The 144,179-nt window shown below is 48.4% G+C and overlaps 2 protein-coding genes and 1 long non-coding RNA gene across 4 annotated transcripts; 2 read left to right on the top strand and 1 right to left on the bottom strand.

Moving 5' to 3' along the window:
- Nucleotides 1–63,454: 63,454 nt before the first annotated feature.
- On the top strand, nucleotides 63,455–71,653 carry LOC147083621 (uncharacterized). The gene is made up of 2 exons (XR_015075969.1): nucleotides 63,455–63,551; nucleotides 71,334–71,653. It is a non-coding gene; the product is annotated as an uncharacterized LOC147083621 (long non-coding RNA).
- A 22,321-nt stretch (nucleotides 71,654–93,974) lies between these two features.
- Nucleotides 93,975–132,359, top strand: LOC147083619 (uncharacterized). Its single transcript, XM_085980158.1, has 4 exons — nucleotides 93,975–94,055; nucleotides 95,003–95,157; nucleotides 119,873–120,081; nucleotides 129,023–132,359. The coding sequence occupies exon 4, from the start codon at nucleotides 129,310–129,312 to the stop codon at nucleotides 130,117–130,119; it is 810 nt and encodes a 269-aa protein (XP_085836284.1). The 5' UTR covers nucleotides 93,975–94,055; nucleotides 95,003–95,157; nucleotides 119,873–120,081; nucleotides 129,023–129,309; the 3' UTR covers nucleotides 130,120–132,359.
- LOC147083620 (uncharacterized) lies at nucleotides 112,195–120,599 on the bottom strand. 2 transcript variants are annotated; one of them, XM_085980156.1, is made up of 3 exons: nucleotides 120,542–120,599; nucleotides 119,627–119,722; nucleotides 112,195–117,166 (listed from the first exon to the last, which is right to left on the bottom strand). In XM_085980156.1, the coding sequence occupies exon 3, from the start codon at nucleotides 117,154–117,156 to the stop codon at nucleotides 115,846–115,848; it is 1,311 nt and encodes a 436-aa protein (XP_085836282.1). In that variant the 5' UTR covers nucleotides 117,157–117,166; nucleotides 119,627–119,722; nucleotides 120,542–120,599; the 3' UTR covers nucleotides 112,195–115,845. The 2 variants fall into 2 exon arrangements, with proteins under 2 accessions (XP_085836282.1, XP_085836281.1); XM_085980155.1 differs by lacking the exon at nucleotides 120,542–120,599 and adding an exon at nucleotides 119,824–119,911.
- Nucleotides 132,360–144,179: the final 11,820 nt, after the last annotated feature.

Genomic DNA, 144,179 nt, shown 5'->3' with positions numbered 1-144,179 from the left:
TCAGATCCCCAGAGGTTTTAAAGCTCTTCCCACAGTCAGAACATTTAAATGGTCGCTCATCAGTGTGATATTGCTGGTGTCTCAACAGGTGGAATGAGCGAGTGAATCCCTTCCCACACACGGAGCAGGTGAATGGCCTCTTTCCTGCTCTCTCCAGCTGGTGTCCCTTCAGCTCCTGGGACATTTGAAAGCTTTTCCCACAGTCGGAATGTTTCACCGGCCTCTCCCCAGTGTGAACCCGCTGGTGTGCCAGCAGATTTGAGGACCGAGTGAATCTCTTCCCACACATGGAGCAGGTGAACAGAATCTCTCCTGCTCTCTCCAGCTGGTGTCTCTTCAGATCCTGGGACCTTTTAAATCTCTTCCCACAGTCAGAACATTTAATGTGAACAAGCTGGTGTCTCAGGAGGGTGGCAGAATGAGAGAATCGCTTCAAAAACACAGAGCAGGTCAACGGTCTCTCATTGGTGTGGACAAGCTGGTGTCTCAGCAGCACGGAGGGTGCAATTAATCCCGTCCCACACACGGAGCGGGTTAAAGGTCTCTCCCTAGTGTGATCTTGCTGGTGTATCATCGGAGTGGATAACTGAGTTAATCACTTCTGGAACACGGGGCCGGTGAACGGGCTCTCCCCAGTGTGTAGCCACTGCTGTTGCTTCAGGTACTTGTAGATTATGAAGCTCTTCCCACACTCAGAACATTTAAAAGGTCTCTCATTAGTGTGAACTCGCTGGTGTGCCAGCAGATTGGAGGAGCGACTGAATCAGGTCCTGATGAATCGAGCGACTCTGTCTGTTCTTGACGTGATGTTCGGTCTGAGCTTCCTGTCTGTAAATGCTCCACTTCTAAAACCCTGTAAAAGGAGTGTAGAAAGGGGTAAGAGGGAGAATGTTGCCTCATGTCCCCCTTTCCCAGCCCAGGGGCAGTGAAGCTGATTTTCAGGCCCCAGCTGCTGCACAGGTTACATATGAACATACGAATTAGGAGCAGGAGTCGGCCACTCGGCCCCTCGAGCCTGCTCCACCATTCAATAAGATCATGGCTGATCTGATTACTCCACATTCCCACCTACCCCCGATAACCTTTCACCCCCTTGCTTATCAAGAATCTATCTACCTCTGCCTTAAAAATATTCAAAGACTCTGCTTCCACCGGCCTCTGAGGCAGAGAGTTCCAAAGACTCGCGACCCTCTGTAAGAAAAAATTTCTCCTCATCTCTGTCTTAAATGGGCGACCTCTTATTTTTAAACAGTGACCCCTAGTTCTAGATTCTCCCACAAGAGGAAACATCCTCTCCACATCCACCCTGTCCAGACCCCGCAGGATCTTATATGTTTCAATCAAGTCACCTCTTACTCTTCTAAACTCCAGCGGATACAAGCCTAGCCTGTCCAACCTTTCCTCATAAGACAACCCACCCATTCCAGGTATTAGTCTAGTAAACCTTCTCTGAACTGCTTCCAATGCATTTACATCCTTCCTTAAATAAGGAGACCAATACTGTACACAGTGCTCCAGATGTGGTCTCCCCAATGCCCTGTATAACTGAAGCATAACCTCCCTACTTTTGTATTCAGTTTCCCTCGCAATAAACAATAACATTCTATTAGCTTTCCTGATTACTTCTTGTACCTGAATACTAACCTTTTGCGATTCACGCATTAGGACACCCAGATCCCTCTGCATCTCAGAGCTCTGCAATCTCTCACCATTTAGATAATATGCTTCTTTTTTATTCTTCCTGCCAAAATGGACAACTTCACATTTTCCCACATTATACTCCATTTGCCAGATCTTTGCCCACTCACTTAACTGATCTATATCCCTTTGTAGCCTCCTTATGTCCTCTTCACAATTTACTTTCCTACCTATCTTTGTGTCATCAGCAAATTTAGCAACCATGCCTTCGGTCCCTTCATCCAAGTCATTTATATAAATTGTAAAAAGTTGAGGCCCCAGCACTGATCCCTGTGGCACACCACTCGTTACATCTTGTCAACCAGAAAATGACCCATTTATGCCTACTCTCTGTTTCCTATTAGCTAGCCAATCTTCTAGCCATGCCAATATGTAACTCCCTAAACCATGAGCTTTTATTTTCCGCAATAACCTTTGATGTGGCACCTTATCAAATGCCTTCTGGAAATCTAAGTACAGTACATCCACCAGTTCCCCTTTATCCACAGCACATGTTACTTCCTCAAAGAACTCCAATAAATTGGTTAAACATGATTTCCCTTTCACAAAACCATGTTGACTCTGCCTGATTACCTTGAACTTTTCCAAGTGCCCTGCTATAACGTCTTTAATAATAGCTTCTAACATCTTCCCTGTGACAGATGTTAAGCTAACTGGCCTGTAGTTTCCTGCTTTCTGTCTCCCTCCCTTTTTGAATAAAAGGAGTTACATTCACTATTTTCCAATCTAATGGAACCTTCCCCGAATCTAGGGAATTTTGGAAAATTAAAACCAACGCATCAACTATCTCACTAGCCACTTCTTTTAAGACCCTAGAATGAAGTCCATCAGGACCTGGGGACTTGTCAGCCCACAGCTCCAACAATTTGCTCAGCACCACTTCCCTGGTGATTGTAATTTTCTTGAGTTCCTCCCTCTCTTCCATTTCCTGATTTACAGCTATTTCTGAGATGTTACTTGAATCCGCTATAGTGAAGACCGATGCAAAATACCTGTTCAATTCAACTGCCATCTCCTGATTTTCCATTATTAATTCCCCAGTCTCACTTTCTATCGGACCAACGCTCACTTTGTTAACTCTTTTCTTTTTTAAATATCTATAGAAACTCTTACTATCAGTTTTTATATTTCTAGCTAGCTTTCTCTGGTACTCTCATTTTTTTCTCCTTATTAATCTTTTAGTCATTCTTTGCTGTTTTTTATATTCTGTCCAATCTTCTGACCTGCCAGCCATCTTTGCACAATTATATGCTTTTTCTTTAAGTTTGATGCTATCTTTATCTTTTTTAGTTAACGATGGATGGTGGATCCTCCCCTTGGAATTTTTCTTTCTCGTTGGAATGTATCTATTCTGTGTATTCTGAAATATCCCCTTAAATGTCTGCCACTGCAACTCTATTGACCTCTCCCTTAACCTAATTTGCCTGTTCACTTTAGCTAGCTCTGCTTTCATGCCCTCATAATTGCCCTTATTTAAGTTTAAAATACTGGTCTTGGACCCACTCGTCTCTCCCTCAAACTGAATGTAAAATTCAATCATATTATGATCGCTGCTACCTAGGGGCGCCTTCACAATGAAGTCATTAATTAATCCTATCTCATTGCACAATACCAGGTCTAGTATAGCCTGCTCTCTGGTTGGCTCCAGAACGTGCTGTTCTAAGAAACTATCCAGAAAACATTCTATGAACTCCTCATCCAGGCCCCCTTTGCCCATCTGATTTTTCCAGTCTATATGTAGATTAAAATCCCCCACGATTATTGCCATACCTTTCTGACAAGCTTCCATTATTTCTTCCTTTACACTCCATCCTACCGTGTGGTTACTGTCAGGGGGCCTGTACACCACTCCCACAAGTGACTTCTTGCCTTTATCATTTCTCATCTTAACACGTTGGTGCAGCAAGCAATTAGGAAAGCAAATGGTATGTTAGTCTTTATTACAAGAGGATTGGAGTATAAGAGTAAAGAAGTCTTACCGCAATTATATAGGGCCTTGGTGAGACCACACCTGGAGTATTGTGTACAGTTTTGGTCTCCTTACCTAAGGAAGGATATACTTGCCTCAGAGGGAGTGCAACAAAGATTCACCAGACTGATTCCTGGGATGGGGGGTTTGTCCTATGAGGGGAGATTGAGGAGACTAGGCCTATATTCCCAGGAATTTTCAAGAATGAGAGGTGACTCAACCATGGCTAACAAGGGAAATAAGGGATAGCATAAGATCCAAGGAGAGGACATATAAATTGGCCAGAAAAAGCAGCAAACCTGAGGATTGGGAGCAGTTTAGGATTCAGCAAAGGACAAAGGGATTAATTAAGAAGGGGAAAATAGAGTACGAGAGTAAGCTTGCAGGGAACATAAAGACTGACTGTAAAAGCTTTTATAGATATGTGAAGAGAAAAAGATTGGTGAAATCAAGCGTAGGTCCCTTGCAGTCAGAATCAGGGGAATTTATAATGGGGAACAAAGAAATGGCAGACCAATTAAATACATACTTTGGTTCAGTCTTCACAAAGGAAGACACAAATAACCTCCCAGAGATCTCGGGGATCATAGGGTCTAATGAGAGGGAGGAACTGAAAGAAATCAGTATTTGTAGGGAAATGGTGTTAGGGAAATTGACAGGATTGAAGGCCGATGAATCCCCAGGGCCTGATAATCTACATCCTAGGGTACTTAAGGAAGTGGCCCTCGAAATAGTAGATGCATTGCTGGTCATCCTCCAAAATTCGATAGACTCTGGTACTGTACCCATGGATTGGAGGGTAGCTAATGTTACCCCACTATTCAAAAAAGGTGGCAGAGAGAAAACGGGGAATTATAGACCAGGAAGCCTGACATCGGTAGTGGGGGAAAATGCTAGAATCCAGTATAAAAGATGTAATAGCAGAGCACTTGGAAAAGTGTGACAGGATCGGACAAAGTCAACATGGATTTACAAAAGGTAAATCGTGCTTGACTAATCTACTGGAATTTTTTGAGGATGTACCTGGTAGAATAGATAAGGGAGAACCAGTGGATGTGGTGTATTTGGACTTTCAGAAGGCTTTCGATAAGGTCCCGCATAAGAGATTAGCATGTAAAGTTAAGGCACATGGGATTGGGGGCAAGGTATTGACTGGGATAGAGAACTGGTTGGCAGACAGAAAGCAAGGAGTTGGAATAGACGGGTCTTTTTCTGAGTGGCAGGCAGTGACTAGTGGGGTACCGCAGGGATCAGTCCTGGGACCCCAGTTATTCACAATATATATTAATGATCTAGACGAGGGAATTGGATGTAATATCTCCAAGTTTGCAGATGACACAAAGCTGGGTGGGCGTGTGTGCTGTGAGGAGGATGCCGAGAAACTCCAGTATGATTTGGACAGGTTGGGTGATTGGGCAGAGGCATGGCAGATGCAATATAATGTGGATAAATGCGAGGTTATCCACTTTGGTGTCAAAAACAGGAATGCAGATTATTTTCTGAATGGCAATAGATTGGGAGAAGGGGAAGTGCAACGAGACCTGGGTGTCCTTGTGCACCAGTCGCTGAAGGTAAGCATGCAGGTGCAGCAGGCGGTTAAGAAGGCAAATGGTATGTTGGCCTTCGTAGCGAGAGGGTTCGGGTACAGGAACAAGGATGTCTTGATGCAGCTGTACAGGGCCTTGGTGCGACCACACCTGGAGTATTGTGTGCCATTTTGGTCGCCTTATCTGAGGAAGGATGTTCTTGCCATGGAGGGAGTTCAGCGAAGATTCTCCAGGCTGATACCTGGGATGGCAGGAATGACGTATGAGGCGAGATTGGGTCGATTGGGCTTATACTCGCTGGAGTTTAGAAGAATGAGAGGGGATCTCATTGAAACTTATAAAATACTAACAGAACTAGATAGACTGGATGCAGGAAGGATGTTCCCGATGGCCGGGGAGTCCAGAGCCAGGGGTCACAGTCTAAGGATAAGGGGTAAGCCATTTAGGACTGAGATGAGGAGGAATTTCTTCACCCAGAGAGTGGTGAACCTGTGGAATTATCTATCACAGAAGGCAGTTGAGGCCAATTCATTAAAAATACACAGTGCTCCTGGGAGTTAATGTGCGTAGGTCCCTGAAGGTGGCAGGACATATTGAGAGAGTGGTTAGCAATGCATATGGAATCTTGGGCTTCATAAATAGAGGTATTGAGTACAAAAGTAGAGAAGTTATGCTGAACCTTTATAAAGCGCTGGTTAGGCCACAACTGGAGTATTGCGTCCAGTTCTGGTCACCACACTTTAGGAAGGATGTGAAGGCCCTTGAGAGGGTGCAGAGGAGATTTACCAGAATGGTTCTGGGGATGGGGGATCTTAGCTACAAGGACAGGTTGGAGAAGCTGGATTTGTTTTCATTAGAGCAAAGGAGGTTGAGGGGTGATTTGATAGAGGTGTACAAGATTATGGCGGGTTTGGATAGGCTAGACGGGGAAAGGCTGTGCCCACTAGTTGATGGTACAAGGACTAGGGGACACAGATTTAATGTTTTGGGCAAGAGATACAGGGGGGATGTGAGGAAAAACTTTTTTATGCAGCGAATGGTGAGGACCTGGAACTCGCTGCAGACGGAAGTGGTGGAAGCGGAGACACTCAATGTTTTCAAGGGGAGACTGGATAGGCAGCTGAGGGAAATAAACTTGCAGGGCTACGGGGATAGAGCGGGGGAGTGGGACTGACTGGATTGTATACAGAGAGCCGGCACGGACTCGATGGGCCGAATGGCCTCCTTCTGTGCCGTCATGACTCTCTGGGGTCTAACCATGGCTTTGTATAGCTGTAGCTTATAAGGAGAAACTGTTTCCAGTGGCAGGAGGGTCGGTAACCAGAGGACACAGATACAAGGTCATTGACAAAAGAACCAGAGGCGAGGTGAGGAGAATTTTATTGACGCAGCGAGTTGTTGTGATCTGGAATGCGCTGCCTGAAAGGGCGGTGGAAGCAGAGTCAATAATAACGTTCACTGGGGAATTGGATAAATACTTGAAGGGGAAAAATTTTCAGGGCTATGGGGAAAGAGCAGGGGAGTGGGACTAAATGGAGAGCTCTTTCAAAGAGCCGGCACAGGCACAATGGGCTGAATGGCCTCCTTCTGTGCTGTATGATTCTCGGAGCCACTCCTAGAGTGGAGTGGTGCCCGCAGGGATCGCTTGGCAGGAAATTGGGAGGAGGTGGTTCATAGAAACATAGAAGATAGGAGTAGGAGTAGGCCATTCGGCCCTTCGAACCTGCTCTGCCATTCAATGAGATCATGGCTGATCATCCAAACCCTAGCACCCGATCCGTACACCGACAGCCATCCCACCCAAGCCCTATCCCCGTAACCCCGTGTATTTAATCCCCCCTAACACTGAGGGCCAATTTTTATCATGGCCAATCAACCTAACCCGCACATCTTTGGACTGTGGGAGGAAACCGGAGCACCCGGAGGAAACCCACCCAAACACGGGGAGAATGTGCAAACTCCACACAGACAGTCGCCCGAGGCCGGATTCGAACCCGGGTCCCTGGCGCTGTGAGGCAACAGTACTAATAGAATGATACAGCACAGAAGGAGGCCATTCGGCCCATTGTGCCTGTGCCGGCTCTTTGAAAGAGCGATCCAATTAATCCCACTCCCCCTGCTCTTTCCCTATAGCCTGTAAATGTTTTCCCTTCAAGTATTTACCTCAATCTCTTTTGAATTATAATATCGAATCTGCTTCCACCGCCCTTTCAGGCAGCGCATTCCAGATCACAACAACTTGGTGTAAAAATCTGTTTCCTCGTGTCACCTCTGGTTCTTTTGCCGATCGCCTTAAATCTGGTTTCTGTCCCTTCAGCCATTGGAAACGGTTTCTCCTTATAAGCTACAGCTATACAAAGCCCTGGTTAGACCCCATCTGGAGCACTGTGTACAGTTCTGGGCACCGCACCTCAGAAAGGATATACTGACCTTGGAAGGAGTGCAGCACAGATTCACCAGAATGTTACCCGGGCTCCAAGGGTTAGATTATGAGGAGAGATTACATAAACTAGGCTTGTGTTCCCTGGAATCTAGAAGGTTAAGGAGTGATTGAGGATTTTAGGATTTTGAAAGGAATTGGTAGAGTAGATAGAGAGAAACTTTTTCCGCCGGTGGGGCAGTCGAGGACAAGGGGACATCACCTTAAAATCAGAGCCAGGCCATTCAGGAGAGAAGTTGGGAAACACTTCTTCACACAAAGGGTGGTAGAAGTGTGGAACCCTCTCCCACAGAAAGCAGTCGATGCCAGCTCAATTAATCATTTTAAATCCCAGAGCGATAGATTTTTGCTAGACAAGGGAGCAAAGGGATATGGAGCCAAGGCAGGTGGGTGGAGTTAAGACACAGATCGGCCATGATCTCACTGAATGGCGGAACAGGCCGGAGGGGCTGAATGGCCTCCTCCTGTTCCCATGCTCCTATTTACTCTATCAAAACCCTTCCCGTTTTGAACACCTCTATTAAATCTCCGCTGCACCTTCTCTGCTCCAAGGAGAACAATCCCAGCTTCTCCAGTCTCTCCACGTAACTGAAATCATCTGTGTATTTGTCGTGGGGCAGCAGGCTATAGCAAACAGCTTTCTTAAGAACATAAGAAATAGGAGCAGGAGCAGGCCATTCGGCCCTTCGAGCCTTCTCCGCCATTCAATAAGATCATGGCTGATCTTCGACATCATCTCCACCTTCCCGCCCGATCCGCATATCCCTCGATTCCCCATGAGTCCAAAAATCTATCGATCTCAGCCTTGATTATACTCAATGACTGAGCCTCCACAGCCCTCTGGGGCAGAGAATACCAAAGATTCACCACCCTCTGAGTGAAGAAATTTCTCCTCATCTCAGTCCTAAATGGCCGACCCCTTATTCTGAGACTGTGACCCCTGGTTCTAGACTCCCCAGCCAGGGGAAACAGTCTCCCAGCATCTACCCTGTCAAGCCCTGTAAGAATTGTAGATGTTTCAATGAGATCACCTCTCATTCTTCAAAATTCATGGGAATATAGGCCTAGTCTCCTCAACCTCCCCTCATAGGACAATCCCCCCATCCCAGGAATCAGTCTGGTGAACCTTCGTTGCACTCCCTCTAAGGCAAGTATATCCGTCCTTAGGTAAGGAGACCAAAACTATACACAATACTCCAGGTGTGGTCTCACCAAGGCCCTATATAATTGCAGTATCAAGAAAACCAAGGAAATCATTGTGGACTTCAGGAAGTCTAAAGGCGGAAGTCACACCCCCATCCACATCCATGGGGCTGTGGTGGAAAGGGTGGACAGCTTTAAGTTCCTCGGAGTCCACATCACGGAAGACCTCTCCTGGTCCCTCAATACCTCCTCTCCGGTGAAGAAGGCCCAGCAGCGCCTATATTTCCTAAGGAGGCTGAAGGGATGTAACCTGTCGCCCCTGATCCTCTCTAACTTTTACCGCTGCACAATAGAGAGCATCCTGACGAACTGTATCACAGTATGGTATGGCAGCTGTAGCTCCTATGACCGGAAAGCCCTGCAGCGGGTAGTCAAAACTGCCCAACGCATAACCGGCACCCGGCTACCGACCATAGAGCACATATATCAGAAACGCTGTTTACGGAGGTCACTGACCATCATCAAAGACCCTACCCACCCCAGCCACAGTCTGTTCGCCCCCCTGCCATCTGGGAGATGCTACAGATGCATTCGCACCCGAACGACCAGATTTAGGAATAGCTTCTTTCCCAGGGCTGTCATCCTACTGAACTCCACAAATAAACTCTAAAGTCTGCACATCTGACAATGCACTTTATTATGTTTATGTTAATGTATTATAAGCCAAATGAATGTTGAATGTTTAAATGTCTTAATCTAAATGTACACTCTCGGGAGCCGCAAGCCTACATTTCGTTGTACTGCACTTGTGCATTAACAATGACAATAAAGGTGATTATTATTATTATTATTAAAGACTAACATACCATTTGCTTTCCTAATTGCTTGCTGCACCTGCATGTTAAGATGAGAAATGATAAAGGCAAGAAGTCACTTGTGGGAGTGGTGTACAGGCCCCCTGACAGTAACCACATGGTAGGATGGAGTATAAAGGAAGAAATAATGGGTGCTGTCAGAAAGGTATGGCAATAATCATGGGGGATTTTAATCTACATATAGACTGGAAAAATCAGACGGGCAAAGGAGGTCATAGAATGTTTTTGGCATAGTTTCTTAGAACGGCATGTTCTGGAACCAACCAGAGAGCAGGCTATACTAGACCTGGTATTGTGCAACGAGATAGGATTAATTAATGACCTCATAGTGAAGGCGCCCCTAGGTAGCAGCGATCATAATATGATTGAATTTTACATTCAGTTTGAGGGAGTGAAGAGTGGGTCCAAAACTAGTATTTTAAACTTAAATAAGGGCAATTATGAGGGCATGAAAGCAGAGCTAGCTAAAGTGAACTGGCAAATTAGGTTAAGGGATAGGTCAATAGAGTTGCAGTGGCAGACATTTAAGGGGATATTTCAGAATACACAGAATAGATACATTCCAACAAGAAAGAAAAACTCCAAGGAGAGAAAGCTAGCTTGAAATATAAAAACAGATAGTAAGAGTCTCTATAGATATTTTAAAAAGAAAAGAGTTAACAAAGTGAGCGTTGGTCCTACAGAAAGTGAGTCTGGGGAATTAATAATGGAAAATAAGGAGATGGCAGTTGAATTGAACAGGTATTTTGCATCAGTCTTCACTATAGAGGATTCAAATAACATCCCAGAAATAACTGTAAATCAGGAAATGGGAGGGAGGGAGGAACTCAAGAAAATTACAATCACCAGGGAAGTGGTACTGAGCAAATTGTTGGAGCTGTGGGCTGACAAGTCCCCGGGTCCTGATGGACTTCAACCTAGGGTTTTAAAAGAAGTGGCTAGTGAGATAGTTGATGCGTTGGTTTAAATTTTCCAAAATTCCCGAGCTTCAGGGAAGGTTCCATTAGATTGGAAAATAGCAAATGTAACTCCTTTATTCAAAAAGGGAGGGAGACAGAAAGCAGGAAACTACAGGCCAGTTAGCTTAACATCTGTCATCGGGAAGATGTTAGAAGCTATTATTGAAGACGTTATAGCAGGGCACTTGGAAAAGTTCAAGGTAATCAGGCAGAGTCAACATGGTTTTGTGAAAGGGAAATCATGTTTAACCAATTTATGGGGAATTGGATAAATACTTGAAGGGGAAACATTTTCAGGGCTATGGGGACAGAGCAGGGGAGTGGGACTAAATGGAGAGCTCTTTCAAAGAGCCGGCACAGGCACGATGGGCTGAATGGCCTCCTTCTGTGCTGTATGATTCTAGGAGCCACTCCGAGAGTGGAGTGGTGCCCGCAGGGATCGCTTGGCAGGAAATTGGGAGGAGGTGGTTCACACGCAGACAGCACCTGATTTCGAGACGCCGTCCTTTTAAAATTGGTCCTCCACAGGCAAGGAGGGACTCGGTCCCTTTAATGAAAATCACATTGAAAAGGAGAGTCCCTGTCCCTTTAAGAGCCCTCTGCCCACCACTCCCACCATTTTAGTAAAGTCTTTGAAATTAATAATAAAAGTTCATGCAGAAAAAATGTGTCTGTCTGACTGTATTTTTGTAAGTATCTGTGTCTGTCTGACTGTATGTGTGTGTGTCTGTGTAGAATAGCATCATAGAATGATACAGCATAGGAGGAGGCCATTCGGCCCATCGTGCCTGTGCCGGCTCTTTGAAAGAGCGATCCAATTAATCCCACTCCCCCTGCTCTTTCCCCATAGCCCTGTAAATGTTTTCCCTTCAAGTATTTACCTCAATCTCTTTTGAATTATAATGTGGCGGTACCACTGAGTTAGTCTAGGTAACTTTATATAATTCTCTTTAACGATGTTCTAACACCAGCCTAAACCTGTACTGTTGTGTTGGGCATTATTGGGTTTTGTATATAGACTTTGCATGTACGGGGCGTGGCTCCTTTAAGAGCGCGGGAAAACGCGGGCAAACGCGATGACGTCACGTCGCAAATCACGTCACTACCCAAATGCAGGAAAAACGCGATGACGTCACGGCGCAAATCACGTGACTACCCAAACGAGGGAAAAACATGATGACGTCACGACGCAAACAATGGGACTGCCCAGGCAGTCCTCGTGGCATCTCCGTTGAGAAAAGACCTGTTTCATGGCTCTCCTGTGTCGATCTCAGCAAGTTGTTTGAATTTGTTAATTCCTACATTAAAGACCTGTTTACTTGTTCTCCTGAGGCAATCTCCGTTATTTGTCGATCTCAGTTTTTCGTAGGAACACGTCAATACCTACATCTCAGTTATTTGTTTGGAATTCATCAATTCCTACAATAATATTGAATCTGCTTCCACCGCCCTTTCAGGCAGCGCATTCCAGATCACAACAACTTGGTGTAAAAATCTGTTTCCTCATGTCACCTCTGGTTCTTTTGCCAATCACCTTAAATCTGGTTTCTGTCCCTTCAGCCATTGGAAACGGTTTCTCCTTATTTACTCTCTCAAAATCCATCCTGATTTTGAACAACTTTATCAAATCTCCTCTTAATCTTCTTTGCTTAAGGAGAACAACCCCAGCTTCTCCTGTCTCTCCACGTAACTCAAGTCCCTCATCCCTGGTCCCATTCTCGTAAATTTCTTCTGCACCCTCTCTAAGGCCTTGACATCCTTCCTAAAGTGTGGTGCCCAGCGGAAGCCTAGCCAGTGTTTTATAAAGGCTTAGGATAACCTGCTTGCTTTTGTACTCTATTCCTCTATTAATAAAGTCAAGGATCCTGTATGCTTTATTAACAGCCTTCTCAACTTGTCCTGCCACCTTCTAAGATTTGTGTACATACACCCCGAGGCCTCTCTGTTCCTGCACCCTCTTTAAAACTGGACCATTTAGTTTGTATTGCCTCTCCTCATTCTTCCTACCAAAATGAATCACTTCACACTTCTCTACATTAAATTTAATCTGCCACGTTTCTGCCCATTTCACCAGTCTGGCTACATCCCCCTGAAGTCTGTTACTATCCTCATTGTTTGCTACATTTCCGAGTTTCGTGTCATCTGTAAATTTTGAAATTTTGCCCTGGATCCCCAAGTCCAGGTCATTGATATATATCAAAAAAAGCAGTGGTCCGAATCAATGTTCACGTTAAGTTGCACGGCCACGCAGCGGTCTGGAGTTTCCACGCAGCCGGCTCACCGTCCTATAAATGGAATAAACGTGCATGTGTGGAAATTTGAATGGGCTGTGCAGCCCGTTAAAGGGGCCACGCACCTCAAAAAATTAGAGGGAACATTGGTCCTAATACCGACCCCTGGGTAACATCACTGTTTACCTCCCTCCAGTCTGAAAAGCAACCGTTCACCACTACTCTCTGCTTTCCGTCCGTTGGCAGAAAATTGGGAGGAGGCGAGAGCAAACAGCACCTGATTTCTCGCCAAGCACTCACTGGAGCAGGGGATTAGCCCTACTTTAAATGTCAGTCTCTTATAAATATACATTAATAAAAAGGGAGACGCTGTCCCTTTAAAATCGGTCATCCACGGGGACGCAGTCCCTTTAATGAAAATCTCATAGAAAAAGAGAGTGCCTGTCCCTTTAAGAGAACCCCCACCACTCCCATATTTCTCTTAAAGTGCTTGAAATTAATAATTAAAAACGCAGAAAATTAATATTTAAAAAATTAATTCAGGAAGAATATTTTTACTCACATTTGCTCCACAGGGTTTCTTGTTTCTGTTTCATCAATTTAAAAACAAACTGCTTTTTTTACCATCAGCCATGATCGCATTGAATGGCGGAGCAGGCTCGAGGGGCCGAATGGCCTACTCCTGCTCCTATCTTCAATGTTTCTTTGCTTTAAAACAAGTATCTTCTGTAAAATAAAATTAGTTTGAGCTGTAAAATCGGAAAGGAACATTAAAAATAAACTTTCCCAGGATCACAGATTCTGACCAGGCCGCTTTACAAAATGGCGGCGGGCCGACCCCAGGTCCCGCCTCCTCCTTCGCCGCGATTGGTTGGAGGACCAAAGCACCTCAGTCGGTCCTCCAGGCTCCGCCTCCCCTCGCTCATTGGTGGAGAGCTCAGTGTCAGTCAGTGCACGCCGGCGACGTCGTGACGTTGCAGGGTGGGCGGTTGGAGCAGGCGGGAAATTAAATTCATTTAAATTAAATCTCCCGTCAGCCTCCTCTGTCCCAATCAGCCGGCGCAAGTCCCGCCCCTCGGCTCCCCGATTGGTTGGAGGACCCGCCGCCGGCTCGCTCCTCCAGCCCCGCCCCGCTCGCTCCCTATTGGTCGGAAGCTCCCGTCAATCAGGCCCTGGGCCCGGGTCCTATCTTCTATGTACTTTCAGTGATGACTTTTATAAACTGGTTTTACAGGAAATTAGAAGAGGAGGGGAGAGATTTGAAGACACTCGGTCCCTTTGTGACTCTGAAGCTGCTGCTGCCCCCGCGCATGCGCCCCATGGCCCCGCCCTCTCCTGCTCCACAGGCGCCCGGCCCGCACCGCGCATGCTCAGCACACACCCTGGACCCTTGTCAATCATCCTCCCCCTCTGAACAGGCCCCGCCCCTCCCCCTACTGCGCATGCGCCGCCGGGCCCCGCTCCCGAAGCTGAGCCGCTACCGCGCCTGCGCAGGGCCTCGCATTCTGGGGAAGGCCCGGGCAACCGCGAGAGTCCGGATCACCGGCGGAAAGTGAGTTTTATCAGGGGTTTTTTTAATAGCGGAGAGAAGCGCGGGCGGGGAGATAAATAAAAAAAATATACAAACCGCACCGTCCCAGCGCCCTCCCGGCACCGAGCGGAGCAGATTCAGCGGCCGCAGCTCCTTGTTTTCTGCAGGGAGCCGGACTGGTGCACGTCATCAACTCCACGGGGGTGACTGACGGGAGCTCTGACCAATAGGGAGAGAGCGGGCGGAGCTCGGAGGACTGAGGTGGCGGCGGGTCCTCCAACCAATCGGGGTGTCCGAGGGGCGGGACTTCCGCCGCCCGCTTCTCCCGCTGCTGAGACAAGTGGAATGCAGCAGAGGGCGCTCTTCTGAGTTTGGGGCTCAGGCCTGTTAGTGGAGCAGTGCAGAGGGAACTTTACTCTGCACTGGGCTTTACTCCCGCAGCACTGCACTGGAGGGGCAGCACAGAGTTTTAGACTCGAGTCTCTGGAGTGGGACTTCAACCCACAACCTTCTGACTCAGAGGAGAGAGTGCTGCCGCCTGAGCCACGGCTGACACTCTGTATCTAACCCGTGCTGTACCTGCCCTGGGAGTGTTTGATGGGACAGTGTAGAGGGAGCTTTACTCTGTATCTAACCCGTGCTGTACCTGCCCTGGGAGTGTTTGATGGGACAGTGTAGAGGGAGCTTTACTCTGTATCTAACCTGTGCTGTCCCTGCCCTGGGAGTGTTTGACGGGACAGTTTAGAGGGAGCTTTACTCTGTATCTAACACGTGCTGTACCTGCCCTGGGAGTGTTTGATGGGACATTGTAGAGGGAGCTTTACTCTGTATCTAACTCATGCTGTACCTGCCCTGGGAGTGTTTGATGGGACAGTGTAGAGGGAGCTTTACTCTGTATCTAACCCGTGCTGTACCTGCCCTGGGAGTGTTTGATGGGACAGTGTAGAGGGACCTTTACTCTGTATCTAACCCGTGCTGTACAGGGGGCAATGGGGGGGGAGGAGTTAAAGACGATTAAAATCACTAAGGAGATGGTACTCAGTAAAATAATGGGAGTTAAGGCAGATAAATCCCCCGGACCTGATGGCCTATATCCTAGGGTCTTGAGAGAAGTGGCGGTAGGGATTGTGGATGCATTGGTGATTATTTTCCAGAACTCCCTGGACTCAGGAAAGGTCCCGGCAGATTGGAAAACTGCTTATGTAGCACCCTTATTTAAGAAGGGAAGTAGACAAAAGATGGAAACTATAGACCGGTTAGCCTAACATCTGTGGTTGGCAAAATGTTGGAGTCCATTATTAAGCAAACAGTAACAGAGCATTTGGATAAACATAATTTAATCGGACAGAGTCAGCATGGTTTTATGAAGGGGAAGTCATGTTTGACAAATTTGCTCAAATTCTTTGAGGATGTAACATACAGGGTGGATAAAGGGGAACCAGTGGATGTAGTGTATTTGGACTTCCAAAAGGCATTTGACAAGGTTCTGCACAAAAGATTACTGATCAAGATAAGAAATCACGGGATTGGGGGTAATACACTGGCATGGGTGGAAGATTGGCTATCTAACAGAAAACAGAGAGTTGGGATAAATGGTTCATTCTCGGGCTGGCAATCAGTAACTAGTGGTGTTCTGCAGGGGTCAGTGCTGGGACCCTAACTCTTTACAATCTATATTAACGATTTGGAGGAAGGGACCGAGTGCAACATATCCAAGTTTGCCGACGATACAAAGATGGGAGGGAAAGCAGTGAGTGAGGAGGACATAAAAAACCTGCAAAAGGACATAGACAGGCTAAGTGAGTGGGCAGAGATTTGGCAGATGCAATATAATGTTGGAAAGTGTGAGGTTATGCACTTTGGCAGAAAAAATCAAAGAGCAAGTTATTATCCAAATGGAGAGAAACTGCAAAGTGCTACAGTACAAAGGGATCTGGGGGTCCTGGTGCATGAAACACAGAAGGTTAGTATGCAGGTACAACAGGTGATCAGGAAGGCCAATGGAATCTTGGCTTTTATTTCGAGGGGGATGGAGTATAAAATCAGGGAAGTCTTGCTGCAGTTTTTGGTTTCCATATTTAAGAAAAGATATACTTGCTCTCGAGGCGGTTCAGAGAAGGTTCACTCGGTTGATTCCGGAGATGAGGGGGTTGACGTATGAGGAAAGGTTGAGAAGGTTGGGAATCTACTCATTGGAGTTCAGAAGAATGAGAGGCGATCTTATCGAAACATATAAGATTGTGAGGGGTCTTGATCGGGTGGATGCGGTGAGGATGTTTCCACTGATGGGTGAGACTAGAACTAGGGGGCATAATCTTAGAATAAGGGGCTGCCCTTTCCAAACTGAGATGAGGAGAAACTTCTTCACTCAGAGGGTAGTAAATCTATGGAATTTGCTACCCCAGAGAGCTGCGGAAGCTGCAACATTAAATAAATTTAAAATGGAGATAGACAGTTTCCTAGCAGATAAGGGAATTCGGTGTTACGGGGAGCGGGTAGGGAAGTGGACGTGAGTCTAGATTCGGATCAGCCATGATCCTATTGAATGGCGGAGCAGGCCCGAGGGGCCGTATGGCCTACTCCTGCTCCTACTTCTTATGTTCTTATGTACCTGCCCTCAGGAGCAAATTTGGCTAGGGTAAATAAAATCAGAGAGTTAAATGCGTGGCTCAAAGACTGGTGTGTGAGAAATGGGTTTTGCTTCTTGGGACACTGGCACCAGTACTGGGACAGGAGAGAGCTGTTCCATTGGGACGGACTTCACTTGGCCAGTGCTGGGACTAGAATCTTGGTGAATCGAATAACTAGGGCTGTAGAGAGGGCTTTAAACTAATTAGTGGGGGGGAGGTTTCAAGAGAGCGAAAAATAAAAATGTCAGCGGAGAAGGCAATAGAGCAAGGTAGCAGTGGGGGAATTAAAAACCAGGGCGTATCAGGAAGGGACAATATATAAAGATAAAGGTAAAGTAGTAAAGAGGGTAAAAGCAGGAATAAATTGTCACAAAACATATTTAAAAGTTCTTTATCTGAATGCACGCAGCATTCGTAACAAAATAGACGAGTTGACGGTACAAATAACTACGCATGGGTATGATCTGGTGGCCATTGCGGACACATGGCTGAAGGGTGACATGACTGGGAACTAAACATACAAGGGTATTTGACTATTAGGAAGGACAGACAGGAAGGAAAAGGAGGTGGGGTGGCTGTGTTAATAAAGGATGGAATCACTGCAATAGTGAGAAATGATATTGGGTCAAAGGATCAGGATAGTGAAACGGTTTGGGTGGAAATAAGGAATAATAAGGGGAAAAAGTCACCAGTGGGCGTAGTCTATCGGCCTCCTGACAGTTGCAACTCTATTGGTCGGAGTATAAATCAGGAAATATTTGGGGCTTGTAATAAGGGAACAGCTATAATCATGGGAGATTTTAACTTTCATATTGACTGGACAAATCAAATTGAGCAGGGCAGCCTTGAGGAAGAGTTCATAGAGTGCATTAGGGATGGGTTCCTTGAGCAGTATGTTACTGAACCAACCAGGGGGCAGGCAATCTTAGATCTGGTCCTGTGTACTGAGACAGGATTAATAAAAAATGTCCGAGTAAAGGATTGTAAGAAGTCACACAACACCAGGTTATAGTCCAACAGTTTTATTTGAAATCACAAGCTTTCGGAGCGCTGCTCCTTCGTCAGGTGAAGTGGAGAGATGCATAAAGACACAGCTTATATAGTCAGAGAATAATGCCAGATGATTACAGGTAATCTTTCTAACTGCCAGTTATTTCTGGTGGGCTGGGGCCCAATTGTGACGTCATCAGAGGAAGAGGCCCAATCAGGTGGATGGAGGCCGGCCCGGCCTGTGACTGACGGGAGCTCTGACCAATAGGACGAGGGCTGAGGTGGGAGGACTGAACTGGGAGGCCTGGTCCTCCAACCAATGGCGGCGAGGGGCGGGGCCTCCTCTCCAGCTCAGGTGCGCTGGGGCCGATTGTGACGCGCTGTCCCCAGATGAGAGCAGCTCAGTCAGCACAGAGCTGGGGCTGGAATCTGGGAGAGGGGCCGCAGGCAGCGGGCCTGGCAAAGGGCCACAAGCTTTACAATACAAGCTTCTTTCAAATGCAAAATTGTTTCCTACACACAGCCTTGGTCACTCTGCAAAAAAAAACTGTTTAACAATTCATCATAACTCCCCTGCTTTAGGAGAGGCGTAGAGTGCAAAAGCAAGAAAGTTATGATGAAACTGTGTAAAAGACTGAAGTCGGCTGTGGCTCAGTGGATAGCAGAGTCAGAAGGTTGTGGGTTCAAATCCCGCTCCAGGGACTTGAGCTTATAAAGCGAGGCTGACACTCCAGTGCGGTGCTGAGGGAGCGCCGCACTGTCAGAGGGGCGGTGCTGAGGGAGCGCCGCACTGTTGGAGGGGCAGTACTGAGGGAGCGCCGCACTGTCGGGGGGGCGGTGCTGAGGGAGCGCCGCACTGTTGGAGGGGCAGTGCTGAGGGAGCTCCGCACTGTCGGAGGCGGAATACTTAGCGAGCACCGCACTGTCGGAGGGGCAGTGCTGAGGGAGCGCCGCACTGTCGGAGGGGCAGTACTGATGGAGCGCCGCACTGTCGGGGGGGCGGTGCTGAGGGAGCGCCGCACTGTCAGAGGGGCAGTGCTGAGGGAGCGCCACACTGTTGGAGGGGCAGTACTGAGGGAGCGCCGCACTGTCGGAGGGGCAGTACTGAGGGAGCACCGCACTGTCAGAGGGGCAGTACTGAGGGAGTGCCGCACTGTCGGAGAGGGAATACTGAGGGAGCGCCGCACTGTCGGAAGGGCAGTACTGTGGAAGAGCCGCACTGTCGGAAGGGCAGTACTGTGGGAGCGCCGCACTGTCGGAGGGGCAGTAATGAAGAAGCGCTGCAGTGTCGAAGGTGCCGTCCTACGGATGAGACGTTAAACCGAGGCCCCCGTCTGCCCCCTCAGGTGGATGTAAAAGATCCCGTGGTGCTATTTCGAAGAAGTTATCCTCGGTGTTTTGAGCCCCATATTTATCCCTCAATCAACATGATGAAAAAACAGATTATCTGGTCATTATCACATTGCTGTTTGTGGGAGCTTGCTGTGCGCAGATTGGCTGCTGCGTTTCCCACATTACAACAGTGACTACACTTCAAAAGTACTTCATTGGCTGTAAAGCGCTTTGGGACGTCCGGTGGTCGTGAAAGGCAGTTAAGGCGGCAAATGGTATGCTGGCCTTCATTACAAGGGGATTTGAGTACAGGAGTAAAGAAGTCTTACTCCAATTATATCTTCTTCTTTCTTCTTAGGCAGTCCCTCAGAACCGAGAATGACTTGCTTCCACATTTAAAATGAGTTCTAAGGTGTAAGGGTAAACCGGGAGAGCTTCTTCTCCCCGAGACGGACCCTCTGATATAAAGGGTCGACTGGATCCATGTTTATCTGTAATTTAAACAGATGTCTGGTTGTGTTCCGAGCTCTTTCCCCTAGAGGAGAGGGTAGAATGGGGGTCTTTAGTGTTAAATGGTTTCACCTGGGTCCATTGCTTCCATCGCATACCCATCGGTTCCTGTAGACAATCACACGTATCACTTGTCATTAATACAGTACATGGCCCCATTCAACGGGCCCCATTCCCTTTCTTCCGATAACTTGCGTCATTACTTGTTGACCTTTTCTGGGCAACTCGTCTGGTTTAAGTCCAGCATTCTGCCTTTCTAGATCTTTAATCTGTTGTTGGTTCCTTACTTTTTTATTTAGTGCTTGTACCTCCTGATTTTGTTGTACTAAGTATCGCCTTAATCTATCTTGTACTGGTCCTGGTTCTCCCACCCCTCCAGCCAAATCCTCTGGTAGTCTCATAGCTCGTCCTGTAATTAATTCATAGGGGGTCAGTCCGGTCGTTCGTCCTGGGGTGGCTCGCAGCCTCATTAGTATGCTGGGTAATAATTCCAACCAGACCTTCCCTGTTTCTTGGGTGGCTTTTGTCAGCGCGTTTTTCAGTGTCCTATTCATTCTTTCTACCATCCCCGAGCTCTGGGGGTGATATGGTATGTGATATTTTTGTGTCACATGTAGCAGCTTACAGATTTCTTTCATTATTTTGCTGGCGAAATGAGTGCCGTTGTCTGAGTCAATTTGCAGAGGCACTCCCCAACGGGGTATAACCTCGGTAGCCAATATTAGTGCAGCTGTTTTTGCAGAGCAGTCTCGGGTTGCAAAGGCTTCCACCCACCTGGTAAATTGGTCAATTATTACCAGGCAATATTTCTTCCCCCGGTCCTGCGCTAAGGGGCCGGTAAAGTCAATTTGTAAGTTTTCCCAGGGTCCTTGGGGCCTGGGTTGGTTTGCTACTCTAACTCGACATCTCTGTCCTACATTATTCTTGCACATATTATACAGCGGTGGCAATATTTCGCTACTTCCCGACCTATCTTTGGCCACCACCAGTGCTGTGTCAGTAGGTGCAACATGTTACTTCTGCCAGTATGTGTTACACCATGGTATAGCGCCATCAGTTGTTGTCTACAACATTCCGGTGCCACCACCTGGTTACGTGGGCCCCATTTCCAAATTCCATCTTGTAATTGCGCGCCAGCTTGTCTCCATTTCTCCTTTTGCTCTTTACTAGTATTTTCCTGTAGCTCCGTTATATTCACTTCCTGTACCCCACTGACTATCATGACCATATTTATTTCGTTTTTGAACGCGTCCTCTGGTTGCATTTCTTCCGCAGCTAGTTTAGCGCCTAGATCTGCATACCTACTCCCCATAGGGGCCTGGTCCTGGGATTCATAGAAACATAGAAGATAGGAGCAGGAGTAGGGCATTTCTTGGGTCTCTGTGGTGTAGTTGTGACAGTTGGTAAATAAGCGCCCTAGAGTATATCTTTAACTGGTGGTATTGAATTAATTTAAATTAATTAAAGGGGTAAGTCATGCCAGGAGAGCCTAGCCCCGTGTTATGCTCCTCTTGCTCTATGTGGGAATTCAGGGATGCTGCCAGTGTCCCTGACGACCACGTGTGCCAGAAATGCATCCAGCTGCAGCTACTAACGGGCCATATTGAGGCACTGGAGCTGCAGATGGATGGGTTGTGGAGCATTCACGATGCTGAGAGGGTCGTGGATTACACATTTGATGAGTTGGTCACGCCGCAGGGTAGGGCTGCACAGGCAGAAGGGAAATGGGTGACCACCAGGCAGAGCAATAGAAGCAGGCAGGTAGTGCAGGGGACCCCTGTGGCCATCCCCCTTTCAAACAGGTATACCAATTTGGATACTGTTGAGGGGGATGACTCACCAGGGGAAGGCAGCAGCAGCCAACTTCCTGGCACCAGGGGTGCTTCTGCTGCTCAGGAAGAGAGGAAAAAGAGTGGGAGAGCAATAGTGGTAGGGGATTCTATCATAAGGGGAACAGATAGGTGTTTCTGTGGCCGTAGACGTGACTCCAGGATGGTTTGTTGCCTCCCTGGTGCCAGGGTCAAGGATGTCACTGAACGGCTGCAGGGCATTCTGAAGGGGGAGGGTGAACAGGCAGAGGTCGTGGTTCACATTGGGACCAACGACATGGGTAGGAAGAGGGATGAGGTCCTGCAACAAGAATTTAGGGAGCTAGGTAGCAGATTAAAGAGTAGGACCTCAAAGGTTGTAATCTCTGGATTACTCCCAGTGCCACGTGCTAGTGAGTATAGGAATAGGAGGATAGAGCAGATGAATGCATGGCTAAAGAGTTGGTGCAGGAGGGAGGGCTTTAGTTTCCTGGATCACTGGGCCTGCTTCTGGGGAAGGTGGGACTTGTACAAGTCGGAGGGGTTGCACCTGAACCAGAGCGGGACAAATATCCTTGCGGGGAGGTTTGCTAGCACTGTTGGGGGGTGGGGTTTAAACTAAAATGGCAGGGGTTGGGAACCTGAGCAGGGAGACAGAGGAAAGGAAAACAGGGATAAAAGCAAAAGATAGGAAGGAGAAAAACAAAAGTGGCAGTCAGGGAAATCAACGCTTTAAATCAAACGTGGCCACAGTAAATAATAATTCTAATAGGTCTAAGAGCATTAAAAAAACAAGCCTGAAGGCTTTGTGTCTTAATGCGAGGAGCATTTGTAATAAGGTGGATGAATTGGCTGCGCAAATAGAGGTAAACGAATATGATTTGGTTGCGATTACGGAAACGTGGCTCAAGGATGGCCAAGACTGGGAACTCAACATCCAGGGGTATTCGATATTCAGGAAAGATAGGCAAAAAGGAAAGGGAGGTGGGGTAGCATTACTGGTTAATGAAGGGATTAATACAATTGTAATGAAGGATATTAGCTCTGATGATGTGGAATCTGTATGGGTAGAATTGAGAAATACTAAGGGGAAAAAAGCATTAGTGGGAGTGGTTTATAGACCTCCCAACAGTAAGGCGGAGGTTGGGGATGGCATTAAAAGGGAAATTAAAGAAGCGTGCAATAAGGGCACAGCAGTCATCATGGGTGACTTTAATCTACATATAGATTGAGCTAACCAAATTAGTAACAATACTGTGGAGGAGGAATTCCTGGAGTGTTTACGGGATGGTTTCCTGGACCAATATGTCGAGGAACCAACCAGAGATCAGGTCATCTTAGACTGGGTATTATGTAACGAGAAAGGATTAATTAGCAATTTTGTTGTACGAGGCCCCTTGGGTTGGAGCGATCATAATATGATCAAATTCTTCATTAAGATGGAGAATGAAGCAGTTGACTCAGAGACATGGGTCCTTAATTTAAATAAAGGAAACTACGATGGTCTGAGGAGCGAGTTGGGTACGATTGATTGGGGAATGGCACTCAAAGGGTTGACGGTAGATAGGCAATGGCAAACATTCAAAGACCGAATGGATGAGCTACAGAATTTGTTCATCCCAGTTTGGCTTAAAAATAAAACAATAAAGGTGACTCAACCGTGGCTAACAAGGGAAATTAGGGATAGCATAAGATCCAAGGAGAGGACATATAAATTGGCTAGAAAAAGCAATAATCCTGAGGATTGGGAGCAGTTTAGGAGTCAACAAAGAAGGACAAAGGGATTAATTAAGAAAGGGAAAATAGAATGAGAGTAAGCTTTCAGGGAACATAAAAATTGACTGTAAAAGCTTTTATAGATATGTGAAGAGAAAAAGATCGGTGAAGTCAAGCGTAGGTCCCTTACAGTCAGAATCAGGGGAATTTATAATGGGAAACAAGGAAATGGCCTACTCCTGCTCCTATCTTCTATGTTTCTATGAACCTGCTCCGCCATTCAATGAGATCATGGCTGATCATTCAAATTCAGTACCCTGTCCCTGCCTTCTCCCCATATCCCTTGATCCCTTTAGCCTTAAGAAATGCATCCAACTCCTTCTTGAATATATTTAATGAATTGGCCGCCACTGCCCTATGTGGCAGAGAATTCCACAGGTTCACCACTCTCTGGGTGAACATACCATTTGCCTTCTTAACCGCCTGCTGCACCTGCCTGCTTACCTTCAGCGACTGGTCCACAAGTACACCCAGGTCTCGTTGCACTTCCCCTTCTCCCAATCTATTGCCATTCAGATAATAATCTGCCTTCCTGTTTTTGACACCAAAGTGGATAACCTCGCATTTATCCACATTATACTGCATCTGCCATGCATCTGCACAATCACCCAACCTGTCCAAATCATACTGGAGTTTCTCGGCATCCTCCTCACAGCACACATGCCCACCCAGCTTTGTGTCATCTGCAAACTTGGAGATATTACATCTAGTTCCCTCGTCTAGATCATTAATATTTATTGTGAATAGCTGGGGTCCTAGGACCGATCCCTGCAGTACCCCACTAGTCACTGCCTGCCACTCGAAAAAAGAGCCATTTATTCCAACTCTGTTTTCTATCTGCCAAGCAGTTCTCTATCCAAGTCAATACCTTGCCCCCAATCCCATGTGCCTTAACTTTATGCGCTAATCTCTTATGTGGGACCTTATCGAAAGCCTTTTGAAAGTCCAGATACACCACATCCACTGGTTCTCCCTTATCTATTTTACCAGTTACATCCTCAAAAAATTCCAGTAGCTTAGTCAAGCACGATTTACCTTTTGTAAATCCATGTTGACCCTATGCCAAATTGCTCGTGGCTCACGTAGTAATCCAGAGATTACTTTGTGGTTCTGCTTTTTAATTTAGCCCCTAGCTGCTCATACTCCCTCAGTAGAACCTCTTTCTTAGTCCTACCTATGTCCTTGGTACCTGTGTGGACCACGACAACTGGATCCTTCCCCTCCCACTCCAAGTTCCTCTCCAGCCCAGGGGAGATGTCCTTAACCCGGGCACCGGGCAGGCAACACAGACTTCGGGACTCACGCTCTCGGCTACAGAGAACAGTATCTATCCCCCTAACTATACTGTCCCCTACCACTACTACATTCCTTTTTACTCCCCCAACTTGAATGGCCCCCTGTACCATGGTGCCGTGGTCAGTTTGCTCCTCCTCCCTGCAGTCCCTGCTCTCGTCCACACAGGCTGCAAGAACCTCGTACCAGTTAGACAAGTGCAAGGGCTGAGGCTCCTCCAATGTTAACTTCTGGATCCCCATTCCTGCCTCACTCGTAGTCACAGCCTCCTGTCCCTGACCACGGACCAAATCTGAAGGATTTAACCTAAGGGGTGTGACTGCCTCCTGGAACAAAGAGTCCAGGAAACTTTCTCCCTCCCTGATGTATCGCAGTGTCCGAAGCTCGGACTCCAGCTCATCAACTCTGAGCCGAAGTTCCTCGAGTTGCAGACACTTCTGGTCACCACACTTTAGGAAGGATGTGAAGGCCCTTGAGAGGGTGCAGAGGAGATTTACCAGAATGGTTCCGGGAATGGGGGATCTTAGCTCCAAGGACAGGTTGGAGAAGCTGGATTTGTTTTCATTAGAGCAAAGGAGGTTAAGGGGTGATTTGACAGAGGTGTACAAGATTATGACCAATTTGGATAGGCTAGACGGGGAAAGGCTGTTCCCACTAGTTGACGCTACAAGGACTAGGGGACACAGATTTAAGGTTTTGGGCAAGAGATACAGGGGGGATGTGAGGAAAAACTTTTTTACGCAGCGAGTGGTGATGACCTGGAACTCGCTGCCGACGGAAGTGGTGGAAGCGGAGACACTCAATGTTTTCAAGGGGAGACTGGATAGGCACTTGAGGGAAATAAACTTGCAGGGCTACGGGGATAGAGCGGGGGAATGGGACTGACTGGATTGCTCTACAGAGAGCCGGCACGGACTCGATGGGCCGAATGGCCTCCTTCTGTGCCTCTATGACTCTCTGCGGTTGCTGTGGATCACACTGGGGTCCACCAGCTCCCACATGCTACAGCTGCAACACATCACCTGCCCGGCCATCTCTATTGTATTTTATTTAACTTATTAGCTTTCCAAGTTTTGAAATACCCAATTGTCTATCAATAGTTTTTAATCTAGTTAATAACCTTGTTTAATTTAGTTATATGCTTTAAGTCTTTACTGTAACTTAGCCCACAGTCCTAATTAAACCCTTGTTGTTTATTTTTTTTACGTATCAAGCAGCAACTCTTACCCCCACCTCATCGAATTCACTCACTCACCCAATTCCCGAGTTAAGTACTCTGTAGAAGCAGTACTCCGTAGAACTGGACTCCGTGCTACTTACCTCCCAAACATTTCTCCTTCCACACTCAAAAGGCCGATGAATTTCAGGTCCTGATGAGTGGAGTGACTCTCTGAGCTCTTGAGGTGAAGTTTGGTTTGAGTTTCCCCGTCTGTCAATCCTGCCCTTCTCACAGCCTGTGAAAGGAGTTTCCAAAAGCCATCACTGAGAGTCCAGGACAGAAATTGACAACATTATCTCCTCCTGCACCCTGGCCCAAGGGGGCCGCGCATGCGCCCCGCTGCACACTCGGCCTCTCAAGATGGCGGCCGTTGAGCCGGGCCTGTCACGGGGAGAAAGCCCCGCAGCCGCCGTCCCGCTCGGGGCAAACGCGGGACCCGTAGGTTCTTATTCGGGGGCTTGAGGCCTACACCGGGTGTTTATAAAGCCTCCCCGCCGGTTATTGCTCCCCTGCGCCCCTCCACCTCCCCGCTCCGGAATCTTCTCTCCGCCTTCCGCCGCCATCACCCGACTGGCGGCACTGACTGCGCACGTGCGGGACCCGCCCTGCCCCCACGCCGCGCCTGCGCACCAGGCCCCTGCAGCATTGATAGGGCCTATTCTACCTCGCGGTGCGTTCTGGGTAACAACCATCACCATTGTCTCTGCTGCCTGAGGTGTGCAGAGATACATTTAGAACAAGCAATAGGAGGAGGAGAAAATCAATGAAAGTTGATTCTTGTGATTTCAGATACCAGGATGAGCCGTGCGGCGTCCATTGGTGCAATGCTCGGATACACTCAGCGCATTGGCAACTAGCACAATTTTAGAAAGGGTTAGAAGATGAGATTAAGTTGTTATTGTTTATTATTCTATTTAGAAAATTAAGTGGATGATTAGCATGGGTTAGATACAGATTAAGACTCCCTCCGCACTGTCCCATTAAACACTCCCAGGACAGGTACAGCAGGGATGAGATACAGAATACAGATACAGAATACAGCTCCCTCTACATTCATGGGATGTGGGCGTCACTGGCAAGACCAGCATTTATTGCCCATCCCTAATTGCCTTTGAGCAGGTGGTGGTGAGCCGCCTTCTTGAGCCGCTGCAGTCCTTGTGGTGAAGGTCTCCCACAGTGCTGTTAGGCAGCAAGTTCCAGGATTTTGACCCAGTGACGATGAAGGATCGGCGATATATTTCCAAGTCAGGATGGTGTGTGACTTGGAGGGGAAGTTACAGGTGGTGATGTTCCCATGCACCTGCTGCCCTTGTCCTTCTAAGTGGTAGAGGTCGCGGGTTTGGGAGGTGCTGCCAAAGAAGTATTGGCGAGTTGCTGCAGTGCATCTTGTAGATGGAACACACTGCAGCCACAGTGCGCCGGTGGTGCAGCGAGTGAATATTTAAGGTGGTGGCTGGGGCCTCGCCCTCTCCTGCTCCACAGGCGCCCGGCCCACACCGCGCATGCTCAGCACACACCCTGGACCCGTCAATCATCCTCCCCCGCGCCGGCGCGCTGGGCCCCTGAGCTCCAGGCTGCCGCGCGGGGCTTTCTATGTAAAGTCGGTGTTGGTGAAGAGCCACAATCGGTGAGGGAAAGTGAGTTTTCCCCCAAATCCAATTGAGATCAGAGCAGGGGGGAGAATAAAGGGGAATCCAAACCTGAGAGTCCGCAGATCCGCGCCCCGAGCAGAGCTTCTTCAGTTTGGCGGAGCGCGCTCCAGTGACACGTGGCCCAGGGCCTGATTGATGGGAGCTTCTGACCAATAGGGAGCGAGTGGGGCGGGGCTGGAGGAGCGAGCCGGCGGCAGGTCCTCCAACCAATCGGGGAGCCTGAGGGGCGGGACTTGTGCCGGCTGATTGTCGGATCCGCAGGGCAGCGAGTTTCTCCAGTCCCTTGTTCAGGGCCCGGGGCCAGGGGAGGCTGTGGGCCTTTATTCCCCTCATTGGACACAAGGCTCTTTGGCTCACAACACACTGGCTCAGATTGCAATACAGACTTTTTAAATTCATGAATCAAAGGGACAGGGTCTCTCATTCTGTTGTGGGACAGTTCCTGGGACAGACTGTGTCTCCCCCTCTCCTCCACACAGGGATTTGTGCTGGTTAAAGGGACAGCGATTCTCCTTGTTCTGCCAGTTTGTAATTAACTTTATCCCATATTACAGACCCTAGGAGTTTACAAATAACTCCTCGAGTCTTGGTTATGATCTTCCAGAATTCCTTAGATTCTAGAACGTTCCCCGGGGATCAGAAGGTGGCAAATGGAACCCCGCCGTTCAAGAAAGGAGGGCGAGAGAAAACAAGGACCCCTGGGCCAGTTAGCCTGACATCAGTAGTACGTGCAAAAAAGATTCACAAGGATGACACCAGAACTGAGAGGATATACCGATCAGGAAAGGCTGAACAGGCTGGGGACTCATTTCTCTGGAAAAGAGAAGGCTGAGGGGTGACCAGATAGAGGTCATCAAGATTATGAAAGGGTTTGATAGGGTAGATGTGCAGAAAATGTTTCTACTTGTCGGGGGGACCAGAACTCGCTGTCATAGATATAATAATGTATAAGAGAGAGAAATAGCACCAGAGTAAAGAAAAGTTCAGAAATAGGAGGAATCAGACGGGGCAATAGCAAGGCAGACTAAGATGGGTTTGGAGTGCATGTGTGTAAATGCACATAGCCTGGTAAATAAGGTTGGTGAGCTGCAGGCACAAGGTGCCACAGGGGACTCTGATATAGGGGCAATAACAGAGACCAGACTCAAAGAAGGGGAGGATTGGGATCTTAATATTCCTCGCTACTAGGTATTCAGGAAAGATAGGGAAGGAAAAAGAGAAGGGGTGGCAGTATTGATCAAATAAATTATTACAGCATTGGAGAGGGCTGATGTAGTCGAGGGAGCAAAGATTGGTTTGAATTCAGGAACAATAGAGGAGCGATTACACTGCTGGGTGTTTACTACAGGCCACCAAATAGTGGGAAGGAGATAGAGGAGCAGATTTGCAGGCAAATTACAGAAAGATGCAAGAACATAGAAACATAGAAGATAGGAGCAGGAGTAGGCCATTCGGCCCCTTGAGCCTGCTCCGCCATTCAATGCGATCATGGCTGATCATCCAATTTCAGTACCCGGTCCCTGCCTTCTCCCCATATCCCTTGATCCCTTTAGCCTTAAGAAATATATCCAACTCCTTCTTGAATATATTTAATGAATTGGCCTCTACTGCCTTCTGTGGTAGAGAATTCCACAGGTTCACCACTCTCTGGGTGAAGAAATTCCTCCTCATTTCAGTCCTAAATGGCCTACCCCTTATTCTTAGACTGTGACCCCTGTTTCTGGACTCCCCGACCATCGGGAACATCCTTCCTGCATCTTGTCTGTCCAGTCCTGTCAGAATTTTATAAGTTTCAATAAGATCCCCTCTCATTCTTCCAAACTCCAGTGAGTACAAGCCCAATCGTCCCAATCTCTCCACATACGTCATTCCTGCCATCCCAAGTATCAGCCTGGTGAATCTTTGCTGAATTCATTCCATGGCTTGACTAATCTACTGGAATTTTTTGAGGATGTAACTGGTAAAATAGATAAGGGAGAACCAGTAGATGTGGTGTATTTGGACTTTCAGAAGGCTTTTGATAAGGTCCCACATAAGAGATTAGCGTGTAAAGTTAAGGCACGTGGGATTGGGGGCAAGGTATTGACTTGGATAGAGAACTGGTTGGCAGACAGAAAGCAAAGAGTTCGAATAAACGGGTCTTTTTCCGAGTGGCAGGCAGTGACTAGTGGGGTACCGCAGGGATCGGTCCTTGGACCCCAGCTATTCACAATATATATTAATGATCCAGACAAGGGAACTAGATGTAATATCTCCAAATTTGCAGACGACACAAAGCTGGGTGGGTGTGTGTGCTGTGAGGAGGATGCCAAGAAACTCCAGTATGATTTGGATAGGTTAGGTCATTGGGCAAAAGCACGGCAGATGCAATATAACGTGGATAACTGCGAGGTTATCCACTTTGGTGGCAAAAACAGGAAGACAGATTATTATCTGAATGGCAATAGATTGGGAGAAGGGGAAGTGCAACGAGACCTGGGCGTCCATGTGCACCAGTCGCTGAAAGTAAGCATGCAGGTGCAGCAGGCGATTTTAAGGAGGCAAATGGTATGTTGGCCTTCGTAGCGAGAGGGTTCGAGTACAGGAACAAGGATGTCTTGCTGCAGTTGTACAGGGCCTTGGTGAGACCACACCTTGAGTATTGTGTGCAGTTTTGATCACCTTATCTAAGGAAGGATGTTCTTGCCATGGAGGGAGTGCAGCGAAGATTCACCAGACTGATACCTGGGATGGCAGGAATGACGTATGGGGAGAGATTGGGTCGATTGGACTTGTACTCGCTGGAGTTTAGAAGAATGAGAGGGGATCTCATTGAAACTTATAAAATTCTAACAGGACTAGACAGACTCGATGCAGGAAGGATGTTCCCGATGGCCGGGGAGTCCAGAACCAGGGGTCACAGTCTAAGGATAAGGGGTAAGCCATTTAGGACGGAGATGAGGAGGAATTTCTTCACCCAGAGAGTGGTGAACCTGTGGAATTCTCTACCACAGAAGGCAGTGGAGGCCAATTCATTAAATATATTAAAGAAGGAGTTAGATATATTTTTTAAGGCTAAAGTGATCAAGGGATATGGGGGAAAGGCAGGGACGGGATTCTGAATTTGGATGATCAGCCATGATCTCATTAAATGGCAGAGCAGGCTCGAGGGGCCGAATGACCTACTCCTGCTCCTATTTTCTATATTTCTATTACTCTATTACCTCAATGCTAATGAATCGGGGGGAAACTCTCCACTGGCTGGAGTCAGACCGAGCACAAAGGAAGATGCTCTTGGTGGTTGGAGGTCAATCATCATAGCCCGAGGACATCGCTGCAGGAGTTCCTCAGGGCAGTGTCCTCGGCCCAACCCTCTTCAACTGCTTCATCAATGACCTTCCCTCCAACATAAGGTCAGAAGTAGGAATGTTCGCTGGTGACTGCACAGTATTCAGTTCCATTTGCAACTCCTCAGATAATGAAACCGTCCATGCCCGCATGCAACAAGACCTGGACAACATTCAGGCTTGGGCTGATAAGTGGCAGGTAACATTTGCACCACACAAGTGCCAGGCAATGACTATCTCCGACAACCGAGCATCTAATCACCGCCCCTTGACATTCAACGGCATTCCCATCACCGAATCCCCCACCATCAACATCCTGGGGGTCACCATTGACCAGAAACTTAACTGGACCAGCCACATAAATACTGTGGTTACAAGAGCAGGTCAGAGGCTGGGTATTCTGCGGCGAGTGTCTCACCTCCTGACTCCCCAAAGCCTTTCCACCATCTACAAGGCACAAGTCAGGAGTGTGATGGAATACTCTCCACTTGTCTGGATGAGTGCAGCTCCAGCAACACTCAAGAAGCTCAACACCACCCAAGACAAAGCAGCCCGCTTGATTGGCACCCCATCCACCACCTTAAACATTCACTCCCTCCACCACTGGCGTACCGTGGCTGCAGTGTGTACCATCTACAAGATGTACAGCAGCAACTCGCCAAGGCTTCTTCGGCAGCGCCTCCCAAACCGACAACCTCTTCTACCTGGAAGGACAAGGACAGCAGGCGCATGGGAACACCCGATAGAATACATATATCCCTGAAGGCAGCAGGACAGGTAGATAAGGTGGTTAAAAAGGCTTATGGGATACTTGCCTTCATTAGCCGAGGCATAGAATATAAGAGCAGGGAGGTTATGATGGAGGTGTACAAAATGCTAGTTAGGCCACAGCTGGAGTACTGTGTGCAGTTCTGGTCGCCACACCATAGGAAGGATGTGATTGCATTGGAGAGGGTGCAGAGGAGATTCACCAGGATGTTACCTGGGCTGGAGCGCTTCAGCTATGAAGAGAGACTGGACAGGCTGGGGTTGTTTTCCTTAGAGCAGAGAAGGCTGAGAGGGAACCTGATTGAGGTGTACAAAATTTTGAGGGGCATAGATAGGGTAGATAGAAAGGAACTTTTCCCCTTAGTAGAGGGGTGAATAACCAGGGGACATCGTTTCAAGGTAAGGGGCAGGAGGTTTAGAGGGGATTTGAGGAAAAACTTTTTCACCCAGAGGGTGGTTGGAATCTGGAACTCACTGCCTGAAAGGGTGGTAGAGGCAGGAACCCTCACAACATTCAAGAAGCATTTAGATGAGCACTTGAAACACCATAGCATACAAGGCTACGGACCCAGTGCTAGAAAATGGGATTAGAATAGACAGGGCTTGATGGCCGCGCAGACACGATGGGCCGAAGGGCCTCTTTCTGTGCTGTATAACTCTATGACCACCACCTCCATGTCAAACACCATCCTGACTTGAAAGTATATCGGCCATTCATTCATCGTCGCTGGGTCAAAATCCTGGAACTCCCTAAAAGCACTGTGGGAGTACCTTCACCACACAGACTGCAGCGGTTCAAGAAGGCAGCACACCACCACCTTCTCAAGGGCAGTTAGGGATGGGCAATAAATGCTGGCCTTGCCAGCGACGCCCACATCCCATGAACGAATAAAAAAAACTTCATCCCATAACACGCGTACAAGGGCTCAGTAATGTTTAATTCATCAGAAAAAGACAAAGTACAACAACATACTGGTCAGCTTAACAGAATCTCATCATATTTATGAGGCCACAAACTTAAAATAGTCACTAATAAATCCAGTAATGAATTCAGGAGAAATGTCTTTACCCAGAGAATGGTGAGAATGGGGAACTCGCTACCACAGGGAGTAGTTGAGGTGAACAGCACAGATGGATTTATGGGGAAGCCACATGAGGGAGAAAGGAATGGGAGGAGATGTTGATCGGGTTAATTGAAGTAGGGTGGGTGTGGGACATAAACACTGGCATGGACCAGTTGGGCCGAATGGCCTGTTTCTGTGCTGTACATTCTATGGAACACCATGAACAGTCAATCGAAGGGAATCATCAGCACAACAGTCTTAAAGATTAAACAGCAGTACAAGAATTTATAAAACATTCATCCATTCCACGTTCATGTCACCCCAGCTGTCTGCAGGGCCCTGTGCTACAGAACAGTGTGAACTCGCTGGTGTGCCAGCAGGTTGGATGACTGAGTGAATCCCTTCCCACACACGGAGCAGGTAAATGGCCTCTCCCCGGTGTGAACTCGCTGGTGTCTCTTCAGCTCCCCGGAGCTTTTAAAGCTCTTACCACAGTCAGAACATTTAAATAGTCTCTCATCAGTGTGAACTCGCTGATGTGTCAGCAGGTTGGATGACTGAGTGAATCCCTTCCCACACACGGAGCAGGTGAATGGTCTCTCCCCAGTGTGAACTCGCTGGTGTTCGTTAAGATTCCTGGAGCTTTTAAAGCTCTTCCCACAGACAGAACATTTAAATGGTCTCTCATCGGTGTGAACTTGCTGGTGTCCCTTCAGATCCCTAGAGGTTTTAAAGCCTTCCCCACAGTCAGAACATTTAAATGGTCTCTCATCAGTGTGATATCGCTGGTGTGTCCGTAGGTGGGATGACTGAGTGAATCCCTTCCCACACACAGAGCAGGTGAACGCCCTCTCCCCAGTGTGAACTCGCTGGTGTCCCTTCAGATCCCCAGAGGTTTTAAAGCTCTTCCCACAGTCAGAACATTTAAATGGTCTCTCATCGGAGTGAACTCGCTGGTGTCTCACCAGGCTTGATGGCTGAGTGAATCCCTTCCCACACACAGAGCAGGTGAACGGTCTCTTTCCTGCTGCCTCCAGCTGGTGTCCCTTCAGCTCCTGGGACCTTTGAAAGCTTTTCCCACAGTTAGAATGTTTTACCGGTCTCTCCTCAGTGTGAACGCGCTGGTGTGCCAGCAGGTTAGAGGACCGAGTGAATCCCTTCCCACACACGGAGCAGGTGAACACCCTCTCCCCAGTGTGAACTTGCTGGTGTCTCTCATCGGTGTGGACAAGCTGGTGTCTCAGCAGCATGGACGGTGCAATTAATCCCTTACCACACACGGAGCGGGTTAAAGGTCTCTCCCTAGTGTGATCTTGCTGGTGTGCCATCGGAGCGGACGACTGACTGAATCCCTTCCCACACACGGGGCCGGTGAACGGGCTCTCCTCAGTATCGCTTCAGGTACTTGTAGATTTTGAAGCTCTTCCCACACTCAGAACATTTAAAAGGTCTCTCATTAGTGTGAACTCTCTGGCATGTCAGCAGATTGGAGGAGCGATTGATTCAGGTCCTGATGAATCGAGCGACTCTGTCTGTTCTTGACGTGATGTTTGGTCTGAACTTCCTGTCTGTAAATGCTCCACTTCTAAAACCCTGTAAAAGGAGTGTAGAAAGGGGTAAGAGGGAGAATGTTGCCTCATGTCCCCCTTTCCCAGCCCAGGGGCAGTGAAGCTGATTTTCAGGCCCCAGCTGCTGCACAGGTTACATACGAACATACAAATTAGGAGCAGGAGTCGGCCACTCGGCCCCTCGAGCCTGCTCCGCCATTCAATAAGATCATGGCTGATCTGATTACTCCACATTCCCACCTACCCCCGATAACCTTTCACCCCTTTGCTTATCAAGAATCTATCTACCTCTGCCTTAAAAATATTCAAAGACTCTGCTTCCACCGCCCTCTGAGGAAGAGAGTTCCAAAGAAGTCCATCAGGACCCGGGGACTTGTCAGCTCGCAGGTCCAACAATTTGCTCAGTACCACTTCCCTGGTGATTGTAATTTTCTGGAGTTCCTCCCTCCCTTCCATTTCCTGATTTACAGTTATTTCTGGGATGTTACTTGAATCCTCTATAGTGAAGACCGATGGAAAATACCTGTTTAATTCAACTGCCATCTCCTTATTTTCCATTATTAATTCCCCAGACTCACTTTCTATAGGACCAACGCTCACTTTGTTAACTCTTTTCTTTTTTAAGTATCTATAGAAACTCTTACTATCAGTGTTTATATTTCTAGCTAGCTTTCTCTGGTACTCTCATTTTTCTCTCCTTATTAATCTTTTAGTCATTCTTTGCTGTTTTTTATATTCTGTCCAATCTTCTGACCTGCCAGCCATCTTTGCACAATTATATGCTTTTTCTTTAAGTTTGACACTATCTTTAACTTTTTCAGTTAACCACGGATGGTGGGTCCTCCCCTTGGAATTTTTCTTTCTCATTGGAATGTATCTATTCTGTGTATTCTGAAATATCCCCTTAAATGTCTGCCACTGCAACTCTATTGACCTATCCCTTAACCTAATTTGCCTGTTCACTTTAGCTCGCTCTGCTTTCATGCCCTCATAATTGCCCTTATTTAAGTTTAAAATACTCGTCTTGGACCCACTCATCTCTCCCTCAAACTGAATGTAAAATTCAATCATATTATGATCGCTGCTACCTAGGGGCGCCTTCACTATGAGGTCATTAATTAATCCTATCTCATTGCACAACACCAGGTCTAGTATAGCCTGCTCTCTGGTTGGCTCCAGAACGTGCTGTTCTAAGAAACTATCCCGAAAACATTCTATGAACTCCTCATCTAGGTTACCTTTGCCCATCTGATTTTTCCAGTCTATATGTAGATTAAAACCCCCCATGATTATAGCCATACCTTTCTGACAAGCTCTCATTATTTCTTCCTTTACACTCCATCCTACCGTGTGGTTACTGTCAGGGGGCCTGTACACCACTCCCACAAGTGACTTCTTGCCTTTATCATTTCTCATCTCTACCCAAACCGCTTTGACATCCTGGTTTCCTGAACTTGGGTCATCCCTCTCTATTGTGCTAATACCATCATTAATTATCAGAGCCACCCCTCCACCTTTTCCTAGCTTCCTGTCCTTCCTAAATGTCATGTACCCTTCAATATTCAGGTCCCAATCTATGTCATCCTGCAGCCATGTTTCTGTAATGACTATCAGGTCCTACTTATTTATTTCTATTTGCGCTATCAGTTCATCTGTTTTGTTTCGAATGCTACGTGTATTCAGATGCAGAGCCTTTAGTTTTGTCCTTTTATTATTTTTGTAACCTTGAGCCTTATCTGTTGATTTACTCTTAGATTTGTACTCTCTATCCCTTCCTGTCACGGTCTGTTTATCATTTCCCATATTAATACCTTTCTCTATTGCTTTGTCTCCACTCTTTGATTTACCACATCTCAACAAATTTGATCCCTTGCCCCCACTATTTAGTTCAAAGCCCTCTTTACCGCCCCAGTTATACGACTCGCCAGAACACTGGTCCCAGCACGGTTCAGGCGAAGACCGTCCCAATGATACAGATCCCATTTTCCCCAGTACTGGTGCCAGTGCCCAGGAATCGAAACCCATTTCTCCCACACCAGTCTTTGAGCCACGCATTCATCTCTCTAATTTTATTTACCCCATGCCAATTTGCTCGTGGTTCAGGTAAGAATGCAGACATTATTATCCTTGAGGTTGTACTTTTTAATTTAGCCCCTAGCTGCTCACACTCTCCCAGCAGAACCTCTTTCCTAGTTCTACCTATGTCATTGGACCGTGGTGACTGGCTCCTCCCCCTCTCACTGCAAGTTCCTCTCCAGCCCAGAAGAGATGTCTCGGACCCTGGCACCGGGCAGGCAACACAGCAGTCTGGACTCTAACTGGTTGAAAGGATCAACAGTAATGGCGGCTGCAATCCCCACAAGCCACCGCGCTCCAGAAAGCGCGCTGGCCGCCGCGCTGAGTTGTGACTGACCCCGCGCATGCGCCCCATGGCCCCGCCCTCTCCTGCTCCACAGGCGCCCGGCCCGCACCGCGCATGCTCAGCACACACCCTGGGCCCCTGTCAATCATCCTCCCCCGCGCCTGTGCGCTGGGCCCGAGCTCCAGGCTGCCGCGCGGGGCTTTCTTTGTAAAGTCGGCGTTGGTGAAGAGCCGCAATCAGTGAGGGAAAGTGAGTTTTCCCCCAGATCTGATTGAGATCAGAGGAGGGGAGAGAATAAAGGGGAATCCAAACCTGAGAGTCCGAGGGCTCCGCAGGCACCGAATGGAGCGAATTCACTTGGGCAGAGCCGGAGAGCACCTCAGGGGCACGTGACCACGGGCAGCATTGATGTGTCCGCCGACCAATAGGGAGAGAGATCACTGGAGCAGTGGGCGGGTGGCTGGTGAGGCGCACTTGGATGTCTTGCTGTCATAAAAGGTGCAGGCGTCATGACATCATGCACAACTTGGTTTTCTGTGTGGTCGAGATCAATGATTTGGGCTTGAATGTACAGGGTATGATTAAGAAGTTTGCAGATGATGCAAAAGTTGGCTGTGTGGTTGATAATGAAGAAGAAAGCTGCAGACTGCAGGAAGATATCAATGGACTGGTCAGGTGGGCAGAACAGTGGCAAATGGAATTCAATCTGGAGAAGTGCGAGGTAATGCATTTGGGGAGGGCTAACAAGGCAAGGAAATACACTATAAATGGTAGGACACTGAGAAGTGCAGAGGATCAGAGGGACCTTGGAGTGCATGTCCACAGATCCCTGAAGGTAGCAGGACAGGTAGATAAGGAGATTAAGACAGCACACGGGATACTTACCTTTATTAGCCGAGGCATAGAATATAAGAGCAGGGAGGTTATGCTTGAACTGTATAAAACACTAGTTAGGCCACAGCTAGAACACTGCGTGCAGTTCTGGTCACCACATTACAGGAAGGATGTGATTGCACTAGAGGGGGTGCAGAGGAGATTTACGAGGATGTTGCCTGGGCTGGGGAATTTTAGCTATGAGGAAAGATTGGATAGGCTGGGGTTGTTTTCTTTGGAACAGAGGAGGCTGAGGGGAGACTTAATTGAGGTGTATAAAATTATGTGGGGCCTAGATAGAGTGGATAGGAAGGACCTATTTCCCTTAGCAGAAGGGTCAATAACCAGAGGGCACAGATTTAAAGTAATTGGTCTGAAGTTTAGAGGGGATTTGAGGAGAATGTTTTCACCCAGAGGGTGGTGGGGGTCTGGAACTCTCTGCCTGAAAGGGTGGTAGAGGCAGAAACTCTCATCACATTTAAAAAGTACTTGGATATGCACTTGAAGTGCCGTAACCTACAAGGCTACGGACCAAGTGCTGGAAAGTGGGATTAGGGTGGATAGCTCTTTGTCGGCCGGCACGGACAAGATGGGCCGAATGGCCTCCTTCAGTGCTGTAAATGTCTATGATTCTATCAGTGAGGGAGTCTGGGGGTTAAGGTTGACTGACATTCGGTGCTGACCCTTGACCTCCCTTTCCCCCACTCCCCAGGATAGGTTGCACATTCCAGCTGCACACTGTGTGGGTGCTCAGCTGATTCTGGCCTGGGATGCAGTTGGGGAGACTGCAGTTAGCCTCAGTGCCCTGGGCTCCTGCTACTGATCACTGTCCAGTCACCCCGGCAGCAAAGGCCGAGTCTGCAAAGGGGGCTTGATTTTGTCTGTGATGCCCCCAAGGTTGAATAGGCTGCCAACAATCCCTGCACACACTCACACATTGGTCACTCGGAGGGGCACTGGAAGGCAACCAGTGACTGTGGGACTGTATCCCAGCGGATACCCACCCTTCACAATAGAGCGAGGGAAACTTGAATGACAGTTTAAAAACCTAAAAAGGGCCAGGGGAGTTCACCCTATGTCCTGGGACCAATATTTATCGCTCACCCAACATCACCAATACAGATTATCTGGTTATTATTGTTAAGTCTGTGTGTTATAGTGAGAATTACTACACAGACCACAAGAGTAAATTTTAACAGGTCTTTACTAGTCGAAGGTCAGGGCGGAACTGCCCAATAAATCATTACACAGCACTTATATACCGGTGTGGTCACCACCGGTATTACAGTATACAGCAGCCAAGATAAAGTAGTGCAACTCTTAAAGTAGTTCTCTTAAAGGTGGAACGGTTACATACACCACAATCCTCCCTTTTTAGCTTAACAGTATATATTCCCCATTAACATAACATAACATATGTACACAACTTCATGTAAAAACAGTTCACAGATTCAGTCTCTCTGGAGGCTTCCTGACTCGGTCCGGATAATGCCTCGGTGGTGTAGTAGTTTTCGGTGGTGTAGTAGGTTCTTTTGGCAAGGTCGATTCGGCTTGAATGCCAGTGTCGGGTTCATCTGATTCCAGTATCACCGGATCGGAGGTAGATACTATGGGTATCTCTGCTTCATCATTAGGCGTATAGAGTTGTGGAGTAGGTTGTCCCTTTTCGGATGACTCTATGATCTGGTCAACATGGCGCCTTATTATGCTTTCACCAATGTCCACGGTATACATCAGCGGTCCTAGTCGTGTGCAAATAGTTCCAGGCTGCCATTTCTCGGTACGGTAGTCCCGGGCCAAAACTTGTTGACCTATCTGGAAGGTTCTAGTTGGCCTTTCATTCATGCCTTGAAATTGCCGGTTCTCTACGTCCCTTCTGATGTTTGGCTTGATCAAATCCAGCCGGCATCTTAGTCTTCTATTGAAAAACATCATGGCGGGAGTTTGGTTTGCAACCATATGTGTTGCATTCCTGTACGCCAACAAGAAGTTATCTACCTTATGTTGTAGATTTATGTCTTCATTACCCATGGCCTTTATGGCCTTCTTGAAGGTCTGGACAAACCTTTCAGCTAATCCATTGGTGGCGGGATGGTATGGGGCGGACGTGTAGTGCTTAACCCCATTGTTTTTTAAGAACTTCCTGAATTCTTCGGACACAAATTGCGGTCCATTATCAGAACAGATCTGTTCCGGCAGCCCATTCCTGGCAAATATGGTCCTTAATACTGTGATGGTTTTTTCCGTGGTGGTGGAGGACATCTTTATTACCTCCGGCCACTTGGAGTGTGCATCCACCGCGATTAAGAACATTGAGTCCATAAATGGACCAGCAAAGTCGATATGTACCCTTTGCCATGGAGATGAGGGCCACTCCCATGGATGTAGAGGGGCTTGTGGTGGGGCGTTTTGGACCTTCTGACATCCTAGACAGCGCTTGGTCATTTCTTCGATGTCTCCATCGATACCTGGCCACCACACAAACGCTCTGGCTAAGTTCTTCATTTTCACTCCACCCAGATGCCCCTCGTGAAGCTCCTTTAGCACTTTATGCTGGAGTTTGGGTGGAATCACCACTCTGGATCCACACATCAAAGTTCCTCGGCACACTGACAGCTGTTCTCTTCTTTGCGAGAATGCTGGCAACAGTGGTTCGCCATGTGCTGGCCATCCCTTCACCGTTAAATCGTAGACTTGTGAGAGAGTCGGGTCATTTCTCGTTTCCTTTTCGATGGTAGAATTTGTTACTGGTAGACATTCCACTATGGTTGAGTGGAACATCTCCACTGGGTCCACTGTAGGCGCCTCTTCTACCGTTGGCAACGGTAGGCGCGATAAACCGTCAGCATTCCCATGCTGTTTTGATCCTTTGTATTCTATGTCATATTGGTGTGCCCCGAGGAAAAGGGACCACCTCTGTAGCCTTTGCGCTGTCATAATGGAAACGCCCTTTTTAGGGTTGAATATGGATACCAACGGCTGGTGGTCTGTCAGCAGTGTAAACTTCTTGCCCTGCAGGTAATGATTAAACTTCTTTACTCCCCACACAAGGTTGAGAGCCCCCCTATCAATCTGAGCATAGTTGCGCTCAGCGGAGGTCAATGATCTGGATGCAAATGCGACTGGCCTTTCCGAGCCATTTGGCAACTTGTGTGAGAGTACTGCTCCAATACCATAAGGAGAAGCATCACAAGCTAAACGAATAGGTAGCGTTGGGTTGAAGTGAGCCAACACTTCCGGAGGTGATCAATGCCTTGCTTTTGCGAAAGGCCTTCTTACAGTCCTCGCTCCACTTCCATGGTACTTCTTTCTGCAAAAGAGCATTCAGCGGGTGCAGCACCGTGGATAGATTTGGCAGAAACTTATGGTAATAGTTAATCAACCCTAGGAACGACCTCAACTGGGATACATTTTCCGGAGCGGGAGCCTTCACAACAGCTTCGATCTTGTCAGGTGACTTGTGCAGCCCCTCCTGGTCAATGACATGACCACAGTACGAGATCCGTTTCTGAAAGAACTCACATTTCTGGCGATTAACTCGAAGGCCATATTCCTTCAACCTGGTGAGCACCAGTTTCAAATTTGCAAGGTGTTCCTCATCGTCATCTCCTGTAATCAGGATATCGTCCAAGTAACATTGAGTGCTTGGAATTCCCTGTAATACCTGCTCCATGGCCCTCTGCCAAATTGCCGGAGCCGAAGCCACTCCAAAGACCAGTCTATTATATCGATACAAGCCTCTGTGCGTGTTGATTGTGAGATACTGGCGCGACTCTTCCTCAACTTCCATCTGTAAGTACGCTTGCGCCAGGTCTATCTTGGTGAAGTGTTTCCCGCCAGACAATGAAGCAAAGATATCCTCAATCCGCGGAAGCGGATATTGCACCGTGTGAAGCACCGGATTAACTGTGATCTTGAAGTCTCCACAGATGCGGACCTTCCCCGGTTCCCCTGGCTTGTTACTCGATGAACGCTTCATGACGGGAACAATGGGCGTGGCCCACTCACTCCAGTCCACCTTAGACAGTACTCCTGAACGTTCAAGCCCTTCCAGCTCAGCTTCCACAGCAGGTCGTATCGCATAAGGTACCGGTCTGGCTTTGAAAAATTTTGGGTTTGCATGTTCTGCAATCTTGATTTTTGCCTTAATTCCTCTCAGTGTTCCCAGTCCCTGTTGGAACACCTCTTTAGCCTCATCCAATATTCTGGACAATCGTTCAGGTTTGACATCTTTTTTTCCGGAATCTACCGTTATTGCTTTTAGGGAGTGCCAGTCCATATTTATTTTCCTGATCCACTCCCGTCCCAGAAGTGGTGGACCTCCCTCAGGTAGTACATATAAGTCCATTCCTTGGTGTTCTTTGCCCTTGTGTATCACCTTGACTTTTATCTTTCCGATGGGGTATACTTTTTGCCCCGTGTATGTCTGCAATACTATCTCCGTATCCCGTAGGGGAATATGTGTGAATAACCTTTTGTAATCTTGCTTATTCATGACCGTCAACGCCGATCCGGTGTCCAATTCCATCTTCACTTGGACTCCTGCTATCTGCAGTGTGACCCAGATAGTTTGTCAGTCAGCTTCCTTACTCACATTGTGAATTCTCAGACTACCCAGTTCCTTGCTGTTGGAGTCTGAATCCGGATTCTGTTCATCCGAACTCTTCTCAGCCACCTTATGTACCTTTCTGCACTTTTCCTGCGGTGACTTTTTGTTGCTGGTCTTCTTTCCTGACCGGCATACTTTAGCTATGTGACCAAGCTTGCCACATTTTCTACATTCCTGGTTTTTAAACCAGCATTGGTTCTGATCGTGTGTTGTCTTTCCACAACGATAACATTTCGTTGTACCCAAAGCCATTTGATCTACGCTGAGTACCGCTGCCTTCAGCTGCATTTCCGCAGTGCCTCTCGCTGCGGCTTCGTGCGATGCTGCAATAGTGACAGCCTTATCAAGTGTAAGATCATTCTCTTCAAGCAGCCGCTTTTGTGTTCCTTCTTTCGACAATCCACACACGAATTTGTCTCTCAGTGCCTCTGTCAGACTTTCCCCAAACTGACAGTATTTCGCTAGCTTACGCAGTTCAATTAAATACTCTGCATTGCTTTCCTCTTTCAGTTGCGTTCTCGCATAAAATTTAAATCGTTCCGCTAACATCAGCGGTGTGGGGTTCAAATGATTTTTCAGGACAGCAACAATATTAGCGAAAGTCTGATCCGCCGGTTTAGCTGGTGATAGAAGATGCTTCAATAGCCCGTATGTCTTCGCACCCATTGAGTTTAGTAAGGTTAGTGCTTTATCTTCATCTGATATTTTATTTGCCTTACAATATATCTCTATGCGTTCTACATACGTGGCCCAATCTTCAACATCGGGATCGAAATCGTTGATGTTACCACGCTTAGGCATCCTACGAAAATGGCGGCTTCCCGCGTTTGCCTTTCTCCCCCGCTGGCTGTAATGGCGATTGCCGTATTGCTGCGTTCGCCCTCCCCAGCGGTTTTCAAATCGTGCCTCCCAGCCCCTCTTGCAGTCCGGTCCTTTCCCCCGGCTGCGGCTGAGTTCTCCGCGGTTTTTAAAAAAAATTCTCCCGCGCCTTACGCTAACCCGGTCGCTGCGCCTCGCGGCCTCGGTAGCTGCCCGGCCTTTTTCACCGGTCGCGGCCGAGCTCTCTCTCGACGCTGTTGCGTCTCCCAGCCCGCTTGCAGCCCGGTCTTTCACACCGGCTGCGTTTGCATTCACCGCGGCTCCCGTGCCTTACGCTGCCCCAGTCTCAGCGCCTCTGGCCCCGACTTCTGTCCGGCTCTTTTCCCCGGCCGTGGTCGAGTTCTCCGCCCTTATATCCTCCGTTTTTCCCTCCCCTACTTCACAGCCAACAAGACTTGCTGCTCGTCGCTGATCGGCTTACCCACCACCGTGATAGAAGGGATGATCACTGCCTGTTGCTGATGGAAGGCTTCGTGTCAGGATTCTTCCTTTGCTCTTCAGACCTGCGTCTTTTCTCAGCAGGATGATGAGGGCGGATGCCTCCTCTCAACGCCTGTCAACTGCCTTGGATGTATCTCTGCCGCAGGGTAAGATCGTACTCGTCGCCACTGTTAAGTCTGTGTGTTATATTGAGAATTACTACACAGACCACAAGAGTAAACTTTAACAGGTCTTTACTAGTCGAAGGTCAGGGCGGAACTGCCCAACAGATCATTACACAGCACTTATATACCGGTGTGGTCACCACCGGTATTACAGTATACAGCAGCCAAGATAAAGTAGTGCAACTCTTAAAATAGTTCTCTTAAAGGTGGAACGGTTACATACATCACAATTATCACATTGCTATCTGTGCGAGCTTGGTGTGAGTGAATTCCACAGGTTCACCACTCTCTGGGTGAAGAAATTCCTCCTCATCTCTGTCCTAAATGGCTTACCCCTTATCTTTAGACTGTGACCCCTGGTTCTGGACTCCCCCATCATCGGGAACATCCTTCCTGCATCTAGTCTGTCTAGTCCTGTTAGAATTTTATAAGTTTCAATGAGATCCCCTCTCATTCTTCTAAACTCCAGCGAGTATAAGCCCAATCGACCCAATCTCTCCTCATACCTCATTCCTGCCATCCCAGGTATCAGTCTGGTGAATCTTCGCTGCACTCCCTCCATGGCAAAACATCCTTCCTCAGAAAAGGTGACCAAAACTGCACACAATACTCAAGATGTGGTCTCCAAGGCCCTGTACAACTGCAGCAAGACATCCTTGTTCTTGTACTCGAACCCTCTCGCTACGAAGGCCAACATACCATTTGCCTTCTTCACCGCCTGCTGCACCTGCATGCTTACCTTCAGCGACTGGTGCACAAGGATGCCCAGGTCTCGTTGCAATTCCCCTTCTCCCAATCTATTGCCATTCAGATAATAATCTGCCTTCCTGTTTTTGACACCAAAGTTGATAACCTCGCATTTATCCACGTTATATTGCATCTGCCAGGTTTCTGCCCAATAACCCAACCTGTCCAAATCATACTGGAGTTTCTCGTAATCCTCCTCACAGCACACATGCCCACCCATCTTTGTGTCGTCTGCAAACTTGGAGATATTACATCTAGTTCCCTCGTCCAGATCATTAAAATATATTGTGATAGCTGGGGTCCAAGGACCGATCCCTGCGGTACCCCACTAGTCACTGCCTGCCACTCGGAAAAAGAGCCATTTATTCCAACTCTTCGCTTCCTGTCTGCCAACCAGTTCTCTATCCAAGTCAATACCTTGCTCCCAATCCCATTTGCCTTAACTTTACACGCTAATCTCTTATGCGGGACCTTATCGAAAGCCTTTTGAAAATCCAAATACACCACATCCACTGCCCCTCCGACAGTGCGGCACTCCCTCAGTACTGCCCCTCCGACAGTGCATCGCTCCCTCAGTACTGCCCCTCCGACAGTGCGGCACTCCCTCAGTACTGCCCCTCCGACAGTGCGGTGCTCCCTCAGTACTGCCCCTCCGACAGTGCGGAGCTCCCTCAGTACTGACCCTCCGACAGTGCAGCGCTCCCTCAGTACTGCCCCTCCGACAGTGCGGCGCTCCCTCAGTACGGCGCTCCCTCAGTACTGCCCCTCCAACAGTGCGGCGCTCCCTCAGCACCGCACTGGAGTGTCAGCCTCGCTTTATATGCTCAAGTCCCTGGAGCGGGATTTGAACCCACAACCTTCTGACTCTGCTATCCACTGAGCCACAGCTGACTCCAGTCTTTTACACAGTTTCATCATAACTTCCTTGCTTTTTGCACTCTACGCCTCTTCTAAAGCAGGGGAGTTATGATGAATTGTTAAACAGTTTTTTGCAGAGTGACCAAGGCTGTGTGTAGGAAACAACTGTGCATTTGAAAGAATCACAGAATCTACAGTGCAGATAGAGGCCATTTCGGCCCATCGAGCCTGCACTGACACATATCCCACCCTATCCCCGTAACCCCACGTATTTAATCCCCTAACACTAAGGTTCAATTTATCATAGCCAAATCAACCTAACCTGCACATCTTTGGACTGTGGGAGGAAACCGGAGCACCCGGAGGAAACCCACGCAGGCACAGGGAGAATGTGCAAACTCCACACAGGCAGTCGCCCGAGGCCAGATTTGAACCCGGGTCCCTGGCGCTGTGAGGCAACAGTGCTAACCACTATGCCACCGTGCCCCCCTTGTATTGTGAAGCTTGTGCCCCTTTGCCAGGCCCGCTGCCCCTCTCCCAGATTCCAGCCCCAGCTCTGTGCTGACTGAACTGCTCTCACCTGGGGCCAGCGCATCACAATCGGCCCCAGCGCACCGGAACTGGAGGAGGCCCCGCCCCCTAGCCGCGCCGCCATTGGTTGGAGGACCAGGCCCGCCCTCGTCCTATTGGTCAGAGCTCCCGTCAGTCACAGGCCGGTGCCGGGCTTCCATCCACCTGAATGGGCCTCTTCCTCTGATGACATCACAATCGGGCTCCAGCCTACCAGCGCCGGGGAGGGAAGGTCCCGCCCCCTAGCCGCGCCGCCATTGGTTGGAGGACCAGGCCGCCCAGTTCAGTCCTCCCAGCTCAGCCCTCTTCCTATTGGTCAGAGCTCCCGTCAATCAGAATAACATTGCTCCGGCTCACTCCACCACCCCGCGCGGTTCAATCCGCTCCGTTCGGCGTCCGCGGAGGTGCCGCCCGCCCGACTCTCAGGTTTGGTTTTTCTCGTATTTTACTTTATAATCTCGCTCTCCGCTCCCCCTCCCTCACCTCACCTCGATTTAAATCGATCCCCCAACACTTGACTTTACCCCTGCCGCTGATTCCGCCTCTTCCCCGGGCCCAGCCTTCAGTCTGTTACCCGGAGGCCCCGCGCAGGCGCACTGGCAGCCTCGTGTTGCGCCTGCCCGCGCTGTGATTGGTGCAGGGGAAGGCAAGTGGGCGTGTCCGGCCCCCGTGCCCACGTGGGGGAGACAAAGGCTGGCTGGAGCGCATGCGCAGCCCGCCTCGCACCGTTGGGAAGCTTTTGAAATATTTTTTATTTCCGAAACAAATTGAAAACACTCATTAATTCCCCCAACCTCCTCCCCTCTAAAGTGCGATTATTATTATTTTTGTTTTTCCTCATTTGTGTGGGGTGTCTTTTTTTTACCTTGCGGTTGCGTGCGCCGATCCAACCGACCCATGGGCGTTGCGTGCTGGCGTCAGCGCGTAATCGGTGGGGGGTGTGATTGACGCGAGGCGCCCGCCAATCAGGAGCGCGGAAAACGCTGGGAGGACCGGGCGGGCTGACGGTCCTCCAACCAATGGCGGCGCGGGAGGGAGGGGGGCGGGACCTCGGTGGGCTGCTGGCCGCTTTCCTGCTTTCATTGTCTGCAGGAGCTGTTAAAGGGAAGGGGAGGAGGGGGTGGAAAAAACCCAGCTTGTGAGTGTTTATTCCTTTGCATTACCTTTATTGCAAGGCTATTCATCAACTGCATTCATTTAAAAATAAGTGAACCTTTTCTCTTTTTGACTTTTATCCAGAACAAAGAGCCCTGGTGCTGTGAACATTTTGGTGGGCAGCCACTTTTAAAGGGACAAAGACCAGCATTCTTCCTCCTCTCTCTCTCTTGTGAGTATTTGTGGTGGGTGAGGGGGTGGGGTGAGTCAAAGGGGACTGCGGCCCCTTTTCAACAAAAACAATTTCTTGGCCATTTAAAGGGGAATGGGTGCCCCCCCAGGTATTTAAAGGGGCAGTGCCTCTCTCTGTGTCATGTACGAGCAGGGAGGTTCTGCTTGAACTGTACAAAACAACAGTTACGCCACCGGCTAGAGTGCTGCGTGCAGTTCTGGTCGCCCCATATTGCAGGAAAGATGTGACTGCTCGACACAGGAGATTTACGAGGATGTTGCCAGGACTAGAGAATTTCAGCTACAAGGAAAGATTGAATACATAGAAACATAGAAGATAATCTACATCCTAGGGTACTTAAGGAAGTGGCCCTAGAAATAGTAGATGCATTGCTGGTCATCTTCCAAAATTCGATAGACTCTGGAACAGTACCCATGGATTGGCGGGTAGCTAATGTTACCCCACTGTTCAAAAAAGGTGGTACAGAGAAAACGGGGAATTACAGACCGGTAAGCCTGACATCGGTAGTGGGGAAAATGCTAGAGTCCATTATAAAAGATGTAATAGCAGAGCACTTGGAAAACAGTGACAGGATCGGACAAAGTCAACATGGATTTACAAAAGGTAAATCGTACTTGACTAATCCACTGGAATGTTTTGAGGATGTAACTAGTAAAATAGATAAGGGAGAACCAGTGGATGTGGTGTATTTGGACTTTCAGAAGGCTTTCGATAAGGTCCCGCATAAGAGATTAGCGTGTAAAGTTAAGGCACATGGGATTGGTGGCAAGGTACTGACTTGGATAGAGAACTGGTTGGCAGACAGAAAGCAAAGAGTTGGACTAAACGGCTCTTTTTCCGAGTGGCAGGCAGTGACTAGTGGGGTACCGCAGGGATCAGTCCTTGGACCCCAGCTATTCACAATATATATTAATGATCTGGACGAGGGAACTAGATGTAATATCTCCAAATTTGCAGACGACACAAAGCTGGGTGGGCGTGTGTGCAGTGAGGAGGATGCTGAGAAACTCCAGTATGATTTGGACAGGTTGGGTGATTGGGCAGAAGCATGGCAGATGCAATATAACGTGGATAAATGCGAGGTTATCCACTTTGGTGCCAAACAGGAAGGCAGATTATTATCTGAACGTAGGAAAACGTCCCAAGGCGCTGCACAGGAGTATTGTCAGACGTTGAAAAATGTGACCCCGAGCCACAGAAGGAGAAATTAGGGCAGATGGCCAAAAGCTGGGTCACAGAGGTGGGTTTTGATCAGCCATGATCTCATTGAATGGCGGAGCAGGCTCGAGGGGCCGAATGGCCGACTCCTGCTTCTATTTTCTGTGCAAGAGAGGCGGAGAGGTTCAGGGAGGGAATTCCAGAGCTTAGGGCCGAGGCAACAGAAGACACGGCCACTGATGGTGCAGCGATTATAATCAGGGATGCTCAAGAGGGCAGAATTGGAGGAACGCAGGTGTCTCGGGGGGGGCGGGGGGAGGAGGTTGTTTTCTTTGGAACCGAGGAGGCTGAGGGGAGACTTGATTGAGGTGTATAAAATTCTGAGGGGCCGAGATAGGAAGGACCTATTTCCCTTGGCAGAGTGGTCCACAGCCAGGGGGCGTAGATTTAAAGTAATTGGTCAGAAGTTTAGAGGGGAGTTGAGGAGAAGTGTTTTCACCCAGAGGGTGGTGGGGGTCTGGAACTCACTGCCTGACAGGGTGGTAGAGGCAGAAACTCTCATCACATTTTAAAAGTACTTGGATGTGCACTTGAAGTGCCGTAACCTACAAGGCCACAGACCAAGTGCTGGAAAGTGGGATTAGTATGGATAGCTTAATCGGCCGGCACGGACAAGATGGGCTGAATGGCCTCCTTCTGTGCCATAATTTTTCTGTGATTCTATCGCAGGGGGCGGGTGGTTGTGAGGCTGAAGGGAATAACTAAGATAGGGAGGGGCGAGGCCATGGAGGGATTTGAAAACAAGGATGAGAATTTTGAAATTGAAACATTGCTTAACCAGGAGCCAATGTGGGTCAGCCAGCACAGGGGAGATGGGTGAATGGGACTTGGCGTTGAGTTACGACACGGGTAGTTTTGGATCACCTCAAGTTTACATAGGGTAGAATGTGGGAGGCCAGCCAGGAGTGTGTTGGAATAGTCGAGTCTCGAGGTAACAAAGGGCTGGGGGAGGGTTTCAGCAGCGGATGAGCTGAGGCAAGGGCGGAGACGGGCGATGTTACGGAGGTGGAAGTAGGCGGTCTTCGTTATGCTGCGGATATGTGTTCGGAAGCTCATTTCAGGGTCAAATGTGACAGCAAGGTTGCAAATAGTCTGGTTCAGCCTCAGAGAGATGTTAGGGAGAGGGATGGAGTCAGTGGCTAGGGAACGGAGTTTGTGGCAGGGACCAAAAACAATTGCTTCAGTCTTCCCAATATTTAATTGGAGCAAATTTCTGCTCACCCAGAACTGGATTAGAGATCGTGGAGGGGTCGAGAGAAGTGATGGTGAGGTCGACCTTTGTGTCGTCAGCGTACATGTGGAAACTGATGCTGTGTTTTCAGAAGTCGCCAAGGGGCAGCATTTAGATGAGAAATAGGAGGGGCCCAAGGATAGATCCTTGGGGGACACCAGAGGTAACGATGCGGGAGTGGGAAGAGAAGCCATTGCAGGTGATTCTGTGGCTACGATTAGATAGATAAGAATGGAACCAGGCGAGTGCAGTCCCACCCAGCTGGACGACGGTGGAGAGACATTGGAGAAGGATGGAGTGGTCAACCGTGTCAAAGACTGCAGACAAGTCATGAAGGACGAGGAGGGATAGTTTACCTTAGTCACAGTCACAAAGGATGTCATTTGATGAGACTTTGATGAGACTTGATTTGACTTCAGGGCCAAGTCAGTGAGATTGGGCTGTTTCTGGCCCGCTGGTTATTGTGGGCATGGCTGGACACCAGTGGGACCGGCTCTGCCCTGTTTGTTCTTTGAGGCAAAATTAGCCAAAAGAAATTCCTGCTTCGCCCCTTACCCTTTCTACACTCCTTTTACAGGGTTTTAGAAGTGGAGCATTTACAGACAGAAAGCTCAAACCAAACATCACCTCAAATTCTGACAGAGTTACGTGATTCATCAGGACCTGATTCAGTCGCTCCTTGAATCTGCTGGCACCCCCGTGAGTTCACACTGATGAGAGACCTTTTAAATGTTCTGAAAGAGCTTCAAAATCTACAAATACCTGAAGCGACACCAGTGGCTACACACTGGGGGAAACCCAGGCCCCGTGTGTGGGAAGGGATTCACTCAGTCATCCGCTCCGATGATACAACAGCAAGTTCACACTAGGGAGAGACCTTTAACCTGCTCCGTGTGTGGCAGGGATTAATTGCACCCTCCGTGCTGCTGAGACACCAGCTTGTCCACACCGATGAGACCGTTGACCTGCTCCGTGTTTTTGAAGCGATTCTCTCATTCTGCCACCCTCCTGAGACACCAGCTTGTTCATATTAAATGTTCTGACTGTGGGAAGAGATTTAAAAGGTCCCAGGAGCTGAAGAGACACCAGCTGGAGAGAGCAGGAGAGATTCTGTTCACCTGCTCCGTGTGTGGGAAGAGATTCACTCGGTCCTCGAATCTGCTGGCACACCAGCGAGTTCACACTGGGGAGAGGTCGGTGAAACATTCCAACTGTGGGACAAGCTTTCAAATGTCCCAGGAGCTGAAGGAACACCAGCTGGAGAGAGCAGGAAAGAGACCGTTCACCTGCTCCGTGTGTGGGAAGGGATTCATTCAGTCAGTCCACCTGCTGACACACCAGCAAGTTCACACTGATGAGAGACCATTTAAATGTTCTGACTGTGGGAAGAGCTTTAAAAGCTCCAGGGAGCTGAAGCAACACCAGCGAGTTCACACTGATGAGAGACCATTTACATGTTCTGTTTGTGGGAAGAGCTTTAAAACCTTTGGGGAGCTGAAGAGACACCAGCGAGTTCACTCCGATCAGAGACCATTTACATGTTCTGTTTGTGGGAAGAGCTTTAAAACCTCTTGGGGGCTGACGGAACACCAGCGAGTTCACACTGATGAGAGACCATTTACATGTTCTGTCTGTGGGATGAACTTTAAAAGCGCTGGGGATCTGAGCGGACACCAGCGAGTTCACACTGGGGAGAGACCGTTCACCTGCTCCGTGTGTGGGAAGGGGTTCATTCGGTCAGCCCACCTGCTGACACACCAGAAAGTTCACACTGATGAGAGACCATTTAAATGTTCTGACTGTGGGAAGAGCTTTAAAAGCTCCAGGGAGCTGAAGAGACACCAGCTGGAGAGAGAAGGAAAGAGGCCGTTTACCTGCTCTGTGTGTGGCAAAGGATTCACGCGGTCATCCCACCTACTGACACACCAGCGAGTTCACATTGATGAGAGACCATTTAAATGTTCTGACTGTGGGAAGAGCTTTAAAACCTCTGGGGAGCTGAAGCAACACCAGCGAGTTCACACTGATGAGAGACCATTTACATGTTCTGTTTGTGGGACGAGCTTTAAAACCTTTGGGGATCTGAAGAGACACCAGCGAGTTCACTCCGATCAGAGACCATTTACATGTTCTGTCTGTGGGATGAGCTTTACAAGCTCCAGGAATCTGAACGGACACCAGCGAGTTCACACTGGGGAGAGACCGTTCACCTGCTCCTTCTGTGGGAAGGGATTCACTCGGTCATCCCACCTACTGAGACACCAGCGAGTTCACACTGTTCTGCAGCCGCAGGGCCCTGTAGACAGCTGGGGTTACATGAACATGGAACGGATGAATGTTTTATAAATTCTTGTACTATTGTTTAATCTTTAAGACTGTTGTGCTGATGATTCCCTTCGATTCACTGTTCATGGTGTTACATAGAATGTACAGCACAGAAACAGGCCATTCGGCCCAACTGGTCCATGCCAGTGTTTATGCCCCACACCCACCCTACTTCAATTAACCCGATCAACACCTCCTCCCATTCCTTTCTCCCTCATGTGGTTTCCTGATAAATCCATCTGTGCTGTTCACCTCAACTACTCCTTGTAGCGAGTTCCCCATTCTCACCATTCTCTGGGTAAAGAAGTTTCTCCTGAATTCCCTCCTGGATTTGTTAGTGACTTTTATATTTATAGCCCCATAAATATGATGAGATTCTGTTAAGCTGACCAGTATGTTGTTGTACTTTGTCTTTTTCTGATGAATGAAACATTACTGAGCCCCTGTACCCGTGTTACGGGATGAAGTGCCAGACAAGTGAAGGCACAACATCTGGGTATGAATCTGATAATAACCTCACGGACCGTGTAGGTGTGATAACCAGACAGGCTTGTGGTTATAGTCTGGTCACAGATGGACTAAATTCCCTGAATTAGCAGGAGTTCAGGAGGTGGTCAACAGACGGGTCCAAACAATCCCATTTCCTGAGCGGTAACCAAGCTTGTGTATAAGAACAGGCCACTTAAGCCATTGTCAGTTGGAACAGACTCGAGAAGATCGCGCGTGAATCCACTGTACTTCTATTCTCCAGATTGAGGGAATTATCACCCGATCTGTGTTATGCAGCGCTCTTAATAAAGTCTGGAGAGACGGTTTGTGTTCTTGTGAGCTTGATTATCTGGTATCCGAAACCCTGGGACTCCCAATCATTGGAGTCAACCTCAGTGTGTGGAAAGGGATTCCCTGGTGTATCCCACCCACTGACACACCAGAGTGTCCACAGTGTGACTGCGGTGGGTCGATTCCACTGTTTCCGATGCCTTTAATCACATCCAGGACTGAACCGTGTTAATTCAGGCAACTGGGGCTTGTTAATGTTAAGAGCTCCCAATAACTGGGCTGGATTTAAAGATTATTCCCTGTTCTCTCAGTACTAGTGAGCAGAGAGAAGCTGATGTTATAGAATCATAGAGCACAGTAGGATGCCTTTCGGCCCATGGTGCTGGCTCTCTGAAAGAGCGATGCAATTAGTCCCACTGCCCTGCTCTTTCCCCACAGCCCTGCAAACCTCTGCTTTTAGTATATATCCAATTCCCTTTTGACAGTTACTATTGAATCTGCTTCCACCTCCCATTCAGGCAGTGCATTCCAGATCATCACAATTCGCTGTGTAAAAAAAGTCTCCTCATTTCCTCTCTAGATTCTTTTGCCAATGATCTGAAATCTGTGTCCTCTCGTTACCGACCCTCCTGCCAGTGACAACAGCTTCTCCTTGTTTGCTCGATCAAAGCCCCTCCTAAATTTGAGTACCTCGATCACAGCTCCACTTAACTGTCTCTGCTCCAAGTTATATTGCCAGTGTTTTGTGAATTTTTGCTGTGATCGAGGTGCTGGATGTCCGTGCCTGGGGAATGGGACATTCTATCCTCATGAGCACCGAGTGTCAGCATCCAGCAATCTCTGGTCAGGGACTGTCTTTTTAAACTGCCTCACCTCAGCTTTTTGACTCCCTGATTTCATTATTAAACATTCCAGAGTTTTTGCAGACTGCCCAAGGCTGAACAGATAAATGTGAGGTATTACATTTTGGTAGGAAGAATGGGGAGGTCACTTATCACTGGGAGGGTGCGAGTCTAGGTGGGGTAGAGGAGCAAAGGGATCTCGGAGTACAAATACACAAATTACTAAAAGTTGCGACACAGGTTAGCAAGGCCATAAAAAAAGCAAATCAAGCTCTAGGGTCTATTTCTAGAAGTATAGAATTGAAAAGTAGTGAAGTTATGCTAAACCTGTATCGAACCTTGGTTAGACCACACTTAGAGTACTGCGTACAGTTCTGGTTGCCATATTATAAAAAGGATATAGAGGCACTGGAGAGGGTGCAGAGAAGATTTACAAGGATGATACCAGAAATGCGAGGGTATACATATCAGGAAAGGATCAACAGGCTGGGTCTCTTTTCTCTTGAAAAAAGAAGGCTGAGGGGTGACCTAATCTGTACATGTAAGGGAACATGTAGGTGAGGTTTTAAATGAATATTTTGCAATTGTATTCACTATGGAGAAGGACGATGTAGGCATAGAAATCAGGCAGGGGGATTGTGTATATGCTTGAACAAATTAGTATTGAGAGGGAGGAGGTACGAGTGGTTTTAGTGGGCTTAAAAGTGGATAAATCCCCAGGCCCAGACAATACGCATCCCAGGCTGCTGTGTGAGGCAAGGGAGGAGATTGCAGGGGCTCTGACACAAATTTTCAGAACCTCTCTGGCCACAGGGGAGGTGCCAGAGGACTGGAGGACAGTTAACGTAATACCATTATTCAAGAAGAGCAGTAGGGATAAACCAGGGAATTACAGGCCAGAGAGCTTAACATCAGTGGTAGGGAAATTATTGGAAAAGATTCTGAGGGACAGAATTAGTCTCCACTTGGAGAGGCAAGGATTAATCAAGGATAGTCAGCGAGGCTTTGTCAGGGGGAGATCATGTCTAACCAATTTGATTGAATTTTTCGAGGGTGTGACTAGGTGTGTGGATGAGGGTAGTGCAGTTGATGTGGTCTACATGGACTTCAGTAAAGCTTTTGACAAAGTCCCGCATGGGAGACTGTTCAAGAAGGTAAGAGCCTATGGGTGTAGTGTCCGTGTGTAGATAAAGACACTGAAGACAGGAGTTGGTTCATAGGTATTTACTAAGCAAGTCTGGGGGGGGGTTCTAAAGGATATACACAATACACAGGCTTATATAGCCCAAGTGGCAATTACCGGCATTACGCACACCTGGGGCTCTTAAAGGCACATACACCACAATTGCTCTTAAAGGCACATACACCACAATTCCTCCCCTTCTAGCTAACTAGTACATCATATTTTAAGTAATTATTAATTACATGTTATATGCAAAATAATATACATTGCTGTATTAATTAATTATAAGTTAGTCTCTCAGGAGGCTTCCTGACTCGGTCCGGATAACGCCTCGGGGGTGTAGTAGTTTCTGGTGGTGTAGTAGGTTCTTCTGGCAAGGCTGATTCGGCTTGAAGGCCAGTGTCGGGTTCATCGGGTTCCAGTATCACCGGATCGGAGGTAGATATGGGTATCTCTACTTCATCGGGTGGGATATGTGTAGGTGTAGGGGTTACGGGGATCGGGTGGGATATGTGTCGGTGCAGGCTTGATGGGCCGAAATGGCCTCTATCTGCACTGTGGGGTTTCTGTGATTCTGTGATCGTTAGATGTATAGCGTGGTGGTGTAGGTTGTCCCTTTTCGGATGACTTGATGATTTGGTCAGCATGGCGCCTTATTATGCTTTCTCCGATGTCCACAGTATACATCAGTGGTCCTAGTCGTGTGCAGATAGTTCCAGGCTGCCATTTCTCGGTACGGTAGTCCCGGGCCAAAACCGGTTGGCCTATCTGGAAGGCCCTAGTTGGCCTTTCATTCATGCCCTGAAACTGCCGGTTCTCCACGTCCCTTCGGATGTTGGGCTTGACCAAATCTAGCCGGCATCTTAGGTTTCTATTGTAGAACATCATGGCGGGAGTTTGGTTTGTAACCATATGTGTTGCATTCCTATATGCAAATAAGAAGTTATCCACCTTGTGCTGAAGTTTTATGTCTTCATTACCCATGGCCTTTATGGCCTTCTTAAAGGTCTGGACAAACCTTTCAGCCAATCCATTGGTGGCGGGATGGTATGGGGCGGACGTGTAGTGCTTTACCCCATTGTTCTTTAAGAACTTTCTGAATTCTTCGGACACAAATTGCGGTCCATTATCAGAACATATCTGTTCCGGCAGCCCATTCCTGGCAAATATGGTCCTTAATACTGTGATGGTTTTTTCCGTGGTGGTGGAGGACATCTTTATTACCTCCGGCCACTTGGAGTGTGCATCAACTGCGATTAAGAACATTGAGTCCATAAATGGACCAGCAAAGTCGATGTGCACCCTTTGCCAGGGAGATGAGGGCCACTCCCATGGATGTAGAGGGGCCTGTGGTGGAGCATTTTGGACCTTCTGGCATCCTAGGCAGCTCTTGGTCATATCTTCGATGTCTCCATCGATACCTGGCCACCATACAAACGCCCTAGCTAGGTTCTTCATTTTCACTCCACCCAGATGCCCCTCATGAAGCTCCTTTAGCACTTTATCCTGGAGTTTGGGTGGAATCACCACTCTGGATCCACACATCAAGGTTCCTCGGCACACTGACAGCTGTTCTCTTCTTTGCGAGAATGCTGGCAACAGTGGTTCGCCATGTGCTGGCCATCCCTTCATTGTTAAATCGTAGACCCGTGAGAGAGTAGGGTCATTTCTTGTCTCCCTTTCAATGGCAGAATTTGTCACCGGTAGACATTCCACTATGGTAGAGTGGAATATCTCTACTGGGTCTACTGTTGGTGCCTCTTCTATCGTTGGCAACGGTAGGCGCGATAAACCATCAGCATTCCCATGCTGTTTTGACCCTTTGTATTCAATGTTGTATTGGTGTGCCCCTAGAAAAAGGGACCACCTCTGTAGTCTTTGTGCCGTCATAATGGGGACACCTTTCTTAGGGTTGAATATGGAGATGAGGGGTTGATGGTCAGTCAGTAAGGTAAATTTTTGTCCGTGTAGGTAATGGTTGAATTTCTTCACTCCCCATACCAGGCTGAGTGCTTCCCTGTCTATCTGGGAATAGTTACGCTCAGCTGAGTTCAATGAGCGTGACGCAAAAGCTATCGGCCGTTCCGAGCCATCAGGGAATCTATGGGACAATACCGCTCCTATGCCGTAAGGGGATGCATCGCACGCCAGTCTGATTGGTAGTGATGGGTTGTAATGAGCCAAAACTTTCTCGGATGTGATTAAGTCTTTACATTTATGGAAGGCACGTTTACAGTCTTCGTTCCATTTCCAAATCACTCCTGTGTGTAGAAGATCATTAAGAGGGTGTAGAATAGTTGATAAGTTCGGTAAAAATTTATGATAGTAATTTATTAATCCCAGGAATGACCTCAATTGTGAAACATTTTCAGGTGCTGGGGCTTTTATAACTGCTTCAATTTTTTCAGGTGACTTATGCAACCCTTCCTTATTAATTATGTGGCCACAATATGATATCTGATTTTGGAAAAATTCGCACTTGGGGCGATTTGCTCGTAGGCCCCGTTCTTTCAGCCTAGTGAGCACCTGCTCCAAATTGGCAAGGTGCTCGTTGTCGTTTTCTCCTGTTATAAGGATGTCGTCTAGGTAACACTGAGTCCCCGGAATCCCTTGCAGGACTTGCTCCATAGCTCTTTGCCAGATAGCTGGAGCTGATGCTACTCCAAAAACCAGTCGATTGTACTGGTACAGGCCTTTGTGTGTGTTTATTGTGAGATACTTTTTAGAAGTCTCCTCAACCTCCATCTGTAGATATGCCTGTGCCAAGTCAATTTTTGTGAAACGTTTTCCTCTGGATAGTGAGGCGAAAATATCTTCTATCCTCGGAAGAGGATACTGTACCGTGTGAAGGACCGGGTTTACAGTCACCTTAAAGTCCCCACAGATGCGAATTTTTCTCTGTTCCTCAGAGTTATTTTTCAATGCTTTTTTCATGACTGGAACGATGGGTGTTGCCCATTCGCTCCAATCTATTTTGGATAATACACCTGCCTTTTCCAAATTCTCCAGCTCTGCCTCGACTGCCGGACGTATTGCGTATGGCACCGGTCTTGCCTTAAAAAATTTTGGAATTGCTGCATCTTCCACTTTTATTGAGGCAGTGATGCCTTTCAAGGTTCCAAGTTTCTCTTGAAACACTTCTTTGGCATTGGCCAAGATGTCTTTTAATCGTTCAGGTATGATGTCATCATTGTTTTTTTCCTTACTGGTCACCGTCAGTGCCTGAATGGAGTGCCAGTCTAAACGTATCTTCCTTATCCATTCACGTCCCAACAACGGTGGACCACCATCTTGTAGAATGTATAAATACAACTTTTGTATTTCTTTGCCGTTGTATACCACAGGCACCTTTATTTTTCCTTTGGGGTATACTTTCTGCCCCGTATATGTTTTTAAGATAATGGATGTGTCTTTTAGAGGTATATGCGAAAATAGCCTCTCGTAATCTCGTCGATTTATTACGGTTAGAGCTGATCCTGTATCTAGCTCCATTTTAACTGGGGACCCTGCTATTATGAGGGTAACCCAAATGGTCTGGTAATCTTCATTGGCCATTACATTATGTAATTTGAGAGAGCTTAGGCTCTTGTTCCCGGAGTCGCTATCGCTCTTCTGGTCTTTGGAGCTACTGTCCGTCATCATTTGTACCTTTCTGTGCTTTTCCTTATTGATTCTTTTCCTGTTAGTGGATTTTTTATTTTCAGATCGGCATACACGTGGAATGTGTCCCACCTTTCCGCATCGCCTGCATGCTTTTTCTTTGAACCAGCAATCCCTCTGGTCATGGTTGGATCTGCCGCAGCGATAACATCTCTTGAAACCCCGTGTCATTTCATGGGTGCCGAAGTCTTGTGGCCTTTGCTGTATCTTTGCCGCTCCTATTGCACTGAAAGCCTTGTCCAGTGTTAAATCTTTTCCAGAAGATACCTTTTTTTGTGTTTCTACACTTAGGGGATCGCAGATGAATTTGTCTTGCAGAGAATCTGCCAGTCCTGCCTCGAATTGGCAGTGTAGGGTATCAACAATCTCCTCAAAATTCTTGTCCATCGGTTCGGCTGGAGTGATTAAGTTGCGTAACAGCTTGTATGTTTCTGCGCCCATTAGATCCAGAAGCACTGAAGCTTTTTTTTCATCTTCAATGCCATTTGCGGTGCAAAACACCTCCACTCTTTCTACATATGTGGTCCAATCCTCTATCTTGTTATCAAAAACATCAATATTGCCAAAGTTAGGCTCTGTTTCGTTACCAAAAGCATCAATATTGCCAGACTTAGGCATTTCGATATGGCGCTTCCTGCGCTTTCCCGCCGCTGCTACCGATAACAACGCTGTTTTACTGTGGTTTCCGTTTATTCACTGTTGGAGATTCGTTCCCGACGGAGGTCTAAACGCTGACCTGCTTGCCGCGCCGGCCGTCTCTCGAGTGCACCCTCCCAGTCCGTTATTGCTTGCCTCCGATTTCGCTGCCTGTCTCAGCTGTAGAGCCTGCCGCTGGAGCCCCAGCCTGACGCCCAGGAAGGATTAGCGCAGTACCTGCCACCAGCTTGGCCAGCTGGTGAAACCACAGTTTCTATTACTTCCTGGAGTCTTCTGGACGCTGGAGGAATCGATGTCCTTGAGGTGCTGCCGAATTGCAGGTATGTCCGTTTCCACTTCGTCGCCACTGTAGTGTCCGTGTGCAGATAAAGACACTGAAGACAGGAGTTGGTTCATAGGTATTTACTAAGCAAGTCTGGGGGGGGTTCTAAAGGATATACACAATACACAGGCTTATATAGCCCAAGTGGCAATTACCGGCATTACGCACACCTGGGGCTCTTAAAGGCACATACACCACAATTGCTCTTAAAGGCACATACACCACAATGGGATCCAGGGCAATTTGGCACATTGGATCCAAAATTGGCTTAGCGGCAGGAGGCAGAGGGTGATGGGAGGCAGAGAGACAGAGAAAAGGGAAACAAGGATAGAAGCAAAACACAGGAAGGAGAAAAGCAAAAGTGGCAGTCAGAGTAATCAAGGGTTTAAATCAAACACGGCCACAGTACCAATAATTCTAAAAGGTCTAAGAGTGTTAAAAAAACAAGCCTGAAGGCTTTGGGTCTTAATGTGAGGAGCATTCGTAATAAGGTGGATGAATTACCTGTGCAAATAGATGTAAACAGATATGATATGATTGGAATTACGGAAACATGGCTCCAGGGTGACCAGGGCTGGGAACTCAACATCCAGGGGTATTCAATATTCAGGAAAGACAGGCAAAAAGGAAAAGTAGGTGGGGTAGTGTTGCTGGTTAAAGAGGAGATTAACACAATTGTAAGGAAGGATATTAGCTCTGATGATGTAGAATCTGTATGGGTAGAGCTGAGAAATACCAAGAGACAGAAAATGTTAGTGGGAGTTGTATACAGACCCCCAAACAGTAATGTGGAGGATGGGGATGGCATTAAACGGGAAATTAGAGATGCGTGCAATAAGGGCACAGCAGTTATCATGGGTGACTTTAATCTACATATAGATTGGGCGAACCAAATTAGTAACAATACTGTGGAGGAGGAATTCCTGGAGTGTATACGGGATGGTTTCCTGGACCAATATGTCGAGGAACCAACTAGAGATCAGGCCATTTAGACTGGGTATTATGTAATGAGAAAGGATTAATTAGCAATCTTGTTGTGCGAGGCCCCTTGGGGCAGAGCGATCATAATATGATAGAATTCTTCATTAAAATGGAGGGTGAAGTATTTGACTCAGAGACTAGGGTCCTGAATTTAAATAAAGGAAACTATGATGGTATGAGGCGCGAGTTGGGTAGGATTGATTGGGGAATGTTACTCAAAGGGTTGACGGTGGATAGGCAATGGCAAACATTTAAAGATCGCATGGATGAACTACAGAATTTGTTCATTCCTGTTTGGCATGAAAATAAAACAAATAAGGTGAATCAACCGTGGCTAACAAGGGAAATTAGGGATAGCATAAGATCCAAGGAGAGGACATATAAATGGGCCAGAAAAAGCAGTAAACCTGAGGATTGGGAGCAGTTTGGGATTCAACAAAGGAGGACAAAGGGATTAATTAAGAAAGGGAAAATAGAGTATGACAGTAAACTTGCAGGGAACATAAAAACTGACTGTAAAAGCTTCTATAGATATGTGAAGAGAAAAAGATTGGTGAAGTCAAGTGTAGGTCCCTTGCAGTCAGAATCAGGAGAATTTATAATGGGGAACAATGAAATGGTGGACCAATTAAATACATACTTTGGTTCTGTCTTCACAAAGGAGGACACAAATAACCTCCCAGAGGTGTCGGGGAACATAGGGTCTAATGAGAGGGAGGAACTGAAAGAAACCAGTATTTGTAGGGAAATGGTGATCGGGATATTGACAGGATTGAAGGCCGATAAATCCCCAGGCCCTGATAATCTACATACTAGGGTACTTAAGGAATTGGCCCCAGAAATAGTAGATGCACTGCTGGTCATCTTCCAAAATTCGATAGACTCTGGAACAGTACCCATGGATTCGAGGGTAGCTAATGTTACCCCACTATTCAAAAAAGGTGGGAGAGATAAAATGGGGAATTACAGACCGGTAAGCCTGACATCGATAGTGGGGAAAATGCTAGTGTCCATTATAAAAGATGTAATAGCAGAGCACTTGGAAAACAGTGACAGGATCAGACAAAGTCAACATGGATTTACAAAAGGTAAATCGTGCTTGACTAATCTACTGGAATTTTTTGAGGAGGTAACTGGTAAAATAAATAAGGGAGAACCAGTGGATGTGGTGTATTTGGACTTTCAGAAGGCTTTCGATAAAGTCCCGCATAAGAGATTAGCGCATGGGATTGGGGGCAAGGTACTGACTTGGATAGAGAACTGGTTGGCAGACAGGAAGCAAAGAGTTGGAATAAACGGGTCTTTTTCCAAGTGGCAGGCGGTGACTAGTGGGGTAATGCAAGGATCGGTCCTAGGACCCCAGCTATTCACAATATATATTAATGATCCAGACAAGGGAACTAGATATAATATCTCCAAGTTTGCAGACGACACAAAGCTGGGTGGGCGTGTGTGCTCTGAGGAGGATGCTGAGAAACTCCAGTATGATTTGGACATGGGTGATTGGGCAGATGCATGTCAGATGCAGTATAATGTGGATAAATGCGAGGTTATCCACTTTGGTGGCAAAAACAGGAAGGCAGATTATTATCTGAACGGCAATAGATTGGGAGAAGGGGAAGTGCAATGAGACCTGGGTGTCCTTGTGCACCAGTCGCTGAAGGTAAGCATGCAGGTGCAGCAGGTGGTTAAGAAGGCAAATGGTATGTTGGCCTTCGTAGCAAGAGGGTTCGAGTACAGGAACAAGGATGTCTTGCTGCAGTTGTACAGGGCATTGGTGAGACCACATCTTGAGTATTGTGTGCAGTTTTGGTCGCCTTATCTGAGGAAGGATTTTCTTGCCATGGAGCGAGTGCAGCGAAGATTCACCAGGCTGACACCTGGGATGGCATGAATGATATATGAGGAGAGATTGGGTTGATTGGGCTTATACTTGCTGGAGTTTAGAAGAATGAGAGGGGATCTCATTGAAACTTATGAAATTCTAACAGGACTAGACAGACTAGATGCAGGAAGGATGTTTCCGATGGCAGGGGAGTCCAGAACCAGGGATCACAGTCTAAGGATAAGGGGTAAGCCATTTAGGACTGGGATGAGGAGCAATTTCTTCACCCAGAGAGTGGTGAACCTGTGGAATTCTCTACCACAGAAGGCAGTAGAGGCCAATTCATTAAATATATTCAAGAAGGAGTTGGATAGAGCCTTGTGTCCAATGAGGGGAATAAAGGCCCACAGCCTCCCCTGGCCCCGGGCCCTGAACAAGGGACTGGAGAAACTCGCTGCCCTGCGGATCAGACAATCAGCCGGCGCAAGTCCCGCCCCTCAGGCTCCCTGATTGGTTGGAGCACCTGCCGCCGACTCGCTCCTCCAGCCCCACCCTGCTCGCTCCCTATTGGTCGGAAGCTCCCGTCAATCAGGCCCTGGGCCCGGATCACGTGTCCCTCACCGACTTTACCAAGAAAACCCCAGGCGGTCACCGGGCAGAGCTGCTGGTCTGCGAGAGCGGGGTCAGGAGATTAATAAACTGCGGGTAGGCCACGCCGCAGTTTTATAAAGTTGGAGAACGGCCTCAGGCCCGAATGAGATCCCGCGGCCCGGTCTATTTTCCTCCGGACGGCAGCTGTGAGGCTTTTTATCAGTGACAGGCCCGGGTTACGCGTGGCCATCTTGGTGGAGGAAAGAAGACCGGTTCCACCTGCAGCACGGCACATGCACGGCCATCTTGGTACAGGAACAAAGGGTGGGCGGGGTTTCAGGGTCCCAGTGACCAGGAGAGACAATCATTGACTCATTGATTTTATTCTCACTCTGCACACAGCGGGTGTAGAACTGAACCCAACCAGAGTAAAGGGAGGGGGGAAAACTGGGAGTGGAGGAAAGAAATGTTGGAGATGGTGCGATGGGTTTGGATTTCAGCACAGGGAGGAGGGAGAGTGTGTGGGATGGGGATTTACAGCTTTGGGGGAACAAGAGAGGAAAGAATGTTCCACAGAAACTAGAATTGTCTGTTCTGAATTTCTATCCTGTATTTATAGTGATGACTTTTGTAAAGTTGTTTTACAGGGTGTGAGAAGGGTAGGATTTACAGACGGGAAACTCAAACCAAACATCACATCAAGATCTGACAGAGTCACTCCATTCATCAGGACCTGAATATCATTGACCTTTTGTGGTAAACCACTTTTATCGTTCACTATCGTTACACTATGGTTATCACTGTTTATATCGTTACACTATGGTTATCACTGTTTACACTGTTGTACCACTACACAAGGTCACCTCTTGCCACGCTGTTATACCTGGGCTGACCACAGCTGACTCCGCCCATGGCTCCGCCTGCTTGCCCAGGTATAAAGGTGGTCGACTGGCTGGTATTCCTCCTTGTTGGATCCGATCACCCACGAGGGTGGGCTCTGTTATTTAGCCAATAAAAACCTATAGTTACTAACTTAACTCGTCGCTTTTCATGAACTGAATTGATAGGTATATCACCTTTGAATATGGAAGGACAAATGTTTGTCTCTTCTGTCTGTGGGAAAAGATTTCAAACATCAGTGTGACTGGAAAACACACACCCGAGTGAGAGTGTTCCAGTGCACTGACTGTGGAAAGAGGTTTAACCAGTTACACAGCCTGAAAAATCATCGCACCATTCACAGCGGGGAGAAACCGTACACGTGTTCTGTGTGTGGACGAGGCTTCAACTGATCGTCCAACCTGGAGAAACGCAAGGACACCCGCACCACGGAGAAATGGTGGAAATGTGGGGACTGTGGGAAGAGATTCAATTATCCATCCAAGCTGGAAACTCATCAGCGCACTCACACCAGGGAGAGGCCGTTCACCTGGTCCGTGTGTGGGAAGGGATTCGCAGAGTTATCCAAGCTCCAGATACACCAACGAGTTCACACTGGGGAGAGCCGTTCACGTGTATTGAATGTGGGAAGGGATTCACTCAGTTATCCAGCCTCCATAGACACCAGCGAGTTCACACTGGGGAGAAACCGTTCTCCTGCTCCGTGTGTGGGAAGGGATTCGCAGAGTTATCCAAGCTCCAGATACACCAGCGAGTTCACACTGGGGAGAGCCGTTCACGTGTATTGAATGTGGGAAGGGATTCACTCAGTTATCCAGCCTCCATAGACACCAGCGAGTTCACACTGGGGAGAAACCGTTCTCCTGCTCCGTGTGTGGGAAGGGATTTGCAGAGTCATCCAAGCTCCAGATACACCAGTGAGTTCACACTGGGGAGAGGCCACTCACCTGCTCCGTGTGTGGGATGGGATTCACTCATTCCTCAACTCTGCTCGAACACCAGTGAGTTCACACTGGAGAGAGGCCGTTTAAATGTTCTGACTGTGGGAAGAGGTTTAAAAGCACTGGAAATTTGACGACACACCAGTGTACACACACTGGGGAGAAGCTGTTCACCTGCTCCGTGTGTGGGAAGGGAGTCACTCTGTCATCCCACCTGGTGAGACACCAGCGAGTTCACACTGATGAGAAACCATGTAAGTGTTCTGACTGTGGTAAGAGCTTTAAATCGCTGAAGGACCTGAAGAGACACCAGCGAGTTCACACTGTTCTGTAGCTGGGGCAACATGAACGTGGAATGGATGAATGTTTTATAAATTCTTGGACTGCTGTTTAATCTTTAAGACTGTTGTGCTGATGATTCCCTTCGATTGACTGTTCATGGTGTTACATAGAATGTACAGCACAGAAACAGGCCATTCGGCCCAACTGGTCCATGCCGGTGTTTATGCCCCACACCCACCCTACTTCAATTAACCTGATCAACATCTCCTCCCATTCCTTTCTCCCTCATGTGGCTTCCCCATAAATGCATCTGTGCTGTTCACCTCAACTACTCCCTGTGGTAGCGAGTTCCCCATTCTTACCATTCTCTGGGTAAAGACATTTCTCCTGAATTCCCTACGTAATCTATCAGAGACTATTTTATATTGATGGCCCCATAAATATGATGAGATTCTGTTAAGCTGACGTGTATGATGTTGTACTTTGTCTTTGACCCCTAAGTAAACCTGAGGTCATCCAAAACTCGGCTGCCCGTGTCCTACCTCGCACCAAGTCCCGTTCACCCATCACCCCTGTGCTCGCTGACCTACATTGGCTCCCTGTTAAGCAGCACCTTGATTTCAAAATTCTCATCCTTGTTTTCAAATCCCTCCATGGCCTCGCCCCTCCCTTTCTCTGTAATCTCCTCCAGCCCCACAACCCCCCGAGATATCTGTGCTCTTCCAATTCTGGCCTGTTGTGCATCCCTGATTTTAATCGCTCCACCACTGGTGGCCGTGCCTTCTGTTGCCTCGACCCTAAGCTCTGGAATTCCCTGCCTAAACCTGCCCAGCTCGCTACCTCTCTTTCATAAGAACATAAGAAATAGGAGCAGGAGTGGGCCATACGGCCCCTCGAGCCTGCTCCGCCATTCAATAAGATCATGGCTGATCATCGACCTCAACTCCACTTTCCCGCCCGATCTCCATATCCCTTGATTCCCCTAGAGTCCAAGGATCTATCGATCTCAGCCTTGAATATACTCAACGACTCAACTTTCCTCCTTTAAGACGCTCCTTAAAACCTACCTCTTTGACCAAGCTTTTGGTCACCTGCCCTAATTTATCCTTATGTGGATCGGTGTCAAATTTTGTCTTAAAATACTCCTGTGCAGCGCTTTGGGATGTTTTACTTAATTAAAGGCGCTATATAAATACAAGTTGTTGTTGTTTTGATGAATGAAACATTACTGAGCCCCTGTACCCGTGTTATGGGATGAAGTGCCAGACAAGTGAAGGCACAACATCTGGGTGTGAATCTAATAATAACTTCACGGACCGTATAGGTGTGATAACCAGACGGGCTTATGGTTATAGTCTGGTCACAGATGGACTAAATTCCCTGAATTAGCAGGGGTTCAGGAGGCGGTCAACAGACGGGTCCAAACAATCCCATTTCCTGAGCGGTAACCAAGCTTGTGTATAAGAACAGGCCACTTAAGCCGTTGTCAGTTGGAACAGACTCGAGAAGATCGCGCGTGAATCCACTGTACTTCTATTCTCCAGATTGAGGGAATTATCACCCGATCTGTGTTATGCAGCGCTCTTAATAAAGTCTGGAGAGACAATTTGTGTTCTTGTGAGCTTGGTTATCTGGTATCCGAAACCCTGGGACTCCCGATCATTAGAGTCAACCTCAGTGTGTGGAAAGGGATTCCCTGGTGTATCCCACCCGCTGACACACCAGAGTGTCCACAGTGTGACTGCGGTGGGTCGATTCCACTGTTTCCGATGCCTTTAATCACATCCAGGACTGAACCATGTTAATTCAGGCAACTGGGGCTTGTTAATGTTAAAACCCCAATAACTGGGCTGGATTTAAAGATTATTCCCTGTTCTCTCAGTACTAGTGAGCAGAGAGAAGCTGATGTTATAGAATCATAGAGCACAGTGGGATGCCTTTCGGCCCATCGTGCTGGTGCCGGCTCTCTGAAAGAGCGATGCAATTAGTCCCACTGCCCTGCTGTTTCCCCACAGCCCTGCAAATTTCTGCCTTTAGTATATATCCAATTCCCTTTTGAAAGTTACTATTGAATCTGCTTCCACCTCCCATTCAGGCAGCACATTCCAGATCATCACAATTCGCTGTGTAAAAAAAGTCTCCTCATTTCCTCTCTAGATTCTTTTGCCAATGATCTGAAATCTGTGTCCTCTCGTTACCGACCCTCCTGCCAGTGACAACAGCTTCTCCTTGTTTGCTCGATCAAAACCCCTCATAATTTTGAGCACCTCGATCACAGCTGCACTTAAACGTCTCTGCTCCAAGTTATATTGCCATTGTTTTGTGAATTGTTGCTGTGATCGAGGTGCTGGATGTCCATGCCTGGGGAATGGGACATTCTATCCTCCGTAGCCCTGTAGGTTACGGCACTTCAAGTGCATATCCAAGTACTTTTTAAATGTGATGAGGGTCTCTGCCTCGACCACCCTTTCATGCACTGAGTTCCAGACCCCCACCACCCACTGGGTGAAAAAAAAATCTCCTCAAACCACCTCTAAACTTCTGACCAATTAATTTATATCTGTGCCCCTGGTTATTGACCTCCCTGCTAAGGGAAATAGATCCTTCCTATCCACTCGATCTAGGCCCCTCATAATTTTATACACCTCAATTAAGTCTCCCCTCAGCCTCCTCTGTAACAAAGAAAACAACCCCAGCCTATCCAATCTTTCCTCATAGCTAAAATTCCCCAGCCCAGGCCACATCCTCATAAATCTCCTCTGCACCCCCTCTCGTGCAATCACATCCTTCCTGTAATGTGGTGACCAGAACTGCACGCAGTGTTCTAGCTGCGGCCTAACTAGTGTTTTATACAGTTCGAGCATAACCTCCCTGCTCTTATATTCTATGCCTCGGCTAATAAAGGCAAGTATCCCGTGTGCCGTCTTAACCACCTTATCTACCTGTCCTGCTACCTTCAGGGATCTGTGGACATGCACTCCAAGGTCCCTCTGATCTTCTCAGTGTCCTACCATTTATAGTGTATTCCCTTGCCTTGTTAGCCCTCCCCAAATGCATTACCTCGCACTTCTCCAGATTGAATTCCATTTGCCACTGTTCTGCCCACCTGACCAGTCCATTGATATCTTCCTGCAGTCTGCAGCTTTCTTCTTCATTATCAACCACACGGCCAACTTTTGCATCATCTGCAAACTTCTTAATCATACTTCCTACATTCAAGCCCAAATCATTGATTTATACCACAAAAAGCAAAGGACCCAGTACTGAGCCCTGCGGAACCCCACTGGAAACAGCCTTCCAGTCACACAAACACCCTTCGACCTTTACCCTTTGTCTCCTGCCTCTGAGCCAATTTTGGATCCAACTTGTCACTTTGCCTTGGATCCCATGGGCTTTTACTTTCATGACCAGTCTGCCATGTGGGACCTTATCAAAAGCCTTGCTAAAATCCATATAGACTACATCAAACACACTACCCTCATCGATCCTCCTCCTTACCTCCTCAAAAAATGCAATCAGGTTAGTCAGACACGACCTTCCCTTAACAAATCTATGCTGACTGTCCCTGATTAATCCGTGTCTTTCTAAATGAAGATTTATCCTGGCCCTCAGAATTTTTCCCAATAATTTTCCCACCACCAAGGTTAGGCTGACTGGCCTGTAATTACTCAGTCTATCCCTTTCTCCCTTTTTAAACAACGGTACCACGTTAGCAGTCCTCCAGTCCTCCGGCACCACCCCTGTAGCCAGAGAGGATTGGAAAATGATGGTCAGAGCCTCTGCTATTTCCTCTCTTGCTTCTCTTAACAGTCTGGGATACATTTCATCCGGGCCTGGGGATTTATCCACTTTCAAAGATGCTAAACCCCTTAATACTTCCTCTTTCACTATGTTTATTTCATCTAATATTTCACAGTCCTCCCTGATTGCGATGTCTACATCGTCCCTCTCTTTTGTGAAAACAGATGTAAAATATTCATTAATATATATATGATGTTAGGTTAGTGTGCCCTTACCCCTGTTTATTATTCAATCAGTGACTGCCCCTTTGCCAGGCCCGCTGCCTGCGGCCCCTCTCCCAGATTCCAGCCCCAGCTCTGTGCTGACTGAGCTGCTCTCACCTGGGGACAGCGCGTCACAATCGGCCCCAGTGCACCTGAGCTGGAGAGGAGGCCCCGCCCCCTTGCCACGCCGCCATTGGTTGGAGGACCCGCCGCTAGTCAGCTCCGCCCGCGCTCTTCCTTTTGGTCAGAGCTCCCGTCAGTCACAGGCCCTGCGATCACGTGCTGCGGTTCACTCCGCCCCCTCGCAAAACTCACTTTCCCTCACTGATTGCGGCTCTTCACCAACACCATCTTTACAAAGAAAGCCCCGTGCGGCAGCCTGGAGCTCGGGCCCAGCGTGCAGGCGCGGGGGAGGATGATTGACAGGGGCCCAGGGTGTGTGCTGAGCATGCGCGGTGCGGGCCGGGCGCCTGTGGAGCAGGAGAGGGCGAGGCCATGGGACGCATGCGCGGGGTCAGACACAACTCAGTGGCCGGAGCTGATGAGAGACACAAGAACAGAAGATGTAGGAGCAGGAGTAGGTCATTTGGCCCCTCGATCCTGCTCCGCCATTCAATAAAATCATGGCTGATCTGATCTTGGCCTCAACTCCACTTCCCTGCCCACTCCCCATAACCCTTGACTCCCTTATCGTTCAAAAATCTGTCTATCTCCACCTTAAACACACTCAATGACCCAGCCTCCACAGCTCTCTGGGGAAGAGAATTCCAAAGGTCAGAGGCTGGGTATCCTGTGGCAAGTGTCTCACCTCCTGACTCCCCAAAGCCTTTCCACCATTTACAAGGCACAAGTCAGGAGTGTGATAGAATACTCTCCACTTGCCTGGATGAGTGCAGCTCCAACAACACTCAAGAAGCTCGACACCATCCAGGACAAAGCAGCCCGCTTGATTGGCACCCCATCCACCACCTTAAATAGTGACTCGCTGCACCACCAGTGCACTGTGGCTGTAGTGTGTTCCATCTACAAGATGCACTGCAGCAACTCGCCAATACTTCTTCAGCAGCACCTCCCAAACCCACTCGGATCCTGCAGAGATACCTGTACATCGAGAATCCTCCTCGATGGTGTGCGCTGGCGACATATTTCTTCTGTCAGCTGCATGGCCTCAATTACGACACACAGCTCCTGTTTGTGGAATTGGGTGGTACACATGCCTACCTGCGGGAGCTGCCTGTCTTCTACCAGGAACTGCTATGGGTCTGGAACAGCGTCGCCTCCAGGCGGAGTTCTCCCCCATCAGGAGTGGCGGTTCTCCTTCGGGAGCCGCTGCTCAGGAATCCGCACCTCCGTGACTGCTGGATCGGGTGGCTGGCGGAGAGCAGGGCTGTGCCTGGCAAGGTGACTAGAATCAGGGACCTGCTCGATGGTGGAGGAGTGGGCTGGATGGCGCCAGAAGAGCTGGCACAGCGCCTGTCCTTGGCCAACGTCTGGCGCACGGCCAAAGCCATCGAGTTGCTGAAAGCGGCAGTGGGCCCTGACTCCACTAGGTGTATCAAGGAGGCTCAAGCACATGGGGTGATCCCGTCCGAACTGACCCCCGTTCGGACAGAATTCCTCATCGGCACACGACCCTGAAACCCCTCTCAGGAAATGGCGCCTCACAACTTGAGCCGCCTCGGGGAAATGTCCTCCGTGCCCTTGAGCTCTGCATGGAGGGGTTTCCTGTACGGGCTGCTGCTGCACACTCTCCACTTTGCCATCATCGTCTGCCGTCCGTACACGCCTTGGTGTGCCATCTTGCCATCTGGTTGGGGCGGAGGTCCCCAATGGAGGGCTCTCTATGCAGGAGTCCTCCCTTGTTCTATTGGGGACTTGGCCTGGAGGGTGTTGCACGGAGCCGTCCCTTGCAATAAAATGTTAAGTAGGTTCACAGACTCCCAGGCCGCCTGCCTTTTCTGCAGCCTGGAGGAGTCCGTGTTCCATGTTTATGTGGAATGTGAGAGGTTGCAGCCCCTGTTCCATTTTTTGAAGGGGCTGCTCCTCGATTTTTGGTTGCAATTCAGTCCCACGCTCCTGATCTACGGCCACCCGGTGTGAAGGGGAGCAGGCAGATCGGAGGACCTCCTTGTAGGACTGCTCCTGAGCCTGGCCAAAATGGCAATAAACAGGTCCAGGCAGCGGGCAGTCGAGGGGGTCGTTCGGCCCGATTGCCTGCCTCTCTTCCGCGGCCATGTTCATGCCCGGGTGGCCCTGGAGATGGAGCACGCGGTGTCTGCTGGCACACTTGAGACCTTCCGAGACTGGTGGGTGCCGCGAGGACTGGAGTGCATTGTCACCCCGGCTGGGGTGAATTTAATTTAATTTGATAAGTTTCAAAAATGAATTTAAGTTTTTAAGTTTCGTTACAGTCCACTTGTTCGGCCGGGAGAGCGAGAGGCTCCGCTCGGCGATGCAGAGAGCCCTGCAGATGGAGAAGAATGTCAACCAGAGTCTGCTGGATCTGCACAAACTCTCCACTGGGAGCGCCGACCCTCAACTGTGTGAATTCCTGGAGACCCATTATCCAGATGAACAAGTGAAGATGACCAAGAAGCTTGTAGAGACTGGGACCCCTGCCTTGTAGGCATGAGGGCTTGTGACTTTGTACAAAGAGCTGAGACCTGAGCTCTGTAAATGTCATTTACTGTAAATAAAATGTTCAATCTTACATTAAAATTTTTTTTTTAAATAACATTATTTAAAGACAAATTTCCTCCAGTTTCACAGACAGCCTTTGTCACTGCAATAATTTCTTAAATGTTTAATCATTAAATCAAAAGCATCAAAAAGGAAGAGAGAGTAGCAAAAGTAAAGAAAGACTTGCATTTCTATAGCGCCATTCATGACCACTGGACGTCTCAAAGCACTTTACTTTTTGAAGTGTAGTCACTGTTGTAATGTGGGAAGTGCAGCAGCCAATTTTCACTCAGCAAGCTCCCACAAACAGCAATGTGATAATGACCAGATAATCGGTTTTGTTATGTTGGTTGAGGGATAAATATTGGCCAGGACACCGGGGATAACGCCCCTGCTCTTCTTCAAAATACTGCCATGGGATCTTTTACATCCACCCGAGAGAGCAGACGGGGCCTCGGTTTAACGTCTCATCTGAAAGACGGCCCCTCCGACAGTGCAGCACTCCCTCAGCACTGCACTGGAGGGTCAGCCTAGCTTTATGTGCTCGAGTCTCTGGAGTGGGACTTGAACCCACCACCCTTTGACCCAGAGGCGAGTGAGCTGCCCACTGAGCCACAGCTGACAACGTTGGTCCCTTAGAGGTAGAGACAGGAGAAATTATTATGGGGAATAAGGAAATGGCAGAAACGTTAAAACAAATATTTTGTATCTCTTCACAGTAGAAGACACAAAAGCAAACCAAAGATGGGGAACCGAGGGTCTATTGAGGGTGAGGAACTTAATGTAAAGTACTAGAGAAACTAATGGGACTAAAAGCCGACAAATCCCCTGGACCTGACGGCCTACATCCTAGGGTTCTAAAAGAGGTGGCTGAAGAGACAGTGGATGCATTGGTTTTGATCTTCCAAAATTCCCGAGGTTCTAGAACGGTCCCAGCGGATTGGAAGGTCGCAAATGTAACACCGCTATTCAAGAAAGGAGGGAGAGAAAAAACAGGGAACGACAGGCCAGTTAGCCTGACATCAGTCATTGGGAAAATGCTGGAATCCATTGTTACGGAAGTTGTATCAGGGCACTTAGAAAATCATAACATGGGTAGGCTGAGTAAACATGGTTTTATGAAAGGGAAATCGTGTTTGACAAATTTATTAGAGTTATCTGAGGATGTAACTAGCAGGGTAGATAAAGGGGAACCAGTGGATGTAGTATATTTGGATTTCCAAAAGGCATTCAACAAGGTGCCACATAAAATATTATTACACAAGGTTAGGGCTCACGGTGTTGGAGGTAATATAGTAACATGGATAGAGGATTGGTTAACAGACAGAAAACAGAGAGTAGGGATAAACAGACCTTTTTCAGGTTGGCAGGCTGTAACTAGTGGGGTGCCACAAGGATCAGTGTTGGGGCCTCAGCTATTTACAATCTATATTAATGACTTAGATGAAGGGACCGAGTGTCATGTATCCAAGTTTGCTGATGATACAAAGCTAGGTGTGACAGTAAGCTGTGAGGAGAACACAAAGAGTCTGCAAAGGGATATAGATAGACTGAGTGAGTGGGTAGTAAGGTGGCAGATGGAGTATAATGTAGGGAAATGTGAGGTTATTCCCTTTGGTAGGAAGAATAGAAAAACAGAATCTTTTTAAAATGGTGAGAAACTTTCAAATGTTGTTCAGAGAGATTTGGGTGTCCTCGTGCAAGAAACACAGAAAGCTAGCCTGCAGGTACAGCAAGCAATAAGGAAGGCAAATGGCATGTTGGCCTTTATTGCAAGGGGGTTGGAGTATAAGAGTAAGGAAGTCTTGCTCCAATTGTACAGGGCCTTGGTGAGACCACCTGGAGCACTGGGCACAGTTTTGGTCTCCTTATCTAAGGAAGGATATACTTGCCTTGGAGGTGATGCAACGAAGGTTCACTAGATTGATTCCTGGGATGAGAGGGCTGTCCTATAGAAACATAGAAGATAGGAGCAGGAGTAGGCCATTCGGCCCTTCGAGCCTACTCCGCCATTTGAGATCATGGCTGATCATCCAAATTAAGTACCCTGTCCCTGCCTTCTCCCCATATCCCTTGATCCCTTTAGCCTTAAGAAATATATCTAACTCCTTCTTGAATATATTTAATGAACTGGCCTCCACCGCCCTCTGTGGCAGAGAATTCCACAGGTTCACCACTCTCTGGGTGAAGAAATTCCTCCTCATCTCTGTCCTAAATGGCTTACCCCTTATCCTTAGACTGTGACCCCTGGTTCTGGACTCCTCAGCCATCAGAAACATCCTTCCTGCATCTAGTCTGTCCAGGCCTGACAGAATTTTATAGGTTGCGATGAGATCCCCTCTCAATCTTCTAAACTCCAGTGAGTATAAGCCCAATCGACACAATCTCTCCTCATACGTCATTCTTGCCATCCCAGGTATCAGCCTGGTGAATCTTTGCTGCACTCCTTCCATGGCAAGAATGTCCTTCCTCAGATAAGGCGACCAAAAGTGCACACAATACTCAAGGTGCGGTCTCACTAAGGCCCTGTACAACTGTAGCAAGACATCCTTGTTCCTGTATTCGAACCCTCTTGCTACGAAGGCCAACATACCATTTGCCTTCTTAACTGCCTGCTGCACCTGCATGCTTACCTTCAGCGACTGGTGCACAAGAACACCCAGGTCTCTTTGCACTTCCCCTTCTCCCAATCTATTGCCATTCAGATAATAATCTGCCTTCCTGTTTTTGCCACCAAAGTGCATAACCTCACATTTATCCACATTACACTGCATTTGCCATATTTCTGCCCAATCACCCAACCTGTCCAAATCGTACTGAAGTTTCTCGACATCCTCCTCACAGCATACCCACCCAGCTTTGTGTCGTCTGCAAATTTGGAGATATCACATCCAATTCCCTCGTCCAGATCATTAATATATATTGTGAACAGCTGGGGTCCTAGGACCGGTCCTTGCGGTACCCCACTAGTCACTGCCTGCCACTCGGAAAATGACCCGTTTATTCCAACTATGATGAGAGATTGTGTAGAATGGGCCTATACTCTCTGGAGTTTAGAAGAATGGGAGGTGATCTCATTGAAACATACAAGATTCTGAAGGGGATTGACAGGGTAGATGCTGAGAGGTTGTTTCCCCTGGCTGGAGTGTCTAGAACTAGGGGCCATAGTCTCAGGATAAGGGGTCGGCCATTTAAGACCGAGATGAGGAAGAATTTCTTCACTGAGAGGGTTGTGAATCTTTGGAATTCTCTGCCCCAGAGGGCTGTGAATGCTGAGTCTTTGAGTATATTCAAGGCTGAGATCGATAGATTGTTGGACTCTAGGGGAATCAAGGGATATGGAGATCGGGCGGGAAAGTGGAGTTGAGGTCGATGATCAGCCCTGATCTTATTGAATGGTGGAGCAGGCTCGAGGGGCCGTATGGCCGACTCCTGCTCTTATTTCTTATGGACTTTCAAAAGCCATTTGATAAAGTACCACACAAGAGGCCTACTCGGAAAAGAGAAGCACATGGTATTAAAGGGCTGATGGTAATTTGGGTATATAATTGGCTGAGGGATAGGAGACAGTGAGCAGTGCTGAGGGATGTTTTTCTGACTGGAGGGAAGTATGCAGTGAGTCCCCCAGGGGTCGGGATTAGGACCATTGCTTTTCTTGTTATATATAACTTACCTGGACTTGGGTATAGGTGTACAAGTTTGAAGTTTACAGATGATACAAAACTTGGCAACGTAGTAAATAGTGTGTTCTGGACCGATGGACTATTTTATGTGTGCAGATAGCACCCTCTGGTGGTGGTTATTGTGTTAGCAGTGTGTTTGTATGAAGCAGAGGTCATTTGACCTTTGTTCCTTTCTTCCTGTGTAAGGTCATTTGACCTTTGCTCCTTTCTTCCTGTGTGAGGTCATTTGACCTTTGTTCCTTTCTTCCTGTGAGAAGTCATTTGACCTTCATACCTTTCTTCCTGTGTAACACAGGAAGTAGAATTCCAGGAAGAACCTGGCAGTAATGGAGGATTCCATAAGGGTTTCACAATCCAATGTAATCTGATTTCATATGTTAGGCCAAGCGCAATATCTGTGAGTATCTTTGTTTCTTAGCATAATAGCAACGTTGTCAGAGTAGTATTTTGATAACACTTTGTTTATAAAAGGTTAATATTTGATAGTTACAGAAGTGAGTCCAAATGTTAGTTAGTTATACAATTAGTCTATTCTACTGTTGTAAATATGTTTATATCTTATGTAATATCGAATGTATAGTACTCAGTTTATGTCCAAAACATACTTTAACTTTGTTTACAGTTTCACAAAATTGTTCAAGTAAAGGCTTCAAACAGCAAACGGCTTCACGAAGAATTATTTTGAATAAGTGTTTAACTTGCTGGACAACTAGATAGGAGCATGTCTAGTGCGGCCAGTACAGTGAAAAGATATCAGTGAAAAGATAGCAATACAGCTAGCTGTGAAGAGCAGAGCAGGAGGAACCCAATGTAAGCCTTAACCTCGTAGAGCACATCTACCTCACATCAACATGTCAGAAGATAATAACGAAAATGCTTTGCAGCGAGGAGAAGACCTTAAACAGGCAGACGAAACTGTAGAAGGTGACAATCGGTCTATAAGCTCCGGTTACGTCAGATCGCAAGCTGGTTCACGGTCATCAGGTGGTTCTAGAATAAGCGTGACTATCACCAGAGCACTGGCTAAGCTAGTGGCAGCTCAAGCCAGAGCTGCACATGCGAACAGTGAAATAGAAATAAAAGTAAGACAGGCCCGTCTCCAAGCTGAACCCCAAGCGGAACAGGCCCGACTCCAAGCAGAACGCCAGGCTGAACAGGCCCGTCACCAAGTTGAACGCCAGGCTGAACAGGCCCGTCACCAAGTTGAACACCAGGCTGAACAGGCCCATCACCAAGTTGAACGCCAGGCTGAACAGGCCCGTCTCCAAGTGGAACGCCAGGCTGAACAGGCCCATCTCCAAGTTGAACGCCAGGCTGAACAGGCCCATCACCAAGTTGAATGCCAGGCTGAACAGGCCCGTCACCAAGTTGAACGCCAGGCTGAACAGGCCCATCACCAAGTTGAACGCCAGGCTGAACAGGCCCGTCTCCAAGTGGAACGCCAGGCTGAACAGGCCCATCACCAAGTTGAACGCCAGGCTGAACAGGCCCATCTCCAAGTTGAACGCCAGGCTGAACAGGCCCATCTCCAAGTGGAACGCCAGGCTGAACAGGCCCATCTCCAAGTTGAACGCCAGGCTGAACAGGCCCATCTCCAAGTTGAACGCCAGGCTGAACAGGCCCATCTCCAAGTTGAACGCCAGGCTGAACAGGCCCGTCTCCAAGTTGAACGCCAGGCTGAACAGGCCCATCACCAAGTTGAACGCCAGGCTGAACAGGCCCATCTCCAAGTTGAACGCCAGGCTGAACAGGCCCATCACCAAGTTGAACGCCAGGCTGAACAGGCCCATCTCCAAGTTGAACGCCAGGCTGAACAGGCCCATCTCCAAGTTGAACGCCAGGCTGAACAGGCCAGTCACCAAGTTGAACGCCAGGCTGAACAGGCCCGTCTCCAAGTTGAACGCCAGGCTGAACAGGCCCGTCTCCAAGTTGAACGCCAGGCTGAACAGGCCCGTCTCCAAGTTGAACGCCAGGCTGAACAGGCCCGTCTCCAAGTTGAACGCCAGGCTGAACAGGCCCGTCTCCAAGTTGAACGCCAGGCTGAACAGGCCCGTCTCCAAGTTGAACGCCAGGCTGAACAGGCCCGACACCAAGTTGAACGCCAGGCTGAACAGGCCCATCACCAAGTTGAACGCCAGGCTGAACAGGCCCATCTCCAAGTTGAACGCCAGGCTGAACAGGCCCATCTCCAAGTGGAACGCCAGGCTGAACAGGCCCATCTCCAAGTTGAACGCCAGGCTGAACAGGCCCATCTCCAAGTTGAACGCCAGGCTGAACAGGCCCATCTCCAAGTTGAACGCCAGGCTGAACAGGCCCGTCTCCAAGTTGAACGCCAGGCTGAACAGGCCCATCACCAAGTTGAACGCCAGGCTGAACAGGCCCGTCTCCAAGTTGAACGCCAGGCTGAACAGGCCCGTCACCAAGTTGAACGCCAGGCTGAACAGGCCCATCTCCAAGTTGAACGCCAGGCTGAACAGGCCCATCTCCAAGTTGAACGCCAGGCTGAACAGGCCCGTCTCCAAGTTGAACGCCAGGCTGAACAGGCCCATCACCAAGTTGAACGCCAGGCTGAACAGACCCGTCTCCAAGTTGAACGCCAGGCTGAACAGGCCCGTCTCCAAGTTGAACGCCAGGCTGAACAGGCCCGTCTCCAAGTTGAACGCCAGGCTGAACAGGCCCGTCTCCAAGTTGAACGCCAGACTGAACAGGCCCGTCTCCAAGTTGAAAGCCAGGCTGAACAGGCCCGTCTCCAAGTTGAACGCCAGGCTGAACAGGCCCGACACCAAGTTGAACGCCAGGCTGAACAGGCCAGTCACCAAGTTGAACGCCAGGCTGAACAGACCCGACTCCAAGCGGAACAGACCCGACTCCAAGCGGAACAGGCCCGTCACCAAGTGGAACGCCAGGCTGAACAGGCCCGTCTCCAAGTGGAACGCCAGGCTGAACAGGCCCATCTCCAAGTTGAACGCCAGGCTGAACAGGCCCATCACCAAGTTGAACGCCAGGCTGAACAGGCCCATCTCCAAGTTGAACGCCAGGCTGAACAGGCCCGTCTCCAAGTGGAACGCCAGGCTGAACAGGCCCGTCTCCAAGTTGAACGCCAGGCTGAACAGGCCCGACACCAAGTTGAACGCCAGGCTGAACAGGCCCATCTCCAAGTTGAACGCCAGGCTGAACAGGCCCGTCTCCAAGTTGAACGCCAGGCTGAACAGGCCCATCACCAAGTTGAATGCCAGGCTGAACAGGCCCGTCACCAAGTTGAACGCCAGGCTGAACAGGCCCATCACCAAGTTGAACGCCAGGCTGAACAGGCCCGTCTCCAAGTGGAACGCCAGGCTGAACAGGCCCATCACCAAGTTGAACGCCAGGCTGAACAGGCCCATCTCCAAGTTGAACGCCAGGCTGAACAGGCCCATCTCCAAGTGGAACGCCAGGCTGAACAGGCCCATCTCCAAGTTGAACGCCAGGCTGAACAGGCCCATCTCCAAGTTGAACGCCAGGCTGAACAGGCCCATCTCCAAGTTGAACGCCAGGCTGAACAGGCCCGTCTCCAAGTTGAACGCCAGGCTGAACAGGCGCATCACCAAGTTGAACGCCAGGCTGAACAGGCCCATCTCCAAGTTGAACGCCAGGCTGAACAGGCCCATCACCAAGTTGAACGCCAGGCTGAACAGGCCCATCTCCAAGTTGAACGCCAGGCTGAACAGGCCCATCTCCAAGTTGAACGCCAGGCTGAACAGGCCAGTCACCAAGTTGAACGCCAGGCTGAACAGGCCCGTCTCCAAGTTGAACGCCAGGCTGAACAGGCCCGTCTCCAAGTTGAACGCCAGGCTGAACAGGCCCGTCTCCAAGTTGAACGCCAGGCTGAACAGGCCCGTCTCCAAGTTGAACGCCAGGCTGAACAGGCCCGTCTCCAAGTTGAACGCCAGGCTGAACAGGCCCGTCTCCAAGTTGAACGCCAGGCTGAACAGGCCCGACACCAAGTTGAACGCCAGGCTGAACAGGCCCATCACCAAGTTGAACGCCAGGCTGAACAGGCCCATCTCCAAGTTGAACGCCAGGCTGAACAGGCCCATCTCCAAGTGGAACGCCAGGCTGAACAGGCCCATCTCCAAGTTGAACGCCAGGCTGAACAGGCCCATCTCCAAGTTGAACGCCAGGCTGAACAGGCCCGTCTCCAAGTTGAACGCCAGGCTGAACAGGCCCGTCTCCAAGTTGAACGCCAGGCTGAACAGGCCCATCACCAAGTTGAACGCCAGGCTGAACAGGCCCGTCTCCAAGTTGAACGCCAGGCTGAACAGGCCCGTCACCAAGTTGAACGCCAGGCTGAACAGGCCCATCTCCAAGTTGAACGCCAGGCTGAACAGGCCCATCTCCAAGTTGAACGCCAGGCTGAACAGGCCCGTCTCCAAGTTGAACGCCAGGCTGAACAGGCCCATCACCAAGTTGAACGCCAGGCTGAACAGACCCGTCTCCAAGTTGAACGCCAGGCTGAACAGGCCCGTCTCCAAGTTGAACGCCAGGCTGAACAGGCCCGTCTCCAAGTTGAACGCCAGGCTGAACAGGCCCGTCTCCAAGTTGAACGCCAGGCTGAACAGGCCCGTCTCCAAGTTGAAAGCCAGGCTGAACAGGCCCGTCTCCAAGTTGAACGCCAGGCTGAACAGGCCCGTCTCCAAGTTGAACGCCAGGCTGAACAGGCCCGTCTCCAAGTTGAACGCCAGGCTGAACAGGCCCGACATCAAGTTGAACGCCAGGCTGAACAGGCCAGTCACCAAGTTGAACGCCAGGCTGAACAGACCCGACTCCAAGCGGAACAGACCCGACTCCAAGCGGAACAGGCCCGTCTCCAAGCGGAACAGACCCGACTCCAAGCGGAACAGGCCCGTCTCCAAGCGGAACAGACCCGACTCCAAGCGGAACAGACCCGACTCCAAGCGGAACAGACCCGACTCCAAGCGGAAGAGGCCCATCACCAAGTTGAATGCCAGGCTGAACAGGCCCGTCTCCAAGTTGAACGCCAGGCTGAACAGGCCCATCTCCAAGTTGAACGCCAGGCTGAACAGGCCCGTCACCAAGTTGAACGCCAGGCTGAACAGGCCCGTCACCAAGTTGAACGCCAGGCTGAACAGGCCCGTCACCAAGTTGAACGCCAGGCTGAACAGGCCCGTCACCAAGTTGAACGCCAGGCTGAACAGGCCCGTCACCAAGTTGAACGCCAGGCTGAACAGGCCCGTCACCAAGTTGAACGCCAGGCTGAACAGGCCCGTCTCCAAGTTGAACGCCAGGCTGAACAGGCCCGTCACCAAGTTGAACGCCAGGCTGAACAGGCCCGTCTCCAAGTGGAACGCCAGGCTGAACAGGCCCGTCACCAAGTTGAACGCCAGGCTGAACAGGCCCGTCACCAAGTTGAACGCCAGGCTGAACAGGCCCGTCACCAAGTTGAACGCCAGGCTGAACAGGCCCGTCACCAAGTTGAACGCCAGGCTGAACAGGCCCGTCACCAAGTTGAACGCCAGGCTGAACAGGCCCGTCTCCAAGCCACATTAGACGCTCTGCAGCAACAAAAAGAGATAGATGCTGCATTAGCCGAGACACATGTATTCGAGGCAATTTTGGAGGGAGTTGATCCCGAGACAGCTTACAAACCTTTAATTCCCGTTCTGTGGCAGAGTCCACGACTGCGCACCATAGATTACGTGAGCGACCATGCCGACATACAGTTTACAGGAGAAAGGGATGGAGGCCTGCACATCTCTACAGACGCAAGCACTTCGTATAACATGCCACAAGTTGCCAACCAAGGTCAAAGCAGACAGCGTGCCTCAAGTCGCAGAGTCTCCCCCAGCAGAAAGGAAGACACGGTGCAGAGGAATAGGACGCCGAATAGAGAAAGTCAGAGGCAAATCCCCTCTCGGTTCCTTGAGACCTCCAACAGAGCCCCTAGCCAAGGCAACCCTGGCACAGGTCCCAGCACCTACGACCTCGCCAAATACCTTGCACGCACCCAGCTGGTGACTTCGGGGTTAATCAAGTTTGATGACAGGCCGGAGAATTATCGGGCTTGGAAGTCCTGCTTCCACGATGCCATATTGGGCTTAGACCTGTCGGCAGGAGAAGAGCTCGGCCTCCTTATCAAGTGGCTCGGCCCAGAGTCCGCCGGACAGGCCTGCAGGATAAAAGCGGCCAATGTGGGGCAGCTGCCAGAGGGGTTGAAGAAGGCTTGGGCGAGGCTGGAAGAAAGCTACGGCTTGCCCGAAGCCATTGAAAGGGCTCTCTTTGACAGGTTGGCGAACTTTCCGAGGTTGACGAGTAAGGAACCCCAGAAGCTCCGCGACCTTGGAGATCTGCTGTCGGAACTCAAAGCCGCAAAGCAGGACGGCTACCTACCCGGTCTATCGTACTTAGACACTTCCAGAGGGGTAAGTCCCATCATTGAGAAGCTTCCATTTAACCTGCAGGAGAAGTGGATAACGTTTGGATCAAAGTTCAAGCTAAAGCACAACGTGGCGTTCCCACCATTCTCTGCGTTTGTTAAATTCATCCGTAAAGAAGCCAAAGCCAGAAACGACCCCAGCTTCAACTTCTTCTCCTCCCACCCAGCACTTGCCAGAAGAGACAAGTTTGCCAGACATGGAAAGACACCAATATCTGTCCACAAAATGCAAGTGTCCTCAACTGAGCACACAAAGATTCAGAAGAAACCTGAGGATATGAGCAAACAATGCCCTATCCACAACAAGCCCCATCCTTTAAAGAAGTACAGAGGCTTCAGGGAGATGTCCCTGGAAGATTGGAATCAATATCTTAAAGAGAACTCTACATGTTTCAAGTGCTGCTCATCCACGAGCCATCTCGCCAAGAACTGCAAGGTAGATGCAAAATGCACTGAATGTGAAAGTGATCGGCACGTTTCAGCACTACACCCAGGCCCAGCTCCTTGGAAGTCAGAGACGCCTCCTCCTGCTTCAGAGCACGGCGGGGAGAGAGAGGGAGCTGCTGGTCCAGAGATTACATCCAGGTGCACCGAGGTGTGTGGAGAAGGAGTGAGCACAAGAGCATGCTCCAAGATTGCCTCGTTAATGTGTACCCTGTAGGATGTCGCCAGGAATCTGAAAAGATGAAAGCACACTTCCTAGAATTTGTCAAGAAAATGCTTGTCAACGATTATGCAGAGATAGCTCCTCCACTCCAGGAAGGCCAAGAGTGTTGGTACCTCCCTTCCTTCGGAGTCTATCACCCCAAAAAGCCGGAATAGATCCGCGTGGTGTTTGACTCCAGTGCACCATATCAGGGAGTCTCTCTCAACGACGTACTCCTCACAGGGCCCGATCTTAACAACAGCCTCTTGGGAGTGCTCATGAGATTCAGGAAAGAGCCCGTCGCCATCACTGCCGATATCCAGCACGTTTCATTGCTTCGTGGTGAGAGAAGACCACAGAGACTTCCTCCGCTTCCTGTGGTATCGGGACAATGACCCCAATAGAGACATTGTGGACTACAGAATGCGTGTCCATGTCTTTGGGAATAGCCCATCCCCTGCTGTCGCCATATGCGGACTAAGGAGGGCTGCCAAGGAAGAAGACGACGACTTTGGCAGTGATGTGAGAGGGTTCATCGAATGAGAGTTCTACGTCGACGACGCACTGAAGTCATTCCCGACCGAAGCAGAGGCCATCAGTACCCTCGGACGAGCCCAGGAACTACTTGCACTATCCAACCTCAGGCTGCATAAGATAGCCTCTAACAGACCAGCAGTGATGGCGGCATTCCCCCCTGAAGATCGTGCTAAGGACGTCAAGGACCTAGACCTCTTCACTGATGACCTCCCCCTACAGCGTAGCCTAGGGGTGTCGTGGAACATAGCAACAGACACGTTCACGTTCCAAGTCCTAGACGCCAAGAAACCCTTCACACGTAGAGGAGTGCTCTCTACAGTCAACAGCCTATACGACCCTCTCGGCTTCTTAGCCCCTGTCACCATACAAGGCAGGCTGCTCCTCAGGGAACTCTCCACACGCACTGAAGAGTGGGATTCACCTCTCCCCAAAGAGATGGAAGCAGTGTGGGACAGATGGAGAGACTCATTCCAAGACTTACAGGAGATCCAAATACCTCACTGCTCTACGTCTTTCTCTCCCTCAAATGCCCAATTCAAAGAGCTTCGTGTCTTTGCAGACGCATCCGCTAAGGCCATTGCAAGCGTGGCTTATCTGAAGGTCACCACTCAAGAAGGACAAAGCAAAATCGGCTTCATCTTTGATAGAGTCAAGTTGGCGCCCCAGCCAGACCTCACCATACCCAGATTGGAACTGTGCGTAGCAGAACGCAACCTACCCCCTCACAGCAGTCTACGGAAGCTGCATCCTATCATCGACACCGATGGACCGTCTCTGAGGTGGTTCTTCTTTTGTCGCCAGAGGACTCCAGTGACAAGTAGAGTTCGGACTATGTGGAGTCATTAACGACCCCAGACGGGGAGTGTTCTGGACCAATGGACTATTTTATGTGTGCAGATAGTACCCTCTGGTGGTGGTTATTGTGTTAGCAGTGTGTTTGTATGAAGCAGAGGTCATTTGACCTTTGTTCCTTTCTTCCTGTGTGAGGTCATTTGACCTTTGTTCCTTTCTTCCTGTGTGAGGTCATTTGACCTTTGTTCCTTTCTTCCTGTGAGAAGTCATTTGACCTTCATACCTTTCTTCCTGTGTAACACAGGAAGTAGAATTCCAGGAAGAACCTGGCAGTAATGGAGGATTCCATAAGGGTTTCACAATCCAATGTAATCTGATTTCATGTTAGGCCAAGCGCAATATCTGTATCTTTGTTTCTTAGCATAATAGCAATGTTGTCAGAGTAGTATTTTGATAATACTATGTTTATAAAAGGTTAATATTTGATGGTTACAGAAGTGAGTCCAAATGTTAGTTAGTTATACAATTAGTCTATTCTACTGTTGTAAATATGTTTATATCTTATGTAATATCGAATGTATGGTACTCAGTTTATGTACAAAACATACTTTATCTTTGTTTACAATTTCACAAAATTGTTCAAGTAAAGGCTTCAAACAGCAAACGGCTTCACGAAGAATTATTTTGAATAAGTGTTTAACTTGCTGGATAACTAGATAGGAGCACGTCTAGCACGGCCAGTACATAGTGAGCATAGTAGTAGCAGACTTCAGAAGGACAGAGACAGACTGTGAAATGAGCAGACACAAGGCAGATGAAATTAAATGAGGATAAGTGTGAAGTGATGCACTTTGGGAGAAACAACAGGGAGAGGCCGTATAATCTAAATGGGACTATTTTGAGGGGGTGCAAGAGCAGAGGGACCAGGGGGTCCATATTCACAAATCTTTGAAAGTGCCCAGCAAGTTGGTGAGACGGTTCAGAAAGTGTGTGGGATACTTGGCTTTGCAAATAGTGCCATTGAATACAAAAACAAGGAAGTTACACTAAACCTTTACAAATCACTAGTGAGGAACATAGGACAGGAGGAGGTCATTCAGCTCCTCGAGCCTGTCCCACCATTCAATGAGATCATGGCTGATCTGTGATCTAACTCCATACACCCGCCTTTGGCCCATCTCCCTTAATACCTTTGGGTAACAAAAACCTATCAATCTCAGATTTAAAATTAACAATTGATCTCGCATCAATTGCCATTCGTGGAAGGAAGTTCCAAACTTCTACCACCCTTTGTGTGTAGAAGTGTTTCCTAATTTCACTCCTGAAAGGTCTGGCTCTAATTTTTAGACTATGCCCCCAGCCCTAGAATCCCCAACCAGCGGAAATAGTTTCTCTCTATCCACCATATCTGTTCCCCTTAATATCCTGAAAACTTCGATCAGATCACACCTTAACTTCTAAATTCTAGGGACTACAACACTAATTTATATAATCTCTCCTCGTAACTTAACCCTTGGAGTCCGGGTATCATTCTGGTAAACCTACGCTGCACTCCCTGCAAGGCCAATATATCCTTCCTAAGGTGTGATGCCCAGAACTGCTCACAGTACTCCAGGTGTGGTCTAACCAGGGTTTTGTGCAGCTGCAGGGTTTTGGCCTCAGCTGGAGTCTTGTGTACAGTTCTGGGCACCACACTTTAGGAAGGATGTCAAGGCCTTGGAGAGGGTACAGAGGAGGTTGACCAGGATGGTACCAGGGATGAGGGACTTCAGTTATGTGGAGAGATTGGAGAAGCTGGGATTGTTCCCCTTAGAGCAGAGAAGGTTAAGAGGAGACCTAATAGAGGTGTTCAAAATAATGAGGGGTTTTGATCGAGCAAGTGGGGAGAAACTGTTCACTCTGGCAAGTGGGTCGGTAACCAAAGGTCACAGCTTTAAAATAGTTGCTAAAAGAACTAGAGGGGAATGAGGAGAATTGTTTTCACACAGAGGGTTGTTAAGATCTGGAACGCACCATCTGAAAGGATGCTGGAATCAGGTTCCACAGGAACTTTCAAATGGTAATTGTACACGTACTTGAAGAGGACTAGTTTGCAGAGTTCTGGGGATAAAGCTGGGGTTTGGGACTAAATTGGACAGCTCTTTCAAAGAGCCGGCACAGACAGGATGGGCCGAATCACCTCCTTCTGTGCTGTTAGATTCGATGATCAGTGTGAACACGCTGGTGTCTCTTAAGGCTCGTAGAGCTTTTAAAGCTCTTCCCACAGTCAGAACATTTAAAAGGGTCTCTCGTCAGTGTGAACTCGCTGGTGTTCCTTCAGATCCTTGGAGCCTTTAAAGCTCTTCCCACAGTTAGGACACTGAAATGGTCTCTCGTCCGTGTGAACTCGCTGGTGTTCCTTCAGATCCCCGGAGCTTTTAAAGCTCTTCCCACAGTCAGAACACTGAAACGGTCTCTCGTCAGTGTGAACTCGCTGGTGTTCCTTCAGATCCCCGGAGCTTTTAAAGCCCTTCCCACAGTCAGAACATTTAAAGGATCTCTTGTCAGTGTGAACACGCTGGTGTGACAGGAGGGTGGATGACAGAGTGAATCCCTTCCCACACACGGAGCAGGTGAATGGCCTCTCTCCAGTGTGGAGGAGCCGGTGTCGCTTGAGCTCCCCGGAGCTTTTAAAACTCTTCCCACAGTCAGAACATTTAAAGGGTTTCTCGTCAGTGTGAACAAGCTGGTGTGTCTGCATGGTGGATGAATGAGTGAATCCCTTCCCACACATGGAGCAGGTGAACGGTCTCTCCCCAGTGTGAACTCGCTGGTGTGACAGGAGGTTGGATGAATGAGTGAATCCCTTCCCACACATGGAGCAGGTGAACGGTCTCTCCCCAGTGTGAACTCGCTGGTGTGACAGGAGGTTGGATGACTGAGTGAATCCCTTCCCACATTCGGAGCAGGTGAATGGTCTCTCATCAGTGTGAACAAGCTGGTGTCCCTTCAGACTCCCGGAGCTTTTAAAACTCTTCCCACAGTCAGAACATTTAAACGGTCTCTCATCAGTGTGAACAAGCTGGTGTAGCTTGAGCTCCCGGGGGATTTTAAAGCTCTTCCCACAGTTAGGACACTGAAATGGTCTCTCATCAGTGTGAACAAGCTGGTGTCCCTTCAGCTCCCCGGAGCTTTTAAAGCTCTTCCCACAGTCAGAACACTGAAATGGTCTCTCATCAGTGTGAACAAGCTGGTGTCCCTTCAGCTCCCCGGAGCTTTTAAAGCTCTTCCCACAGTTAGAACACTGAAATGGTCTCTCCCCAGTGTGAACTCGCTGGTGTATTTGCAGGTGGGATGAACAAACAAATCCCTTTCCACACACGGAGCAGGTGAACGGACTGTCCCTGGTGTGACTGCGCCGTTGAACTTCCAACGTAGACGGGGAACTGAATCCCTTCCCACCGTCCCCACCTTTACCCGGTTTCTCCCCGGTGTGACGGTGTATGTGTCTCGCCAGGTCAGGCGATCGGCTGAATCCTCGTCCACACACCGAACACATGTGCGGTTTGTCATCGCTGCGATCGCTGCTTTCTCCTTCCATGTGCAAAGGCCGATGATATTCAGGTCCTGATGAATCCAGCGACTCTGTCAGATGTTGACGTAATGTTTGGTCTGAGCTTCCCGCCTGTAACTGCTCCACTTCTATAACCCTGTAAATTGAGATCAGAAAAGGATCAGAGGCAAACTGTTGTTTAATTTTCCCCTTTCCGAACCTAGGGGCAGTGAAGCTGATTTTCAGGCCCCAGCTGCTGCACAGGTTGGTTGAAAGGATCAGCAGTAATGGCGGCTGTAATACCCACAAGCCCAAACGCTCCAGAAAGCACTCTGTTGACTCCGAGTCCCGTGCATGTGCTCATGGCCCCCACGCTCTCCCTCCTGCTCCATAATCGCCCGTCCCGATCAGTCCACAACGCGCATGCTCAGCGCACAAAACCCCGCGGTTGGAACATCGGGCGCGCATGCGGAGCCGCAACATCTGGTACGCATGAGCGGCTCAGGTGGGGGCGAGTCGGTGTTTCGCCTCAGCCGCCAAGGAGGTGCGCATGTGCAGGACGACCCAACATTCCTCCTGTCAGCAATCACTCCCTCGTTTCTTCAATAAAAACAGAAAATGCTGGAAATACTCAGCAGGTCAGGCAGCATCTGTGGAGAGAGAAACAGAGTTAATGATTCAGGTTGATGACCGTTCGTCAGGACTGCTTGTTCTTTAGTGTCAGCCAGTGGCTCAGTGGGTAGCACTCTCGCCTCTGAGGCACAAAGTTGTGGGTTCAAGTCCCACTCCAGAAACTTGAACATTGAATGGCGGAGCAGGCTCGAGGGGCCAAATGGCCTACTCCTGCTCCTATCTTCTATGTTTCTATGTAAGTTTAGGGACCCTCCATGTTGACTTTGTCTGATCCTGTCACTTTTTTCCAAGTGCTCTGCTATTACATCCTTTAAAATGGACTCTAGCATTTTCCCCACTACCGATGTCAGGCTTACCGGTCTATAATTCCCCATTTTCTCTCTACCCCTTTTTGAACAGTGGGGTAACATTAGCTACCTGCCAATCCATGGGTACTGTTCCAGAGTCTATCGAATTTTGGAAGAGGACCAGCAATGCATCTACTATTTCTAGGGCCACTTCCTTAAGTACCCTAGGATGTAGATTATCAGGCCCTGGGGATTTATCAGCCTTCAATCCCATCAATTTCCCTAACACCATTTCCCTACAGATACTAATTTCATTCAGTTCCTCCCTTTCATCAGACCCTATGTTCCCCGACATCTCTGGGAGGTTATTTGTGTCCTCCTTTGTGAAGACAGAACTAAAGTATGTATTTAAGACCAGGACCAGTGCAAGATAGATTAAGGCGATACTTAGTACAACTAAATCAGGAGGTACAAGCGCTAAATAAAGTAGTAAGGAACCAACAACAGATTAAAGATCTAGAAAGGCAGAATGCTGGACTTAAACCAGAGGAGTTGCCCAGAATCGGTCAACAAGTAATGACGCAAGTTATCGGAAGAAAGGGAATGGGGCCCGTTGGATGGGGCCATGTACTGTATTAATGACAAGTGATACGTGTGTTTGTCTACAGGAACCGATGGGTATGCGATGGAAGCAATGGACCCAGGTGAAACCATTTAACACTAAAGACCCCCATTCTACCCTCTCCTCTAGGGGAAAGAGCTCGGAAGACGACCAGACCTCTGTTTAAATTACAGGTAAACATGGATCCAGTCGACCCTTTATATCAGAGGGTCCGTCTCGGGGAGAAGAAGCTCTCCCGATTTACCCTTACACCCGAGAACTCATTTTTAATGTGGAAGCAAGTCATCCTCGGTTCCGAGGGACTGCCTAAGAAGAAAGAAGAAGATATAATTGGAGTAAGACTTCTTTACTCCTGTACTCAAATCCTCTTGTAATGAAGGCCAGCATACCATTTGCCTTCTTAACTGCCTTTCACGACCACCGGACGTCCCAAAGCGCTTTACAGCCAATGAAGTACTTTTGAAGTATAGTCACTGTTGTAATGTGGGAAACGTGGCAGCCAATTTGTGCACAGCAAGCTCCCACAAACAGCAATGTGATAATGACCAGATAATCTGCTTTTTCGTCATGTTGATTGAGGGATAAATATTGGGCTCAAAACACCGGGGATAACTTATTCGAAATAGCACCACAGGATCTTTTACATCCACCTGAGGGGGCAGACGGGGGCCTCGGTTTACCGTCTCATCCGTAGGACGGCACCTCCGACAGTGCAGCGCTCCTTCATTACTGCCCCTCCGACAATGCGGCTCTCCCGCAGCACTGCCCCTCCGACAGTGCAGCACTCCCTCAGTACTGCCCCTCCGATGGAGCAGCGTTCCCTCAGCACCGCCCCTCCGACAATGCGGTGCTCCCTCAGTACTGCCCCTCCGACAGTGCGGCGCTCCCTCAGTACTGCCCCTCCGACAGTGCGGCGCTCCCTGAGTACTGCCCCTCCGACAGTGCGGAGCTCCCTCAGTAATGCCCCTCCGACAGTGCGGCACTCCCTCAGTACTGCCCCTCCAACAGTGCGGAGCTCCCTCAGTAATGCCCCTCCGACAGTGCGGCACTCCCTCAGTACTGCCCCTCTGACAGTGCGGCGCTCCCTCAGCACCACACTGGAGTGTCAGCCTCGCCTTATATGCTCAAGTCCCTGGAGCGGGATTTGAACCCACAACCTTCTGACTCTGCTATCCACTGAGCCACAGCTGACTCCAGTCTTTTACACAGTTTCATCATAACTTTCTTGATTTTGCACTCTACGCCTCTCCTAAAGCAGGGGAGTTATGATGAATTGTTAAACAGTTTTTTTTGCAGAGTGACCAAGGCTGTCTGTAGGAAACAATTGTGCATTTGAAAGCAGCTTGTATTGTGAAGCTTGTGCCCCTTTGCCAGGCCCGCTGCCTGCGGCCCCTCTCCCAGATTCCAGCCCCAGCTCTGTGCTGACTGAGCTGCTCTCACCTGGGGACAGCGCGTCACAATCGGCCCCAGCGCACCTGAGCTGGAGAGGAGGCCCCACCCCGCCCCCTTGCCGCACCGCCATTGGTTGGAGGGCCAGGCCACCCAGTTCAGTCCTCCCATCTCAGCCCTCGTCCTATTGGTCAGAGCTCCCGTCAGTCACAGGCCGGGCCTGCCTCCATCCACCTGATTGGGCCGCTTCCTCTGATGACGTCACAATCGGGCCCCAGCCCACCAGAAATAACTGGCAGTTAGAAAGTTTACCTGTAATCATCTGACATTATTCTCTGACTATATAAGCTGTGACTTTATGCATCTCTCCACTTCACCTGACGAAGGAGCAGCGCTCCGAAAGCTTGTGATTTCAAATAAAACTGTTGGGACTATAACCTAGTGTTGTGTGACTTCTTACAATCCTTTACTAGGACATTTTTTATTAATCCTGTCTCATTACACAGGACCAGATCTAAGATTGCCTGCCCCCTGGTTGGTTCAGTAACATACTGCTCAAGGAACCCATCCCTAATGCACTCTATGAACTCTTCCTCAAGGCTGCCCTGCTCAATTTGATTTGTCCAGTCAATATGAAAGTTAAAATCTCCCATGATTATAGCTGTTCCCTTATTACAAGCCCCAACTATTTCCTGATTTATACTCCGACCAATAGAGTTGCAACTGTTAGGAGGCCTATAGACTACGCCCACTGGTGACTTTTTCCCCTTATTATTCCTTATTTCCGCCCAAACCATTTCACTATCCTGATCCTTTGACCCAATATCATTTCTCACTATTGCAGTGATTCCATCCTTTATTAACACAGCCACCCCACCTCCTTTTCCTTCCTGTCTGTCCTTCCTAATAGTCAAATACCCCTGGATGTTTAGTTCCCAGTCATGGTCACCCTGCAGCCATGTGTCCGCAATAGCCACCAGATCATACCCATGTGTAGTTATTTGTACCGTCAACTCGTCTATTTTGTTACGAATGCTGCGTGCATTCAGATAAAGAACTTTTAAATATGTTTTGTGACAATTTATTCCTGCTTTTACCCCCTTTACTACTTTACCTTTATCTTGATATATTCTGTCCCTTCCTGATACGCCCTGGTTCTTAATTCCCCCACTGCTACCTTGCTCTATTGCCTTCTCCGCTGACATTTTTATTTTTCGCTCTCTTGAAACCTCCCCCCCCCACACTAATTAGTTTAAAGCCCTCTCTACAGCCCTAGTTATTCGATTCACCAGGATTCTAGTCCCAGCACTGGCCAAGTGAAGTCCGTCCCAACGGAACAGCTCTCTCCTGTCCCAGTACTGATGCCAGTGTCCCAAGAAGCAAAACCCATTTCTCCCACACCAGTCTTTGAGCCATGCATTTAACTCTCTGATTTTATTTACCCTAGCCAAATTTGCTCCTGAGGGCAGGTACATAAAAACATAAGAACATAAGAAGTAGGAGCAGGAGTAGGCCATTCAGCCCCTCGGGCCTGCTCCGCCATTCAATAGGATCATGGCTGATCTGAATCTAGACTCACGTCCACTTCCCTGCCCTCTCCCCGTAACCCCTAATTCCCTTATCTGCTAGGAAACTGTCTATCTCGATTTTAAATTTATTTAATGTTGCAGCTTCCACAGCTCTCTGGGGTAGCAAATTCCATAGATTTACCACCCTCTGAGTGAAGAAGTTTCTCCTCATCTCAGTTTTGAAAGGGCAGCCCCTTATTCTAAGATTATGCCCCCTAGTTCTAGTCTCACCCATCAGTGGAAACATCCTCCCCGGCATCCACCCGATCAAGCCCCCTCACAATCTTATATGTTTTGATAAGATCGCCTCTCATTCTTCTGAACTCCAATGAGTAGAGTCCCAACCTACTCAACCTTTCCTCATACGTCAACCCCCTCATCTCCGGAATCAACCGAGTGAACCTTCTCTGAACTGCCTCGAGAGCAAGTATATCTTTTCTTAAATATGGAAACCAAAACTGCACGCAGTATTCCAGGTGTGGCCTCACCAATACCCTGTATAACTGAAGCAAGACTTCCCTGTTTTTATACTCCATCCCCCTCACAATAAAAGCCAAGATTCCATTGGCCTTCCTGATCACCTGCTGCACCTGCATACTAACTTTTTGTGTTTCATGCACCAGGACCCCCAGATCCCTTTGTACTGTAGCACTTTGTAGTTTCTCTCCATTTAGATAATAACTTGCTCTTTGATTTTTTCTGCCAAAGTGCATAACCTCACACTTTCCAACATTATATTGCATCTGCCAAATCTCTGCCCACTCACTTAGCCTGTCTATGTCCTTTTGCAGGTTTTTTATGTCCTCCTCACTCACTGCTTTCCCTCCCATCTTTGTATCGTCGGCAAACTTGGATATGTTGCACTCGGTCCCTTCCTCCAAATCGTTAATATAGATTGTAAAGAGTTGGGGTCCCAGCACTGACCCCTGCGGAACACCACTAGTTACTGATTGCCAGCCCGAGAATGAACCATTTATCCCAACTCTTTGTTTTCTGTTAGATAGGCAATCTTCCACCCATGCCAGTATATTACCCCCAATCCCGTGATTTCTTATCTTGATCAGTAATCTTTTGTGTGGAACCTTGTCAAATGCCTTTTGGAAGTCCAAATACACTACATCCACTGGTTCCCCTTTATCCACCCTGTATGTTACATCCTCAAAGAATTCGAGCAAATTTGTCAAACATGACTTCCCCTTCATAAAACCATGCTGACTCTGTCCTATTAAATTATGTTTATCCAAATGCTCTGTTACGGTTTCCTTAATAATGGACTCCAACATTTTGCCAACCACAGATGTTAGGCTAACTGCTCTATAGTTTCGAGCTTTTTGTCTACTTCCCTTCTTAAATAAGGGTGTTACATTAGCAGTTTTCCAATATGCCGGGACCTTTCCTGAGTCCAGGGAGTTCTGGAAAATAATCACCAATGCATCCACAATCCCTACCGCCACATCTCTCAAGACCCTAGGATGTAGGCCATCAGGTCCGGGGGACTTATCCGCCTTAAGTCCCATTATTTTACTGAGTACCATCTCCTTAGTGATTTTAATTGTCTTTAGCTCCTCCCCCCCCCAATGCCCCCTATACAGCACGGGTTAGATACAGAGTAAAACTCCCTCTACACTGCCCCATCAAACACTCCCAGGGCAGGTACAGCACGGGTTAGATACAGAGTAAAGCTCGCTCTGCACTGTCCCATCAAACACTCCCAGGGCAGGTACAGCACGGGTTAGATACAGAGTAAAGCTCGCTCTGCACTGTCCCATCAAACACTCCCAGGGCAGGTACAGCACGGGTTAGATACAGAGTAAAGCTCGCTCTACACTGTCCCATCAAACACTCCCAGGGCAGGTACAGCACGGGTTAGATACAGAGTGTCAGCCGTGGCTCAGGCGGCAGCACTCTCTCCTCTGAGTCAGAAGGTTGTGGGTTGAAGTCCCACTCCAGAGACTCGAGTCTAAAACTCTGTGCTGCCCCTCCAGTGCAGTGCTGAGGGAGTAAAGCCCAGTGCAGAGTAAAGTTCCCTCTGCACTGCTCCACTAACAGGCCTGAGCCCCAAACTCAAAAGAGCGCCCTCTGCTGCATTCTACTTGTCTCAACAGCGGGAGAAGCAGGCGGCGGAAGTCCCGCCCCTCGGGCACCCTGATTGGTTGGAGGACCCACCGCCTCCTCAGTCCTCCGAGCTCCGCCCGCTCTCTCCCTATTGGTCGGAGCTCCCGTCAGTCACCGCCGTGGCGTTGATGACGTGCCCCAGTCCGGCTCCCTGCAGAAGACAAGAGGCTGCGGCCGCTCAATTCGCTCCGCTCGGTGCCAGGAGGGTGCTGGGACGGTGCGGTTTGCAATTTCTTTTTATTTATCTCCCCGCCCGCGCTTCTCTCCGCTATATTAAAAAAAACCCTGATAAAACTCACTTTCCGCCGGTGATCCGGACTCTCGCAGTTGCCCGGGCCTTCCCCAGAATCCGAGGCCCTGCGCAGGCGCGGTAGTGGGGCCCGGCAGCGCATGCGGCGTAGTGGGAGGGGGCGGGGCCTGTTTAGAGGGGGAGGATGATTGACAGGGGCCCAGGGGGGGGGGTGTTGAGCATGCGCGGTGCGGGCCGGGCGCCTGTGGAGCAGGAGAGGGCGGGGCCATGGGGCGCATGCGCGGGGTCAGCTGCAACTTTGGAGTCACAAAGCGACCGAGTGTCTTAAAATCTCTCCCCTCCTCTTCTAATTTCCTGTAAAACCGTTTCTAAAAGTCATCACTGAAAGTACATAGAAGATAGGACCCGGGCCCAGGGCCTGATTGACGGGAGCTTCCGACCAATAGGGAGCGAGCGGGGCGGGTCTGGAGGAGCGAGCCGGCGGCGGGTCCTCCAACCAATCGGGGAGCCCGAGGGGCGGGACTTGCGCCGGCTGATTGGGACAGAAGAGGCTGACGGGAGATTTAATTTAAATTGATTTAATGTCCCGCCTGCTCCAACTGCCCACCCTGCAACGTCACGACGTCGCCGGCGTGCACTGACTGACACTGAGCTCTCCACCAATGAGCGAGGGGAGGCGGAGCCTGGAGCACCGACCCAGGGGCTTTGGTCCTCCAACCAATCGTGGCGAAGGAGGAGGCGGGACCTGGTATTGGCCCGCCGCCATTTTGTAAATTTCTCTCCACGGATGTTGCCTGACCTGCTGAGTTTTTCCAGCATTCTCTGTTGTTATTTTGGCCTGGTTAGAATCTGTGATCCTGGGAAAGTTTATTTTTTATGTTCCTCTTACAGCTCAAACTAATTTTATTTTACAGAAGATACTTGTTTTAAACATTGAAGATAGGAGCAGGATTAGGCCATTCGGCCCTTCGAGCCTGCTCCGCCATTCAATGCGATCATGGCTGATCGTAAAAAAAGCAGTTTGTTTTTAAATTGATGAAACAGAAACAAGGAACGCTGTGGAGCAAATGTGAGTAAAAATATTTTTTCTCCCTGAATTAATTTTTTTAATATTAATTTTCTGTGTTTTTAATTATTAATTTCAAGCACTTTATTAAGAGAAATATGGACGTGGTGGGGGTTCTCTTAAAGGGACAGGCGCTCTCTTTTTCTATGAGATTTTCATTAAAGGGACCGCGTCCCCGTGGATGACCGATTTTAAAGGGACAGCATCTCCCTTTTTATAATAATGTATATTTAAGAGACTGACATTTAAATGAGAGCAAATCCCCTGCTCCCGTGAGTGCTTGGCGAGAAATCAGGTGCTGTTTGCACTCGCCCCCTCCCAATTCTCTGCCAAGGGAATCGTCGCTAAGCAAGAGGAAAAATAGCTGTCATATTGGGCAGAAACAACAAAAACCCAAAACAAACTCGATTGCTACTTGGCCCTAAACAGACAATACAACATGGCTGATTAACTGACCATGGTAAAGGATAGCAAACTGAGAAAAACCTTGACAATGTACAGACTTAGTGAACATAGCCTGGCGATCGAAAAAGGTAGACACGGGCAGACCCGGCTACCAAGAGAGGACAGGATATGCTCTCACTGCAGTCAGGGAGTGGTGGAGACAGAGATGCACTTCCTCACAGCTTGTAGAAAATATCAGGGCATAAGGGAGAATTTCTACCCAAAATTCACAAAAATATGCCCGGAATTCAGAAATTTGAATGACGACCAAAAACTCCCATGCCTACTAGGGGAAGAGAGAAATTGTGTAACCTTAGCGGCACACTATGTTACAGCTTGCCATAAACAGGGACAACCACTAAATATAAGAAAAGAGTATATACAAATTATATGAATGTATATTTATACACTCAGGGATATATCTGTTTATACACTATGGATAGATCTGTATTTTTGTGTACAACCATGAATATTTTTCGATGCTTTGGCAACATAAGATGTACCTTGTCATGCCAATAAAGCAATTTGAATTGAATTGAATTGACAGAAAGCAGAGAGTAGTGGTGAACGGTTGCTTTTCAGACTGGCGGGAGGTAAACAGTGATGTTCCCCAGGGGTCGGTATTAGGATCAATGTTCCCTCTTTTTTTTTGAGGTGCGTGGCCCCTTTAACGGGCTGCACGGCCCATTCAAATTTCCGCGCATGCGCGTTTATTCCATTTATAGGACGGTGAGCCGGCTGCGCGGGACCTCCAGACCGCTGCGTGGCCGCGCAACTTAACGTAAACATTGATTCGGACCACTGCTTTTTTTGATATATATCAATGACCTGGACTTGGGGATCCAGGGCAAAATTTCAAAATTTACAGATGACACGAAACTCAGAAATGTAGCAAACAATGAGGATAGTAACAGACTTCAGGAGGACATAGCCAGACTGGTGAAATGGGCAGAAACGTGGCAGATTAAATTTAATGTAGAGAAGTGTGAAGTGATTCATTTTGGTAGGAAGAATGAGGAGAGGCAATATAAACCAAATGGTCCAGTTTTAAAGAGGGTGCAGGAACAGAGAGGCCTCGGGGTGTATGTACACAAATCTTAGAAGGTGGCAGGACAAGTTGAGAAGGCTGTTAAAAAAGCATACAGGATCCTTGACTTTATTAATAGAGGAATAGAGTACAAAAGCAAGCAGGTTATGCTAAGCCTTTATAAAACACTGGCTAGGCTTCCGCTGGGCACCACACTTTAGGAAGGATGTCAAGGCCTTAGAGAGGGTGCAGAAGAAATTTACGAGAATGGGACCAGGGATGAGGGACTTGAGTTACGTGGAGAGACGGGAGAAGCTGGGGTTGTTCTCCTTAAGCAAAGAAGATTAAGAGGAGATTTGATAGAGTTGTTCAAAATCAGGATGGATTTTGAGAGAGTAAATAAGGAGAAACTGTTTCCAATGGCTGAAGGGACAGAAACCAGATTTAAGGCGATTGGCAAAAGAACCAGAGGTGAGATGAGGAAACAGATTTTTACACTAAGTTGTTGTGATCTGGAATGCGCTGCCTGAAAGGGCGGTGGAAGCAGATTCGATATTATAATTCAAAAGAGATTGAGGTAAATACTTGAAGGGAAAACATTTACAGGGCTTTGGGGAAAGAGCAGGGGGAGTGGGATTAATTGGATCGCTCTTTCAAAGAGCCGGCACAGGCACGATGGGCCGAATGGCCTCCTTCTGTGCTGTATCATTCTATGATGCTATTCTACACAGACACACACACATACAGTCAGACAGACACACAGACACAGATACTCACTAAAATACAGTCAGACACACACTCACATTTTTTCTGCATGAACTTTTATTATTAATTTCAAAGACTTTACGAAAAGGGCGGGAGTGGTGGGCAGAGGGCTCTTAAAGGGACAGGGACTCTCCTTTTCAATGTGATTTTCATTAAAGGGACCGAGTCACTCCTTGCCTGTGGAGGACCAATTTTAAAAGGACAGCGTCTCGAAATCAGGTGCTGTCTGCGTGTGAACCACCTCCTCCCAATTTCCTGCCAAGCGATCCCTGCGGGCACCACTCCACTCTAGGAGTGGCTCCTAGAATCATACAGCACAGAAGGAGGCCATTCAGCCCATCGTGCCTGTGCCGGCTCTTTGAACGAGCTCTCCATTTAGTCCCACTCCCCCTGCTCTTTCCCCATAGCCCTGAAAATGTTTCCCCTTCAAGTATTTATCCAATTCCCCAGTGAACGTTATTATTGACTCTGCTTCCACCGCCCTTTCAGGCAGCGCATTCCAGATCACAACAACTCGCTGCGTCAATAAAATTCTCCTCACCTCGCCTCTGGTTCTTTTGTCAATGACCTTATATCTGTGTCCTCTGGTTACCGACCCTCCTGCCACTGGAAACAGTTTCTCCTTTTAAGCTACAGCTATACAAAGCCCTGGTTAGACCCCAGAGAGTGATAGGGTCATAACGGCACAGAAGGAGGCCATTCGGCCCATCGAGTCCGTGCCGGCTCTCTGTATACAATCCAGTCAGTCCCACCCCCCCGCTCTATCCCCGTAGCCCTGCAAGTTTATTTCCCTCAAGTGCCTATCCAGTCTCCCCTTGAAAACATTGAGTGTCTCCGCTTCCACCACTTCCGTCGGCAGCGAGTTCCAGGTCATCACCACTCGCTGCGTAAAAAAGTTTTCCCTCACACCCCCCCTGTATCTCTTGCCCAAAACCCTAGTCCTTGTACCATCAACTAGTGGGAACAGCCTTTCCCCGTCTAGCCTATCCAAACCGGTCATAATCTTATCAAATCACCCCTCAACTTCCTTTGCTCTAATGAAAACAAATCCAGCTTCTCCAACCTGTCCTTGTAGCTAAGATCCCCCATCCCCGGAACCATTCTGGTAAATCTCCTCTCCACCCTCTCAAGGGCCTTCGCATCCTTCCTAAAGTGTGGTGGACCAGAACTGGACGCAATACTCCAGTTGTGGCCTAACCAGTGCTTTATAAAGGTTCAGCATAACTTCTCTACTTTTGTACTCAATACCTCTATTTATGAAGCCCAAGATCCCATATGCTTTGTTAACCACTCTCTCAATATGTCCCGCCACCTTCAGGGACCGACGCACATTAACTCCCAGGAACTCCCTGGAGCACTGTGTACAGTTCTGGGCACCGCACCTCAGAAAGGATATACTGGCCTTGGAAGGAGTGCAGAGCAGATTCACCAGAATGTTACCCGGGCTCCAAGGGTTAGATTATGAGGGAGAGATTACATAAACTAGGCTTGTGTTCCCTGGAATCTAGAAGGTTAAGGAGTGATTGAGGATTTTAGGATTTTGAAAGGAATTGGTAGAGTAGATAGAGAGAAACTTTTTCTGCCGGCGGGGGAGTCGAGGACAAGGGGACATCACCATAAAATCAGAGCCAGGCCATTCAGGAGAGAAGTTGGGAAACACTTCTTCACACAAAGGGTGGTAGAAGTGTGGAACCCTCTCCCACAGAAAGCAGTCGATGCCAGCTCAATTAATCATTTTAAATCCCAGAGCGATAGATTTTTGCTAGACAAGGGAGCAAAGGGATATGGAGCCAAGGCAGGTGGGTGGAGTTAAGACACAGATCGGCCATGATCTCATTGAATGGTGGAACAGGCTGGAGGGGCTGAATGGCCTCCTCCTGTTCCCATGCTCCTATTTACTCTTTGAAAACCCTTCCTGTTTTGAACACCTCTATTAAATCTCCGCTGCACCTTCTCTGCTCCAAGGAGAACAATCCCAGCTTCTCCAGTCTCTCCACGTAACTGAAATCCTCTGTGTATTTGTCATGGTGCAGCAGGCTATAGCAAACAGCTTTCTTAAGAACATAAGAAATAGGAGCAGGAGCAGGCCATTCGGCCCTTCGAGCCTGCTCCGCCATTCAATAAGATCATGGCTGATCTTCTACCTCATCCCCACCTTCCCGCCCGATCCCCATATCCCTTGATTCCCCATGAGTCCAAAAATCTATCGATCTCAGCCTTGATTATACTCAATGACTGAGCCTCCACAGCCCTCTGGGGCAGAGAATTCCAAAGATTCACAACCCTCTGAGTGAAGACATTTCTCCTCATCTCAGTCCTAAATGGCCGACCCCTTATTCTGAGACTGTGACCCCTGGTTCTAGACTTCGCAGCCAGGGGAAACAGTCTCCCAGCATCTACCCTGTCGAGCCCTGTAAGAATTGTAGATGTTTCAATGACATCACCTCTCATTCTTCAAAATTCATGGGAATATAGGCCCAGTCTCCTCAATCTCTCCTCATAGGACAATCCCCCCATCCCAGGAATCAGTCTGGTGAACCAGACCTGGTATTGTGCAATGAGATAGGATTAATTAATGACTTCATAGTGAAGGCACCCCTAGGTAGCAGCGATCATAATATGATTGAATTTTACATTCAGTTTGAGGGAGAGACGAGTGGGTCCAAGACTAGCATTTTAAACTTAAATAAGGGCAATTATGAGGGCATGAAAGCAGAGCTAGCTAAAGTGAACAGGCAAATTAGGTTAAGGGATAGGTCAATAGAGTTGCAGTGGCAGACATTTAAGGGGATATTTCAGAATACACAGAATAGATACATTCCAACAAGAAAGAAAAATTCCAAGGGGAGGACCCACCATCCGTGGTTAACTAAAAAAGTTAAAGATAGTATCAGACTTAAAGAAAAAGTATATAATTGTGCAAAGATGGCTGGGAGGTCAGAAGATTGGACAGAATATAAAAAACAGCAAAGAATGACCTAAAAGATTAATAAGGAGAGAAAAATGAGAGTACCAGAGAAAGCTAGCTAGAAATATAAACACTGATAGTAAGAGTTTCTATAGATATTTAAAAAAGAAAAGAGTTAACAAAGTGAGCATTGGTCCTATAGAAAGTGAGTCTGGGGAATTAATAATGGAAAATAAGGAGATGGCAGTTGAATTGAACAGGTATTTTGCATCGGTCTTCACTATAGAGGATTCAAGTAACATCCCAGAAATAGCTGTAAATCAGGAAATGGAAGGGAGGGAGGAACTCCAGAAAATTACAATCACCAGGGAAGTGGTACTGAGCAAATTGTTGGAGCTGTGGGCTGACAAGTCCCCGGGTCCTGATGGACTTCATCCTAGGGTCTTAAAAGAAGTGGCTAGTGAGATAGTTGATGCGTTGGTTTAAATTTTCCAAAATTCCCGAGATTCGGGGAAAGTTCCATTAGATTGGAAAATAGCGAATGTAACTCCTTTACTCAAAGGGAGGGAGACAGAAAGCAGGAAACTACAGGCCAGTTAGCTTAACATCTGTCACAGGGAAGATGTTAGAAGCTATTATTAAAGACGTTATAGCAGGGCACTTGGAAAAGTTCAAGGTAATCAGGCAGAGTCAACATGGTTTTGTGAAAGGGAAATCATGTTTAACCAATTTATTGGAGTTCTTTGAGGAAGTAACATGTGCTGTGGATAAAGGGGAACTGGTGGATGTACTGTACTTAGATTTCCAGAAGGCATTTGATAAGGTGCCACATCAAAGGTTATTGCGGAAAATAAAAGCTCATGGTGTAGGGGGTAACATATTGGCATGGCTAGAAGATTGGCTAGCTAATAGGAAACAGAGAGTAGGCATAAATGGGTCATTTTCTGGTTGACAAGATGTAACAAGTGGTGTGCCACAGGGATCAGTGCTGGGACCTCAACTTTTTACAATTTATGTAATGACATGGATGAAGGGACTGAAGGCATGGTTGCTAAATTTGCTGATGACACAAAGATAGGTAGGAAAGTACATTGTGAAGAGGACATAAGGAGGCTACAAAGGGATATAGATAAGTTAAGTGAGTGGGCAAAGATCTGGTAAATTGAGTATAATGTGGGAAAATGTGAAGTTGTCCATTTTGGCAGGAAGAATAAAAAAGAAGCATATTATCTAAATGGTGAGAGATTGCAGAGCTCTGAGATGCAGAGGGATCTGGGTGTCCTAATGCATGAATCGCAAAAGGTTAGTATTCAGGTACAGCAAGTAATCAGGAAAGCTAATAGAATGTTATTGTTTATTGCGAGGGAAACTGAATACAAAAGTAGGGAGGTTATGCTTCAGTTATACAGGGCATTGGTGAGACCACATCTGGAGCACTGTGTACAGTATTGGTCTCCTTATTTAAGGAAGGATTTAAATACATTGGAAGCAGTTCAGAGAAGGTTTACTAGACTAATACCTGGAATGGGCGGGTTGTCTTATGAGGAAAGGTTGGACAGGCTAGGCTTGTATCCGCTGGAGTTTAGAAGAGTAAGAGGTGACTTGATTGAAACATATAAGATCCTGAGGGGTTTGGACAGGGTGGATGTGGAGAGGATGTTTCCTCTTGTGGGAGAATCTAGAACTAGGGGTCACGGTTTAAAAATAAGGGGTCGCCCATTTAAGACAGAGATGAGGAGAATTTTTTTGTCACAGACAGTCGTGAGTCTTTGGAACTCTCTTCCTCAGAGGGCGGTGGAAGCAGAGTCTTTGAATATTTTTAAGGCAGAGGTAGATAGATTCTTGATAAGGAAGGGGGTGAAAGGTTATCGGGGGTAGGTGGGAATGTGGAGTAATCAGATCAGCCATGATCTTATTGAATGGCGGAGCAGGCTCGAGGGGCCGAGTGGCCGACTCCTGCTCCTAATTCGTATGTTCGTATGTAACCTGTGCAGCAGCTGGGGCCTGAAAATCAGCTTCACTGCCCCTGGGCTGGGAAAGGGGGACATGAGGCAACATTCTCCCTCTTGCCCCTTTCTACACTCCTTTTACAGGGTTTTAGAAGTGGAGCATTTACAGACAGGAAGCTCAGACCAAACATCACTTCAAGATCAGACAGAATCGCTCGATTCATCAGGACCTGATTCAGTTGGTCCTCCAGTCTGCTGGCACACCAGCGAGTTCACACTGATGAGAGACCATTTAAATGCTCTCACTGTGGGATGAGCTTTAAAAGCTCCGGGAATCTGAATGGACACCAGCGAGTTCACACCGGGGAGCGGCAGTTCACCTGCTCCGTGTGTGGGAAGGGATTCACCCAGTCATCCGACCTGCTGGCACACCAGCGAGTTCACACTGATGAGAGACCATTTAAATGCTCTGACTGTGGTAAGAGCTTTAAAAGCTCCGGGGAGCTGAAGAGACACCAGCGAGTTCACACTGTTCTGTAGCACAGGGCCCTGCAGACAGTTGGGGTGACATGAACGTGGAATGGATGAATGTTTTATAAATTCTTGGACTGCTGTTTAATCTTTCAATCTGTTGTGCTGATGATTCCCTTTGTTTAACAGTTCATGGTGTTCCATAGAATGTACAACACAGAAACAGGCCATTCGGCCCAACTGGTCCATGCCGGTGTTTATGCCCCACACCCACCCTACTTCAATTAACCCGATCAACATCTCCTCCCATTCCTTTCTCCCTCATGTGGCTTCCCCATAAATCCATCTGTGCTGTTCACCTCAACTACTCCCTGTGGTAGCGAGTTCCCCATTCTCACCATTCTCTGGGTAAAGACACTTCTCCTGAATTCATTACTGGATTTATTAGTGACTATTTTAAGTTTGTGGCCTCATAAATATGATGAGACTCTGTTAAGCTGACCAGTATGTTGTTGTACTTTGTCTTTTTCTGATAAATTAAACATTACTGAGCCCCTGTACCCGTGTTATGAGATGAAGTTTTTTTCTATTCGTTCATGGGATGTGGGCGTCGCTGGCAAGGCCAGCATTTATTGCCCATGCCTAATTGCCCTTGAGAAGGTGGTGGTGAGCCACCTTCTTGAACCGCTGCAGTCCGTGTGGTGAAGGTACTCCCACAGCGCTGTTAGGGAGGGAGTTCCAGGACTTTGACCCAGCGCCGATGAAGGAATGGCGATATACTTCCAAGTTAGAATGGTGTTTGACTTGGAGTTGGTGGTCATAGAGTCATAGTGTTATACAGCACAGAAAGAGGCCCTTCGGCCCATCATGTCCGCGCCGGCCATCAAGCCCTGTCTATTCTAATCCCATTTTCCAGCACTTTGTCCGCAGCCATGTATGTTATGGCGTTTCAAGTGCTCATCTGAATGCTTCTTGAATGTTGTGAGGGTTCCTGCCTCTACCAACCTTTCAGGCAGTGAGTTCCAGATTCCAACCACCCTCTGGGTGAAAAAGTTTTTCCTCAAATCCCCTCTAAACCTCCTGCCCCTTACCTTGAAACTATGCCCCATGGTTATTGACCCCTCTACTAAGGGAAAAGTTCCTTTCTATCTACGCCCCTCATAATTTTGTACACCTCAATCAGGTCCCCCCTCAGCCTTCTCTGCTCTAAGGAAAGCAACCCCAGCCTGTCCAGTCTCTCTTCATAACTGAAGCGCTCCAGCCCAGGTAACATCCTGGTGAATCTCCTCTGCACCCTCTGCAATGCAATCACATCCTTCCTATAGTGTGGCGACCAGAACTGCACACAGTATTCCAGCTGTGGCCTAACTAGCATTTTGTACAGCTCCATCATAACCTCCCTGCCCTTATATTCTATGCCTCAGCTAATGAAGGCAAGTATCCCATATGCCTTTTTAACCACCTTATCTACCTGTCCTGCTGCCTTCAGGGATCTATGTATTCTATCAGGTGTTCCCAGGCACCTGCTGCCCTTGTCCTTCTAGGTGGAAGAGGTCGCGGGTTTGGGAGGTGCTGCCAAAGAAGCCTTGGCGAGTTGCTGCAGTGCATCTTGTGGATGGTACACACTGCAGCCATGGTGCACTGGTGGTGGAGGGAGTGAATGTTTAAGGTGGTGGATGGGGTGCCAATTAAGCGGGCTGCTTTATCCTGAATGGTGTCGAGCTTCTTGAGTGTTGTTGGAGCTGCACTCATTCAGACCAGTGAAGAGTATTCCATCACACTCCTGACTTGTGCCTTGTAGATGGTGGAAAGGCTTTGGGGAGTCAGGAGGTGAGACACTCACCGCAGAATACCCAGCCTCTGACCTGCTCTTGTAACCACAGTATTTATGTGGCTGGTCCAGTTAAGTTTCTGGTCAATGGTGACCCCCAGGATGTTGATGAAGGGGGATTCGGCGATGGTAATGCTGTTGAATGTCAAGGGGAGGTGGTTAGATGCTCGCTTGTCGGAGATAGTCATTGCCCGGCACTTGTGTGGTTTGAATGTTACCTGCCACTTATCAGCCCAAGCCTGAATATCGTCCAGGTCTTGTTGCATGCGGGCATGGACGGCTTCATTATCTGAGGAGTTGCAAATGGAATTGAATACTGTGCAGTCATCAGCGAACATCCGTACTTCTGACCTTATGATGGAGGGAAGGTCATTGATGAAGCAGTTGAAGATGGTTGGGCCGAGGACACTGACCTGAGGAACTCCTGCAGCGATATCCTGGGGCTGTGATGATTGACCTCCAACCACCACACCCATCTTCCTTTGTGCTCGGTCTGACTCCAGCCAGTGGAGAGTTTCCCCCGATTGATTAGCATTGAGGTAATAGTGAGAGTAATAAGGGAAGCGAAACAGGACATTCGAAATAAATGAGAGCCAAGGAAAGAAAAACTAAAGATCAAAGTAAGAAAGAGACAAACGAAGGAAATGAGAAGAAAAGAATTTGAGGAGAAAGTGAGTGATGATAAGAAACATTGACATTTCAAAAATGAGACAGGAGAGGAGGTAAGTACGAAGAAAGAAAGATCTTGACTATGTACAGCACCTTTCACAATTTCAGGACATCTCCAAGCGCTGTGCAGCAATTGCAGGACTTCTGACGTGTGGTCATGTAGGAATGTAATGTAGCAGTCAATTAGAGAGAGATGTGGAGAGGAAAGGCAAGAAGAGAAAGAGCAGGAAGGGAAAATAAATGGACAAAATCAGGGAGGTCGTTTTTTAAAAATTTGTTCATGGGATCTGGGCGTCGCTGGTAATGCCAGCATTTATTGCCCATCCCTAATTGCCCTTGAGAAGGTGGTGAGCCACCTTCTTGAACCGCTGCAGTCCGTGTGGTGAAGATATTCTCACAGTGCTGTTCGGGAGGGAGTTCCAGGATTTTGACCCAGCGACGATGAAGGATCGGCCGATATACTTCCAAGTCAGGATGGTGTGTCACATGGAGGGGACAGTGTAGAGGGAGCTTTACTCTGTCTCTAACCCGTGCTGTACCTGCTCTGGGAGTGTTTGATGGGACTGTGTAGAGGGAGCTTTACTCTGTATCTAACCCGTGCTGTACCTGCCCTGGGAGTGTTTGATGGGACAGTGTAGAGGGAGCTTTACTCTGTATCTAACCCGTGCTGTACCTGCCCTGGGAGTGTTTGATGTGTCAGTGTCGAGGGAGCTTTACTCTGTATCTAACCCGTGCTGCACCTACCCTGGGAGTGTTTGATGGGACAGTGTAGAGGGAGCTTTACTCTGTATCTAACCCGTGCTGTACCTGCCCTGGGAGTGTTTGATGGGACAGTGTAGAGGGAGCTTTACTCTGTATCTAACCCGTGCTGTACAACACGCCTTATTACATTAATGGGCATATAATTGGCAAATGAATTTCAACACCGACAAATGTATTACATTTTGGTAAGAAAAAATTATTAGGTCACATATTACTTGGAAATAAGAATCTAAATAGGGTAGAAGAGCAAAGTGATCGTGGAGTAAAAGTACACAAATCACTGAAATTAGTGACGCAGGTTAATAAGGTCATTAAAAAAAGCAAACCAAGCACTAGGGTTTATTTCTAGAGGGATAGAATTGAAAAGTAGTGAAGTTATGCTAAACCTGTATCAAACCTTGGTTAGACCACACTTAGAGTACTACGTACAGTTCTGGTCGCCATATTATAAAAAGGATATAGAGGCACTGGAGAGGGTGCAGAGAAGATTTACAAGGATGATACCAGAAATGTGAGGTTATGCCTATCAGGAAATAATAAATGGGGTAAGGGCACACTAACCACACATCATATATATCTATAGCTTAAGTAGACAGATTTTAAGCCAAACGATGGGACCGAAGGCTGCAATTCCTGTGCCATGCGGGAACTCCGGGACGCTTCACTTGTCCTGGTGAACCGCATGTGCAGGCAGCGCCTCCAGTGGCTGGAACTCGAGCTCAGGGGTCTCTGAGCTTGAGGAGTGGCTGGAGTCACTGCCGGGCAGACGGGGGGCTGAGAGTTTCCTGGAGCGCACGTTCCAGGAGGTGGTCACCCCGCAGCCACAGAGAGTTTGTGGGAATTGTAACTGGGTGGCCGCCCAGCAGGGTTTGAGGAGGCAAGGCAGTGCAGGAATCCCCTGGGAGTGCGGCGCTCTCAAACCGGATTTCAGTGCTGAATCCCGGTGAAGGTGACGACACCTCGGGGGGGAGAGTGCAGTCTAGAGCGCATCCACTGCACTGTGGGGCAATGACTGCACTGGGGGACAAAGCAAAGTGTGGAAATCTAGTGGTCATAGGGGATTCGATAGTCAGGGGGGCTAGACAGGTGTTTCTCCAACCCTCGACGTGAGTCCCGCTCGCCGTGTTACTTCCCTGGTGCCGGGGTAAAGGACATCACTGAGAGGGTGCAGAACATTTTGAGGGGGGAAGTTGAACAGCCAGGAGTCCATGTGGGAACCATAGACATAGGAAGGAAAAGGGCTGAGGTCCTGCAGGCAGACTTTCAGGAACTCGTGAGGAAATCGGCAGATGCAATATAACATGGATAAATGCGAGGTTATCCACTTTGGTGTCAAAAACAGGAAGGCAGATTATTATCTGAATGGCAATAGATTGGGAGAAGGGGTAGTGCAACGAGACTTGGGTGTCCTTGTGCACCAGTCGCTGAAGGTAAGCATGCAGGTGCAGCAGGCGGTTAAGAAGGCAAATGGTATGTTGGCTTTCGTAGCGAGAGGATTCGAGTACAGGAACAAGGATGTCTTGCTGCAGTTGTACAGGGCCTTGGTGAGACCACACCTTGAGTATTGTGTGCAGTTTTGGTCGCCTTATCTGAGGAAGGATGTTCCCGATGGTCGGAGAGTCTAGAACCAGGGGTCACAGTCTAAGGGTCGGGGAGTCCAGAACCAGGGGTCACAGTCTAAGGATAAGGGGTAGGCCGTTTAGGACAGAAATGAGGAGGAACTTCTTCACCCAGAGAGTGGTGAACCTGTGAAATTCTCTACCACAGAAGGCAGTAGAGGCCAATTCATTAAATATATTCAAGAAGGGGTTGGATATATTTCTTAAGGCTAAAGGGATCAAGGGGTATGGGGAGAAAGCAGGGATCGGGTACTGAATTTGGATGATCAGCCATGATCGCACTGAATGGCGGAGCAGGCTCGAGAGGCCGAATGGCCGACTCCTGCTTCTATCTTCTATGTTTCTCTGTTTCTATGTTTCGAGGCTCCCTGCTCGGCTGTGGACTTCCAGCCGTCCCAACAATTCCAACTATTGCAGGGAACAGGCTCCACCTTGATACTATTCTAATCCACTAGTCATTGATTGTGGTTGGTAATGAAGAAGAAAGCTGCAGACTGCAGGAAGGTATCAATGGACTGGTCAGGTGGGCAGAACAGTGGCAAATGGAATTCAATCTGGAGAAGTGTGAGGTGATGCATTTAGAGAGGGCTAACAAGGCAAGGTAGGACACTGAGAAGTGCAGAAGATCAGAGGGACCTTGGAGTGCATGTCCACAGATCCCTGAAGGTAGCAGGACAGGTAGATAAGGTGGTTAAGAAGGCACACGGGATACTTGCCTTTATTAGCCGAGGCATAGAATATAAGAGCAGGGAGGTTATGCTTGAACTGTATAAAACACTAGTTAGGTCACAGCTGGAATACTGTGTGCAGTTCTGGTCACCACATTACAGGAAGGATGTGATTGCACTAGAGGGGGTGCAGAGGAGATTTACGAGGATGTTGCCTGGTCTGGGGAATTTTAGCTATAAGCAGAGATGGCTGAGGTTGTTTTCTTTGGAACGGAGGAGGCTGAGGAGAGACCTATTTGAGGTATATAAAATTATGAGGGGCCTAGATAGGGTGGTAGAGGCAGAGACCGTCATCACATTTAAAAAGTACTTGGATATGCACTTGAAGTGCCGTAACCTACAAGGCTGCGGACCAAGTGCTGGAAAGTGGGATTAGGGTGGATAGCTCTTTGTCGGCCGGCATGGACAAGATGGGCCGAATGGCCTCCTTCTGTGCTGTACATTTCTATGATTCTATGATTCATTGATCATCCCATTCCCAAGCTGACTCTGTGTTAACACCTCAGACGAGCCGTCCCACGTAGAGTGACTCCCTCCACCTGTTCTCCCGGTTACAGAACCAGTTTGTCTCTCTCAGGAATGCCCAAGCCTCTGTTGTCTGGGCACCAACTCACTCGTGACCTCACATGTTGCAACAAGTCTGCTGCCTGAGCAGTTTGCAGTGTTATTAGGTCTGTAGGTCGCTTAGCAACCACCTCCCTTATCTAGGCAAAGGGCTCATCTCCTGACTTTGGGTGTTATCATTCCAAACTTCAGCATTCTCTGTCTTTTAGCTTCAATCTGTCTGTGTCCACCCAGTGACAACACTGAGCTCCTCCCTGCAGTAAACCACTGTTTGTATTCCTGTTTGTCCTGTTTGTATTCCACTGTGTACATGCCTGGACATGCCTCGGCTGACTCCTCCCACAGGTCCTAGTATAAAGGTGACTGCTCCCCAGCCCTTGTATCCTGGACCGGTCGACCACTCGAGGCAGACCTCCATTCTGTTGTTAATAAAAGCCTTTGGTTACTCTTCTAACTCTCAGTCTTTTATGAGTAATTGATAGCGCATCAATTTTATTAACAACATTTTTATAATGGAGAAGATCCTCACACCAGCATGCCTGGACTTAGATCATCGGGAGGCGGACTCATCCACCAAGTTTACTCACTGGCATCACTCCCTCCAACCACTGATACTCGCCCTCTTGCTGAGAAAGAAAGACTTGCATTTATATAGCGCCTTTCACAACCTCAAGATGTCCCAGAGCACTTTACAGCCAATGAAGAACCTCTGAAGTGTAGTCACTGTTGTAATGTAGGAAACGCGGCAGCCAATTGGCGCACAGCAAGCTCCCACAAACAGCAATGTGACAATGACCAGATAATCTATTTCAGTGATGTTGATTGAGGGATAAATATTGGCCCCAGGACACCGGGGAGAACTCCCCTGCTCTTCTTCAATGTAGTGCCATGGGATCTTTTACATCCACCTGAAAGAGCAGACAGGGGCCTCGGTTTAACATCTCATCTGAAAGACGGCACCTCTGACAGCGCAGCACTCCCTCAGTACTGGAGTGTCAGCCTAGATTTTTATGCTCAAGTCTCTGGACTGGGACTTGAACCCACGACCTTCTGACTCCGAGGTGAGAGTGCTGCCCACTGAGCTAAAGTGCCTAGAGCTAAGCCAGCTGGGATACTTGACATAGGATTACATCGGATATACAGCACAAAAACAGGCCATTCGGCCCAACCAGTCCATGCCGGTGTTTATGCTCCACTCGAGCCTCCTCCCGTCTTTCCTCATCTAAATCTATCAGCATAACCCTCGATTCCCTTCTCCCTCATATGCTTGTCTAGCCTCCCCTTAAATGCATCGATACTATTCGCTTCAACCACTCCCTGTGGCAGCGAGTTCCACATTCTCACCACTCTCTGGGTAAAGAAGTTTCTTCTGAATTCCCTATTGGATTTCTTGGTGACTATTCAATAGTAACTGTCAAAAGGGAATTGGATATATACTAAAAGCAGAAATTTGCAGGGCAGTGGGACTAATTGCATCGCTCTTTCAGAGAGCTGGCACCAGCACGATGGGCCGAAAGGCATCCTACTATGCTCTATGATTCTATAACATCAGCTTCTCTCTGCTCACTAGTACTGAGAGAACAGGGAAGAATCTTTAAATCCAGCCCAGTTATTGGGGGCTCTTAACATTAACAAGCCCCAGTTGCCTGAATTAACATGGTTCAGTCCTGGATGTGATTAAAGGCATCGGAAACAGTGGAATCGACCCACCGCAGTCACACTGTGGACACTCTGGTGTGTCAGCGGGTGGGATACACCAGGGAATCCCTTTCCACACACTGAGGTTGACTCTAATGATCGGGAGTCCCAGGGTTTCGGATACCAGATAATCAAGCTCACAAGAACACAAGTTGTCTCTCCAGACTTTATTAAGTGCGCTGCATAACACAGATCGGGTGATAATTCCCTCAATCTGGAGAATAGAAGTACAGTGGATTCACGCGCGATCTTCTCGAGTCTGTTCCAACTGACAATGGCTTAAGTGGCCTGTTCTTATACACAAGCTTGGTTACCGCTCAGGAAATGGGATTGTTTGGACCCGTCTGTTGACCGCCTCCTGAACTCCTGCTAATTCAGGGAATTCAGTCCATCTGTGACCAGACTATAACCACAAGCCCGTCTGGTTATCACACCTATACGGTCCGTGAGGTTATCAGATTCACACCCAGACGTTGTGTCTTTTCTTGTCTGGCACTTCATCCCATAACACGGGTACAGGGGCTCAGTAATGTTTCATTCATCAGAAAAAGACAATGTACAACAACATACTGGTCAGATTAACAGAATCTCATCATAGTTATGTGGCTCTAAATATAAAAGTCACCAATAAATCCAGGAGGGAATTCAGGAGAAACTTTTTTACCCAGAGAGTGATGAGAATGTGGAACTCGCTCCCACAAGGAGTAGTTGAGGCCAATGGTATAGATGTATTTAAGGAGAAGCCAGATAAACATAGGAGGATATGTCGGAGGAGGCTCGTGTGGAGCATAAACCCCGGCATAGACCAGTTGGGCCGAATGGCCTGTTTCTGTGATGTACATTCAATGTAATAACATGAACAGTCCACCGGCACACTTGAGGCCTTCCATGACCGGTGGGTACCGGAGGGACTGGCGTGCATCATCACCACCGAAAATAGAATTTTAATTTCATTTAAGTTTCCTTTAAACTTAACTCTGTAGTTTATAGTTACTAGGGTCTTTTCTGGTGTAGCAGGGACTGTAGGTAGACTATACAAGCGCCTTAGAGATATCTTTAATTGGTGATAGTGAATTAATTAAAATTAATTAAAGGGTAAGTCATGCCAGGAGAGCCCAGCCCCGTGTTATTCTCCTCTTGCTCTATGTGGGAATTCAGGGACACTGCCGGTGCCCCTGATGTCCACGTGTGCCAGAAATGCATCCAGCTGCAGCTACTAGCAGACCGCATTGAGGCGCTGGAGCTGCGGGTGGATGGGTTGTGGAGCATTCACGATGCTGAGAGGGACGTGGATAACACATTTAGTGAGTTGGTCACACCGCAGGTAAGGGCTGCACAGGAAGAAAGGAAATGGGTGACCACGAGGCGGAGTAATAGAAGCAGGCAGGTAGAGCAGGAGACCCGTGACCATTCCCCTCTCAAACAAGTATACCGCTTTGGATACTGTTGAGGGGGATGACTCACCAGGGGAAGGCAGCAGCAGCCAACTTCCTGGCACTGGGGGTGCTCCTGCTGCCCAGGAAGGGGGGAAAAAGAGTGGGAGAGCAATAGTGGTAGGGGATTCTATAGTAAGGGGAACAGATAGGCGTTTCTGTGGTCGTAGACGTGAATCCAGGATGGTTTGTTGCCTCCCTGGTGCCAGGGTCAAGGATGTCACTGAGCGGCTGCAGGGCATTCTGGAGGGGGAGGGCGAACAGCCAGAGGTCGTGGTCCACATAGGTAAAAAGAGGGATGAGGTCCTGCAGCAAGAATTTAGGGAGCTAGGTAGAAGATTAAAGAGCAGGACCTCAAAGGTTGTAATCTCTGGATTACTCCCGGTGCCACGTGCTAGTGAGTATAGAAATAGGAAGATAGAACAGATGAATGCGTGGCTAAAGGGATGTGCAGGGGGGAGGGCTTTAGTTTCCTGGATCACTGGGTCTGCTTCTGGGAAAGGTGGGACTTGTACAAGTCGGACGGTTTACACCTGAACCAGAGGGGGACCAATATCCTTGCGGGGAGGTTTGTTAGCACTGCTGGGGGGGGGTTTAAACTAACTTGGCAGGGGGATGGGGTACAGAGTGGAGCTATAGTAGGGGGTGATTTACAGCCAAATACAGAGGAAAAAACAAGTCAGCTGGGAAGGCAGAGCAAATATGTGAAGGCAAAAGGGAATATGGCAAGGCTGGAAGGCATTTATTTTAATGCAAGGAGTCTTGCAAATAAGGTGGATGAACTGAAGTTGTTGTTGAACACATGGGAGTACGACATTGTTGCTATCACGGAGACATGGTTGAGGGAGGGTCAGGACTGGCAGCTCAATATTCCGGGGTATAGAATCTTCAGGCGAGACAGAGGGGGGTGTAAAAGGGGAGGGGGTGTTGCAATATTAATTAAGGAGTCAATTACTGCTGTAAGGAGGGATGATATATTAGCGGGTTCCTCTAATGAGGCCATATGGGTAGAACTTAAAAACAAAAAGGGGGCAAGCACTTTGCTGGGAGTGTACTATAGGCCCCCAAACAGTCAGGGGGAGATAGAGGAACAGATATGTAGGCAAATCTCAGAGAAGTGCGAAAATAATAGAGTAATAATAGTGGGGGATTTCAACTTCCCCAATATTAATTGGGATAGTCAGAGTGTGAAAGGCTTAGAGGGTGCAGAATTCTTAAAGTGCATCCAGGAGAGCTTTTTGAGCCAACATGTAGAAAGTCCTACAAGAGAGGGGGCGGTACTGGACCTAATTCTAGGGAATGTAGCCGGGCAAGTGGTGGAAGTGTCTGTAGGAGAGCATTTTGGCGACAGTGACCATAATTCGGTGAGATTTAAGGTGGTCATGGAAAAAGACAAAGACGGCCTGGAAATAAGGGTTCTAAATTGGGGGAAGGCCGATTTTAATATGATAAGGCAGGATCTGGCCAAAGTGGACTGGGAGCAGCTACTTATGGGAAAATCCACATCAAAACAGTGGGAGACTTTCAGAAGGGAAATAGAGAGAGTAGAACGCCAACATGTTCCTGTAAAGGTCAAGGGTGGGACCAACAAGCAAAGGGAACCTTGGATGACAAGGGATATACAAAAATGCATTAGGGAAAAAAGGGGGGCTTTTGGCAGTTACAAAAGACTAAAGACGGAGGAAGCCCTAGAGGAGTATAAAAAGTGCAGGGGCATACTTAAAAAAGAAATTAGGAGGGCGAGGAGGGGCCATGAAATAACACTGGCGAGCAAAATAAAGGAAAATCCTAATATGTTTTATAAGTATATTAAGGGAAAGAGGATAACCAGGGAAAGGGTAGGGCCCATTAGGGACCAAAGTGGCAATCTGTGTGTAGAGCCAGATGATGTAGGCGGGGTTTTAAATGAATTTTTTGCATCTGTGTTCACTATGGAGAAAGACGATGTAGACATAGAAATCAGGCAAGGGGACTGTGACATACTTGAACATATTAGCATCGAGAGGGAGGAGGTACTAGCGGTTTTAGCAGGCCAAAAAGTGGATAAATCCCCAGGCCTGGACGAGATGTATCCCAGGCTGCTGTATGAGGCAAAGGAGGAGATTGCAGGGGCTCTGACACAAATTTTCAGAACCTCTCTGGCCACAGGGGATGTACCAGAGGACTGGAGAACAGCTAACGTAGTACCATTATACAAGAAGGGTAGCAGGGATAAACCAGGGAATTACAGGCCAGTGAGCCCAACATCTGTGGTAGGGAAATTATTGGAAAAAATTCTGAGGGACAAAATTAGTCTCCACTTGGAGAGGCAAGGATTAATCGGGGATAGTCAGCATGGCTTTGTCATGGGTAAATCATGCCTGACCAATCTGATTGAATTTTTCGAGGGGGTGACTAGGTGTGTGGATGAGGGAAATGCTGTGGATGTGGTTTACATGGACTTCAGCAAAGCTTTTGACAAAGTCCCGCATAGGAGACTGGTCAAGAAGGTAAGAGCCCATGGGATCCAGGGTGCCTTGGCGCGTTGGATCCTTAAATGGCTGAGTGGCAGGAGGCAGAGGGTGATGGTCGAAGGTTGCCTTTGTGACTGGAAGCCTGTGTCCAGTGGGGTACCTCAGGGATCGGTGCTGGGTCCCTTGCTGTTTGTGATCTACATAAATGATTTGGATGAGAATGTAAAAGGTATGATCAGTAAGTTCGCGGATGCCACGAAAATTGGTGGGGTGGTAAATTGCGAGGAGGAAAGCCTCATGCTACAGGACGATATAAACGGGTTGGTCAGATGGGCGGAAAAGTGGCAAATGGAATTTAACCCTGAAAAGTGCGAGGTGATGCATTTTGGACGGACAAATAAGGCAAGGGAATACACAATGAGTGGTAGGACCCTAGGAAGTACAGAGGGTCAGAGGGACCTTGGTGTACATGTACATAGATCTCTGAAGGCAGCGGAACAGGTAGATAAGGTGGTTAAAAAGGCATATGGGATACTTGCCTTCATTAGCCGAGGCATAGAATATAAGAGCAGGGAGGTTATGATGGAGCTGTACAAAATGCTGGTGAGGCCACAGCTGGAGTACTGTGTGCAGTTCTGGTCGCCTCACTATAGGAAGGATGTGATTGCTTTGGAGAGGGTGCAGAGAAGATTCACCAGGATGTTACCTGGGATGGAGCGCCTCAGCTATGAAGAAAGACTAAACAGGCTGGGGTTGTTTTCCTTGGAGCAAAGAAGGCTGAGGGGGGACCTGATTGAGGTGTACAAAATGATGAGGGGCATAGATAGGGTAGATAAAGAGGAACTTTTCCCCTTAGTAGGGGGGTCAATAACAAGGGGGCATAGATTCAAGGTAAGGGGCAGGAGATTTAGAGGGGATTTGAGGAGGAACTTTTTCACCCAGAGGATGGTTGGAATCTGGAACTCACTGCCTGAAAGGGTGGTAGAGGCAGGAACCCTCACAACATTCAAGAAGCATTTGGATGAGCACTTGAAATGCCATAGCATACAAGGCTATGGACCAAATGCTGGAAAATGGGATTAGACTGGACAGGGATTGATGGTCGGCGCAGACACGATGGGCCTCTTTCTGTGCTGTATAACTATGACTCTATAAACTTTTTTTGTTATGTTACATGTTTTATTGGTTGTGATGGTTGACTTTTAATAGGCAATTGCCTGTGATAAGGAGAAAAACAAAAATAACATTAACAGTCAAATCAAGGGAATCATCAGCACAACAGATTGAGAGTTTAAACAGCAGTACAAGAATTTATAAAACATTCATCCATTCCACGTTCATGTCACCCCAGCTGTCTGCAGGGCCCTGCGCTACAGAACAATGTGAACTCGCTGGTGTCTCAGCAGGTCATTGGAGCTTTTAAAGCTCTTCCCACAGTCAGAACATGTAAACGCTCTCTCATCAGTGTGAACAAGCTTGTGTGCCAGCAGGTTGGTGGACTGCAAGAATCCCTTCCCACACACAGAGCAGGGAAATGGCCTCTCCCCAGTGTGAACTTGCTGGTGTCTGGTCAGAGCCCTGGAGCGTTTAAAACTCTTACCACAGTCAGAACATGTAAACGGTCTCTGATCTGTGTGAACAAGCTGGTGTTGCTTCAGGTCCCGGGAGTATTTAAAGCTCTTCCCACAGTCAGAACATGTAAACGGCCTCTCATCAGTGTGAACAAGCTGGTGTGTAGTCAGAGCCCCGGATCTTTTAAAGCTCTTCCCACAGTCAGAACATTTAAAGGGTCTCTCATCAGTGTGAACAAGCTGGTGTGTCAGCAAGTTAGATGAATCAGTGAATCCCTTCCCACACACAGAGCAGGGAAATGGCCTCGCCCCGGTGTGAACTCGCTGGTGTTTGGTCAGAGCCCCGGAGCTTTTAAAACTCTTCCCACAGTCAGAACATGTAAACGGTCTCTCATCGGTGTGAACAAGCTGGTGATCCTTCAGATCCCTGGGGCATTTAAAGCTCTTCCCACAGTCGGAACATTTAAATGGTTTCTCATCAGTGTGAACAAGCTGGTGTGTCAGCAGGGTAGATGAATCAGTGAATCCCTTCCCACACACAGAGCAGGGAAATGGCCTCTCCCCGGTGTGAACTCGCTGGTGACTGGTCAGAACCCTGGAGCTTTTAAAACTCTTCCCACAGTTGGAACATGTAAACGGTCTTTCATCAGTGTGGACAAGCTGGTGTTCCTTCAGATCCCTGGAGAATTTGAAGCTCTTCCCACAGTCGGAACATTGAAACGGTCTCTTATCAGTGTGAACTCTCTGGTGTCTCAGCAGGTGGGATGTGCAAGTGAATCCCTTCCCACACACGGAGCAGGTGAACGGACTGTCCCCAGGGTGACTGTGCGGATGAACTTCTGATGTAGACGGGGAACTGAATCCCTTCCCGCTGTCCCCACCTTTACCCGGTTTCTCCCCGGTGTGACGGAGCATGTGTCTCGCCAGGTCAGGCGATCGGCTGAATCCGAGTCCACACATGGAACACGTGTGCGGTTTGTCTGTGCTGCGATCGCTGCTCTCTCCTTCCATGTGCAAAGGCCGATGATATTCAGGTCCTGATGAATTGAGCGACTCTGTCAGATCCTGACGTGATGTTTGGTCTGAGCTTCCTGTCTGTAAATGCTCCATTTCTAAAACCCTGTAAAAGGAGTGTAGAAAGTGGTAAGAGGGAGAATGTTGTCTCATGTCCCCCTTTCCCAGCCCAGGGGTAGTGAAGCTGATTTTCAGGCCCCAGCTGCTGCACAGGTTGGTTGAAAGGATCAACAGTAATGGCGGCTGCAATTCCCACAAGCCCCCACGCTCCAGAAAGCGCTCCAGCCGCCGCGCTGAGTTGTGGCTGACACCACGCAGCGCCCCATGGCCCCGCCCTCTCCTGCTCCACAAGCGCCCGGCCCGCACCGCGCATCCTCAGCACACACCCTGGGCCCCTGTCAATCATCCTCTCCCGCGCCTGCGCGCTGGGCCCCTGAGCTCCAGGCTGCCGCACAGGGCTTTCTTTATAAAGTCGGTGTTGGTGAAGAGCCACGATCAGTGAGGGAAACATAGAAACATAGAAGATAGGAGCAGGAGTAGGTCATTCGACCCCTCGAGCCTGCTCCGCCATTCAATGCGATCATGGCTGATCATCCAAATTCAGTAACCTGTCCCTGCTTTCTCTCCATATCCCTTTAGCCTTAAGAAATATATCCAACTCCTTCTTGAATATATTTAATGAATTGGCCTCTACTGCCTTCTGTGGTAGAGAATTCCACAGGTTCACCACTCTCTGGGTGAAGAAATTCCTCCTCATCTCTGTCCTAAATGGCTTACCCCTTATCTTTAAACTGTGACCCCTGGTTCTGGACTCCCCGGTCATCGGGAACATCCTTCCTGCTTCTAGTCTGTCTAGTCCTGTTAGAATTTTATAAGTTTCAATGAGATCCCCTCATTCTTCTGAACTCCAGCGAGTATAAGCCCAATCGACCCAATCTCTCCTCATATGTCAGTGCCTCTCTATTTCTGTATCGTGTAAGAGCAGGGAGGTTGTGCTTGAACTGTACAAAAACACCAGTTAGGTCACCGCTGGAGTGCTGTGTGCAGTTCTGGTCGCCCCATTGCAGGAAAGATGTGACTGCTCGAGACGGGAGATTTACGAGGATGTTGCCTGGGCTGGAGAATTTTAGCTACAAGGAAAGATTGGAGAGGCTGAGGTTGTTTTCTTTGGAACAGAGGAGGCTGAGGGGAGACCTGATTGAGGGGTATAAAATTATGAGGGGCAGAGAGAGTGGATAGGGAGGACCTATTTCCCTCAGCAGACAGGTCAATAACCAGGGGGCACAGATTTAAAGTAATTAGTCGGAGGTTTAGAGGGGATTTGAGGGGAAATGTTTTCACCCAGAGGGTGGTGGGGGTCTGGAACTCACTGCCTGAAAGGGTGGTAGAGGCAGAGACCCTCATCACATTTAAAAAGTACTTGGATATGTACTTGAAGTGCCGTAACCTACAAGGCTACGGACCAAGTGCTGGAAAGTGGGATTAGGGAGGATAGCTCTTTGTCGGCCGGCAGGAAACAAGATGGGCCGAATGGCCTCCTTCTGTGCTGTAAATTTCTATAATTCTATGAATTGTAGTTAAAGGGACAGACACCCCACAAACTCCGTTCCCTAGCCACTGACTCCATCCCTCTCCCTAACATTTGTCTGAGGCTGAACATAGAAACATAGAAGATAGGAGCATTCGGCCCCTCGAGCCTGCTCCGCCATTTAATGAGATCATGGCTGATCATCCAAATTCAGTACCCTGTCCCTGCCTTCTCCCTTTAGCCTTAAGAAATATATCCAACTCCTTCTTGAATATATTTAATGAATTGGCCTCCACTGCCTTCTGTGGTAGAGAATTCCACAGGTTCACCACTCTCTGGGTGAAGACATTCCTCCTCATCTCTGTCCTAAATGGCTTTCCCCCTTATCCTTAGACTATGACCCCTGGTTCTGGACTCCCTGACCATCGGGAACATCCTTCCTGCATCTAGTCTGTGTAGTCCTGTTAGAATTTTATAAGTTTCAATGAGATCCCCTCTCATTCTTCTAAACTCCAGCAAGTACAAGCCCAATCGACCCAATCTCTCCTCATACATCATTCCTGCCATCCCAGGTATCAGCCTGGTGAATCTTCGCTGCACTCCTTTCATGGCAAGAACATCCTTCCTCAGATAAGGCGACCAAAACTGCACACAATACTCAAGGTGTGGTCTCACCAAGGCCCTGTACAACTGCAACAAGACATCCTTGTTCCTGTACTCAAACCCTCTCGCAACGAAGGCCAACATACCATTTGCCTTCTTAACCGCCTGCTGCACCTGCATGCTTACCTTCAGCAACTGGTGCACAAGGACACCCAGGTCTCGTAGCACTTCCCCTTCTCCCAATCTATTGCCGTTCAAATAATAATCTGCCTTCCTGTTTTTGCCACCAAAGTGGATAACCTCATATTTATCCACATTATACTGCCCCTTTAAATACCTGGGGGGGGCACCCATTCCCCTTTAAATGGCCAAGCAATTGTTTTTGTTGAAAAGGGGCCGCAGTCCCCTTTGACTCACCCCCCCACAAATACTCACAAGAGAGAGCGAGAGAGAGGGGAGGAAGAATGCTGGTCTTTGTCCCTTTAAAAGTGGCTGCCCACCAAAATGTTCACAGCACCAGGGCTCTTTGTTCTGGATAAAAGTCGAAAAGAGAAAAGGTTCACTTATTTTTAAATGAATGCAGTTGATGAATAACCTTGCAATAAAGGTAATGCAAAGGAATAAACACTCACAAGCTGGGTTTTTTCCTCCTCCTCCTCCTCCTTCCCTTCCCTTTAACAGCTCCTGCAGACAATGAAAGCAGGAAAGCGGCCTGCAGCCCACCGCGGTCCCGCCATTGGTTGGAGGACCGTCAGCCCGCCCGGTCCTCCCAGCGTTTTCCACGCTCCTGATTGGCGGGCGCCTCGCGTCAATCAACCCCCCTCCGCTTACGCGCTGACGTCAGCACGCAACGACCAGGGGTCGGTTGGATCGGCGCACACCACCGCAAGGTAAAAAGAAGACACCCAACACAAATGAGGAAGAACAAGAACAATAATAATCGCACTTTAGAGGGGAGGAGGTTGGGGGCATTAATGACTGTTTTCAATTTGTTTCTCAAAAAAAAATATTTGAAAAGCTTCCCAACGGTGCGAGGCGGGCTGCGCATGCGCTCCAGCCAGCCTTTGACTCCCCCACGTGGGGCCTGACACCGGACACGCCCACTTCCCTTCCCCTGCACCAATCACAGCGCAGGCAGGCGCTTCTATCAATCGTCACCTGTCAATCGCCCTCCCTTCCCCTGCCAGTGCGCCTGCGCGGGGCCTCCAGGGAGCAGCTGGAAGGCCGGTCCCGGGCAAGAGGCGGAATCAGCGGCCGGGGTAAAGTCAAGTGTTGGGGAATCGATTTAAATCGAGGTGAGGGGCGGAGCGGAGAGCGAGATTATAAAGTAAAATACGAGAAAAACCAAACCTGAGAGTCGGGCGGGCGGCACCTCCGCGGACGCCGAACGGAGCGGATTGAGTCACGCACGGTGGCGGAGTGAGCCGGAGCAATGTGATTCTGACTGACGGGAGCGCTGACCAATAGGAAGAGGGCTGAGTTGGAAGGACTGAACTGGGCGGCCTGGTCCTCCAACCAATGGCGGCGCGGCAAGGGGGCGGGGCCTCCTCTCCAGCTCAGGTGCGCTGGGGCCGATTGTGACGCGCTGTCCCCAGGTGAGAGCAGCTCAGTCAGCACAGAGCTGGGGCTGGAATCTGGGAGAGGGGCCGCAGGCAGCGGGCCTGGCAAAGGGGCACAAGCTTCACAATACAAGCTGCTTTCAAATGCACAATTGTTTCCTACACACAGCCTTGGTCACTCTGCAAAAAAAAAACTGTAAGAATTCATCATAACTCCCCTGCTTTAGGAGAGGCGTAGAGTGCAAAAGCAAGGAAGTTATGATGAAACTGTGTAAAAGACTGGAGTCAGCTGTGGCTCAGTGGATAGCAGAGTCCGAAGGTTGTGGGTTCAAATCCCGCTCCAGGGACTTGAGCATATAAAGCGAGGCTGACACTCCAGTGCTGTGCGAAGGGGAATCATGTTTGACAAATTTGCTTGAAATCTTTGAGGATGTAACATACAGGGTGGATAAAGGGGAACCAGTGGATGTAGTGTATTTGGACTTCCAAAAGACATTCGACAAGGTGCCACACAAAAAATTACTGCATAAGATAAATAATCACAGGATTGGGGGTAATATACTGGCATGGGTGGAAGATTGGCTATCTAACAGAAAACAAAGAGTTGGGATAAATGGTTCGTTCTCGGGCTGGCAATCAGTAACTAGTGGTGTTCCGCAGGGGTTAGTGCTGGGACCCCAACTCTTTACAATCTATATTAACGATTTGGAGGAAGGGACCGAGTGCAACATATCCAAGTTTGCCGACGATACAAAGATGGGAGGGAAAGCAGTGAGTGAGGAGGACATAAAAAACCTGCAAAAGGACATAGACAGGCTAAGTGAGTGGGCAGAGATTTGGCAGATGCAATATAATGTTGGAAAGTGTGAGGTTATGCACTTTGGCAGAAAAAATCAAAGAGCAAGTTATTATCTAAATGGAGAGAAACTGCAAAGTACTACAGTACAAAGGGATCTGGGGGTCCTGGTGCATGAAACACAGAAGGTTAGTATGCAGGTGCAGCAGGTGATCAGGAAGGCCAATGGAATCTTGGCTTTTATTGCAAGGGGGATGGAGTATAAAAACAGGGAAGTCTTGCTGCAGTTATACAGGGTATTGGTGAGGCCACACCTGGAATACTGCATGCAGTTTTGGTTTCCATATTTAAGAAAAGATATACTTGCTCTCGAGGCGGTTCAGAGAAGGTTCACTCGGTTGATTCCGGAGATGAGGGGGTTGACGTATGAGGAAAGGTTGAGTAGGTTGGGACTCGACTCATTGGAGTTCAGAAGAATGAGAGGCGATCTTATCGAAACATAAGATTGTGAGGGGGCTTGATCGGGTGGATGCGGTGAGGATGTTTCCACTGATGGGTGAGACTAGAACTAGGGGGCATAATCTTAGAATAAGGGGCTGCCCTTTCAAAACTGAGATGAGGAGAAACTTCTTCACTCAGAGGGTAGTAAATCTATGGAATTTGCTACCCCAGAGAGCTGTGGAAGCTGCAACATTAAATAAATTTAAAATTGAGATAGACAGTTTCCTAGCAGATAAGGGAATTAGGGGTTACGGGGAGAGGGCAGGGAAGTGGATGTGAGTCTAGATTCGGATCAGCCGTGATCCGATTGAATGGCGGAGCAGGCCCGAGGGGCCGTACGGCCTACTCCTGTTCCTACTTCTTATGTTCTTATGTGCTGAGGGACCGCCGCACTGTCGGAGGGCCAGTACTGAGGGAGCGCCACACTGTCGGAGGGCCAGTACTGAGGGAGCGCCACACTGTTGGAGGGGCAGTACTGAGGGAGCGCCACACTGTTGGAGGGGCAGTACTGAGGGAGCGCCGCACTGTCGGAGGGGCAGTACTGAGGGAGCGCTGCACTGTCGGAGGGGCAGTACTGAGGGAGCGCCACACTGTCGGAGGGGGAATACTGAGGGAGCGCCGCACTGTCGGAGGGGCAGTGCTGAGGGAGCGCCGCACTGTCGGAGGGGGAATACTGAGGGAGCGCCGCACTGTCGGAGGGGCAGTACTGAGGGAGTGCCGCACTGTTGGAGGGGCAGTGCTGAGGGAGTGCTGCACTGTCGGAGGGGCAGTACTGAGGGAGTGCCACACTGTCGGAGGGCCAATACTGAGGGAGCGCCACACTGTCGGAGGGTCAGTACTGAGGGAGCGCCGCATTAAACATAGAAACATAGAAGTATAGAAGGTAGCAGTAGGCCATTCGGCCCTTCGAGCCTGCTCCGCCATTCAATGAGATCATGGCTGATCATCCAAATTCAGTACCCTGTCCCTGCCTTCTCCCCATATCACTTGATTCATTTTGCCTCAAGAAATATATCCAACTCTTTCTTGAATATATTTAATGAACTGGCCTCCACCGCTCTCTGTGGCAGAGAATTCCACAGGTTCACCACTCTCTGGGTGAAGAAATTCCTCCTCATTTCAGTCCTAAATGGCTTACCCCTTATCCTTAGTCTATGACCCCTGGTTCTGGACTCCCCGGCCATCAGAAACATCCTTCCTGCATCTAGTCTGTCCAGACCTGACAGAATTTTATAGGTTTTGATGAAATCCCCTCTCGATCTTCTAAACTCCAGTGAGTATAAGCCCAATTGACACAATCTCTCCTCATACGTCATTCCTGCCATCCCAGGTATCAGCCTGGTGAATCTTCGCTGCACTCCTTCCATGGCAAGAACGTCCTTCCTCAGGTAAGGTGACCAAAACTGCACACAATACTCAACGTGCGGTCTCACCAAGGCCCTGTACAACTGTAGCAAGACATTCTTGTTCTTGTACTCGAACCCTCTTGCTACGAAGGCCAACATACCATTTGCCGCCTTAACCGCCTGCTGCACCTGCATGCTTACCTTCAGCAACTGGTGCACAAGAACACCCAGGTCTCTTTGCACTTCCCCTTCTCCCAATCTATTGCCATTCAAATAATAATCTGCCTTCCTGTTTTTGCCACCAAAGTGGATAACGTCACATTTATCCACATTATAGTGCATCTGCCATGTTTCTGCCCAATCACCCAAACTGTCCAAATCGTACTGGAGATTCATGACATCCTCCTCACAGCATACCTTCCCACCCAGCTTTGTGTCGTCTGCAAATTTGGAGATATTACATCCAATTCCCTCATCCAGATCATTAATATATATCGCGAACAGCTGGGGTCCTAGGACCGATCCCTGCGGTACCCCACTCGTCACTGCCTGCCACTCGGAAAACGACCCATTTATTCCAACTCTTTGCTTTCTGTCCGCCAACCAGTTCTCTATCCAAGTCAATACCTTGCCCCCAATCCCATGTGCCTTAATTTTGCACGCTAATCTCTTATGTGGGACCTTATCGAAAGTCTTCTGAAAGTCCAAATACACCACATCCACTGGTTCTCCCCCATCCACCCTACCAGTTACATCCTCAAAAAACTCCAGTAGATTAGTCAAGCATGACTTACCTTTTGTAAATCCATGTTGACTTTGTCCGATCCTGTCACTGCTTTCCAAGTGCTCTGCTGTTACATCTTTTATAATAGACTGTAGCATTTTCCCCACTACCAATGTCAGGCTTACCGGTCTATAATTCCCCGCTTTTTCTCTACCAACATTTTTGAATAGTGGGGTAACATTAGCTACCCTCCAATCCATGGGTACCGTTCCAGAATCTATCGAGTTCTGGAAGATGACCAGCAATGCATCTACTATCTCTAGGGCCACTTCCTTAATTACCCTGGGATGCAGACCATCAGGCCCTGGGGATTTATCGGCCTTCAGTCCCATCAATGTTCCTAACACCATTTCTCTACAAATACTGATTTCTTTCAGTTCCTCCCTTTCATCAGACCCTATGTTCCCCGGCATCTCTGGGGAGGTTATTTGTGTCCTCCTTTGTGAAGGCAGAACCAAAGTATGTATTTAGTTGGTCTGCCATTTCCTTGTTTTCCATTATAAATTCCCCTGATTCTGACTGCAAGGGACCTACACTTGACTTCACCAATCTTTTTCTCTTCACATATCTATAAAAGCTTTTACAGTCAGTTTTTATGTTCCGTGCTAGCTTACTCTCATTCTATTTTCCCTTTCTTAATTAATCCCTTTGTCCTCCTTTGTTGAATCCTAAACTGCTCCCAATCCTCAGGTTTATTGCTTTTTCTAGCCAATTTATATGTCCTCTCCTTGGATCTTATGCTATCCCTAATTTCCCTTGTTAGCCATGGTTGAGTCACCTTTTTTGTTTTATTTTTATGCCAAACTGGGATGAACAAATTCTGTAGCTCATCCATTCGGTCTTTGAATGTTTGCCATTGCCTCTCCACCGTCAACCCTTTGAGCGCCATTCCCCGCTCAATCCTACCCAACTCACTCCTCAGACCATCGTAGTTTCCTTTATTTAAATTGAGGACCCTTGTCTCTGAGTCAACTACTTCATTCTCCATCTTAATGAAGAATTCAATCATATTATGATCGCTCCGACCCAAGGGGCCTCGTACAACAAGATTGCTAATTAATCCTTTCTCATTACATAATACCCAGTCTAAGATGGCCTGATCTCTGGTTGGTTCCTCGACATATTGGTCCAGGAAACCATCCCGTAAACACTCCAGGAATTCCTCCTCCACTGTATTGTTACTAATTTGGTTGGCCCAATCTATATGTAGATTAAAGTCACCCAAGATGACTGCTGTGCCCTTATTGCACGTTTCTTTAATTTCCCTTTTAATGCCATCCCCAACCTCCGCCTTACTGTTTGGAGGTCTATATACCACTCCCACTAATGTTTTTGTCCCCTTAGCATTTCTCAATTCTACCCATACAGATTCCACATCATCAGAGCTAATATCCTTCATTACAATTGTATTAATCCCTTCTTTAACCAGTAATGCTACCCCACCTCCCTTTCCTTTTTGCCTATCTTTCCTGAATATCGAATACCCCTGGATGTTGAGTTCCCAGTCTTGGCCATCCTCGAGCCACGTTTCCGTAATCCGAACCAAATCATATTCGTTTACCTCTATTTGCGCAGCCAATTCATCCACCTTATTACAAATGCTCCTCGCATTAAGACACAAAACCTTCAGGCTTGTTTTTTTAACGCTCTTAGACCTATTAGAATTATTATTTACTGTGGCCATGTTTGATTTAAACCTTTGATTTCTCTGACTGCCACTTTTGTTTTTCTCCTTCCTATCTTTTGCTTTTATCCCTGTTTTCCTTTCCTCTGTCTCCCTGCTCAGGTTCCCAACCCCCTGCCATTGTCGGAGGGTCAGTGCTCAGGGAGCGCTGCTCCATCGGAGGGGCAGTGCTGCGGGAGTGCCGCACTGTCGGAGGGACAGTAATGAAGGAGCGCCGCACTGTCGGAGGTGCCGTCCTACGGATGAGACGTTAAACCGAGGCCCCCGTCTGCCCCCTCAGGTGGATGTAAAAGATCCCGTGGTGCTGTGTTGAAGAAGTTATCCCCGGTGTTTTGAGCCCAATATTTATCCCTCAATCAACATGATGAAAAAACATTATCTGGTCATTATCACATTGCTGTTTGTGGGAGCTTGCTGTGCGCAAATTGGCTGCCGCGTTTCCCACATTACAACAGTGATTACACTTCAAAAGTACTTCATTGGCTGTAAACTGCTTTGGGACGTCCGGTGGTCGTGAAAGGCAGTTAAGAAGGCAAATGGTATGCTGGCCTTCATTACAAGAGGATTTGAGTACAGGTGTAAAGAAATCTTACTCCAATTATATCTTCTTTCTTAGGCAGTCCCTCGGAACCGAGGATGACTTGCTTCCACATTAAAAATGAGTTCTCAAGTGTAAGGGTAAATCGGGAGAGCTGCTTCTCCCCGAGACGGACCCTCTGATATAAAGGGTCGACTGGATCCATGTTTATCTGTAATTTAAACAGAGGTCTGGTCGTCTTCCGAGCTCTTTCCCCGAGAGGAGAGCGTAGAATGGGGGGTTTTAGTTTTAAATGGTTTCACCTGGGTCCATTGCTTCCATTGCATACCCATCGGTCCCTGTAGACAAACGTACGTATCACTTGTCATTAATACAGTACATGGCCCCATCCAACGGGCCCCATTCCCTTTCTTGCGATAACTTGCGTCATTACTTGTTGACCGATTCTGGGCAACTTGTCTGGTTTAAGTCCAGCATTCTGCCTTTCTAGATCTTTAATCTGTTGTTGGTTCCTTACTTCTTTATTTAGTGCTTGTACCTCCTGATTTAGTTGTACTGAGTATTGCCTTAATCTATCTTGCACTGGTCCTGGTCCTAAATACATACTTTGGTTCTGTCTTCACAAAGGAGGACACAAATAACCTCCCAAAGATGTCGGGGAACATAGGGTCTAATGAAATGGAGGAACTGATAGAAATCAGTATTTGTAGGGAAATGGTGTTAGGGAAATTGATGGGATTGAAGGCCGATAAATCCCCAGGGCCTGATAATCTATATCCTCGGACCGATCCCTGCGGTACCCCACTCGTCACTGCCTGCCACTCGGAAAAAGAGCCATTTATTCCAACTCTTTGCTTCCTGTCTGCCAACCAGTTCTCTATCCAAGTCAGTGCCTTGCCCCCAATCCCATGTGCCTTAACTTTACACGCTAATCTCTTATGTGGGACCTTATCGAAAGCCTTCTGAAAGTCCAAATACACCACATCCACTGGTTCTCCCTTATCTATTTTCCCAGTTACATCCTCAAAAAATTCCAGTAGATTAGTCAAGCATGATTTACCTTTTGTAAATCCATGTTGACTTTGACCGATCCGGTCACTTTTTTCCCCAAGTGCTCTGCTATTACATCTTTTATAATGGACTCTAGCAATTTCCCCACTACCGATGTCAGGCTTACCGGTCTGTAATTCCCTGTTTTCTCTCCACCACCTTTTTTGAATAGTGGGGTTAAATTAGCTACCCTCCAATCCATGGGTACTGTTCCAGAGTCTATCGAATTTTGGAAGATGACCAGCAATGCATCTACTATTTCTAGGGCCACTTCCTTAAGTACCCTAGGATGTAGATGATCAGGCCCTGGGGATTTATCGGCCTTCAATCCCATCAATTTCCCTAACACCATTTCCCTACAAATACTGATTTCATTCAGTTCCTCCCTCTCATTAGACCCTATGTTCCCCGACACCTTGCAGCCTCGTGTTGTGGTGGAGCCGAATGAGCATGCGCAGCCCCGCCTCTCTACATTTAAAGGGACACCCAGCCCATCCACATTTAAAGGGTCACCCACCCGCTCCACATTTAAAGGGACACCCACCCCCTCGACATTTATAGGGACACCCCCCCTCCACATTTAAAGGGGCACCCACCCCTTCCATATTTAAAGGGACTCCCTCCCCCGTCTCGTGTGTTCTTCTGATTAAAGGGACTGTGACAATTCCCCCAGCCACCGCACTTTAGCAAGGATGTGAAAGACCTTGAGAGCCAGCCAGTGGCTCAGTTGGGAGCACCCTCGTCTCTCAGTCAGAAAGTTGTGGGTTCAAAGTCCCCACTCCAGGGACTTGAGCACATTAACCTAGGCTGACGCTCCGGGGCAGTGCCGAAGGAGCGCCGCACTGTCGGAGGGGCGGTGCCCTGTCAGAGGGGCAGTACTGAGGGCGCGCCGCACTGTGGGAGGGTCAGTACTGAAGGAGAGCCACACTGTCGGAGGGTCAGTATTGAGAGAGTGCTGCACTGTCGGAGGGGCAGTACTGAGGTAGCGCCGCACTGTCGGAGGGGCAGTACTGATGGAGCGCCGCAGTGTCGGGGGGCAGCACTGAGGGAGCGCTGCACTGTCGGAGGGGCAGTACTGAGGGAGCGCTGGACTGTCAGGGGCAGTACTGAGGGAGCGCCGCACTGTCGGTGGGGCAGTACCGAGGGAGCGCCGCACTGTCGGAGTGGCAGTACTGAGGGAGCCCCGCACTGTCAGAGGGGCAGCACTGAGGGAGCCCCGCACTGTCGGAAGGGCAGTACTGAGGGAGCGCTTCACTGTCGGAGGGGCAGTACTGAGGCAGCGCCGCACTGTCAGAGGGCCGTCTTTCGGAAGAGACGTTCAGGTGGACATAAAAGATCCCACTATTTCGAGGAAGGGCAGGAGAGTTATCCCCGGTGTCCTGGCCATTATTTATCATGCAAATTGGCTGCAGTGTTTCCCACATTACAACAGCGACTACACTTCAAAAAGTACTTCATTGGCTGTAAAACCGTTGGTCGTGAAAGGCGCTGTATAAAGGCCAGTCTTTCTTTACTTTCTCTCCTGTATTTACATTAATTACTTATATAAACCTGTTTTACTGTCTCTTGCAAGGGGAGGAATTGCAGACGGGCAGCTTAACGCAAACTTCACACGAAGATCTGACAGAGTCACTCGATTCATCAGGACCTGAATATCATCGACATATGGAAGCGGAACGCAGCAGTCAGAGTGCGGGCAAACTGCACACGTGTCTTGTGTGTGGATGTGGATTCAACTGAAGGTTCAGCCTGGGGAGGCACAAGTGTAACCAAAGCGAGGAGAATTCGTGCAAATGTCGGGAATCCGGGAAGGGATTCAGTTGCCTTTCCGAGCTGGAGACTCATCAACGCAGTCACTCCATGAAATGGCCGTTCACCTGCTCCGTGTGCGGGAAGGGATTCACTCAACAATCCACCCTGCTGAGACACCGGCGAGTTGACACCGGGGAGAAGCCGTTCACCTGCTCTCACTGTGAAAAGAGGTTTAACCAGTCTTTCCACCTGTTGATAGACGAGCATGTTCACACCGATGAGAGACCTTTTCAGTGCTCTGACTGCGAGAAGGGCTTCAGAAGATCCAGCGAACTGATACAGTACCAGCGAGTTCACACTGACGAGAGGCCGTTCACCTGCTCCGTGTGCGGGAAGGGATTTGTCCAGTCCCACACTCTGCTGGTACACGAACGTGGGCACACTGACGAGAGGCCATTCTCCTGCTCCGAGTGCGGGAAAGGATTCACACGTTCCGACTCTCTGCTGATACACCAGCGACTTCACACTGACGAAAGGCCGTTCTCCTGCTCCGAGTGCGGGAAAGGATTCACTCAACCCTCCTCTCTGCGGGAACACCAGCGAGTTCACACTGACGAGAGGCCGTTCACCTGCCCCGAGTGCGGGAAAGGATTCACTCGTCCCTCCTCTCTGCGGCTGCACCAGCGAGTTCACACTGACGAGAGGCCGTTCTCCTGCTCCGAGTGCGGGAAAGGATTCACTCGTCCCTCCTCTCTGCGGCTGCACCAGCGAGTTCACACTGACGAGAGGCCGTTCTCCTGCTCCGAGTGCGGGAAAGGATTCACACGTTCCAACTCTCTGCGGGAACACCAGCTGGTTCACACTGACGAGAGGCCGTTTAAATGTTCCGACTGCGACAAGAGTTTCAAATGCTCCTAGGGCCTGGAGATGCATCGACGCAACCACACCGGGGAGAGGCCATTCAGCTGCTCTCACTGCGGGAAGAGGTTTACGCGCTCCTCCGATCTTCTGAAACACCAGCGCACCCACACCGGGAAGAAGCCGTTTCCCTGCTCAGTGTGTGAAAAGGGATTCACCAGTTCATCTCACCTGCTGAGACACCAGCGAGTTCACACCTGAGGGCACTGGTCCCATTCTGCTGTCAATCACATGAAGGACTGTTCTGTGTTAATAATGGCAATTACGGGGTCGGGGGCGGGGGCGGTTTGAAGACACTGATAATAATCCCAGTAACTAGGCTGGAGTTTAAGAGGGGTCAGCCTCGGCTCAGTGGGCGACACTCTCACCTCTAGAGTCAGAAGGTTGTGGGTTTGAGTCCCACTCTGGAGACTTGAGCATGTAATCTAGGCTGACACTCCAGGGCAGTACTGAGGGAGAGCTGCCCTGTCAGAGGTGCCATCTTTCGGATGCGACGTTAAACCACTGCCCCGTCTGCCCTCTCAGGTGGGTGTAAAAGATCCCGTGGCCGCTATTTTGAAAAACGGAAGGGAGAAAGGATCTCGACTTGGAAGATGAGGAAGTAGATGTGAAACTGTAATGTCGCTTGAAATGATTGTAAGACTGAATTTAACTGTGACTGTAATAATTGTGTTTTGTGGGTAACAGAGCGTGGGGAAAACCAGTACGATTCCAGTATGAGGTGATTTTGGTGGTGCCTCCTGTGTCACTACCACCACAACTACCATGCTTTACGGGTCTAACAGGACCTGTCCCATCAACCAACACGTTTTTAAGTACGAGCTGCACAGTTATGTGGCACAATTCAGACCCGACATTCCCCTATTGGTTGAGGGTTTCAGTGAGCTCATGATACGACTGAACTCCTCCCTAAAGCATTTTTTATGTTTTGGAGCAAGACAACTGGAGAATAGATATTGAAATTGAAAGCATAAGGGACAACACACACTGGTGGGATATTGGGCTAAATACATCAGCATGCCCTTAGGCTCGTATTATTTCACACGCTCTGGTTGTTCTCCAACTTGTAATGATTTTGTATTTGAGATATGTAACCCATGTAGTAAAACTTTGAACTATGTAAGATCAGAAGTTTGTTTGAGATCTACCCAGTTAAACACAAATGTCACAAGGTAGGGAGTCAAAAGTTGTTAGGACTAATAAGACAACATAGGGACAAACATGGAAATTCCTCATTGGATTAGGATAATTTCCCATGTACTGGTCATATCCCAACTTGTAGTAATGATGTGCTTACTATTCTACACCTGCTACCTGAAACACCTAAAGTCCAATGCCCAATCACATTTAAATATGCTCACAGCCCAGAACATGTTAGAGTTACACAAACGGAAGAAAAATAATCCATTTGTAAGATTTTAGTTTTGAGGGGTCGGCAAATGCCTCGCCCTCAAGGTGGGGATATGTAGGATAGGGTGTACCTGTAGGATTTAGTAAACATTATTAAGATTCGATAACCATTCTAATATAACTATAATATGTGAAATTGTATGTTAAGATCCTAAAAGCCTGTATAAAATGGAGAATGGCTGAGAGCAAAGCAGGATGGGATAATGCCAACCTGACTAAAAACCTCTGTTTAAAATTACTGAAGTAATAGAATGTTGTGCTAAGTTTATGGAGACGAGGGATTCAGCAATATTATGCTTAAAGAGATAAAATCTAGAGAGATAGATAAGAGTTGGAGACATCCTTCATTGGTCCAGCTATTGGATGGACAGACTGTTTTGTCAACATTCTAGGAAGTGTTCTGTGAAAAGTGAAGATCTGAGATAAGGTAACTTTGTTATACATGGAGAAAAAGTCAGAAGGATCAAACAAGGTCATAAGGTGGGTAACGAGGGAGCAAGACTTTTTACCAGGTGTTAGAGGGTTAATTACTGCCACGTCGGCAAAACGAGATGGGAAAAGGGTATAAAGATACAGGTTTTGAACATCGAAAGCAGCGCACCGTGTAACCAGAGATTGATAGGAGCTTCGGTCAACAGAACACAGCAAGATCACAAGGAAGCGCGCATGGGTCAACGGAACACAGCAAGATACATCAGGAGACTTGCGCCGCAGACACTCGGAAGGAACGCCGCGGTTTGAACGGACAGACTGTGACTATCTTCTTGTTAAGTACTACTTCTTTGTACCGGATGTTTAATGCTTAATAAACCTGTTTTATTGATACACAATATACCTGTACACAGAGTGGTTTGTGTAGTCACGGACTGTTTTACTGATACACAATATACCTGGACCCAGAGTGGTTTGTGTAGTCACGGACTGTTTTACTGATACACAATATACCTGGACCCAGAGTGGTTTGTGTAGTCACGGACTGTTTTACTGATACACAATATACCTGGACCCAGAGTGGTTTGTGTAGTCATGGACTGTTTTACTGATACACAATATACCTGTACCCAGAGTGGTTTGTGTAGTCACGGACTGTTTTACTGATACACAATATACCTGTACCCAGAGTGGTTTGTGTAGTCACAGACTGTTTTACTGATACACAATATACCTGTACCCAGAGTGGTTTGTGTAGTCATGGACTGTTTTACTGATACACAATATACCTGGACCCAGAGTGGTTTGTGTAGTCACGGACTGTTTTACTGATACACAATATACCTGGACCCAGAGTGGTTTGTGTAGTCACGGACTGTTTTACTGATACACAATATACCTGTACCCAGAGTGGTTTGTGTAGTCACGGACTGTTTTACTGATACACAATATACCTGGACCCAGAGTGGTTTGTGTAGTCATGGACTGTTTTACTGATACACAATATACCTGGACCCAGAGCGGTTTGTGTAGTCATGGACTGTTTTACTGATACACAATATACCTGTACCCAGAGTGGTTTGTGTAGTCTCGGACTGTTTTACTGATACACAATATACCTGGACCCAGAGTGGTTTGTGTAGTCACAGACTGTTTTACTGATACACAATATACCTGTACCCAGAGTGGTTTGTGTAGTCACGGACTGTTTTACTGATACACAATATACCTGTACCCAGAGTGGTTTGTGTAGTCACAGACTGTTTTACTGATACACAATATACCTGGACCCAGAGTGGTTTGTGTAGTCACAGACTGTTTTACTGATACACAATATACCTGTACCCAGAGTGGTTTGTGTAGTCACGGACTGTTTTACTGATACACAATATACCTGGACCCAGAGTGGTTTGTGTAGTCACAGACTGTTTTACTGATACACAATATACCTGTACCCAGAGTGGTTTGTGTAGTCACGGACTGTTTTGCTGATACACAGTATACCTGTACCCAGAGTGGTTTGTGTAGTCACGGACTGTTTTACTGATACACAATATACCTGGACCCAGAGAGGTTTGTGTAGTCACGGACACATTATTATAAGAGTTTTTGAAAGCTACATCAGTCATCGGGAAAATGCTGGAATCCATTGTTAAGGAAGTGGTATCAAGTCACTTAGAAAATCATAACATGATTAGGCAGAGTCAACATGGTTTTATGAAAAGGAAATCGTGTTTGACAAATTTATTAGAGTTTTTTGAGGATGTAACTAGCAGGGTAGATAGAGGGGAACCAGTGGATGTAGTATATTTGGATTTCCAAAAGGCATTTGATAAGGTGCCACATAAAAGGTTATTACACAAGATTAGGGCTCATGGGGTTGGAGGTAATATAGTAGCATGGATAGAGGATTGGTTAATGGACTGAAAACAGAGAGTAGGGATAAACAGATCTTTTTCAGGTTGGCAGGCGGTATCTAGTGGGGTGCCGCGTGGATCAGTGGTGGGACCTCAGCTATTTACAATCTATACTAATGACCTGGATGAAGGGACCGAGTGTAATGTATCCAAGTTTGCTGATGATACAAAGCTAGGTGGGACAGTAAGCTGTGAGGAGCCTTTGGACCTTCTGCCAATCACCTTAAATCTGTGTCCTCTGGTTCTCGAGCCTTCCGCCAATGGGAACAGTTTCCCTCTATCTGTCCAGACCCCCTCCCGATTTTGAACACCTCCATCAAATCTCCTCTCAACCTTCTCTGCTCTAAGGAGAACAACCCCAGCTTCTCCAGTCTCTCCACATAACTGAAGTCCCTCATCCCTGGTACCATTCTGGTCAATCTCCCCTTAACCTTCTCTGCTCTATGGAGAACAACCCCAGCTTCTCCAGTCTCTCCACATAACTGAAGTCCCTCATCCCTGGTACCATTCTGGTCAATCTCCCCTTAACCTTCTCTGCTCTAAGGAGAACAATCCCAGCTTCTCCAGTCTCTCCACATAACTGAAGTCCCTCATGCCTGGTACCATTCTGGTAATCTTTTCTGCAGCCTCTCTAAGGCCTTCACATTCTTCCTAAAGTGCGGTGGCCAGAATTGGACACAATAAGAAAGAAAGAAAGACTCGCATTTATAAGAACAGAAGAAATAGGAGCAGGAGTCAGCCATTCGGCCCTTCGAGCCTGCTCCGCCATTCAATGAGATCATGGCTGATCTTCTGCCTCAACTCCATTCACCGGCCCTATCGCCATATCCCTTGATGCCCTTACTAGTCAGAAATCTATCGACTTCTGTTTTGAATATACCCAATGACTGAGCCTCCACAGCCCTCTGGGGTAGAGAATTCCAAAGATTCACCACCCTCTGTGTGAAGAAATTTCTCCTCATCTCAGTCCTGAATGGCCTACCCTGTAAAAGAAAAGACAGCCATCCGTGGCTAAGTAAAGAAATTAAGGATAGTATTCGAATAAAAACAAGGGCATATAAGGTAGCCAAATCTAGTGGGAGGATAGAGGATTGGGAAAACTTTAAAAGACAGCAAAAAATAACAAAAAGATTGATTAAGAAAGGGAAGATAGTTTATAAAAGTAAATTAGCAAAAAATATAAAAACAGTAAGAGTTTTTATAGTTATATAAAAAGAAAAAGGGTGGCTAAAGTAAATGTTGGTCCCTTAGAGGATGAGACCGGGAAATTAATGGTGGGAAATATGGAGATGGCAAAAACATTAATGAATATTTTATATCAGTCTTTACAGTAGAAGACACTAAGAATATCCCAACACTGGACAAACAGGGGGGCTAAAGGGGGGGAGGAGCTAAACACAATCAAAATCACTAAGGAAGTGGTACTCGGTAAAATAATGGGACTCAAGGTGCATAAATCACCTGGACCTGATGGCTTACATCTTAGGGTCTTGAGGGAAGTGGCAGTAGGGATTGTGGATGCATTGGTAATAATTTTCCAAAACTCCCTGGACTCAGCAAAGGTCCCGGCAGACTGGAAAACTGCTAATGTAACACCCTTATTTAAAAAGGGCAGTAGACAGAAGGCTGGAAACTATAGACCGGTTAGCCTAACATCTGTGGTAGGTAAAATTTTGGAGTCCATTATTAAGGAGACAGTAACAGGACATTTGGATAATCATAATTTAATAGGACAAAGTCAGCATGGTTGTATGAAGGGGAAGTCATGTTTGACAAATTTGCTGGAGTTCTTTGAGGAAGTAACATATAGGGTGGATAAAGGGGAACCAGTGGACGTAGTGTATTTAGACTTCCAAAAGGCATTTGACAAGGTGCCACACAAAAGATTATTGCTTAAGATAAAAAATCACGGGATTGGGGGTAGTATTCTGGCATGGATAGAGGATTGGCTATCTAACAGAAGGCAGAGAGTTGGGATAAATGGTTCATTCTCAGACTGGCAATCAGTAACCAGTGGTGTTCCGCAGGGGTCAGTGCTGGGTCCCCAACTCTTTACAATCTACATTAACCATTTGGAGGAGGGGACCGAGTGTAACATATCAAAGTTTGCAGATGATACTAAGATGGGAGGGAAAGTAGTGAGTGAGGACATAAAAAACCTGCAAGGGGACATAGACAGGCTAAGTAAGTGGGCAGAGATTTGGCAGATGGAATACAATACTGGAAAGTGTGAGGTTATGCACTTTGGCAGGAAAAATCGTAGAGCAAGTTATTATCTTAATGGCAAGAAACTGGAAAGTACTGTCGTACAAAGGGATCTGGGGGTCCTGGTGCACGAAACTCAAAAAGGTTAGTATGCAGGTGCAGCAAGTGATTAAGAAGGCCAATGGAATGTTGGCTTTCATTGTTAGGGGGATAGAATATAAAAATAGGGAGGTATTGCTTCAGTTGTACAAGGTATTGGTGAGACCGCACCTGGAATACTGCGTACAGTTTTGGTGTCCATACTTAAGAAAGGACGTACTTGCTCTTGAGTCAGTACAAAGAAGGTTCACTCGGTTAATCCCGGGGATGAGGGGATGGACATATGAGGAGAAGTTGATTAGATTGGGACTCTACTCATTGGAGTTCAGAAGAATGAGAGGCGATCTTATTGAAACATATAAGATTGTGAAGGGGTTGGATCGGGTGGATGCGGGGAGGATGTTCCCGATGATGGGTGAAACTAGAACTAGGGGGCATAGTCTTAGAATAAGGGGCTGCTCTTTCAAAACTGAGATGAGGAGGAACTACTTCACTCAGAGGGTGGTAGGTCCATGGAATATGCTGCCCCAAAAAGCTGTAGAAGCTACATCATTACATAAATTTAAAACAGAAATAGACAGTTTCCTAGAAGTAAAGAGAATTAAGGGTTACAGGGAGCGGGCAGGAATTTGGACATGAGTCTAGGTTCGGATCGGTCATGGCCCTGTGGGTAGCGGAGCGGGCCCAGGGGCCGTGTAGCCTGATCCTGCTCCTAATTCGTGTGTCTAATTCTGTTAGATTCAGGAGATGGTTCTGTGATAGTAGATTGGCGGTTAGGATCAGATCAGCCATGATCTTATTGAATGGCGGAGCAGGCTCGAGGGGCCGATTGGCCTACTCCTGCTCCTATTTCTTATGTTCTTATGTTACCCTTTATCCTGAGGCTGTAGCCCCTGGTTCTAGACTCCCCAGCCAAGGGAAACATTCTCCCAGCATCCACCCTATCAAGCCCTGTAATAATTTTGTATGCTTCAATGAGATCCCCTCTCATTCTTCTGAATTCAAGAGAATACAGGCCTAGTTTACTCAATCTCTTCCCATACGACAGTCCTGCCATCCCAGGAATCAATCTCGTGAACCTTCGTTGCACTCCCTCTATGGCAAATATATCCTTCCTTAGGTAAGGAGACCAAAATTGTACACAGTACTCCAGGTGTGGTCTCACCAAGGCTCTATATAATTGGAGGCAGCATTTGTGGTACGTCTCCAGCGCTTTGAGGTGCACTGGAGAGGTACCACCAATGCTGCCTCCGCAAGATCCTGCAAATTCATTGGCAGGATAGACGCACCAATGTCAGTGTTCTCGCTCAGGCCGACATCCCCAGCATCGAAGCTTTGACCACGCTCGATCAGCTCCGATGGATGGGTCACATTGTCCGCATGCCCGATACGAGACTCCCAAAACAAGCGCTCTACTCGGAGCTCCGACACGGCAAGAGAGCCCCAGGTGGGCAGAGGAAACGCTTCAAGGACACCCTCAAAGCCTCCTTGAAAAGGTGCAACATCCCCACCGACACCTGGGAATCCCTGGCCCAAGACCGCACAAAGTGGAGAAGCATCCGGGAAGGCGCCGAACACCTCGAGTCTCTCCGCCGGGAGCAAGGGGAAGCCAAACGCAAGGAGCGCACATCAACCCAAGCACACCACCCACCCGCCCCTTCAACCACCGTCTGCCCCACCTGTGACAGAGGCTGTCGGTCCCGCATTGGACTCATCAGTCACCTGAGAACTCATTTTTAATGTGTAAGCAAGTCATCCTCGGTTCCGAGGGACTGCCTAAGAAGAAAGATATAATTGGAGTAAGACTTCTTTACTCCTATACTCAAATCCTCTTGTAATGAAGGCCAGCATAACATTTGCCTTCATAACCGTCTTTCATGACCACTGGACGTCGCAAAGCACTTTACAGCCAATGACGTACTTTTTGAAGTGTAGTCACTGTTGTAATGTGGGAAACGCGGCAGCCAATTTGCGCACAGCAAGCTCCCACAAACAGCAATGTGATAATGACCAGATAATCTGCTTTTTCATCATATTGATTGAGGGATAAATATTGGGCTCAAAACACCGAGGATAACTTATTCGAAATAGCACCACGGGATCTTTTACGTCCACCTGAGGGGGCAGACGGGGGCCTCGGTTTAACGTCTTATCCATAGGACGGCACCTCCGACACTGCAGCGCTCCTTCATTACTGCCCCTATGACAATGCGGCACTCCCACAGCATTGCTTCCCCCGAATGTGCGGCACTCCCGCAGTACTGCCCCTCTGATGGAGCAGCGCTCCCTGAGCAATGCCCCTCCAACAGTGCGGTGCTCCCTCAGTACAGCCCCTCCGACAGTGCGGTGCTCCCTCAGTACTGCCCCTCCGACAGTGCAGCGCTCCCTCAGTACCGCCCCTCCGATAGTGCGGCCCTCCCTCAGTACTGCCGCTCCAACAGTGCAGCGCTCCCTCAGTACTGCCCCTCCGACAGTGCAGCGCTCCGTCAATACTGCCCCTCCGACAGTGCGGCGCTCCCTCACTACTGGCCCTCCGACAGTGCGGCGCTTCCTCAGTACTGGCCCTCCGACAGTGCGGCGGTCCCTCAGTACTGCCCCTCCGACAGTGCGGCACTCCCTCAGTACTGCCCCTCCGACAGTGCGGCGCTCCCTCAGTACTGGCCCTCCGACAGTGCAGCGCTCCCTCAGTACTGGCCCTCCGACAGTGCAGCGCTCCCTCAGTACTGGCCCTCCGAGAGTGCGGCAATCCCTCAGCACTGCCCCTTCGACAGTGCGGCACTCCCTCAGCACTGCCCCTCCGACAGTGCTGCGCTCGCTCAGTACTGGCCCCTGCGACAGTGCGGCGCTCCCTCAATACTGCCCCTCCGACACAGCGGCGCTCCCTCAGTGCTGCCCCTCCGACAGTGCAGTGCTCCCTCAGTACTGGCCCTCCCACAGTGCGGCGCTCCCTCAGTACTGTCCCTCCGACAGTGCGGCGCTCCCTCAGTACTGCCCCTCCGACAGTGCGGCGCTCCCTCAGCACTGCCCCTCTGACAGTGCGGCGCTCCCTCAGCACTGCCCCTCCGACAGTGCGGTTCTCCCCAGTACTGCTCCTCCGACAGTGCGGCGCTCCCTCAGTACTGGATAAGGGGTAAGCCATTTAGGACAGAGTTGAGGAGGAATTTCTTCACCCAGAGAGTGGTGAACCTGTGGAATTCTCTACCACACAAGGCAGTTGAGGCCAATTCATTACATGTATTCAAGAAGGAGTTAGATATATTTCTTAAGGCTAAAGGGATCAAGGGATATGGGGAGAAGGCAGGGACAGGGTACTGAATTTGGATGATCAGCCATGATCTCACTGAATGGCGGAGCAGGCTCGAGGGGCCGAATGCCCTACTCCTGCTCCTATCTACTATGTTCCTATTTATCTGTTCAGCCTTGGTCAGTCTGCAAAAGCAGATTCAATAGTAACTGTCAAAAGGGAATTGGATATATACTAAAAGCAGAAATTTGCAGGGCTGTGGGTAAAGTGCAGGGCAGTGGGACTAATTGCATCGCTCTTTCAGAGAGCCAGCACCAGAACGGTGGGCCGAATGGCATCCTACTGTGCTCTATGATTCTACAACATCAGCTTCTCTCTGCTCACTAGTACTGAGAGAACAGGGAATAATCTTTAAATCCAGCCCAGTTATTGGGAGCTCTTAACATTAACAAGCCCCAGTTGCCTGAATTAACATGGTTCAGTCCTGGATGTGATTAAAGGCATCGGAAACAGTGGAATCGACTCACCGCAGTCACACTGTGGACACTCTGGTGTGTCAGCGGGTGGGATACACCAGGGAATCCCTTTCCACACACTGAGGTTGACTCTAATGATCGGGAGTCCCAGGGTTTCGGATACCAGATAATCAAGCTCACAAGAACACAAATTGTCTCTCCAGACTTTATTAAGAGCGCTGCATAACACAGATCGGGTGATAACTCCCTCAATCTGGAGAATAGAAGTACAGTGGATTCACGCGCGATCTTCTCGAGTCTGTTCCAACTGACAACGGCTTAAGTGGCCTGTTCTTATACACAAGCTTGGTTACCGCTCAGGAAATGGGATTGTTTGGACCCGTCTGTTGACCGCCTCCTGAACTCCTGCTAATTCAGGGAATTTAGTCCATCTGTGACCAGACTATAACCACAAGCCGTCTGGTTATCACACCTATACGGTCCATGAGGTTATTATTCGATTCACACCCAAACGTTGTGCCTTCACTTGTCTGGCACTTCATCCCATAACACGGGTACAGGGGCTCAGTAATGTTTCATTCATCAGAAAAAGACAAAGTACAACATACTGGTCAGCTTAACGGAATCTCATCATATTTGTGGGGCCATCAATAAAATAGTCACTGATAAATCCAGGAGGGAATTCAGGAGAAACTTCTTTACCCAGAGAGTGATGAGAATGTGGAACTCGCTACCACAAGGAGTAGTTGAGGCCAATGGTATAGATGTATTTAAGGAGAAGCCAGATAAACATAGGAGGATATGTCGGAGGAGGCTCGTGTGGAGCATAAACCCCGGCATGGACCAGTTGGGCCGAATGGCCTGTTTCTGTGCTGTACATTCAATGTAATAACATGAACAGTCAAATCAAGGGAATCATCAGCACAACAGATTGAAAGATTAAACAATAGTACAAAATTTATAAAACATTCATCCATTCCACGTTCATGTCACCCCAGCTGTCTACAGGGCCCTGCGCTACAGACCAGTGTGAACTCGCTGGTGTCTCAGCAGGTCATTGGAGCGTTTAAAGCTCTTCCCACAGTCAGAACATGTAAACGCTCTCTCATCAGTGCGAACTCGCTGGTGTTGCTTCAGGTCCCCGGATCTTTTAAAGCTCTTCCCACAGTCAGAACATTTAAATGATTTCTCATCAGTGTGAACAAGACGGTGTCGCTTCAGGTCCCTGGAGTATTTAAAGCTCTTCTGACAGACAGAACATTTAAATGGTTTCTCATCAGTGTGAACAAGCTGGTGTGTGGTCAGAGCCCCGGAGCATTTAAAGCTCTTCCCACAGTCAGAACATTTAAACGGTCTCTCATCAGTGTGAACAAGCTGGTGTTCCTTCAGATCCCCAGAGCGTTTAAAGCTCTTCTGACAGACCGAACATTTAAATGGTTTCTCATCAGTGTGAACAAGCTGGTGTGTGGTCAGAGCTCCGGGTCTTTTAAAGCTCTTCCCACAGTCAGAACATTTAAAGGCTCTCTCATCAGTGTGAACAAGCTGGTGTGTCAGCAGGGTAGATGAATCAGAGAATCCCTTCCCACACACAAAGCAGGGAAATGGCCTCTCCCCAGTGTGAACTCGCTGGTGTCTGGTCAGAACCCTGGAGCTTTTAAAACTCTTCCCACAGTCGGAACATGTAAACGGACTCTCATCGGTGTGAACAAGCTGGTGTTCCTTCAGATCCCCGGAGTGTTTGAAGCTCTTCCCACAGTCAGAACATTTAAATGGTTTCTCATCAGTGTGAACAAGCTGGTGTCTCAGCAGGTGGGATGGATAAACAAATCCCTTCCCACACACGGAGCAGGTGAACGGACTGTCCCTGGTGTGACTGCACCGATGAACATCTGACGCAGATGGGGAACTGAATCTCTTCCCTCTGTCCCCACCTTTACGCGGTTTCTCCCCGGTGTGACGGTGCACGTGTCTCGCCAAGGCAGGCAATCGGCTGAAGGCGAGTCCACATACGGAACACGTGTGTGGTTTGTCTGCGCTGTGATCATTGCTCTCTCCTTCCATGTGCAAAGGCCGATGATATTCAGGTCCTGATGAATCGAGTGACTCTGTCTGACCCTGAGGTGATGTTTGGTCTGAGCTTCCTGTCTGTAAATGCTCCATTTCTGAAACCCTGTAAAAGGAGTGTAGAAAGTAGTAAGAGGGAGAATGTTGTCTCATGTCACTCTTTCCCAGCCCAGGGGCAGTGAAGCTGATTTTCAGGTTCCAGTTTCTGTCCCCAGGTGAGAGCAGCTCAGTCAGCACAGAGCTGGGGCTGGAATCTGGGAGAGGGGCCGCAGGCAGCACAGAGCTGGGGCTGGAATCTGGGAGAGGGGCCGCAGGCAGCACAGAGCTGGAGCTGGAATCTGGGAGAGGGGCCGCAGGCAGCACAGAGCTGGGGCTGGAATCTGGGAGAGGGGCAGCAGGCAGCACAGAGCTGGAGCTGGAATCTGGGAGAGGGGCAGCAGGCAGCACAGAGCTGGAGCTGGAATCTGGGAGAGGGGCAGCAGTCAGCACAGAGCTGGAGCTGGAATCTGGGAGAGGGGCAGCAGGCAGCACAGAGCTGGAGCTGGAATCTGGGAGAGGGGCCGCAGGCAGCACAGAGCTGGGGCTGGAATCTGGGAGAGGGGCAGCAGGCAGCACAGAGCTGGGGCTGGAATCTGGGAGAGGGGCAGCAGGCAGCACAGGGCTGGGGCTGGAATCTGGGAGAGGGGCCGCAGGCAGCACAGAGCTGGAGCTGGAATCTGGGAGAGGGGCAGCAGGCAGCACAGAGCTGGAGCTGGATTCTGGGAGAGGGGCCGCAGGCAGCACAGAGCTGGGGCTGGAATCTGGGAGAGGGGCCGCAGGCAGCACAGAGCTGGGGCTGGAATCTGGGAGAGGGGCCGCAGGCAGCGGGCCTGGCAAAGGGACAATCACTGATTGAATAATAAACAGGGGTAAGGGCACACTAACCTCACATCAGATATATCTATAGCTTAAGTAGACAGATTTTAAGCCAAACAATGGGACCGATGGCTGCAATTCCTGTGCCATGCGGGAACTCTGGGACGCTTCACGTGTCCTGGTGAACCGCGTGTGCAGGAAGCGCCTCCCGTGGCTGGAACTCGAGCGCGGGGTCTCTGAGCTTGGGGAGCGGCTGGAGTCACTGCCGGGCAGACGGGAGGCTGAGAGTTTCCTGGAGCACACGTTCCAGGAGGTGGTCACCCCACAGCCACAGAGAGTTTGTGGGAATTGTAACTGGGTGGCCGCCCAGCAGGGTTTGAGGAGGCAAGGCAGTGCAGGAATCCCCCGGGAGTGCGGCGCTCTCAAACCGGTTTTCAGTGCTGAATCCCGGTAAGGGTGACGACACCTCGGGGGGAGAGTGCAGTCTAGAGCGCATCCACTGCACTGTGGGGCAAGGCCAATTTCAGTGGGATGAGAATGGATCCAGCCCGGGTAAATTGGAATCAAAGATTGGCAGGAAAAACTGCAGAGGAACAATGGGCTGCCTTTAAAGAGGAAATAATTCGGGTACAGTCGAGGTACATTCCCACTAAGGGGAAATGTAGGGCAACTAAAGTCAGAGCTCCCTGGATGATGAAAGAGATAGAGAGTAAGATGAAGCAGAAAAAGAGCATGTATGACAGATGTCAGGTCGAGAATACATCTGAGAATCAGGCTAAATATAGAAAGTTCAGAGGAGAAGTGAAAAAGAAAATACGAGGGGCAAAGAGAGGGTATGAGAATAGAATGGCAGCTAACATAAAAGGTAATCCAAAAGTCTTCTATAGGCATATAAATAGTAAACGGGTAGTAAGAGGAGGGGTGGGGCCGATTAGGGACCAAAAAGGAGACCTACGCACGGAGGCAGAGGGTAAGGCTGAGGTACTAAATCAGTACTTTGCATCTGTCTTCACCAAGGAAGAAGATGCTGCCATAGACATAGTGAAGGAGGAGGTAGAGGAGATACTGGATGGGATAAAATTGATAAAGACAAGGTACTAGAAAGGCTGGCTGTACTTAAAGTAGATAAGTCACCAGGACCGGATGGGAAGCATCCTAGTACGCTGAGGGAAGTGAAGGAAGAAATTGCGGAGGTACTGGCCATAACCTTCCAAATCCTCATTAGAAACTGGGGTGGTGCCAGAGGACTGGAGAATTGCAAATGTCACACCCTTGTTCAAAAAAGGGTGTAAGGACAAACCCAGCAACCACGGGCCAGTCAGTTTGACTTCGGGAGTGGGGAAGCTTTTAGAAACAAAA

This window comes from Somniosus microcephalus, unplaced genomic scaffold (assembly GCF_052327205.1).
Source record: "Somniosus microcephalus isolate GS21.2 unplaced genomic scaffold, FLI_Smic_1.0 scaffold58, whole genome shotgun sequence".
Taxonomy (NCBI): domain Eukaryota; kingdom Metazoa; phylum Chordata; class Chondrichthyes; order Squaliformes; family Somniosidae; genus Somniosus; species Somniosus microcephalus.
The sequence above is the reverse complement of the archived record's forward strand: the minus strand, read 5'-3'. Positions and strand labels throughout refer to the sequence as shown.

Bases quoted from the DNA above. Each gene is read 5' to 3' on its own strand.
- LOC147083620 (XM_085980156.1), bottom strand. From the start codon at position 117,156: ATGGAGCATTTACAGACAGGAAGCTCAGACCAAACATCACGTCAGGAT.
- LOC147083619 (XM_085980158.1), top strand. From the start codon at position 129,310: ATGAAATGGCCGTTCACCTGCTCCGTGTGCGGGAAGGGATTCACTCAA.